At 36.4% G+C, this 124,166-nt stretch overlaps 20 protein-coding genes across 26 annotated transcripts; 12 read left to right on the plus strand and 8 right to left on the minus strand.

Moving 5' to 3' along the window:
- Nucleotides 1-2,573: 2,573 nt before the first annotated feature.
- On the plus strand, nt 2,574-5,398 carry LOC131009407 (protein NRT1/ PTR FAMILY 6.4). Its single transcript, XM_057936719.1, has 5 exons — nt 2,574-2,814; nt 2,920-3,031; nt 3,212-3,429; nt 3,539-4,080; nt 4,258-5,398. Exons 1-5 carry the CDS (start codon nt 2,812-2,814, stop codon nt 5,162-5,164), a joined length of 1,782 nt encoding a protein of 593 aa, XP_057792702.1. The 5' UTR covers nt 2,574-2,811; the 3' UTR covers nt 5,165-5,398.
- A 662-nt stretch (nt 5,399-6,060) lies between these two features.
- On the plus strand, nt 6,061-11,073 carry LOC131009408 (condensin complex subunit 2). The gene is made up of 13 exons (XM_057936720.1): nt 6,061-6,405; nt 6,485-6,586; nt 7,224-7,341; nt 8,108-8,181; nt 8,479-8,539; nt 8,703-8,903; nt 9,004-9,287; nt 9,386-9,530; nt 9,631-9,878; nt 9,970-10,000; nt 10,146-10,285; nt 10,400-10,510; nt 10,602-11,073. The coding sequence occupies exons 1-13, from the start codon at nt 6,154-6,156 to the stop codon at nt 10,803-10,805; spliced, it is 1,971 nt and encodes a 656-aa protein (XP_057792703.1). The 5' UTR covers nt 6,061-6,153; the 3' UTR covers nt 10,806-11,073.
- A 772-nt stretch (nt 11,074-11,845) lies between these two features.
- LOC131009409 (paired amphipathic helix protein Sin3-like 3) lies at nt 11,846-13,197 on the plus strand. Its single transcript, XM_057936721.1, has 2 exons — nt 11,846-12,428; nt 12,561-13,197. Exons 1-2 carry the CDS (start codon nt 11,910-11,912, stop codon nt 13,038-13,040), a joined length of 999 nt encoding a protein of 332 aa, XP_057792704.1. The 5' UTR covers nt 11,846-11,909; the 3' UTR covers nt 13,041-13,197.
- A 1,193-nt stretch (nt 13,198-14,390) lies between these two features.
- LOC131010018 (paired amphipathic helix protein Sin3-like 3) lies at nt 14,391-16,180 on the plus strand. The gene is made up of 2 exons (XM_057937413.1): nt 14,391-14,937; nt 15,686-16,180. The coding sequence occupies exons 1-2, from the start codon at nt 14,434-14,436 to the stop codon at nt 16,178-16,180; spliced, it is 999 nt and encodes a 332-aa protein (XP_057793396.1). The 5' UTR covers nt 14,391-14,433.
- Nucleotides 16,181-22,930: 6,750 nt separating this feature from the next.
- On the minus strand, nt 22,931-27,263 carry LOC131009410 (serine/threonine protein phosphatase 2A 59 kDa regulatory subunit B' gamma isoform-like). Its single transcript, XM_057936723.1, has 2 exons — nt 25,357-27,263; nt 22,931-23,751 (listed from the first exon to the last, which is right to left on the minus strand). The coding sequence occupies exons 1-2, from the start codon at nt 26,521-26,523 to the stop codon at nt 23,362-23,364; spliced, it is 1,557 nt and encodes a 518-aa protein (XP_057792706.1). The 5' UTR covers nt 26,524-27,263; the 3' UTR covers nt 22,931-23,361.
- A 909-nt stretch (nt 27,264-28,172) lies between these two features.
- On the minus strand, nt 28,173-31,287 carry LOC131009411 (chromatin remodeling protein EBS-like). Of its 2 annotated transcripts, XM_057936725.1 has the most exons (5): nt 30,859-31,287; nt 29,785-30,127; nt 29,633-29,701; nt 29,003-29,141; nt 28,173-28,446 (listed from the first exon to the last, which is right to left on the minus strand). In XM_057936725.1, the coding sequence occupies exons 1-5, from the start codon at nt 30,929-30,931 to the stop codon at nt 28,420-28,422; spliced, it is 651 nt and encodes a 216-aa protein (XP_057792708.1). In that variant the 5' UTR covers nt 30,932-31,287; the 3' UTR covers nt 28,173-28,419. The 2 variants fall into 2 exon arrangements, with proteins under 2 accessions (XP_057792708.1, XP_057792707.1); XM_057936724.1 differs by having other exon boundaries at nt 28,173-29,141; nt 30,859-31,238.
- A 1,637-nt stretch (nt 31,288-32,924) lies between these two features.
- LOC131009412 (protein CELLULOSE SYNTHASE INTERACTIVE 1-like) lies at nt 32,925-36,041 on the minus strand. Its single transcript, XM_057936726.1, has 2 exons — nt 34,030-36,041; nt 32,925-33,386 (listed from the first exon to the last, which is right to left on the minus strand). The coding sequence occupies exon 1, from the start codon at nt 35,778-35,780 to the stop codon at nt 34,056-34,058; it is 1,725 nt and encodes a 574-aa protein (XP_057792709.1). The 5' UTR covers nt 35,781-36,041; the 3' UTR covers nt 32,925-33,386; nt 34,030-34,055.
- A 1,654-nt stretch (nt 36,042-37,695) lies between these two features.
- LOC131009413 (nucleobase-ascorbate transporter 1-like) lies at nt 37,696-42,367 on the minus strand. Its single transcript, XM_057936727.1, has 14 exons — nt 42,207-42,367; nt 41,145-41,242; nt 40,828-41,004; nt 40,555-40,655; nt 40,386-40,461; nt 40,240-40,299; nt 39,969-40,156; nt 39,785-39,881; nt 39,593-39,679; nt 39,202-39,260; nt 39,027-39,118; nt 38,850-38,927; nt 38,606-38,763; nt 37,696-38,231 (listed from the first exon to the last, which is right to left on the minus strand). Exons 1-14 carry the CDS (start codon nt 42,280-42,282, stop codon nt 38,019-38,021), a joined length of 1,560 nt encoding a protein of 519 aa, XP_057792710.1. The 5' UTR covers nt 42,283-42,367; the 3' UTR covers nt 37,696-38,018.
- Nucleotides 42,368-48,097: 5,730 nt separating this feature from the next.
- Nucleotides 48,098-50,251, plus strand: LOC131009416 (clathrin coat assembly protein AP180-like). Its single transcript, XM_057936729.1, has one exon. The coding sequence runs from the start codon at nt 48,291-48,293 to the stop codon at nt 50,118-50,120; it is 1,830 nt and encodes a 609-aa protein (XP_057792712.1). The 5' UTR covers nt 48,098-48,290; the 3' UTR covers nt 50,121-50,251.
- Nucleotides 50,252-52,195: 1,944 nt separating this feature from the next.
- LOC131009414 (uncharacterized) lies at nt 52,196-58,370 on the plus strand. Of its 3 annotated transcripts, XR_009096441.1 has the most exons (12): nt 52,196-52,571; nt 52,657-52,751; nt 53,449-53,590; nt 53,690-53,986; nt 54,086-54,233; nt 54,908-55,873; nt 55,965-56,194; nt 56,286-56,359; nt 56,913-56,997; nt 57,074-57,168; nt 57,466-57,559; nt 57,878-58,370. XR_009096441.1 is itself a non-coding variant. In XM_057936728.1 (11 exons), the coding sequence occupies exons 2-10, from the start codon at nt 52,696-52,698 to the stop codon at nt 57,152-57,154; spliced, it is 2,079 nt and encodes a 692-aa protein (XP_057792711.1). In that variant the 5' UTR covers nt 52,196-52,571; nt 52,657-52,695; the 3' UTR covers nt 57,155-57,168; nt 57,878-58,370. The 3 variants fall into 3 exon arrangements, 1 of the variants encoding a protein (XP_057792711.1); XM_057936728.1 differs by lacking the exon at nt 57,466-57,559; XR_009096442.1 differs by lacking the exons at nt 52,196-52,571; nt 52,657-52,751 and having other exon boundaries at nt 53,454-53,590; nt 53,695-53,986.
- Nucleotides 57,714-60,761, minus strand: LOC131009417 (probable tyrosine-protein phosphatase DSP4). The gene is made up of 5 exons (XM_057936730.1): nt 60,072-60,761; nt 58,910-59,003; nt 58,442-58,499; nt 58,297-58,340; nt 57,714-58,203 (listed from the first exon to the last, which is right to left on the minus strand). The coding sequence occupies exons 1-5, from the start codon at nt 60,314-60,316 to the stop codon at nt 58,003-58,005; spliced, it is 642 nt and encodes a 213-aa protein (XP_057792713.1). The 5' UTR covers nt 60,317-60,761; the 3' UTR covers nt 57,714-58,002.
- A 3,012-nt stretch (nt 60,762-63,773) lies between these two features.
- LOC131010020 (uncharacterized) lies at nt 63,774-68,238 on the plus strand. The gene is made up of 6 exons (XM_057937414.1): nt 63,774-63,791; nt 64,875-65,711; nt 65,793-67,133; nt 67,205-67,312; nt 67,388-67,591; nt 67,674-68,238. The coding sequence occupies exons 1-6, from the start codon at nt 63,774-63,776 to the stop codon at nt 68,127-68,129; spliced, it is 2,964 nt and encodes a 987-aa protein (XP_057793397.1). The 3' UTR covers nt 68,130-68,238.
- Nucleotides 68,239-68,277: 39 nt separating this feature from the next.
- LOC131010021 (uncharacterized) lies at nt 68,278-70,711 on the minus strand. The gene is made up of 3 exons (XM_057937415.1): nt 70,645-70,711; nt 68,713-70,561; nt 68,278-68,614 (listed from the first exon to the last, which is right to left on the minus strand). The coding sequence occupies exons 1-3, from the start codon at nt 70,709-70,711 to the stop codon at nt 68,278-68,280; spliced, it is 2,253 nt and encodes a 750-aa protein (XP_057793398.1).
- A 3,349-nt stretch (nt 70,712-74,060) lies between these two features.
- On the plus strand, nt 74,061-81,138 carry LOC131009418 (protein argonaute 16). Of its 3 annotated transcripts, none has more exons than XM_057936731.1 (23): nt 74,061-74,253; nt 75,117-75,328; nt 75,407-75,612; nt 75,682-75,894; nt 75,969-76,105; nt 76,196-76,293; nt 76,375-76,472; nt 76,550-76,721; nt 76,806-76,922; nt 77,000-77,107; nt 77,174-77,236; nt 77,414-77,527; nt 77,605-77,770; nt 77,862-77,974; nt 78,072-78,209; nt 78,309-78,439; nt 78,543-78,608; nt 79,306-79,369; nt 79,893-80,004; nt 80,088-80,161; nt 80,292-80,386; nt 80,489-80,520; nt 80,613-81,138. In XM_057936731.1, exons 2-23 carry the CDS (start codon nt 75,137-75,139, stop codon nt 80,786-80,788), a joined length of 2,685 nt encoding a protein of 894 aa, XP_057792714.1. In that variant the 5' UTR covers nt 74,061-74,253; nt 75,117-75,136; the 3' UTR covers nt 80,789-81,138. The 3 variants fall into 3 exon arrangements, with proteins under 3 accessions (XP_057792714.1, XP_057792717.1, XP_057792715.1); XM_057936734.1 differs by having other exon boundaries at nt 74,077-74,253; nt 75,685-75,894; XM_057936732.1 differs by having other exon boundaries at nt 74,078-74,253; nt 75,135-75,328.
- A 1,277-nt stretch (nt 81,139-82,415) lies between these two features.
- LOC131009419 (triacylglycerol lipase 2-like) lies at nt 82,416-85,930 on the plus strand. Its single transcript, XM_057936735.1, has 9 exons — nt 82,416-82,591; nt 82,712-82,822; nt 83,275-83,415; nt 83,497-83,607; nt 83,946-84,089; nt 84,179-84,219; nt 84,621-84,700; nt 84,894-84,989; nt 85,354-85,930. Exons 1-9 carry the CDS (start codon nt 82,430-82,432, stop codon nt 85,671-85,673), a joined length of 1,206 nt encoding a protein of 401 aa, XP_057792718.1. The 5' UTR covers nt 82,416-82,429; the 3' UTR covers nt 85,674-85,930.
- A 2,051-nt stretch (nt 85,931-87,981) lies between these two features.
- LOC131009420 (triacylglycerol lipase 2-like) lies at nt 87,982-95,131 on the plus strand. Of its 2 annotated transcripts, XM_057936736.1 has the most exons (9): nt 87,983-88,226; nt 91,452-91,568; nt 91,670-91,810; nt 92,822-92,932; nt 93,005-93,148; nt 93,243-93,283; nt 93,911-93,999; nt 94,497-94,583; nt 94,676-95,131. In XM_057936736.1, exons 1-9 carry the CDS (start codon nt 88,050-88,052, stop codon nt 94,993-94,995), a joined length of 1,227 nt encoding a protein of 408 aa, XP_057792719.1. In that variant the 5' UTR covers nt 87,983-88,049; the 3' UTR covers nt 94,996-95,131. The 2 variants fall into 2 exon arrangements, with proteins under 2 accessions (XP_057792720.1, XP_057792719.1); XM_057936737.1 differs by lacking the exon at nt 92,822-92,932 and having other exon boundaries at nt 87,982-88,226.
- A 1,122-nt stretch (nt 95,132-96,253) lies between these two features.
- LOC131009422 (triacylglycerol lipase 2-like) lies at nt 96,254-101,230 on the plus strand. The gene is made up of 9 exons (XM_057936739.1): nt 96,254-96,421; nt 96,896-97,012; nt 97,136-97,276; nt 98,121-98,231; nt 98,683-98,826; nt 98,944-98,984; nt 100,106-100,179; nt 100,281-100,367; nt 100,777-101,230. Exons 1-9 carry the CDS (start codon nt 96,254-96,256, stop codon nt 101,094-101,096), a joined length of 1,203 nt encoding a protein of 400 aa, XP_057792722.1. The 3' UTR covers nt 101,097-101,230.
- A 1,007-nt stretch (nt 101,231-102,237) lies between these two features.
- On the plus strand, nt 102,238-105,509 carry LOC131009421 (triacylglycerol lipase 2-like). Its single transcript, XM_057936738.1, has 9 exons — nt 102,238-102,435; nt 102,933-103,055; nt 103,270-103,410; nt 103,615-103,725; nt 103,994-104,137; nt 104,217-104,257; nt 104,711-104,784; nt 104,868-104,954; nt 105,045-105,509. Exons 1-9 carry the CDS (start codon nt 102,268-102,270, stop codon nt 105,362-105,364), a joined length of 1,209 nt encoding a protein of 402 aa, XP_057792721.1. The 5' UTR covers nt 102,238-102,267; the 3' UTR covers nt 105,365-105,509.
- A 736-nt stretch (nt 105,510-106,245) lies between these two features.
- Nucleotides 106,246-110,799, minus strand: LOC131009423 (centromere/kinetochore protein zw10 homolog). The gene is made up of 14 exons (XM_057936740.1): nt 110,174-110,799; nt 109,573-109,710; nt 109,278-109,451; nt 109,013-109,174; nt 108,579-108,812; nt 108,363-108,503; nt 108,157-108,249; nt 107,904-107,999; nt 107,594-107,722; nt 107,400-107,477; nt 107,144-107,302; nt 106,927-107,074; nt 106,757-106,839; nt 106,246-106,667 (listed from the first exon to the last, which is right to left on the minus strand). Exons 1-14 carry the CDS (start codon nt 110,732-110,734, stop codon nt 106,581-106,583), a joined length of 2,283 nt encoding a protein of 760 aa, XP_057792723.1. The 5' UTR covers nt 110,735-110,799; the 3' UTR covers nt 106,246-106,580.
- Nucleotides 110,800-112,845: 2,046 nt separating this feature from the next.
- On the minus strand, nt 112,846-116,492 carry LOC131009425 (GDSL esterase/lipase At2g04570-like). Its single transcript, XM_057936741.1, has 3 exons — nt 116,042-116,492; nt 114,777-115,275; nt 112,846-113,393 (listed from the first exon to the last, which is right to left on the minus strand). Exons 1-3 carry the CDS (start codon nt 116,408-116,410, stop codon nt 113,200-113,202), a joined length of 1,062 nt encoding a protein of 353 aa, XP_057792724.1. The 5' UTR covers nt 116,411-116,492; the 3' UTR covers nt 112,846-113,199.
- Between the last annotated feature and the right edge of the window lie 7,674 nt (nt 116,493-124,166).

Genomic DNA, 124,166 nt, shown 5'->3' on the forward strand with positions numbered 1-124,166 from the left:
ACGTTTTGAATACTTTCTTAAATAATCAAACACGATTATCGTCGGGACCAGACACGTGATGGGGTAAGGTTAAGTGTCAATCGCATTTCACATACACGACTATTCAATTCTTAATTTGGAAATAACATTGTGGTGCAATGTCCATATCAAACTTTCTATATTTGTAACCTAAAAAAAATAATGTAAAGAATTTCTACATTTGTGTTCTAGCTTCTAACTCATTATTACTTTTATTTCGTTTGAGTAGACATATTAATTTCAATTGTAGTAACAATTAGTAGTTGAAGAGTGGAATACAATTGATTTTAATTTCGATAAAGTGTTACGTCTAGTTAATCGGATGACATACTAATTTCAATTGTAACAATTAGTAGTTGAAGAGTGGAATTAATTCAATTAATTTTAATTTCAATAAAGCGTTGCGTCTAGTCAATCGGATGAGATCAACGCCTCCCATTATTAACACAAAAACTCACGTGAAACCGATTTTATGGTGAAACTGGCTTCACAATAACACTACTTCAACATACAAATGACACTTATGTTGAAGTAGTGTCATTGTAAAGCTGGTTCATGAAACCGATTTTACAGGAGACCACATGCATTATTAATATGTATGTATCATTTTAATAATATTTTGTTATAAAAATAAGATTTATTGTATAGTAATATGGATCCTACTTAACTTTTATATCAAATAGTTGAAGTTCAAAAAGATTGTATACCCTAACTTCAATTTATCGACCCTAACAATAAATTATTAATTAATAAAAGTAAAAGTAAGTGTCTAATTGGATGGACTAAATCCTAACCAATAATTACAAAATCTATACTATATTAAAACAGCAGTTTTCAATTAGAAATTGATTTCAAATCAATTTGAAAATTGAATGGCGATTTTGTAGTTAAGACAAAATTAAAGATTTATTTATAAACTCTATTTATTCTTTTCATTTTCTTTTCTTTAACTTCTTATTTTTTTTGTTTTATTTATTTCTAAAATTATGAAATTCGATTAATTATAAAATATTCAATATGCCTATCAAATTAAAGATCACGATAAGAGCTTTAATTTGATATAGTTTATGTAAATATAAGATTTAAAATGTAAAAATTATATTAGTTTAAATATTAAAATTTTAAAAATTTCTCTCTCCTCTCTCATCTTTTTTTTTACTAAATCTATTCTTTAATTCATTTTTCATTATTTTTTAATTTTGTAAACTTTTTTTTACGATTCATAATTTAAAATAAAATATTAAAATATTTAAGTCAACTAACTCACATTTCTAACAAACGTTTATTTACAGTTCTAGAATTTATAAAAAGGGTTTTATTTTCTTTTTCTTTATCTTTTTATTTCTTTGTTTGTTCCTTTCAAAATTTTTGAAATTCGTTTAATTATAAAATATTTAATATGCATATTAAATTAAAGATTGTGATAAGAACTTTAATTTGATATATTTTATTTATAATATAAAATTTATATTTATTTAAAAATTAAAATTTTTAAAAATTATCTCTCCTCTCATTTTTTTTGAATAATTTTTTTAATTGTTTAATTTTTTAATTTTTTAACTTATTTTTTTTATTTACATAATATCAATTTTTTTTTTATTGTGGATTCTTTTTTTTTCAATATTCAATAAAATATATTTAATTAGTTAAAGTTAATTTTTTTTATTATATGTATAAATGTGATATTGAGTTGTTATCAATTTTATATAAATTTATAAATATAAAAATATTTCCCGTGCATTGCACGGGGTGCAAATGCTAGTAAAACTAAAACATGAAAATTTGAAATTAAAGAATATAAAATGAACACCAACTTTGATACACGGAATCTCAAATGCTCGTCTACAAAGACGGAGACAGGGGATGGCTGGTAGTGGCGATCGCCCCTCTCAAAATTATATAAAGTTTTATAATTTTGATGTCGAGAAAAGTTCGCCGCTCCTTCGATACAATTCTTGGCTCCGTCCCTGCCCGTCCATAATACTTACTACTCCCAAATCACTTGATGCACAACACTAGGTGTTTAATTAATTACAATATCCAACCTTTGTAAATAGAGAACTTGCAGCTGTCATTATCCTCTTTCAAAAAAGAACAAGAAGCGTATTTAGTAAGTGTGGAAAATGAGAAAAATGTGACAATGACCAAGAATTGTTCCTTCAAAAAGATTAATGTTCGTATCCCATTTGCCTCATGGTGGGTTGGATTCGAGGGGGGCTTAAGCCCCCACAAAAAATTACTTATTTTAAAAAATAATTATCGGTATTTTATGCAAATCATTGTACAATAACCCTCACCAAGTCCAATAGTAAAACAAATTATTTTTGAAGGATCTTTTATTTTACTTTTTTTGCGTCGGCACCTATAGTTAAAATTATCTTTGTTCACAAGGAATGAGATTTGGGAATACTTCACATCACCACCCTAAAATGGCTACAGATTTTTCTTGGCCACCAAAGAAAAAGAATAAATCCAAATAAATAAAATATTCAGAGATAAGTAGTATCTATGAAACGTCGATTTTTGATTAGTTGTGAAGGATTTCAGCCACAAAGAGAATACCTCCAAAATCCAAATGTACCCAAATAAATCATTTAGTTTCCTTTGCTGCCTAAAACTTGTGGAGGCTAGTCATAGTTATGATGAACATTACTCATTTTGAATTTTGCTACTTAGTTTCATGATTTTATCAATCATTCAATTCCAATCCAACTTCATTAGTCATTCTTTTTGTGCATAGCAACACCAACTCTCTCTCTCTCTCTCTCTCAACTCTCTCTATCTCTCTCTCCAATGGTAAGTAAATTATTGTACATGAAGCCAAGCCAAGTTAAGTGTGTGTGTGGTGTGTGTTAAAATGGAGAAAATTGATGCATATGTATTGTTTGAATTTCCACGCAGGTTTTGGTTGATAGTCACGGCAGCAAAGATGACGGAGTCAAGGTGGATTTTCGCGGAAAACCGGTCGATAAATCAAAAACCGGCGGCTGGCTGGCCGCCGGGCTCATCTTAGGTAATCCATGTACCATGCAGTAAGTAGTGACGGAGCCAGAATTTTGTTGAAAAAAATACTATTTAAACAATTTGAGATTAATTATAGCTTATGTTTATAAAAAAAAAAATTCCACCTTTTAATCTAAAATTGGTAATTTTAGTTTAACTGATGAGTTCCGTGCCTGCATTTTGATTGCAGGAACGGAACTCTCCGAGAGGATATGCGTGATGGGGATATCGATGAACATGGTGACGTATTTGGTCGGAACATTGCATCTTCCGTCGGCAAAATCGGCGAACATCGTCACGAATTTCATGGGGACGCTCAATCTACTGGGCCTCCTAGGCGGCTTCGTCGCCGACGCCAAACTCGGTCGTTACGTGACGGTCGCTATTGCAGCATCCGTCACAGCTTTGGTAACGAAATTTTAAACGCCTCAAATTAAGTCCTAATTCGTTACTATAAGTCTATACTATGTATAAATGTTAACATTATTATTTTTGTTTCGATGTTGATGTGAATTAGGGAGTGACACTGTTGACATTGGCCACCACTATTCCGAGCATGAGGCCCCCTCCCTGTTTCGATCCGAGAGGAGGGCCGTGCGTGGAGGCCAACGGGCGGCAGCTGGCCATGCTCTACACGGCCCTCTACACGATCGCGTTGGGGGGAGGGGGCATCAAGTCGAATGTCTCCGGCTTCGGATCAGACCAGTTCGACTCGTCTGATCCGAAGGAGGAGAAGGCGATGATATACTTCTTCAACAGATTCTATTTCTGCATTAGCCTTGGATCCTTGTTTGCTGTCACGGTCTTGGTCTACATTCAAGACAATGTGGGGAGGGGGTGGGGCTATGGGATCTCCGCCGGCACGATGATCATCGCGGTCGGGATTTTGCTGGCCGGGACGGCGTTGTACCGTTTCAGACGGCCTCAGGGGAGCCCCCTGACCGTCATATGGCGCGTCGTCTCCTCTGCATGGAAGAGGAGACGACTGCCGTATCCGCCGCAGCCGGATTTGTTGAATGAGTACTACAATGCCACAGTTCCTCATTCTGATAAACTTAGGTAAAAAAATTTAATTTTTTTGTTGATTTGCCCTGTTTTATTAAACAGGAACATCACTGAACAGTTCAATGATGTTCTTGTTTAATAAAACAGGGGCGTTATCAGAGCAGGTCTAGCTTCATGTGAACTTTTATATAGGATTTTAATCTAAAAAAGTTGAAATTCTTGCAATTCTAGGTGTTTGGACAAGGCGTCGATCGTCGAGGGCGACGAAGGGGAAGACGGGCCCAAAGGCGCCGCCGCTGCTACCGGAAAACTCGCAACCGTTACTCAAGTTGAAGAAGTGAAGATGGTGATAATGCTTCTACCAATTTGGTCTACCTGCATACTGTTTTGGACAGTCTACTCCCAAATGAACACATTCACCATTGAGCAAGCCACGTTCATGGACCGGAATCTCGGCGGCTTCGAGATTCCGGCGGGGAGTTTCTCCTTCTTCCTCTTCATCACGATCCTCCTCTTCACGTCCCTCAACGAGAGGGTCCTCGTGCCCCTGGCCCGGCGCGTGACCCACACGAAACAAGGCCTATCCTCCCTGCAGAGGGTTGGGATAGGCCTTGTCTTCTCCATATTCGGCATGGGGGCCTCGGCCCTCGTGGAGATGAGGAGGAGGGACGCCTTCGTCAAGGACGGCCTAAGAATCCGCGCCTTCTGGCTCGTGCCCCAGTTCTTCCTGGTGGGGGCCGGGGAGGCCTTCGCCTACGTGGGCCAGCTCGAATTCTTTATTCGAGAGGCCCCCGAGAGGATGAAGTCCATGAGCACGGGGCTGTTCCTCAGCACCCTGTCCATGGGCTTCTTCGTTAGCAGCCTGCTCGTCACGTTGGTCGACAGCGTGACGAACAAGAAGTGGCTCATGAGTGATCTCAATAGAGGGAAATTGGAGAATTTCTATTGGATGCTTGCAGTTTTGGGAGTCTTGAATTTTGTGGTGTTTCTTGTGTTTGCAATGAGGCATAGATACAAGGTGCAGAACTATGTTGTACCTCAGCTTGATGGGGAGGGAGAGCTCAAGCAGCAGAGTCACGAGAGTACAAGCATTAATGCAGGCAAGATTGCAGCTGAGGTTGCAACAGAAGAGCCTTGAATTGGAGGAGTTTGATCTCTTGAGTATTTATTTTATTTTTTTGTTACATTTTTTTTTTTCTTTCTGAAGCTTAAGTTGGTAAAGATATAAGAAAAAAAAAAATACATTGTTACACTTTTGATTTTGGTATGTATTTGTGCCTTGTAGTGGAAGATGTAGCATTTGGTTTGTGATTATAGAAATAATTGATTTGTATAATCTTGAGCTCATATATTTAAGTAGTACTGTTTTTTCTCTCCCTTCTATGTATATATATTATTTGTGACATATAACTTATATTAAAATTGAAATAGACATGAAATAGAAATAGAAAGACATAGATAAGTAAATGATGTTCGTGAACTATAAAAAGGACACAAAAACTTAGGAGTGACTTTGAGGCGCGATTCTGAGTTCATTCGTGGTCCGATGACGATGAATTATTTATAATTTAAAAATTTATTTAATGTAAAATACATTAAGCTCTCATTTTGTGGCGATAAATCATCATTTCAGATATAATTTCGGTAAAAAACAACAACTATTATATTTTCGGGCATGCTCGATGCCCGAAAAGATTAACCAACCATACCTAAATAATGTTTTGAAATTTAGGACATAGTGAAATTCGTCACAAGTTCAAGTTATAAATTATAATTAACCCTATTTCTAATAAGGGCGACAAAATTGAATATGGTAAAATTTGTCTATAAATTTTGTTTTAATTTGTGGAATAGCAAAATTTTAAAATAATTATGTTATTTGCAGCAATTATTCTTGTAATTTTCTTGACATATAGGAAGCTCTTATTAAAAGTTGCCACCAATTTCTAATATTTGTCACTTGTAATTACCAATATACCCTTCTAATTTTTCCCAATCCCCAAATTTCGAAAAGGAATTTTTGAAGGAGGGAAAAAACAGAGTTTCGAAAACCACTTTCAAACTCTCTCTCTCTCTCTCTCTCGCTCTAAAATCTCTGGGAATTCCGGCCTCCGTCTGCAACCTGAAATGGGGGAAACCTTGAGCCCAATTTTGAAGCAAAGAGCTCCTCCATTTTCCCCGATAAAGAGCCCTCTGTTTGCAATAGGCTCCAACGACGACAAGCTCGAGCGGGCTCAGGCCCGCGCCGCACGCGCCGCCGCCATCCGCCGCAAGCCCACCGTCGTCTCCACCTCCGTCTCGCCCGAGACCGACTCGTGTCTTGGGAAGGAACAGATCCTCGACTTGTTCCACAACTGCATCAAACTAGCCAGCGAAAATGTCCGCTCTTTCTATTTAAAATTATGATTTTTCTTTCCTTTTCTTTTCTAATTATCATTTATATGTCTCTGGCGTCCAGAAAATCAATCAGAAAAATACGTGGGAGCTGACTTTGATAGATCACCTCTGCGAGATCATTAAGGTCGAAGAAGAAGATGATACTGAAACCAATTTCCAAAAGGTATATCATATCCCTTTTTTTGACACTGTGTTAAAGGTTTGTATTTTGTGTTACATTGCAATTGCAATGACTTTATAAGCTGCAAATGTGGAGCTATGTCTTGATAGTGCATTGGATTTTGGGCAACTCATTACACAAGCATTCAATAATTGGCAGGAGTGAACTATTTTCTTGAACATTTTGAGAGCTGAGGTTTTGTTTAACCAGGTGTTCTGGATCAAAAATCAGCTAATTAACTTTGAAATTACGAATTCGAGAAGCATTAGTAAGAAAAACAAGGCCTTTATCTAAATGGTAGAACTTGCATTGCTTTTAAATAAACATCATGTAGGTTCAGAGGATTGTAACAAGATTATGCTTATTAAGTTGAACAGGTCAAAAGCTCGAGTATATTTTGTGGAATGATGGTAAATACTTTCTGTAGCTTTATTGCTGCACCATATCTGCTAGATGACATTCATGATTGTGGGGATAAAGCTTTGCAATTTATTTATCATCGCCTATGTCATGCATTTAACGTAGATATAGTGGCCTTAGAGTAGAAACATTATTGTTGATTGCTGTTGGATTTTTCTTCTTAATATTTTTTTTGCATTCACTAGTATCTGTAAATTTACCTGTAATAACCCTATTGTAGGCTAGTTGTACACTTGAAGCTGGGGTTAAGATTTATTCAATGAGAGTGGATTCTGTACATTCTGAGGCATATAAAGTTCTTGGAGGAATTAATCGGGTTGGGCAAGAAGATGAAAAAGGTCAGGTTTCACATACCTTCATGGTTGGTTTGTTATTTGTCTATGAGTTTTCCTCCTCTTTTCAGGTATTATTACGGACTTACTGTTAATATGCTAAAAAATGCTTTGGTATCTGGCCATTATACAAATTTGAATTGTAAGGATAGTACAGTCAGGTGGATGTATTTACAAATGTTCGGATAACCTATGCTGGATTTAGTGATATGGTGGATAAATTAAGTTGTTACAGCATCATTCGTTTTCAGCATTATTGTCTTCATTATTGAAATGGCTCATAACTACCATCACCAGTATATTATTGCGTTGTTTTTCTTCATGATCGAATTTCAGTATTCTACCTCATTTGATGGTTAAATTGGTAAAGGAATGAGCATGTTTACTAGCTAAATGCGTCTTTTGTGGTTGAGAATCCTAGCATACAGGAACATGTTTGGCTGAGTGCATTACTGCTGATTCAAAAGCTTGTGAGCTTGCATCTGGAAGTAACTTCTTTCTGTTATTCAACTGTAAACTGTTTTTGCCAGTGATGTTATGTGTGTGTGTGTCTTGTTAGTACTTTTTTTTTGAATTATCATGCTCTTCATGTATACAGGAACAAAGCCAGTTCTTTAGAATAATATATGAACCAACATATGCCACATGCTTGTTCCTTTCTAGGTCCTCTTCCATTTAGTGGCCTAGTTATTTTCCTGCCATAGGCTTATCCCTGGAGTTAATGGTTGCGATTGAACTGGAGTTTCAGTATTCTTAACTTGTATTCATACAGATGATGCTGTCGAGGATGGTAATGTCACTGCTGGACAAGGGGAAGATGATGAAAAGAAAGAGCAAGGGAGAAAGGTTAAGTGTCTACCTTGTATTTTATACTCCTGCAAAGATAGTCCTCTTTACTTTTTTCACACCTATCAAGAAATGTATTTAAATTATTTTTGAAAGGTTTATATGAAAAAAAATTAACTTCAAAGATCATTAAGTAGGGGTGTATTAAAGAAAAAATAATTTAATGTACCATGACAAGAAATGGACTATAATTTTGGGACTGATCAAAAAGAAATATGAAGTATTTAGCAGTTGATCAAATACATTGTAAATTGAGTAACTAATCTATACATTTGGATTTGGTATTTTTCAATGCAGTTGTCACCTTTGTCAACACTGGAGTCGTCTTTTACCGCCATAAATGTAAAGAAATTTGATGGTAAGTATCTAGTGGTTTCTAATAAATTATCAAATATTGGTGGTAATATCTGTGTAATTATTCTCTATCTTTCTCTACATAGACACATATTAGCATTCTGTCTGAATGGTATTTGGTGTACATTAGTCTGCCTGCTCTCTGGACTTTATTTTTCTTGTTTTAGTTGCATTTGTGGTGGATCCTCTCTACCATCAGACGTCAGCGCAATTTGATGAAGGTGGAGCGAAGGGTCTGTTGCTGAACAATCTCGGAGTTTATGGTAACTGCCAGGTCCTTTTTGATTCATTGGAAGTACCGGGAAAGTGTTCATCTCCGGTGGCTCGAGATGAGGGTGCTGAGATAATTGATCTGTCTTTTGCTAGTGGTAGGTAATGCTGCAGTCTAGATTTTCCTGCAAGGGATTTTATCTTTTGTGTTGGTTTGAACTTGATGCCTGTTGATTATGTTATTTTAACTTTGTTCAGAGTGCATCGAGCAGATGGTGTCGGATATGCTTAACAGTTCTGAAATATCTCCCAGCCTTAGGGCTATAGTAAATCAATTGGACACAGATGACGGAAGACAATCTGAGCCATTTAATCTTGGGCAAGTTAATGGAAGTCCCGGCAGGGATGATGATGTATCTGCGGACACATTTGGGGACTACGGAGCTTGGGACGACGATCATGATGATCAAGCAAGTGTGATAGATGAGGCTACTCATAATCAGGATACAACGTTCCCAAGCCAGCATGAAGCTCCTTATTTGGTAGATTCTTCGTAGCTTCAACCTACTACCGGACTTTTGCATGTTTCGATGAAGAATATGTGACAGCATGCATCATTACTTCTGGTTGATGTTTGCAGGGTGACGAACAGTCAAATGTTTATGACCCTGATGAGGATGACAGATCTGAGGAAGTTGATAGTTATTTGTTTTTAAGTCTGGGATTTTCAACCAAGCAAAATGCCTGGGCAGGTCCCAATCACTGGAAATTCCGGAAAACGAAAGGTCAAATTTAATAGGCTTTTCACCATGCACCGGAACTAGTTTTCTTTTTTTTCGGCTCGTCTCTTTCTTTGAACTAAAATGCTGACTTCTTCTTCTGCAGAACCTGAGGTTCCAGCAGAGGAAACTGGATCACCAAAGTCGAAGAAAACAAAAAACAAGAAAGCAGATGTGGATCTTGATTTTTCAAACACTATTGGCACTGATTTTTCGCAAATCTTTGCTCCTCCGAAGAATCCCAAGTCCCTATTGCTTCCAGCAAATAGAGCACCTTGCAACACCAGACTTCCTGAAGATTGTCACTACCAACCAGAGGATCTTGTTAAGCTGTTTTTGCTACCTCATGTTTTGGTAAACTTGCAACGTCTCATTTAGCACGCTTACCTTTTCCGTTAGTGGGGAAGATACAATAATATCTGTTTTTCTGTATTTTTTGCTGCAGTGCCTTGGAAAGACTAGAAGGAAGAAAACTGGTGAGTTTTACTGTTATGCTTTGTATCCTCACTCTCCGTTGTTATATGTCTACTTGTTATACAAAAGGCCTTGTTTGCTTATTTTTAATAAGGATACAAAAGTATTGACATAGAATGCGTTATATTGTTGGACAACGCATATTAGATAATGAAAATCTACAAAGAGATGGGGCTGAAGCAACGGCATCTTGGGATGATGGAGATGATTTTGGTGGTGGCTTCGATGATGGACATGCTTATAGTGACGTTGAAGAGCCAAGCACGCTTGTTTCTCAACCACGACAGGTTCGTTGGTCTATCAGCACGTCTTAGTCATACCGTGTTACCTAACATTGAAAAATGCATCTCTCTCTCTCTCTCTCCCTCTCTCAGTCTCTCATTTTACTTGATTGTACTCAGGTGAGCAAGATTGAGGTCCAGTACGACAAGACATCGAAACAAGTTGATGTTCATGCACTAAAGGAAACACTATGGGGCCATATACAACGTCTGAATCAAACCCCGGTTGAGGTAAAACTAATTTAGATTATAGAGACTGTTATTCCATTTCCAGCACAGTTGCAGTAACACAAAACTTCTATAACAAATGTGTCTTTTTCAGGACGAGGCACACGATGAATCCATCTCCTTCAAGCAACTCTTGGCTAATTTCCCAGATAGCTGCAGAGCAGCAGCATCTCTTAGTGACATCTCCACACACCTGTGCTTCATATGCCTATTGCATCTAGCAAACGAGCACGAGCTGCAGATCCTCGGCTGCCCCACCTTGGACGACCTCAGCATACGCCTCAAACCTCAAAACTGACTCGATTTAAGCTCCAGTGTTGCTGTGTTATGTAGAGTTTGCGTCGTAGGATATGGTGCAGTCTCATAGATAACAAATTAAATAGTTGAAATGTTGTAGTAGTGTTCCATTGAAAGACAGAAGAATTTGATTAGGAGCAAGAGTGCTTGCAGCTGATGTTGATTGTGTTTTTATTTGTTACTGCTGTGTTATCTTAGAAAAAACCTTTTTTGTAAGTAAATTTGTGAATGCCGTGTTTCAAATTAAATTATCTTTCCACTTTTCTTCATTTTTTTTGAATAAAAATATATTCTCCCCGTCCCACAAATTTTGACACGTATTTCTTTTTGGATCGTCTCATGAATCTTGACACATTTCTAAATAAGGTAATAATTATTACCTTCTCTCTCTTATTTTATTACTTTTATACTTTATTAAGTGCACACTTAAAACATTAATTTATAACTCCTTAATTCTCGTGCTGAAATCAAACGTGTCAAGATTCGTGGGACGGAGGGAATAGTAAATACTTGTGTTGTCATTTCTTATGAACGAATAGATGTGTGTGTATATATACTAATATCAACTCACATTTAGATTTAATATCCATCTTTTGTTTCTTAAATCGTAAAAATTTATAATGAATTCAACAAGATATTTTATGGTTTGATTTCAATAATTGATAAAAAAAAATATTTTTCCAATTAACTATTTTTTATTGTAATTACACAAGTCATAATATTTCGTAGGGATGATAAATTTAGTTTGCATAATAACTCATCTCGTATATATACACGGTATTGATAACATAAAAACATCAAATATTTGTATTAGTTACAAGTGTTACGTGTATTAACCGAAATTTATTGTTTATTTTTTAAGGAGAATAGGATTAAATTACCAACTTACTTGATTCTTCCATAAATATTAAATAAAATTACAAATCCTTTCCATAAACAGTCCTAGTCCCATCACACTTACTCCTAAATATATTAATTTATTAATTCAAATCCTATTCTAATTGGAACTAACACTCCTACCCAAATTAACAAATTTTATTTTATTTTCGTAGAAAAAATATTACTAATTATATATATAATACACACACATCAAATTATCAAAGCCATGGCTCCTCCCTTCACCGCAGCCCTAAATTTCATACGCGAAGTCAAGTCCGCCGCCGCCGCCGCCGGCGACGGCGGCCAAACCTACGCCGAGTTTCTCCAAACACTAAAGCAATACCGCAAAAGAAACTTAGATCCTTCCATCGTAATTTCCACCGCCCTAACACTCTTCCGCAACCACCCTAACCTACTCGATGGCTTCAAGCATTTCGCGCCCGCCGCCGCCGCCGCCGCGGCGGAGGAGAATTCCGGCCTCGAGTTCCTGAACCGGGTCCGCCTGAGGTCCTGCGCCGACTTCCTGAACCGGGTCGGGGCCCGGTTCGACGGCGGCGGGGCCTACCGCGAGTTCTTGGAGCGCATGCATGCATACTCACGTGGAGAAATCACCGCCGCCGCCGTCGCCGACGAGGTCACCGGAATCTTCGGGAAGAGCAACGGCGACCTCGTTCGTGAGTTCGCGCGTTTCTTGCCAGAATCTCCCGACGGAGAGGGAGAGGGATCGAAGAAGAAGAACATCGAGGTGAGTTAGAGGGGGCTTCAGCCCCCCCCCCCCAAAATCATTTTTTTTGGGGTTAAATTAATGAATTTTTATGCAAAATAATTGGAATATCATCTTCTAATTAATATCTCTAATTCCCAATTTTAAAAATAGGGTTCGAGGAAGAGGAAGACCGATTGGACCGATGATGAAGGGATTAAGAGGAGGAGGAATTCGAGTCCCGTCGGCGGCGCCGCCGTCAACCAGCCAAAAACGCTGCCGATGCCACCGGAGAAGCATGGATTGAGGGCGGCGGAGGCAGACAACGATATGGAGGATCTGTTGTGTGAGATTGATGTGAGGATCGGGAGATTGAAATCGGCTCGAAGGAGCGTGAAGCGCCTCCGCCGCCGCATCACCCGCGGCCGTGTGTCTCCGGCCGGCGGCGTCCGCCTCCACGAGCATTTGACGGCGCTGGACTTGGTCTGCATCAGAAGTGTGCGGTGCAGGAAGCTTCTAGAAGATGCCGGTTGTGATTTGGTGCCTGCATTGCTGGTGGTGAGGGAGGCTTTGAAGAAGAAGAAGGAGGTTTTGAAGAGAGAGAGATTGAAGATTGTGGAGCAATGGAATAGAATTAGATCATCATCTCGATAATGAGTTTGAGATTGATTTTATTTTAAATTATAGAGTGTTTGACTATGAAATTGTTGTTTGTTTGTTTGTTTGTGTTGTTTGTTTAGCAAGATTCAAGTTATTGGAACATGAATGTGCTTTGTTTCATATTTAAATATTTAATTAATCCATCTTTCTTATTATTATTTTTATTTTTTTGAATATTTTGATTGTTCATCGAACTTCGAATAATCGAGTTATTGGTCACCAAACTTTGAATGGTAGAACTACGTGCACGCGCAAATTTAACATATATAGTTTTAGAGTTCAAATTAATTACAACTCCAATTAATGAAAAAACTAAAACGTGTTTCTCGATTTGATGTCGTATCGGAAAACTAGTTTCGGGGATCAGTTGTACATGCTATATTGTAGTCGTGTTCTCAATTCCAACCGGTAGTATACATGGATAAATTCCGATACCTCGTGGATCTTTATTTAGCTCGGAATTTGAAATGAAGCGAAATTTAAAAATAATTATAAAGTTATGGTATTTTCTAACAATCTTTTTTATGTTATTTTAAAAAAAAATTGACCATAATTTACACATTTACATTGCATTAATCCTAATATTTTATGTTGTATCAATTGTGATGCATGAGATGTTTCTCATTGTGTGTGGTTGACGCCACACATATGCATGTTAATATCATTAGGTGCTTATATAGACATGACCTCTATATATGTACACATTAGTCCATTTAAATTGAACTTGCACAAATTAATAGTCTATAATTAAGTTAATAAAATATAGAGTAATTTTTTTACGGAAGCTCTGTTATTATACAATCGAATAAACAAATCTTTCTAAAAATATAAACATCTTATAAAGTTACCAAATCAATGTGTATATATATATTCCAGTTCGAACTCCTATTTTTATGAGAACTTATTTAACTAAGCAATTTTTACAGGATTCGATCAGATAATGTCCTAGTAATTTTTAAAAATATAGAGAAGAATTAAAAAGAAAGAGCTAGAGGTAATAACGAAGAAAGTATTTCCCTCAAAAAAAAAAAAAACGAAGAAAGTATCAAAATATGTATTAATTGCACATATGTATTAACGAAAACACCACCAAAAAGTATTACAATAACCATAAAAAATTTCAATAATTTTATCTTTTCATGAGAATAGGATTAAATTACCAACACACTTTCTTGATTCTTCCATACGTATATATCCTAGTCCCATCACACTTACTCCTACAATATTAATTCTAATCCTATTCCAAGTGGAACTAATACTCTCCTATATATATATCCTAACAAATTTCATTTCACTTTTGAAGCAAAAAATTACTACTAATTATATATACTACATATCCACACAAGCACGTATAGACATACATCAAATTACACCATCGATCAAAGCCATGGCTCCTCTCCTCTCCACCGCCCTACAATACATACGCGAAGTTAAGTCCACCACCGCCGCCGCGGACGACGGCGGCCAAATCTACGGCGAATTTCTCCAAACCCTAAAGCAATACCGCAAAAGAAACTTGGATTCTTCCATCGTGACTTCCACCGTTCAAACACTCTTCCGCAGCCACCCCAACCTGCTCGATGGTTTCAACCTTTACGCTCCCGCCGCCGCGGCTGCCGCGGCAACCGCGGCGGCGGGGGAGAATTCCGGCCGCGAGTTCCTGAACCGGGTCCGCCTGAGGTCCTGCGCCGACTTCCTGAACCGGGCCGGGGCCCGGTTCGACGGCGGTGGGGCCTACCGTAAGTTCTTGGAGTGCATGCATGCATACTCACGTGGAGAAATCGCCGCCGAAGCCGTCGCCGACGAGGTCGCCGGAATTTTTGGCAGGAACAACGGCGATCTCGTCCGCGAGTTCGCGCGTTTCCTGCCGGAACAGAAACTGCAGACACAGGTGAGTTGGAGGGGGCTTCAGCCCCCACAATCAATATATTTCTACTTTTTATATATATTGTATTCTAAATAAATCGTGATATTGTCTATTTTTTTCTTTTACGAAATTCTTAAGCAAAAGTTTCTATTACACTTGGATTTTGCGTACCATAGTTTTGTGTTTCATTTTAATATTTTTACATATTTTTTCTTCAATTTTAATTTTATATGCTTTAATATTTTTACATATTTTTTCTTTAATTTTTTCATCCAATTAAGATATATAACTACTTTTTACTTCCTTCATCCACGAAAAAAAGTCACGTTTGAGGGTGATCACAAAATTTAAGAAAGTTGTTATAGAGATAGTGTTAGTACAAGAAATTAAATAGAATAAAAATATATTATTAATTTAAAAATATAATAAAAGTACAATTTAGTAGTATAAAAGAAAAGGTATAATGTGATAGTTTAAAAGGTGAATTGAGATTATTTTGAGTATCATTTAATTTCACTTTTATTAGTTAACAATAGGTTGATAATTTAATATTATTGTATATAATTTTTAAAATTTAGTTTTTTAAAATATAAATTAAGTATAATCCATAATATTAATAATATTAAAAATACTACTAAAATAATGAATATAATAGTGGTAGACGATGATATATACTTTGATACCATAAATTTTACCCCATCTTTATCATTAAATCGATTTATAGAACAATTATTTTTAAAAATATTTTTAATTCGAAATTTAAAAAACACAGCCCGCCTCTGCTGGCGAGGAAGAGGCGTCGAGGAAGAGAAAGAGGGAGATCGCCGGGACCGACAAACCAGGGACGAAGAAGCGGAGAGATCCGATCTCTTTCGCCGTGCCGGCGTGGCGGGGGAGGGAGCAGCGCGGGAGCGATGAAGAGGAGGCCGCGAAGAGAGACTATGAGATGGAGGATTCGCTGTTTGAGATTGATGTGAGGATCGGGAGATTGACATCGGCTGGAATCAGCGCCGCGAATCTCCACCGCGGCATCTCCGACGGCGGCGTGCCTCCGGCCGGAATCCGGATCGACGAGCATTTCACGGTGCTGGATTTGATCTGCATCAGAAGTGTGGGGAGGAAGCTTCCAGATTATGCTTATCATTGTCGCGATCTGGTGCCTGTGTTGGTTGAGCTCGTGGAGGTTTTGGGGGAGAAGAAGCTGGAATTGTTGGGAGAGAGAGAAAAGATTGGGCAGAAATGGAAGAGAATTAGGCAATCTCAATAAGCTGAGCTCATGGAGGTTTTGAGATTCGTACTCATATAAATAGACGAAATTCGTTTACGGTTTAACTGTTGCTTAATCTATTTTTAACTCGTAACGAAATTATCTAATCTGCTCGTGGTTTTTCCTGATTTTGGGTTTCCACGTAAATCTGTGTGTTCTTTTCGTTTTGTTTTTCATATCTACTTGTCTCTATATAGGGTTGGCAATGGGCCGGATCTGGACCGGATCCTGCTTGGTCCAGATCCAGATCCATGTTTTTTTACTTAGATCCAGATCCGGTCCAGATCCATTGGATCCAAAAAAATGAGATCCAGACCCAGATCCATGAGATCCACTGGATCTCGGGTCCAGACCCGGATCCATATTATTTTACAATCACAATTCACAAACTGCAGAACTTTTGAGTTTATACAAACTAATTCGAGTTTCACAAGAAATTTGCACTGCACCTCTCTTTCCAATCAAGTCAAACCTCTATCAGTTCCATCCAAAGTTTGATACCGAATGTGGACGGAGGTGCGGCGTGCGCTGCTCTGCTCAAGGACGGAGACTTCAGGTGCGCTCTGCGCTGCTGCTCACGCTGCTCTGCTCTGCAGCAGATCGGAGGTGGGGAAGGCCGGAGGGGCTGATACCGGAGGTGGACGGAGGTGCGGCGTGCGCTGCTCTACTCAAGGACGGAGATTTCAGGTGCGCTGCTGCTAGGGATGTCAATCGGGCCAGCCCACCGGGTTTTCGGGCTAGCCCTATCGGGTTTCGGGTTAGTCGGGTGCGGGCTAATCGTGTTGGAGATTTTTTCGGGTTGTAAATCTTCAACCCTAACCCTAAACTTTCGGGCTAGCCCATCGGGCTAATCAAGTTAAAGGCGTAAAAATAAAATTATCATTTGTATTTTATTATTCCTAATGATCTAATGTATAATGTATAAAATATACATAGATATTAAAGATATAAATTATATAGCTAAGCATGAAATGCAAAAATAAAAGATATTCAAGATTACATAAACAAAATTATATTAAAATGAGATAGTAAAATTAAACATGTATCAATGCACTAGAATCAATCTGGATTATTACTGAATAATTAGTGGATTTACCATGCACGTCTCACTAACAGAAAAAAAAAATTGGTATTACTTTAAAATAAGATACTAATAATTAATTTCTAACTAATGAGATACTAATAATCAATTTCTACAAAAAATCCGTAATTAATTTCACTTTTTTTAATGAGATTGCACACACACACACACATACATATTCTAACTAATTAATTTCACTTTTTTTAATGAGGCTACATATATATATTTAAGCAAATACCATAGATCTAAACATAGCAGAAGTTGTAACTGGATGCATCAGTCACAATTCCGTTAGCCCACCGGGTTTTCGGGCTAGCCCTATCGAGTTCCGGGTTAGTCGGGTGCGGGCTAATTGGGCTGGAGGTTTTTTCGGGTTGCGATTTTTCAACCCTAACCCTCTAATTTTGTCGGGTTATTCGGGTCGGCCCACGGGTTTCGGGCTACATTGACATCCCTAATTAAAAGTACTTCTTCCGTCCCGCTATTGTTGGCCACATTCTTTTCGGCACAGAGATTAAGAAATTGAGTGTTATGAGTAATTTTGGCCTTTTTAGAAAGTGGCCAACAATTGTTGACTTAATTAAAGTAAACTTTGCCATTTTTAGAAAGTGCACAACAATAGTGGGATAAACCAAAAAGAAAATGTGGCCAACAACATTGGGACGGAGGGAGTAATAATTATTGTAAACAAATGTAATAATTTAAGATTAAGGATTTTGGATCTGGGGCGCGGACCGGGTCGGGCGCGGGTTGGGGCGGACCCGTCGCACTGGAGTGCGACCGCCGCATGCACGACCGGCTGAAAGTGAAATATTCTTCATTAAATTCACCACATCAATAACTATCAACTAATCCCTCAAATTATGAGCAATTAGGCATAAATCACAATCCTAGGGGGAGATGCGGTAGTCCAAATATGGAACGAAAAGCAGAGTTTCTACATTTTCATAAGATTATTTTCCTTCAATTTTTTATTTATTTTTTATTGGGTTATTAGCCTGTAAATACATGAACTTTTTGTATTTTCTGAAATTTAACATGACTTTTTTTTTTAGCCCACAAATACATGAACTTAGCACCTTTTCTTATTTTTGACACCGATAAAAAATCCGGCGACTTACTACTGTGACGTGTAATTTACTGCTTACATGGCTCATTATTTTACTGATGTGGCAAAATTTGCTGGCAATTTAAAAAAAAAAATCCTGAACATTGTTTATTATTATTAATTTGTTGTCTTCAATTCCTAAACTGACCATTAATGTAAATCTAATTACATTTATTTCCAAACAAAATCCTACTGTATTTGTTTTCTTCCCAAAACACAAGATTAGGGCTCGCAGACACCACTTTCCTCTCCATCTATCTCATTTCCGATTTTCTTCTCCATCAAATCCTGATAAAAGCAGACTTAGACAATCTCCCAGAAACCTCGATGAGAATGACGTCCCTTGTCGTAGCACTCCTCTGCGGCCCTCATCACCTCCGTCGAATTCTGCTGCGCCACCTCCCTTATTCTAGAAACCTTCTCTAACGAGAGCGCTGCTTCCCCGGGCAGGTGATGGAGATTCCGGCGACTCTCACTGGAACGGCCTCGATCTGAATGGTTGTCTCTCTATGAGGTTGCTACTCATCTCAATGGATGTCAAGAAACAGAAGAAGTATAAATTTAAGAAGGATGAATTTGATTGCTAATGCTTTACTAAGCTTTCAATTAAACTAAACAAATGGGTTTGGGTTGATTAGTCGTCATTTGTTGGGGATTGAGTTTGCGCAATTTGTGTTTGGGAAGAAAACAAATCTGATTTTGTTTGGGAATAAATGGAATTAGATAAACTAATGGGTATAACCTCGTTTTTTGGGAAGTGAAGGCAACAAATTAATAATAGTAATAAAGAATGTTCATGATTTTTTTTTAAATTGCCAGCTAATTTTGCCACATCAGCAAAATAATGAGCCATGTAAGCAGTAAATTACACGTCACAGTAGTAAGTCGTCGGATTCTTTATCGGTGTCAAAAATCAGAAAAGGTGCTAAGTTCATGTATTTATGGGCTGAAAAAAAAAGTCATGTTAAATTTCAGAAAATACAAAAAGTTCGTGTATTTACAGGCAAATAACCCTTTTTTATTCAGTAAAAAAAACCACTATCGAAGAGTTGGGCCATGAGTTGCTGGGTTAATCAATATTTGGCAAGCCCATAAAGCTATTCCAATAATCACAATAATTCCTAACTCCAAACAACCCTAATTTCAATTGAGCAGCGCCGCTACCTTCTCTCTCTGCCCCCGATATCTCTCCCTCTCTGACCATCTCTCTCTCGTCACCTCGCCGGAATCCACCCTTCCTCGTCGTTTGCCTTTGTTCTCCAGATCCGACGCCGCCTTCCATCCACCTTCCTCACTCTCTTATCAGAACGAGCAGCAGCCACCCCTGCTGACGCCGCCACTTGCTCTCTCCTCGCCGACCGTCCAGTTACAATAACTTCTCTCATGTTTCACGACAAAACGGCCGGCGTCCACAAATGGATGAATCTAAATCCGGATCATTAAAAGATGCTTACCACTTTGATACATTGTCAAAGAATGGTGAAATGAGTAACGGAGTCCAAATTCATGTGGAAGAGCTGAAAAATGACTTGTCGTCCATAGATATAGATATAGTTGAAGACTCTCGGAAGCGGTCAGTAAATTTTGATCATCCTAACATTTTTCCTTGTATTGGCACTGACAAGTCGAATATTATGTCTAGGACATTATATTTGAATTATACGAAGTCTCTAGAGAATTACATCAAAAAAAATCCAGTTAAAAAGTCTTTCTTACGTCTACCGGTAGATGATGATACTGTGCTTCACCCTTATGATTTAAAAGTACTTCCTCCGTCCCGCTATTGTTGGCCACATTCTTTTCGGCACGGAGATTAAGAAATTGAGTGTTATGAGTAATTTTGGCCTTTTTGGAAAGTGGCCAACAATTGTTGACTTAATTAGTGAGCAATTGTTGACTTAATTAAAGTAAACTTTGCCATTTTTAGAAAGTGGACAACAATAGTGGGATAAACCAAAAAGGACATGTGGCCAATAATATTGGGACGGAGGGAGTAATAATTATTGTAAACAAATGTAATAATTTAAGATTAAGGATTTTGGATCTGGGGCGCGGACCGGGTCGGGCGCGGGTTGGGGCGGACCCGTCGCACTGGAGTGCGATCGCCGCATGCACGACCGGCTGAAAGTGAAATATTCTTCATTAAATTCACCACATCAATAACTATCAACTAATCCCTCAAATTATGAGCAATTAGGCATAAATCACAATCCTAGGGGGAGATGCGGTAGTCCAAATATGGAACGAAAAGCAGAGTTTCTACATTTTCATAAGATTATTTTCCTTCAATTTTTTATTTATTTTTTATTCAGTAAAAAAAACCACTATCGAAGAGTTGGGCCATGAGTTGCTGGGTTAATCAATATTTGGCAAGCCCATAAAGCTATTCCAATAATCACAATAATTCCTAACTCCAAACAACCCTAATTTCAATTGAGCAGCGCCGCTACCTTCTCTCTCTGCCCCCGATATCTCTCCCTCTCTGACCATCTCTCTCTCGTCACCTCGCCGGAATCCACCCTTCCTCGTCGTTTGCCTTTGTTCTCCAGATCCGACGCCGCCTTCCATCCACCTTCCTCACTCTCTTATCAGAACGAGCAGCAGCCACCCCTGCTGACGCCGCCACTTGCTCTCTCCTCGCCGACCGTCCAGTTACAATAACTTCTCTCATGTTTCACGACAAAACGGCCGGCGTCCACAAATGGATGAATCTAAATCCGGATCATTAAAAGATGCTTACCACTTTGATACATTGTCAAAGAATGGTGAAATGAGTAACGGAGTCCAAATTCATGTGGAAGAGCTGAAAAATGACTTGTCGTCCATAGATATAGATATAGTTGAAGACTCTCGGAAGCGGTCAGTAAATTTTGATCATCCTAACATTTTTCCTTGTATTGGCACTGACAAGTCGAATATTATGTCTAGGACATTATATTTGAATTATACGGAGTCTCTAGAGAATTACATCAAAAAAAATCCAGTTAAAAAGTCTTTCTTACGTCTACCGGTAGATGATGATACTGTGTTTCACCCTTATGATTTAAAAGTACTTCCTCCGTCCCGCTATTGTTGGCCACATTCTTTTCGGCACGGAGATTAAGAAATTGAGTGTTATGAGTAATTTTGGCCTTTTTAGAAAGTGGCCAACAATTGTTGACTTAATTAGTGAGCAATTGTTGACTTAATTAAAGTAAACTTTGCCATTTTTAGAAAGTGGACAACAATAGTGGGATAAACCAAAAAGGAAATGTGGCCAACAATATTGGGACGGAGGGAGTAATAATTATTGTAAACAAATGTAATACTCCCTCCGTCCCAATAAAAGTGGCCACATTTTCTTTTTGGGTGCCCCATTAAAAGTGGCTACTTTCTAAAAATGGCAAAAGTTTACTTTAATTAAGTCAACTATTACTCACTAATTTGGTCAACAATTGTTGGCCACTTTCTAAAAATGTCAAAATTACTCACTAATTTGGTCAACAATTGTAGGCCACTTTCTAATCTCAAATGGAATTTTAAATTGTATTGAAGTTTATGTTTTAGGGTTGGATAAAAATAAAATAATAAAAATATTATATATTTAATATTACCGGGTCCAGATTCGGATCTGGACCGAATCTGGATTTTATATCTTCTACTCCAGATCCGGATTCGATTTTTTTGAGAGTGGTCTAGATCCGGTCCAGATCCGGCGGGTCCAAATTTTGCAAGGTCCAGATCCGGAAAAAAGGGTCTAGATCCGTGGATCTGGACCGGGTCTCGGATCCATTGCCATCTCTATCTCTATATTGCAAATGCAACATAAATTATTTTACTATGATGCATTTACAAAATTCGATTCTCAATTTTCATAATAATTTTGATTTTTATTGGAACCTCTCTCTATGTATATATAAAGAGGGATGGTTGTGTGTGTGTGGAGGTATAGCGGTAGAAGGTTAATGTCCAAAATTTAAGGTTAGAGATGATTCCAATAAGTACGATCATATATTAAGAGAATGAGAATTGATATGAATGAACCAATATATAAGGTTGAATAATTGTTAGCAATCTATAAATACTTATTCAAACATGGGGTCGAATTTTATAGGTGGCAAAAATTTCACCAATTATATTTTTCGGCTTCGGAAAATTGACGTGGCTCGCCGAATTGCAACGGGCAATGTTTTTAAAAACTTACAAGGCAAAAATACTGTCATTTACTAAAAACGTCAACGTCGTCTTTGCTATGTAAGTTTAAAGCTAAAATTATTAAATATATTGTACCAATGCAACGAACTATGTCAACTCTTTGGAACCGAAAAGTGCATAAGTAACATAAATGATACTCACTTCGTCCCACTATAAGTGGCTTAAAACTTTTCGGCACGTAAATTAAGAAGATAGTGTAAATGTGTTAAAAGTGATAGGATCCACACTTTTTTAAGGGGTTAAACTTTGTCATTTATGAAAATAAGCCACTTATAATAGTGCGACCCAAAATGGAAAACAGGAGGGAGTATCAAACTAATGGAGTAGTTCATAATTAAAAATACAAATATAATGGATAGTATGAAAATAATTTAAAATGATGCCAACACTATTTTTGTAATCTTTGTACAAATAGTTTGCTCTTACACTTATAAAATCATCAAACTGCAAACCACAGAAACAAGGAATGAAGCAAAATACAAAAAATGTTGCATCTGATGCATTTCATTACAAATACTGATCATCATCTCTCTTCTTAAATTACAAAATGAACATATTTTTCTGCATCAGTAACTAAGAAAAAAAATGACATAAAAATTGGACCTTTAGTTTCAGCATTTTTATCATACAACGCCTGCTAGCTGAACCACTCCAACCTCGAAGCAAATTTAAACGAAAACGAATCAAAAGAAACATACCGGCATCTCCGACTGCAAATACGAAAAAATCTGATCTGATACGGATCTTGGTTGGATCTTTATTTGAGAAGTCGGGGCCTCCAGGCTCACGGTGGGCGCCTCAGCTCCCGATGGCTGCTCTTGAATCAGTGCCGGTGGCTATAGCAACAGAGGAAGGAAAAATAGATACGGGCAGAGGCTCGTTTCTGAGGGATCTAGAAGCAGCTATGTCTTCTAACAGTTTCCAGTTTGAAACTCGTCTTTCCAGCATTTCCTTCTCCTTGGCTTCGTATTCTTTGAACTTGTCCATGCACTGATCAAAGAATGATTGATCAGCATCCACGAATACCTTGCGCACGTTCAGTGTTAGGCTCTGAACGGCGTGGTTCCAGTGACCACGGATGCTCTTCTCCATATACGGGAGTATGATGGGGAGTACCACGTTTTGGTTCGAAATGATCAGACTTCTTATGTGGTCGTTGTTCCACAGGAAGAGTGCGCGTTCAGCTACCTGTCAGCATCAACGAGATTAAAAGGAATGCATTACATTACACATTTACACGTGCAACTGATCAGGTTTTATCGTCTATTTCTTTCCACTGTAAATGCGTGCATGGATAAAAATCAGCAAGAAGCTCAGTTCCAACACAAAAGCTCTTTGCTATATATCATCTAACAAATGCATTTGAATCATAACCATATAAATTCTACAGTTATTCAGTTTCTCATCAAATAATTTTGGATGCAATAAAATAATAAGCCAAATATTGATGTGGATCAAATTAAAAGATGCAATCACAATTTCAGGCATGATTAATTTTTGGAACTGAATGAAGATTTATAGTAGGGAGCCCTCATTTTAGAGTGATTGATGGCGGCTGATTTAATAAATTAGGAAACAAAATTTCAAAGGAACTTACGGGGCGGTTGAATAGCGAGTGTTAACTCTTGATTACTGTTAAATGGAAGAAAAATATTATAGAAGCTGACCTAAGAAATGTGCTTAATTCGAAATAAGAGGTCGTATAGGAAGAAGTGATGGGCTGTCAAATAAGAGATAACATATAGTCCCTCTGTCCCATGTAACTTGGCTTGTATTCCTTTTGGGGTTGTCCCAATTGACTTGTGTTTCCTTTTTGAGAAATCACCTTACACTACATTAAATATGGGCCCACACACATTTACACTCCGATCTTACCCTTCTAAATAATCATGCCAAAAATAAATAGGCCAAGTGAAGTGGGACGGGAGGGAGTAAATAATTTGGATTTGCATAGATAAGCACCTTAAGGTGTGTATGAGAGCAAGTATCCGAGAAAAATGTCACAAATGGTCAACTAAGCTACATATAAGGTTTGGTTCAACTATTCCCGAGCTATATTTCCACCCATGCACAACGTACACAGCGATCCACCAAATGCATACGGTTAAACTTTATTTAGCTCCAAAAGATACACACTCCAATCATTCTAACTCTTTAAAATTAATGAGACGATATGATGATGAAATGCCTTCCCTCAGCAGTGTGAAAACAAACATAACAAACTGTAATTCAATTTTTGGAGACTTAGAAGGTGAGAAAGAAAATGGACTGTGCAGGATTTTATACAAGCCCATGATGATATCTCCGATTCTCCATCAGAAGAATGCCATGGAAAAGCATGAGCAAGTCATATTTAATTTTCTCCAGTCACCTGAATTTACATGCTGCTTTATAAAAGCAAGATAATCAAATTAATTAGAAAGTAAATATTTACATTTACTCTAAGCTTGCATTTGTTTCTAACAAAAGAAGTTTCAAAAGAAATGTTGCCTTACAAAAATTCAATCTGTATATGATGTTCCTAGTGTTCTACACATTCGTACTTTTCTTCTAAAAATGAAAGGGTTAAGCAATATGTATATGCAACAAGTTGTGTATGCAGAGGAAGAAACATCCATCATTAAAAGTGACACTAAAGGAATCAAACTCTCCTGATAACTAGGAAACGGTAAGATGCAAACTGAAATAAATCAAGCAGAAGAATCACGGCCTTCTAATCGCATGCCAAGAATAGATTTATGCTTCCACTTTGGAAATTATTAACCAAGTCAAGAGAAATGAGGCCAGCAGTACCTGAAAATGAAAGCTATTGATGCAGCGACCGATCTGATGGAACAAAGGGACCATAACACATTGAAATTCCGGAGCTTGCGTCATTTCCAAGACTTCCTCCATTTCACTAATAAACATAACCTCCTTGGAACTATTAGTCACAGGCCAGTACTTCAGAAGGCCCCGGATTACTGTGTCAGCTAGCTTCACGTCTTTCTCGACAAACTGAGTTATACAATACGACAGCTGCTGATGATACGCAGACATTTGCTTCGGTTTGTGAAGGGGAATCAGAGCACGCACGAGAAAAAGCTTATGCTCCTCTTTCAGAGGCAGAGCAAAACCATTGATAATACTCCCCAATATCTCCAGCAACTCTGCGATCCCATTATGCTTCTCCGACTCAAACATGAAATGATAGAAAATGTTATTGATCGCCTTCCTAATAAACGGCCTATGCACCATAAACTTCCCGTATATACGATGTAGGATTGTCTTCAAGTACTCCCTCTCCCTCTGATCTTCCGAATCAAAAAGATCCAGCAATCTCAGCACGAAAGAGTGGTCAATGTATCTCTTGGCAAGCTTAGCATCAGTCTCAGACGAAGATACGAATCTCAAGAAGAACTCATACACAATCTGAAGATGCGGCCAAGCAGGCTCCACGACGGGCTCATCATCCTCCGGGTCATACACTTCCCCCACCAGCTTACTATCGGGGTTCGAAGAGGGCAACGCTCTAAACAGATTAGCCACGAGCATTTTCGTTATCTCGTTCATCACAACCTCATTAAACTTCGAATTTACCAAAGATAAGTACTCCACCAACTCGAGCAGCACCCTCCTCTTAGCATCCTTCTCGCTCACGTTCAAGGAAGAGTCAGTGAAATCAAACACCACACAACACAAATTCAACTTCCTGATGAAAAGATTCTGCCTTTCCGAGCTCGGGGCGTCGCGCAAGCTTGGCAACGCCTCGCAAGCAGCCACGTAATTCAACAATGGTGGGCTCCCTCGGACCGCCGCCGCCGCCGGGGGAGAGGCCCCATTGATTGCGGGCAGGGGAGGGCCCAGATTCACCGAATTCGAATTCAAATCGAGAATTGAGGCGTCGTTATTGCTCGAATCGTACTGTGACAACTTCGACGATTGCTTCTTCGGAAGCTTGCCGAAAATTTGTTTAATCATATCTACACAAACTCGGAGCCCCCAAAACTACGCTAAACAGAAAGTTGATCCATAGAAATGCAATCTCAACAACCAATCCATTCTATTTGCACGAGCCTTCAGGGAATTAATCATAGTCAAAGACGAAATGGGTCGAATCAATAAAGGTCGTACCTTTTCGCATTGATCACAGTTTTTCTATCGGAAAATCTCACCGAATAATATATAAACCAATCAAGATACAGATGTTGGATAGCTATCTCGTACGGCTCTTACAATGGCAAATCCTGAGCGATGAATTTGGGCGAGAACCCTAACGAGAGAGGAAAGTGAGAATATTTTCGAGTTTTCGAGATCGGATTCAAAACCCTAATTTTGAGAAGAGGGGAATTGGAGGGTTTGTTTGGTTGAGGGCGTTCATGGGAATTTCGTTAATTGGGAAATACTATTAAAATTTACCCTGAAAAATGATTTTTGCAAATATTTTGACCCTATTTTTGTTGGAAATTAAAATTTCAAGATCTAGCCGATTTTTCCCTTAAAAAAAAAAGGGATCTATGAGTGTCATAACATATTTTTATTTTATTCATTTATGAAGAAAGGAAACAACACATACAACATTAGTTTAATTTGCAAAATGATGAACTTTACGAAAATATTGTACATTATTTCGATTTTTCTCTTGAAAAAAATAATGTACAAAGTTTTATTTTACTCATTTTAAAAACTCCTCATTTTTTAGTACAAGAAAAATAATGATCACTACGACAAAATCTGATTTTCTATTGATTCCTATCCCGATTTAAAGCACTTTTACTTGATATGATAGATTGATTAACATATAATTGAGTATTTGATGGATAAGATAATCAAATAAGTGCAAAATTATTCAATCCATTAACTTAAATTATTTTGATCAATTTATGCTATCAATTAATCCCAGCTAATTTGATCAATATTTTTTTTAAATCGTTCCAATTATATTAATCAATTTTTTTTAAATAGAAGCAAGAAAACATATAATCGTTTATTTACTTTATTACCAATCACACTTAAAACACTAATTTCTTAAATTTTGCGCCGAAAAAAAAGTTGATCAATTTTAGCTGGAACGGAGAGAGCATTTGAGAGATAATTAAGACAGAGATTTAAAATAGAGAATCTCGTGTGCATTAGTCATGAAAAATGAACTCAAAAGTAAGCAATAAATGTGAACAAATTCAATCACATGAATGGCCATTGAGCTTTAAATAGACTCTCTCTCTCTCTCCCACACACACACACACACACACACACACACGTATACTATCTATTCCAAGTTTAGCAGAAGACATGGCAAAACAACTCTCAAACACACACACACACACACACAAACACAAACACATAGATATAATCTATTATAGGTTTAGCACAACACATAACAAAACAAGCAAATTAGAGAAGCATAAATGGCTAAAACTATTAAGCACAAAAGTTAGATTTTGCATTAATCAACAACAAAATCTAAGAAAAATCAAGCAATTCAGCAAATCTATGGTTCAAAATCTAACATCAGCAACCAAAAAACACAGGAAAAACCCAAACAAAAAAAATAAAAGGCAGCACGTCGACACATTTTCTGGTTAAGGAACAAACACACCTATGCATCCTAATAAAGACAATGCTGCGTGTGTTTTCGTGACTGTCACGCTCCATTCCCATTCGTAGTCGTGCAATAGTTAATATCTTAGTCAGTGCAGAAGTGGTAAACAGATTAACAAAAGTAGCCATAGATAGTGGGGAAAAGCCTCGGGCTTTCTTTATGTTCAGCATCTCTCTGCACTGTACAATTCCATGATACAACAATAATACTAGAGCTACTATGTGCTGCTATGCAAGAAAAGGGTACAACCTCGTGATGCAACGGGGACGAATGTGTCACCTCTTTCTGCGCTTTGGCTCGACCTAGTAATCAAACGGGAATGCAAAAATGGCTCAGTGTGGGCAAGTTAAACTTCAAGAAATAAGAAAACTGATAGGATGGCAGCCATGAGTGTGGAGAGGCTAATTCACATTGTGCACAAATTGCAAGCTCGTTATTTTTGCCGTTCACAGTGAATAGCACAATAGAGATGCAGAAACATTCATATATCGCTAAAAGTGGTTTTAGAGATGGGTCTTAACTTTTCATGGAAGGAATGTTTCAAGTGGGCCCGATTTTAAGTATCGGACTAACAAGTAGCTGAGGTCTGAAAATAGTCAAAATGGTTTCGGAAACACACTATAACTTCTTTAATGTAAACTGACAATGTAAAAGCTCAGCGCCACTAAAACCACTCCTCCCTTGCCTTTTTACCTCACTAGTCTATTTTCATAAATGTTCTATGTAAAATATTCGGCATCAAGTAAAAAATTATCTACCTACCATGTTCTACACCCAAATTGAACAGAATAAATCCAGGTAATCACATGACCATTGTCGTATTATAAACATATTCGAAAATGGAGAAGCATCTCTTACCTTTCCCTCATCAGCAGTTGAGACCGGAAAAGAGTTCAATGACCTTTTGGCATCGTCATCTGATGAACAATCAGAGCATAAGAAATGGTCTAATTTCTTCGCTTCTTCAATGGCCATGCCCATACACGAAGGATGAAACCTTCAAAAGAACTCTCTAAGTAAATTGTCTTCAGTCACAATATTACAAAAGCATACGCATATTCACCCAACATGTAGTAACCAAAAATCTCCGCGAATGTAAAGTCAATGCTCAAGTGGAAAATGTCTAATCACTTATAGCTCATGTCCTCAACATAGGAAGTGTAAATAGCTAAACTGAACAATTATACACATCTATCAACTCTGTATTTCAGTGCATAAGTTAATCGAACTGCAAAATTCACAAAAAATCTTGAATTGAAGAAAGCATCAATATTATTAAAAATATGCAGTAAGCTTATGAATCGCAGTGCACTAAGGAATCCAAAATTCATAATTCACGCCCTTCGAGCACCACGAATGTTGAAAGATCAAAGGTGCGTTAGAACTAAATCACAAGTAAAACAGTTATTCACCCAACAGTTAACTCGAGATTCAGTGACACGGCAAAAGCTGACTAGAATTATCACACGAATAGTAGAAGTATCGTACCAGTCCTTGCATCCCTCACATTGCACCATGAGATCATCGGGGTTATAAGGCATCTCACATTTGCAATACCTATAAAAATAACACAGCCAATAGGCAATAAGTTGATCAAACATTAGATAAATGAAATTTTATATCCTTATTTTAATACTCACACAGCCACACGGTCAGGAGTAAACCCTCCAGTCGCAGCCTTGTACTCAAACCTACAAAAGTAATCCTCTGTGCCAACATTTTCGAGCTTGGTGTAGTTCTTGAAGGAATGCACAATGCACTTGCCTTCGATAGTGTGAGCACTCTGCACATCAAAGTGATCGGACAAGAAGAGCTCCTTTGCACCATGGAACTGCCTGCGACCCCCGATGGATTCCTCAGGGCGGTAGTACCACCTCACACGTACTTTCACATTGTTCCTATGGTCAGCTTCGATATTCTCCACTTTGGCCACGTACGGGGCCTTGTCTGAGTCAGATGGTCTCATTAACACACAATCTCCCGCTACAAAAACACCCACATTCTTTAGTCCAACAACTGTGCATACAATGTGCATGTGTACGCATATGTAAATCATTAAACTTATAGAACTCAAGATCATTATATAAACATATAGATGTAGGCACATCGTGCCAGGAGATGAAACACAAACATCAAGAAAATTTCCTTAATAACATTCACAAAAAGACAAGTTTTTTTGCAGGAAATACGAGTGCAACATATACACAATGGGCAACAAAATGCAGAAACCAGACAATCAAAACCTCGGGGATTCAAACAAAACTCGAGGCGTACACATGGCAGCCACACATACGACACATATAACGCAATGCAATAGCTAAGAAAGCACCAAACACATCCCACCGTTGCAACAGCAAGCCAGCATCCACATAAATTACACAAAGAAATGAAGTGGAAGGTAACACAAACTTCTTTAACGCATAAGAAAAAATCAAGCAACACCAACTACTAACCAACTCCAACATTCAATCACTACTTTTCACATTCTTAAAAACCCGAGGTGGAGCAACAAATTGACTCAAAATCGTGCCCCACATAACATAAGCCACACACATGAAAACAAACCGCGCAAGAATCAGAGCCCCAAGATCAACTTTTGATGATTGATAGCAGCATAAAACGAACTGGGCAGTTAGCATTGAGCCCCAAAATCCCCAAAAATAAAAAAAATAAAATAAAATAAAACATAGCAGCAAGAGTAAGAAAATCAATACGTCTCACGACTTTGTTGGTGCCCTTGATATTGTAAGAATCGAGGTCCTTTTTTCCGGGCTTCGTCTTCGCCATCCCTTTCTCGCAGCTGAGCAGCTAGATTGAGTGACTTCTCTTGAAAATTTCAGCCAAATAAAAAGATTATAATAATTAATCGTCACCCCCGAGTTGCAGATGAATTTGACTCCGGTATGCAGGAATTTAGATAGAGAAGCAGAAACCCTAGAAACTGGATTCGAGGAGAGAGAGAGGGGTGGAGGAATTTGGTGAAGAAACACTGGTTGGAGTTCAGTCTGCCCCTGGCCGTCCCCTTCTTCTTTTTTCTATTTTTTCTCATTTTAATTTTTTTTATGACTTTTTTTGTGTCACTATTTTACGAGATTGCTTATCAAAATAATTGTTGAAGCCTTCTTTTAAGAATTTGACTACATTTGAACCGTAATCGAATCGAGTCGGATCGAATTTTAAATTATATTTATCGAATACTTCGAGCTTGTAAATTTATATTTAAAGTATTAATTATTTTATTCTTAATAACATAACATATTAATTATTTTTTCTATAGTAATAATTAATAGAATTAATTAGAGACGTAATACAATTATTACTAATTATAATATGCTATCTGTCTCAACTATATAGGCAGTAGGCTAGTTGATTTTTTCACAAGAATTTAAAAAGTCAATGAGAAAGAAAATCATACTAGTAGCCTTTTAATACGTTCATATTTAATATTTGAAAATTCATTAATTTTTAAATTTAATCAAAGTATTAAATAAAGTATGTTAATAAATGAGTATTAGAATTATTATTTGTAAAATTTCTATAATTCTTCTTTTTTTAAGGAATTTTATTTTTGAGAAAAAACCTTATTCGTTACGTATTTTCAAGTTTTATGAAACAAATTTGCATAATCTTTCATTTCTATTGATGTTGATTACATATATTAATTAGATTATCATAGTTTTTAAATGCACGCTATAATTGGGCCAAGTTCTTGATGTTTTCCTCTGTTCATAAAAGCCGGCCCATTTTTTGTGGTGGCCGCAATGAGTGGACTACTGATCTGGGCTAGCAGGCCTGAGCTTATTGGGCCTCTCGAGTGAATAAAGAAAGCCCAAATGAAAACATTTTAAATAATGATTTAATTTCGGGTTAAATATATACTATCAATTTTCGAAATACTACTTTATCTAGGTAATATAAACCTTCTCGTAATAATTATATATATATATATTTTTTAGGAAAATAATTTTATAAAATTTATAAACAATATAAATACATAATGAATACAAATAAAGTCCCACGTTATGATTTGCCATACCCACCATTCTCTCTGTGTGTGAAGGGTAGTTACAATTAATTTTTTACAATATTTTTTTTGAGGAAATAATTTTTACAATATTGAAAAGGCTTGATAAATATACTACTTTAGGAGAAAACTTTATACCTTCACAATTGAGCATTGCCTTTATGGTGTAAAAGTGGATCTTTTTTCCAAAGTCAAAACAATCTTCTTCCTTTTATATATTAACATAAATAGCAATAAAGATATAAAGTAGAAAAGCATAGTATAAAGCTAATATACCAATATCCTCAGCTGAAAAAGTTAAACATTATTCAACTTTCTTAATTTTAGGTTGGCATGCATTCTTTTTTCTTTCTCTCTTTAAAAAAAAAAATTGTCATGCATTTTAGAAAAATAGATAATTTTATGTTATAGTTTCTGAAACAAAAAATTCAAACAAAGAATTGAGATAATTGCAAATTTTTTTTTGGCACTTTAGCCAATGAAGTATACAAAATTTGTACCTTTTAGATTTTTTTAGCAACAACTTCCATTATTATGTGTTTTTTTAACATTAAAAAAAAAAAACTATTTATACCTGCAGACTAAGTGACTGATATTTCAGTATATTTTGTGATGTTTTTCCTTAAATTTTAAAACTTTGTCAGCTATTTAATTTTTTTATATATATTTTGTTGCCATAATAATATACTAGAGAAAACACACACACAAGAAACAATCTTACAAATGCCTTAACCAACATTACAAAAGATTAATAAGTAAAAACAAGAAAAGGGTTAATAATGTTACAAAAGAAAAATAATAAAATACAATCTGCTCGCTCAAAATACATATGTAACAAAACGTTTATGTATTACAAGTAAAAAAAAAAGAAAAAAAAAACACAAGGACACTAAAAAAACGCATCCATGCTACTATAGAACATAAATTACAACAAACTTGTTTTGTTTTTCTTTTCTTTTTTTCACAATCAATTTTTTCCTATAATACAAGTATTACACTACATGAGCTAAGAGTTTGAGGGTTATACCAACTGTGCTGTGCAAAGGGTAGGCAGCTCGTCGACATCAAGGCGCTTGTCGATGAATCTCCTGCCGAGATCAAGACGAGGAAAAAAGGGCGAAAAGACGAGGGGCGTCACATGATATTTTTCACACAAGATAGGGAGGAGAAAATGTGATGGGGATCACTTTTGGACCATTCTGTCTAGCAATGAAACACCTACCAAGAAACACATCCATTATGATATTGATAATCAACCACCAAAATGGAACAAGATTTGATTCATACAGTTGGAATTTGGACTGTATCAGTCCTCTCCACATGATATTAATACAGTATAATGTCACATAATTTCAGTGTGGCCCCTCTTCCAACTAATAGGTGAATGAATGTATTTATTGTTGATAAAGATCCAACTAGTTGCTTTCTTACTATGAATGAAATCACATTTGCACATAGAAATTCTTTTAGCTTTCTTAATATGAATGGTATCACATTTTCATATACAAAGTATAGTGGCCTTTTGTAGCCCTTGAGATGTGATGTTTTTTTACCAAGTTTAGCTTTCATTATATTTGTATATAATGAAAGCTAAGGACAGTATGTGGTATTGTATAATGAAACCATAGATGATTGTTGAGGGAAAGTTAGGTGGCAAGTTGATTCTATTCTACACCTAATCATCTTCTACACCAACAATTCTTGATATGAAGTCTAAACAATCTTGTTATGGAAAGACTAGAAATCAGTTATTCAAGTAGGGAGCTAATCTACAATTCCACATATATGATAACCCAATGATTGATCAAAACATATAACTAAACTCAATGAAAAATCAAGTAAATCAAGAATGCATCATTACCTTCTTCATTCAGCAGAAGTGGTTAATCAGTCTCTCCACGTTCTTGAAAACAAACTAGTTAGCCTATTGCCGGAGAGTCTCTGCAACGCCTTCTTGGCACCGGGCACGTCCATCTCCACCAACCTCTGCAGATGCCCGTAGACACCAGCTGCCACGAGCCTCTTCCGACAGCCATGGCTCCCTCCGGCCATTACAGCCGCCACCACCGACACAGGGAACTTCTTTGAAACCACCTCAAACCTAGGATCCAGCATCTGTGCCAGCCTCATCAGGCTCTTCTCATCCCTCACCAACTCCTTCCTATTCGATTTCACGGATAACAGCAACGCCAAGGCCTTGGCCGCGACCTCCTGCACTCCATCGGGCTTCACGGCCTCCATTAGCCTTACTAGAGAACCCATACAACCAGCAATCACAATCTTGTTACTATCACTAATTGATAATTTAGCAAGCAATGAAGCTGCAATGTGCTGCAACCTAATGTTTCTTCCAAGCTTAATTAGATCAGCAAGCTGAACTATGAACATTGTCGATCCAGATAAAACACGATTGCTGATTTCATCAGCGGTTAACGAATAAATCCCGCGCAATACGTGCTCTACCGTGTCAGCAACGGGGCATTCGTGGAAGAGATGCACCAATTTCTGCAAGCATTTCTCCTGCAGCAACAAATTGCGGAAATACTCGCCTGCGGAAGCGAGAATTGATATGCAATTCGCCGATTTTCCTTGCGCAGATGCGTTTCCAGAGATAAGCAAGTCGATTAGAACAGGAATCGCGCCTTCTTCCGCCAACGCAGCTCGGATATCTTCAACCACGGAGACGTTCCTGATCGCGCCGACGGCGTGAGATTGAGCGATGAGAGAGCCAGATTTACATAGCTCGATGAGTACAGGAACGCCGCCGTAGGCGGAAATCGCCCAGGCGTTGTCGTGATCGGCTGTGATGAACTCGACCGCCATCGCCGCCCTCTCCTTCACCTGCACCGAGCTGCACTCGATTATCCTCAGTAAAGGACCTAACGCGCCTTCCTCGAACACGCATTTCCGCGGTAAATCGCCGGCGGCGACGAGCAGCGACACGGCGTGGACCGCCAGCTCTCTGACGGAGTCGTCGCCGCTCGAATCGAGCAGCGATGTGAGGCACCTCATGTCGCCTTCCCTCGCGACGATCATCGCGGACTTGCTGTCTTCAATTAGTAGCTGGATCAGCGAATCCAGCGCCTTCAGCTTGAACTCTAGGCCGCCGATCTGGAGGCGCGCGAAGAGGTCTCTCACGAAGAACGTGAGCTCCTCCTTGGAGGAGGTCGGGTCAGGGCGGGAGAGGACAATGGCGGTGGAGTGGTGGAGGACGCCGGAGCGGAGTAGGAGCTCCAGGTCGCTGATTTGCTTCGACAGCCACCCCGCCGCCATGTCGAGGTCGGATTGCATCAGCAGCTTGCCGCGGCCGGCCGCCGCACCGCGGCAGTGGTGGCAGAGGATCTCGGTGCGGCGGAGGGTGGATAGCAGCGCCGGGAGGAGCGGCGGAAGGAGCGGATTGTCCGACCAGTGCGGGGAGTCGGAGATTTCGGCGGTGAGGGTTTGGACGGCGGCGAGCTTCGAGCGGAGCACTTGCCACCGCGCGGCGAAGGAGGTGACGGCGAGGGTGGACGGGAGGAGGTCGGCGAGGAGGACAGAAATTTGGCGGAGAGTCTCGGCAGGGGACGGTGGCGCCGCTGTGGATTGCGGTGGCGGGACGGTGGCGGGAGGCATTTCTCTGCTTTTTTTCTTTTTTCTATTTATTTATTTATTAATTTTCTGCTTTTGTGATGTTTACGAGTGTGTGTGATTCAGTATATTATATTATGCTCGAAAAAGTCAGAAAATGCATGTGAAATAATAGAGGAAGGAGGGGTGGTGGGCGCCGTCGCAGTGTGTGTTGTGTGTGAAAAAAAGAGGTGTTAGAAATGGGCTAAAGAGGAAGAGCATTTTATAGTATTTTTTTTGTCACATTTAATGAAATTTATATTTTGGATTGGTATATAGTAGTAAAATATTATGTGTCTTGCATAGTAAAATACTATTACTATATTATATCCTATGTTTAAGTAATTTATAATGATTCTAACTACCACTATAGTCTATAGATACTCAATCTAGCTGTTTTCGTGTACATCTGTTTCCAATTACGAGTTTGTATAGTTATTTTAAATTTTAGTTTGTTGACAAACCTGAATTTTAAGGGTTATTTTTAGAAGTAGTCGGAATTTTGACCATATGTTATTTTATATTTCAAATTTATAATTATTATAAATATAAGTATAAGTATATATTTACTTTTATTGTTCAAATTATAAATCGAGCCAAAATTTATGATCAAATGTTGAATGAAGGGAATATACATATACCCTCTTAAGCTTGTTTGTTTTTTTAATGACCCAAATATATAAGTTGGTTTCTAAAAAGATATACTACTACATTTTTAGTCTCTCTACAAACATAACTTTATTTAATTATTTAATTAATTCTAGCATTACTAAATTGTCAAATACATTAATATACTGAGAAATTACTTGTATGACTTTTTTTTAATCCTTTGACAAAATCCGATCAGACTATATAATAATGACAAAAAATATATATATTTCTTCAATTCTAACTAACTTGATCAATATTTTTTTTTTGAATCATTCTAATTAGATTGATCAATTTCCTTGTATAGAGTAAATATAAATAAGAAAACATTTAATCACTTATTTATTTTATTATCAAATACATTTAAAATACTAATTTCTTAAATATCATTTTAAAAAGAAATTGATCAAGTTAGGTGGGACAGACGGAGTAATTCGGATGGTCATAAGACTCACAACTTAGTCAAATGACCATAAAGTTATTAGTTGGATAGTTAATATCAATTGATTTGAAAGTTCTTATAGAACAAATTCTTTTTTAATGTATTTAGCTAAAATTATTGTTCTGATTTTTTATTACAATTAAAATATCATAATGCATTAAATGAGTTGAAATGTTAAATGAGGAAATTCTAACCACGTGGCCCACATCTCATTCATGAGTCTTTTTCAAAATTCCATTTGTATAGACTTGACTTTGAGGTCATCCTACGACTTGAGTGAAAACAAATTTGTGTTCAAATATATATATATATTTTTTCAACTGTGGTCCTAACCATATTAACTATATTTCATAATATCTTCAACTTCATAATGTACTTGTTCACATAGTTTTTTTTTTTTTTTCTATCTATGTGACTACTCTTCAATAAATTTAGAAAGTTCAGTACCATGAAAGTAGTACTACTTTGTCTAATTTTAAAATTTAATATAGATATTTATTTTGTGTAATAATATTATAATCTATTATTGATAGATGAATTTTTCTTTTTATATCAAATTACCATTGAGACATGGAATGATACTCCCTTCGTCCCTGAAACATCTTCATTTATTTTTATTTTCATTTTTCCCCAACACATTTTACTAATCTATTTTTGGGACCCCTTCTCATTTTAATCGATCTATTAGTTACTATCATCACTTTTTATGTCATTGTTTTTTTTAATTTGTGGGACCCCTTCTCCACTTGTCAAATACATATTTTGCACCGACTCCTCTTAGAAAGATGTTTCAAGGACAAAGGGAGTAATAAACAAACAACATACCCACCCTAAAAGTAAAACAAGATAGATTAATTTGTTGCTAGTTCAAAGCTAAACCCTAACTCTTCCTCACTCCTAAAACAAAGAGAGAGAGAAACAAGATGTAGTCCTTACTCTCACACCTAAAACTAAGCAAGTGAGAGATAGAAAGAAACCCTAGAAAACATTGGTTAGAGGCTCTAGGTTCCTTTGAGGGCCAAGAAACACAAGGCCCTCAAAAAATGGTTGGTTTTTTTTCTTTCCTTTCCATTTTTTGGAACCAAAATTAGCCTAAAATAAGCTACACTACTTCAAAAAGGAACCTAAGCCTCAGTGAGATCATCCAACCTTGGCTATGTAGGTGGGAAGAATCTGTTGAGATTGAATGGCAATGTGTAGAACTCCTCGTTCCGATTGTCGCCTTTGAACGTCCTGAACTTCACCCACCACGGCATGCCACGGTCCTTCTTCGACATCTCAACGTCCAGCGTGTTGTCGAGGAGCACGGCCACAATCAACGCGATGGTGGCGGGCGACATGAATATGGTGTTGAAGAACGCGTTGAACTGCATCAGAGACGAGAACACGCGGCGGATCATCAAAAACTAGATCATGTGATGATGGAGATTGATTTGATCAACTATTTTTAGCATTAGGGTTAAAGCATGAATCAATGCAACTAATCATGCTCAAGATCATTGAGAAATAATAGGACTAGTACTTATTTTTCATGTAGATTAGGAAAATGTTGAGAGGAGTATGATTTCCTCGTTTACTCGAAGCCGGATCCTCTCCCGTTGCATTTACAAACGACTGTCACATGTCGATGAAATTTAAAAACCAAAATACTAAAGATTTTTAAATTTCATTGACACGTGACGAGTTGCATAATGCTGCAAGGGAGGATCCGGGCTTGCATTTATGGGACGGTGAAACTTACCCATCCGGCATGAGTGTGGATGAGTCCCCGATCCATCGTCCAATATTCGCTAAAAAACTGAGGAATCGAGATTCCAAGGAACAGCGAGAGGCCGGTGATGACGAGGTTCCTCATAGAGTTCATGTTGGTGAATTGAAGAAAGGATAAGCCCACGGAACCTGCAGGGGCAAAGAATCCGCGAAACCTTAGGCAAATGAACGACGTTTTAGGCAAGAAAGACGTGGATTCGCAGCTCCTATCTTACCAACGAGGCCAAACAGAACACAGTATAATGCAGCAAAGATTGGAAACGGTATGGATGCAAAAACAGCTCCAAATTTCCCTGCATCCATGATTCGTTGAAGCAGAGACGACGTTGTTTAGTTCACATACAGCTCAAGAAACACATTTTACGTTTAGTCATGAAAAGAATGATACGAACCGAAGATGGAAAAAAATATCATGAAGGCGGCTGAAAGCTGAATGACTCTACGGCTTCCAACTCGAGTTAGTCCAAGAAGGCCCACGTTTTCTCTGAAATATGCAGTAAGGCTTAGTTTTGTATGCAACGTGCGATTGAGAAGCAACAAACTCAGCAGCGTTTCTCGGATACTTACACTGATACGGTTGAACCACTGCACGTTCCATATAGCCCATCGAGCAAAATGCTTATGCCCTGCAGAAACAATATAGTATGAAAACAGATCCCAATTTCAAGATTGTGTATAGAATATACTTTGAAAACTGAATGTGTGTAATAATACATTCTTCATGGAAACACAGAGCTATGTGGAAACACGACCACACTTCCTCAAGATCACAGGAAAAAGGCAAAATAGAGCTCAAAACGGATGCTTAACTACCACCGTGTAGCATAATGAACGCATACAGGATGTCACGGGCATTTCAAAGTTTCTAACTTCTTTGTAGACGCGTATATGATGTTCCACATTTGTTCATCATGCAATTCCGTGATACTAATTTATCGATAAATATGGTAAAAAATACCTGCCAACCAATGCCCCGGCTGAGTACATAGGCAGGAGGCGGGGTGGCAATGGCCAGACGAGCTGCTGCCTTGTATGCTCCAGTTGACTGTAGATACAACCAAACTTAGCAAATTTTGATCTTAATGAGAAGATTATTCAAAAGAAATAACGATTTTTGTATAAATCAAGCATGAAATTCTTCAAAATTTACCTCAACTATTGAGACAAAAACAGCTGACATCATGGCAAATGAATGGCCTGCTGAAAAAGTAGGTGCACCCCACTGCAGAGGATACGGGAACATAAACCTTAACAAACCAAACGTCGATTGTTAGATTCACATTCAAAAAACGGGCCGGGGGGGGGGGGGGAGGCAACATTTACTTAGACACAACCATGGGGCGGTGGTTATAAGACCGGCTCTGTCTGTACGACAACTTTGTTGTGTAAGATCTGGTTTGCCACGGTAAGCTCCACTAGCCGTTAGCACGACAGAGTATATCCATATAATAGAAACACAAATCAATACGGGAAATCTTTCGAAGACTGGGAAGTCCCTCAGTAGCCTGACATGCTTCATATACTGCAATCCATAACAGTTATTTTCTTGAATGTGAGAATACTAGTTTAGAAACTTCAAATCTCAACGCCTTAAGATTCAATCACCTGAGACAAGCCAATAACTAATAGAAGCATCGGCAAACCAATCTCAACGCAGTTTCCTAGCTGCAAAGCAGAAAAATAAGTGATGTCAACAACCAAGAAATGGTGCCATGAAATGTGGTGTTAGCGCAAAGAGGGGATGAGATTACCACGGGAAATCCTCGTTGGAATAAGCCCAACCCGACCAAGCCAACAACAGGTGCCATTCCGAGAGGACTGAAAAAGCTGAAAAGAGATACCCTAACAGTCATTAATGCTTATAAATGAGGATGAAAATCTCTTTCTTTTTTTCTTTTTGGGACTTCTTGATGAGTATACCGTGAAAAGAGACCCCATAATTGGCTGTAGCCAATAATGATTTGTATGGTTGAGGCGACAATCAAAGCTCCCTGTATGGCTCTCATGGTGTGTATAAATCTCTGCAGAACTCAGGCATTAGTTAAGCTTGAATGCCTCAAAAAAGACATGTCGTTATGTTCAAAAAAGGATAACAAGTTTGATGAGTCAATTTACACAATACAACATGGTTTCATATAAGAGAGAAAGGATTAGGCCATCTCGAGAGTAAACAAGAAACACGCGGCTGCTTACAACATGAGGCTGATCAATCTGTTGTAGTGACGAGTCGTTAATAATGTACGCTATGGGAATGATATAAGTGAAGGACCCTCCAACTACGGCAGGTAATCTGGTCCCAAATAGTGACTGAAGAAGTGTATTAATCCCAGCTACGAAAAGCAAAGTTTGTACGACACGTGCTTTATCCCCCTGTTTGAACATCAAAAACCTTTTGATTTAGCAAAAGGGAATTGAAGTGAAGATCAAGAAACACATTTAAAGTCACCAAACAACACCAAACTGCAACTAAAACTTTCCAAACTTGAAAAAAAAAGTGAGAATCAGCTTACATCTGATCCGCCCATTGCTGGGACGAGCATTGTTGGAATCATCACGCTTGTTCCAACCGCTAGTATGTAATTTTGAAACGCTAGCAGGACTGTCTCAGCTGAATACAGTAACAATAAAAGAAATAAAGAAACTGTTAGCCAAATAAGTTCAAGTAAGTAAAATTTGATTTCATTCCTCTTTATACTACATGATATTCTCATATTCACTTAAATACAGTGGCTTGAAGAGGACACCGAATCCTCCCACGTAACGATCATAACAAATGCAACCTCATTCAACAAGAAGAACAAATGCTTGATATGAATCAGTGGACTCAGAGAAAGGAAGTGTTTATATCTCCTTTTTTATTTGGCAAATGCTTGATATCAACATCTTCAACTAGGCAAATGATGTCTTAAACTCCATTCTAGCACATTTTCAAAGGGTTTTAACTGGTTTTGCATAAAAAAGGAAATCAAGCTTTTTGAATGAGAACTCGAGACAAAAATTTAAAGAATTCCCATTCCACATTCAAAATCTGCTGCAATGGCATTATACACCTATTCAAGTAAAAATGCTATCAGCACAAGAAAAGGTGAGTTCTTTCTCTGTAAATCCAGATATCCAAATCATACCAAGATAGAAAAAGAGAAACACAAAAAGAAACAAAATTATATTAACAATGTCAATTAATTCACAACACCACAACCACCAAAAAGCAAATGACACAGCTCTAAGAGAAACACACACACACACACACACACACACAGCAAACACACTGCCATACAGCCAAAAAAACTAAACAATTAATCCCATTTAGAGATTACATCTTCTGTTTTTCCCAAGCCAAACAATTGAATCAACACCATTTCAAGAAAAGATCCTTCTTTTACCCCACAACCACCGCAAAGAAGTAACATGCTATGACAGCCAAATGCAGAAGCAAAACCCACAAAATTTTTAGCAGCCATAAGCAAAAAAGATCACATTTTTATACCAATACAATCATGCCCGTTTTGGGTGCTGCTCAGTGTGTGAACTGTGTGTGTAAAACTGGTTGAGAAAAGGGTAGAGATACATACGCCATGGAGGATTGGAATCAATGCAGTACTCAAGGTCTTGCAGCTGCTCCATGGGAGGGTGCGTGATGTCACCCATTAGTGTATGAGAGAGAGGAACAGAGAGAGAGAGAGAGGAGAAAGAAAATCCAAGCAAGGAACAATTTAAAGCAGCGAGTAAGCGAAGAGAATAAAAGTTGAGTAAAAAAAGTACAAACTCTATAAAAAAAAGCGTACAGTATATGCATATGCATATAGTATTATATACTGTGTCAGTTCACCAATTTTATTTTTATTTTTATTTTTAATTCGTATATAAAAAATATTTCATATTTTTTTTTTAGTACATATACTTCATTAATCATAACCCTCAATATTACTTCTTGCTTACCAATATCAATCAATTTAAAGTTAAATAAATGTGCGATTCGTATTCCATTCATTGCACTCAATCAATTTATTAAAACTAGTGTTATTATGAAAGTGAAAGAAGTAATTTTTTTTAATATACAAATGAAGTATATAATTCTTGAGAGAGAGAGAGAGAAAGGAAATATTGAAAATTTAAGCTTTTGTGAAAATTTCTTTACATACCAATTTAGAAACATATATGCCTACATAATATATGTAGTTGCAGGTGTATATATAGTATATGCAAAGATAATAATATTGAAAATTTATATAGTATTATAATTTGATGTTTGTATTTTCCAATTCTTGATTTTTTTTTATAATTTATATTTATAATTTACATAGTATTTTTTTTAAGAGAGGGAGAGAGAGAAAGAGGGAAAAGATGTTAATAAAGGTGGAAAAAACATGTACCAAGTTACAACACTAAATGCAGCAATCCTCGTACGCAGCGACGATTGAATAAAAGCTTTGCATTTTAATTTGAATTTGTTCCAACAATGTGTTCGTTATTTTGTTTGATTTTGCCCACTTCTCATCGCCTTATTTACAAACATTGCCATCCATGTTTGAGAAATCTTGCAAATTGCAATGTCTTGTTACATTCAATGCTAGTTTTTGGCATTCAATTTTGTCTCTAAATGGAAATCCTATCTAGCATGGGTGTAAAATAGTAAATGTTGTGTCCTTTGGGGTGACAGAGTCGGTGCGACGGTCAAACTGGTGGTTGAAATGTCATGAATTTGAACTTGAACGATACATTTTGGGTGGATATATACCTTCTGAGTGGAGATTTGCATGTGGTCAAACTGGTGGTTGAAATGTCATGAATTTGAATTTGAAAGATACTTGTTTGGTGGAGATATAGTTTGAATGTTGATTTATTTAACCGAATCGGGACACTATTTGCATTTGTGATTTATTTGTACATGATTTACGGATATTGGTACGGGATCGAGACACTTCTTATGGTGTACGGATATTGGTTGGTAGACGACTTTATTTATAGTAGACTCAATAACAGAAAGTTTCGATTTTGACCCGCGATTGATAATTCAATATCAAAAAGCGGGATCAGCTCGAGTCTACTAGGTAGATTCGCTTAATTTAGAAACTCTCGATTCTCCAAAATTCTGAAAACAGTTGGTAATTATTATCAAGAAAAAAAAATACAATTCAAATTCAAAATTTGTTCGATTTAGTAATGTATTATATTGAAAAGTTGTGGTAAGTGTAAAATGATTTTAGGAAAGCAATTGATTTAATGTTTTTTTTAACATTGTTTCATCTTAATTCCATTTCCCTCCTAACTGTACAAATAGTGTATTAATTGTACAGATATTCTCATGCAGTTAAACATACCCATCTATATTTATTAAAGAATAATGCTAAATACACATAATATGTGCGCACATAATTGGATTTTTTTGTCATTTTACACATTTTTATAAATTAAGAAAATAATCAAATTTTAATTGAATTTGTAATTTACATATTTATCCTCTAGCGATAATTAAGGAAGGGACAACTCATTGAATGCTATATCTTTCCTTAATATTAAAATATTTTATTTCCTTAAATTGAAATAACCTATTATCTACATTCTAATTTATACAAATATTAATTTTTTAGACATTAATATATCATGAATTTTAACATATTATATATATAACTTCCGCTATATGTATCATTGAATGCTATTGACATTTATTAAGTATGAATATGAAATTATTATTTCATATTAAGTATGAATACTATAATTGAGAAAAAATATCATAAGTTGATCACATTGCATTGATTAATTAAATAGTAAAATTGTATCATAATATATTACTCCCTCCGTCCACGAAATGAGTACCCATATTTCCTTTTTGGTTCGTCCACCAAATGAGTACCCATTTCCTTTTTTGGTAAGTGTACCCCACACATCACACTCACAATAAAAGTGGGTCCCTTATTCCACTCACACACACTTAATCAATTTCTTAAAACCCGTGCCACCCCCAAATGGGTACTCATTTCGTGAACGGAGGGAGTATATTTTATGAATTAGTAAAATTAAAATAAAAAATATAAAGGAATTACTATAATTGTGAGAATAATGTGTCGATCGATTACGCAATGAAATCATAATATAGCCATATAAGGTATTATAATATGATTAATTGGTGAACTTGAAATAATAAAAATATAAATTAAAAATGAATGAATGACTATAATGGTGAAAATAATGTCATAGATATATTTAAAAACTCGAATAATGTCATACGCTGACACATCGATCGATTACTAAATCAAATTATACTATAGGACATTATATTACAATAAATTAGTGACCTTGAAAAAAAAATAGGAAGGGATAGCTAAAATATTTAGAATAATATCATATGTTAACTACTTTCTTTGATTATTTCATAAAACTATATGTTAATAAGTAAATAAGAAGTAACAAATTAGTGAACATAAAATTTATTAAACATAAATGTATGACTATAGTTGTGGGAATAATGTCATACGTTGAGCACATCAATCGATAACTCAATAAAAATATACTATAGAACAATATATTATAATAAATTAGTTAACTCGAAAATAACAAATTAAAAAAAAATTAAAAATAAATATAATTATGAAATAATATCTTACGTTGAGAACATGGATCAATTACTCAATAAAATTATACCATAATAAATTTAATGAACTCAAAATTTAAAATATAACATATGAAGGAATCACTATAGTTTTGTAAATAAATTAATAAAAAGAACAAAAAAAATAAATAAAACACAAATGAAAAAGAAAATGGAAAGGAAAAACAAAGCAAAAAGTGTACTATTGTACTGTAGTACACTAGTACGCCATCCGTGCGATGCACGACTAACATAACAATAACCGACATATTTAAATGAATAAGTATAAATATTAAATAAAATCAAAAATATAAATAAATGCAAATTATGTTTTAAAATAAATAAAATAATTCATATAATGAAAATTAACATTACACGTACATCATCATCATCATCATCATCGTCGTCGTCATCATCATCATCATCATCATCATCATCATCATCATCATCATCATCATCACCATCATCATTATTATTATTATTAAACTGCGATTTTCTATAAAAAGAAAAGAAAAAACCTAAAAAAAAACCCTTGAAAGCACAAGAAAAGCAGACTAAGGGTCGAGCCTCATTAAACCTTCTTACGGAAAACCCAAAGGGAAAAACCGTAAAAAGGAAAAAGAGTACTCGTCTACAAGACGAAAAAGAAAGAAGGAAAGAGCAGAAGAGAAAGTTTCCGGAATTCCGGCCTAACCATCGTCCCCAAACAATCCCGGCTCTCACCCTACAAAAACAAAAATCCAAACAGCTCGGAAGGCAAAAAGGCCGGTGAGACATCGTCGCCAAAAGTCTGCCAACCTCAAACGAGCCTAAACCAAAAGAAGGGAAGCTACACGGCCGGTTATACGTCGTCGCCGTAAGCACCCCCACAACCCACAACCCAACCAAACCCCACGAAGAAACGTAAACCACAAGAAAGCAGAAAGGGTAGCTACCCGGCCGGTTATACGCCATCGCCGTAAGCACCCCACCGCCGAAAAACCAAGCCAAAGGAAGTCGGCTCAACCCAACTAAACTCCACGAAGGATTAACAAATTAGAGGCAAAAGTTTCGGCCGGTGAGAAGCCGTCGCCAGAAACTAACCATCCTCAAACGAACAAACCGAAGAGACGTAAACCACAAGTAAGCAGCAAGGGTAGCTACACGGCCGGTTATATGCCGTTGCCGCAAACACCCCCACTGCCTAATAATAATAATAATTATTATTATTATTATTATTATTATACGTCATAATAAATAAATAAATATTTTCGTACACAAACATAAATAAAAAGTTGTAAGAAGAGAGAAAATAAAATATATTAAAATTTTCATAATTTATTCATTTTAAATTCATTTTGATGATTTTTTATATCTTATTAAATAATTTGTCACAAACTTAAATTTAAGATGCATATTCTTCATTAACCAAATTTGATGATCTTTAGAAAAGAATTAAATTATATAAAAAATAGAGATAAAAATAGATTTAAATAATTGGGAGAAGAGAAAGAAAAAATAGAGAAAAATTGGAGGAAAAAAAAACTCTTATTTTATATATATTATATAGATTATTGGAAGAATATTGTGACATTGTTTAAAGGATATTTTTTAAAAATAAATCGTAGTATTATCTCATCCATGAATTTTATTGTTTAAAACAAATATTAGTAGATAGGATAATGATTAATGAAAATATTTGTATTTTAAATAAAAGAATTAATAAAATAGTTTAACATCATTTCTAAAACAAAGTGGTATCTTGATTAGTGGCCATGCATATCAATATTTTGTTTCCAAAATTGTGTTGCAGTAATAAAAGGAAAAAAAATCTTTAGAAATTTTCCAATATAAATTAAGGGTAATTTAGTAACAAAAATAATTTAAATTAGGTAATAAATTTTCAAGGGCATTATGTGTGCACATATTATGTGTGTTTAGCAGTACTCTTTATTAAATTTATGATAAACATGGCAGATAAAGATATGGAAAATGGCATTTACAACACTTTCCAAAACAAAAAACTCTTTCAAAATCATTCCTAATAGTTCATGTTCAGTATAATGAAAACTACACAGCTAATTCATTTTAAGTAATGCTAACGAATCGATGAAATTAATTCATACAAATTTAAAAATAAATTTCAAGACTTTATGCATTTTTTTTGTTGTTGCAACAATTTGGATGAAAATGGGTGAAATATTTTCCCTTAGTTAATAATAACCACTATACAATATTTCACTACTTATGTAGAAATGAAGTTAGTATTATAATTTTAGACTTATGACTTGAGTATTGAATTGTTCATTGCACTAATAGCTAAAGACATTTTAAAAATTACCATTACTTTCTCTCAATTAGAAAGAAAATAATATCTAGAGCCTACATATCATCATGAATTGAGATGTCAAAAATGATCCAATTAATATGATTCCAATTTTAGGTCAGAGTAAAACATGTATTTACCTAATATTTTGGGCCGTATCATTCCCAAAATATACAATGGCCCACGAACGAGCCCATAATTATAATGGGCATTCGTGCCCTCATATTCGGTCTGAATGATTTTAGTTCGGGCCGACAATACTTGTAATGATGATAGAAATAATATTCAAATCACATATTATTACTTACTCTAGCTAACACAATATATCTCTAAGGTATACTCCCTCCTATTCAATTTATAAGTCGTTTTAGACTTTTCAATTATCTTCATTTTAATTGACGTTTTGAACTTTGAAACCAAAAATGCCTTTATGTATTCAACTATTTGTCTATTTCATTAATTAGTCCAAAACAAATTTATTTCTAAATAGCATTAACTATCATTAACCTTAATTTAGGTAATGCAAAAAAAAAAATAAGCATATGATTCGTTCCAAACAAGACATGTAATAACCTATTTTTATACAAATTCGGATTTATTCGATGCTACAATTGTTCGTACACGCGAAACTCAAGGAAATAACTCAACTTTCCTCAATCAACATCACTCATATTCACAAAAACAACAATCTTCTTGCATTTCTCTCTCTTTCTCAATCTCTCTCTCTCTCTCTCATGAGCTTCTTCACCTCTTGAATACACAATGCCAAGCAAGCTCAAGAAGGCCATTGCTGCCGTGAAAGACCAAACGAGCATCAGCCTCGCCAAGGTCTCGAGCAAGGACTCCTCGAATCTCGAGGTCGCGGTGCTGAAGGCCACGAGCCACGAGGATGTCCCCGTCGACGAGAAGTACGTCTACGAGGTCCTCCGGCTCGTGTCCTCCAACAAGATCCACGCGGCGGCCTGCGCGCGGGCCATCGGCAAGCGCATAGGCCGCACGCGCAACTGGATCGTCGCCCTGAAGTCCCTGATGCTGGTGCTCAGGATCTTCCAGGACGGCGACCCCTACTTCCCGCGGGAGGTCCTCCACGCGATGAAGCGCGGGGCCAAGATCCTCAACCTCTCGAGCTTCCGCGACGACTCCAACTCGAGCCCGTGGGACTTCACGTCCTTCGTCCGCACCTTCGCCCTCTACCTCGACGAGCGCCTCGACTGCTTCCTCACGGGGAAGCTCCAGCGCCGCCAGGCGCTGGAGGAGGGCTCCTCGCCCTCGGCTGCGGCTTCCTCGGTCTTCCAGAGGAGCCGAAGCCGGATCATCAGCTCCACCGAGCCCGTTCGGGACATGAAGCCGGCGATGCTCCTCGACAAGATGTCGTACTGGCAACGCCTGATGGATCGGGCGCTCGCCACGCGGCCCACGGGGTCCGCTCGAACGAACCGGCTCGTCCACGTGGCGCTCTACGCCATACTCAAAGAAAGCTTCGATCTTTACAAAGATATATCCGAGGGACTTTCCCAAATTCTTGATAGCTTCTTCCATTTGCAATACCAAAACTGTGTGATGGCATTTCAAACTTGCATCAAAGCTGTGAAGCAATATGAAGAAATCTCTGCTTTCTTCAGCCTTTGCAAAAGCTTAGGGATCGGAAAAATGTCCGAGTATCCGAGCGTGCAGGCGATCTCCGAGGAATTGATCGAATCTCTTCAAGAATTCTTGAAGGATCAATCATCCTTCGCAAACAAGCCGGTGGTGGTGAGCCAGATCACCGCACAGGCGCTGCCGCCGCCGGTGCGGACGAGGTCCATCCGGCGCGACAGCTACGGCGCGCTGTCGGACTTCTCGGCCACGACGGACGGCTACTCCGACGAGGCGTCCGAGGCCGGGTCCCAGGCCGGGGGCGCCTCGCTGGAGGAGCTGATCCGGGCGGCCGGGACGTGGAAGAGCCGCGGCATCTCCATCGATCTCGAGGCCTACTCGTCGTTCAAGCCCGACGACGTGTTCGGAGTGAGCGACACCGGCTCCAGCCGGTCGCTGCCGGTGACGAGCTCCGCCGACCTGATGTCGCTCGACGATTGGTCGTCGGAGGACGACGGCGGCGACGAAGACGATCAGGGTCGAAAGCGGAAGGAGAAATTGGCATCGTTGGTTTCGAAGAATTGGGAAACTATGCTAGCTGAAGCCACGTCATCGGCTGCGGCGACGCCTCTCATAGACATTAATACAAACACCTTCTGTGCATTCCCTGAAACCTCGCCGGCCACACAGAATCTGGACCTATTCGAGGCGGCGGCGGCGTCTGAGGCGCCGCAGCCGGAATTGCAAACGCCGGTGGATCAGCTCTACAATCCGTTTCTAGAGGACTTAACGGAATTGGCGCCGGCGCCGACGTTTCAAGCGACGCCGACGTTTTCTGCGGAGAATCCGAGCGTTAATTCGGTTGAAGATGATCCTTTTGCTTCTTGGGCTGATTTTTCCGGCGATCAAGCGGGCGGCGGCGGTGGCAGCGACAGCGTGGATCAGCAGAATTTGCAGGAGCAGCAGCAGTTGTGGCTGCAAAATCAGAATAAGATTCTAGCGAAGAATTTGTCTTAGTTAGTTAATAGTGTAGTGTGGATTCATTGTGACTGTAATTTTTGTTCTAGAAATTTGAATCTATTCTAAGAGTTTTTTTTTTTTTGTGAATTATATAAATAAATGAAGAAATTTAATAACTGCACCTCTAACTCAGGACTTTATGTCTTGGACTTTTAAAGATTTTTTATTATTAGATAAATAAATACTCCTATTAAAATTGTGTGATGGTAGATTCGATTTAATCCGCTACTTTTGATATCATACAATAATTATTATGTGATTTTTAATATCCATTTGAAAATAACCATCAAATTATTATGGGTAAATATCACTTTAAACCCTAAACTATTTTCGCACTATCAATTATATCCTAAACTATCGAAAATAATTTTTTAAACCTTGAACTATCAATTTTGTATCAATTGTACTATTCGTTCATTTTTTTAACTTCAAAAATTTGACGTAACTCACTGGATACTACAATATATTTAGAATCATTCTTTTTTTGACCTATATTATATAAAACAACGTGATTATATGCATTACTCATTAAAAATTCAAATGATGAAAAATGGATAAAGGGTACAATTGATAGTTCAAGGTTTAAAAAAATATTTTCAAGGTTTAAAAAATTATTTTCAATAGTTCATGATATAATTGATAGTGCGAAAATAATTTGGGGTTTAAATTGATATTTACCCAATTATTATTATTATTATTGTCGTCGTCGTCTGGAGATGAAGATTAAAAACTAAAAGTAAAAACCTCATTTTGAAAGTGGTTTTATTTTTTTACTTCATTTTCAAGAATTTCATAATCTAATTCTACATTGATAACATATTTAATGAACATAAGAAAAGATAACTTCTCTCAAAAAAAAAAAAAAGATAACTAGACCCGATAATTATCGTAAAATATTAGTTTTCAAGCAAACAAAAATGATAGTAAATGATAGTATAATTTTCTACACAAGAGTTCTAATGTAATCAAATGTGAAATTCATTCCTATAGTTCTTTACCATGACATGAGTGTCAAAAAATAATTCAAAGGCTCAGCAAATTAAACTCGATGAAACGAATTACTGATCACATCAAGCAAAAAACTGTCTGCTCATTCTACCTATTGATCTGAGATATTGCTGAGAAAGATTATTTTATAATTAATGAAATTTTGAATGTAGTTTTGATGATTATGGTGACGTCTTTATATGATAAATCTTGGGCGCTCCAACCGTTCGAAGAAATGTCCAACTGAGTCAGAGCTATATGAGAGGGCCAGAGGCACTCTAACTACCACTTAAATATTACTCTTTCCGTCCACGAAAATGTCACAATTTTCTATTTTGTTTGTCCACGAAAAATTTGTCACATCCATTTATAATAGTAGGCTCCACACAATTTCACTTACATTTAAAGTGAGATCTTACTTCACTAACAACTAACTCACATTTTATTAAAATTCGTGTTGTCCGCAATGTGACAAATTTTTTGTGAACAAAGAAAGCACTCCACAAAACATTTAAAAATGGGGTAGTCTTGGGTACAATCGGGTGTACCGTACAACCGGGTTGCACCCTCACTTAAATTCTAATCCGCATTTTGATCTGAACCTTAATCAGATTGTAGGATACACCCGATTGTACCCAAATTTTTGTGTTTAAAAATTAGATCCGTAATTATAATGAGATTATGATTTTCCTTTCGATTTTTGGATTAACTGAAACTGATCGATACATAATCAAAAAAAATAATTTAATTATTAATTAACTTTTAAATTAATTTGGTGATTAATGATATGAATTAGTGATTAATTAGGAATTAATTTTAGAGTATTTATAATTTAATGATAAAATATTAGTGATATATTTTTTTTCAGGATTAATTACGTGTAAATTCACGATATTTTTCATGATTTTTAAATTTTATATAGTAATTCACCACCTATAAATTTCTTTTTCTTTCCGAGGGTCACCTATAAATTTCTTCTTATTGTTACAAAATCCGGTCAAAAATAAATAAAAATAATATACTAATAATAATAATTTGAATTTTTATCACTGAAAAACAAAATACTACTCGTTTTAATACCAACGCCCCTCTCTCTCTCTCTCTCTCTCTCATAACTGCGCGATTCACGTGCCCCTGATTTTCCGACGATCCACAATCCATTTTCACGTCTCTCGCTACAAAACTCATGCAAATCTTCAACTCCTATATTTTCTCTCCACACACATCAACGGCGGGCCTTCATTACCTCTGCCGAAGCTAAGAAGCTGCGATTCTCAGCATCTAATTCAGCTCGCACCGTAAAAGCAGATATCTGCTCGATCGCGACGCTCAATATCTGATCAAATTTTCCCCTCGATTTAAGGTTGATGAAGCTTGTCGTCGCTGTTTGTTGTTTCGATCGTTCGTGCCGAGCATTCTTATGGAATTCCCCTGAAATCGAGCTGCCTTTCGTTTATTCAGGTATTTTTTTTTTTGTTTCGAGCTTTTTTCTGTTTTCCTTTATTGTTTATTGTAAATAGAAATGTTGTTGAACTTGTGGTGGTAGGAGGAACTTTGAGAGAGAAGCGAAGATTGAGGAATCGTAATGGCGAAAGGAGAAAAGGAACGCTGCGTCTTTCCCTTGACGAGTTTGCAAATTGGGTATTTTGCTTTGTTTAACCAATCATAGCTGAATTTTGGATTTTTTGGAAGCTGTTTGTGTTGATTTTGCCATGAATGCATATACACTGTGTTTTTAAAATTTTGATTTCGAGATTTTTAGTTTACTGTTTTTCTATGATTCAGTTTCATGATAGCGGTTTTTACACAAAATTTCTATGATTCAGTTTCATGCATACACTGTATTTTTATAATTTTGATTACGACTTGTATATCATGATGTCGAGGAAGAAATGGCTTCCCGTTTTTATTAAGGAAATATAATGAAGATATACGAAAATGGAAATATTTAGATACTATATTTTTCCTTTTAAAAAAAGTATGATGGTTTCCTGAGTTAATTTTTCTGAGAAAACATTCCTGCCACTTTATGGAGGTAAAGATTGGTTCCACTCTCTTGGAATGTGAAGCTTTTGCATTTCCCCTAAAACATTTTTTAGGGTGTGCATAATCTTATATGTTCAACAATGATCATGGCAGCCTATTTCTGAAATTGAATATGCAAATTAGGAAAATCTCACTAGTCATCACTGCTCATGAGAGGTGATCCTGAATTTGAATTCCATTTCTTGGATACGTCGTGTGTGTGTGTGTGTGCGCACACGCGTGTGTTCATCCGAACTCGGTGCTCTGAATAATTATGTAAGCTGTTTAATATGGGGTTCATATGCTTGTGCAGGGATTTGCAGTCTTACCTTTCACATCTCCACTTATTTCTAGCATCAGAGAGTGGGAATTTCTATATCTTGGTGGACAATAGGCCGTGGTTGAAAGATCTCGCGTCTCTATCTACTCACTGGTGGCAATTGATGGTTACTAAGGTTGCTAAAATTTTCTGTTCCATTATAACTAGCACAAGCAAGTTAACATAAGCTCAGTCAAAAACTGATATTTCAGAAGTACTTCTCATAACTCTACAGTCCAGGTTGTCCCCATTCGCGAACACAAGGGGGAAGAAGGAAAGAAAGATGACTGAAGAGCTTTCAGAGTTGCAGGCTTCTTCCCCACCACCTACCAGGAAATTAAGAATTCTCCGAGAGTGGTTCCATGTCATCGATGCTGTGGTTGTATCTAGGAAGGACGCTTTGCTTCCTGTGAAGAAGCTTACGAACTCATTGATTGCAAATGGCTTGATACAGAGAACTCTGTATGGATTCATTGTGTTTGAGGTTGCGTGGAGCAATGTTCGTGGAATCAACTATTTGAATGAGCTTCAGGTAGGTAGTGATTGCAGAGACTTAACTTTAGTTACTGCATTTAGAAACCAAGTAAGTGCCTGAAATCTGGTTTTTCCACATCTTGTTTGTCATTTTCAGACAGACACATCACTTGCAATAGAGGCTAAGATTATGAGAAGATGGGAATTCGACAGTATAGCACAAGCTGTCAGGAGCATAGCCTCGTGGTTTCCTGGGACAATGAAAGAACAGATTCTGTTGAAGAAGCATTTGGATGCCACACTAGGTATACAGCAAACTTACATGCATTCGAGATTCTTGTATGATTTCGTCATTTCATTTCATCTCCTTAGCTACATCCCACTCGTTACTTAGGTATCTCAACATGAGTTTGGCCAGTTTTATAACTATGTGTGGCTAAAAATGTCGATGGATCTCCCCCTAATGTGTTTCCTTCTATGACATTTAGAACTACAGCTTAACACATTAACTGGATTTTTTCAAACTCTAGTGTAACTAAGGTGTTTCATCATCACATTATATGCCTATATGTAAAGAGAGAAACATGAATCTATTATAAAGTTTAACCATGTATAGATTGCAACCATAAGTAATACAAGATGGTGATTCTTGTGCTCGTCAATATGACAATATTGGTGTCTAAAAAGTTCATAGGTATATAGTGAATCCTGCCCAATTCTCGTTCCATCTTTCGTTTCCAATCCTCCTAAAATCTTCAGGGCCTTCGATGAGTATTGTTCCTGGCTTCCTGCCAATCACCAGTATCTGTATTTTCTACCAAATTCTTTACTTTTTAACAAAACTGCAAAGTTCAAATTTGTATTCTATAAAGTCCAAGGCTATGAGTAGAACGAAACACATGAATGTGATAACAGTTCATAATATATGTTAAGAGTATTCTATAGAACTTGTTCATCACTGAGTTTGAGGTTGTTTCAGGATATGTTTACTATGATGCTCAAGAAAGTTTCCCGGAGACTATTGAGGCGGATGGGAACGACGCTATCAGTGATGCTACGCATGCTGGGAATGAAACTTCCTGCTCTCCAGATCATACTCCTAGTGTGTGTCCAGATACAACTGAGATTATCAAGAACACACACCATACGTCCCCTACCCGTGATGATCCTCCCAAAAGATGGAAGCTTTTCCGCTCTAGTCACTTCGAAGCTGAGCATGGTACTAGTTCTGGAAAAGCAAACAATGAACAGGATGGAGTCTGTTTGAAGACCTCTGATGGAAGTGAGAGTGAAGAAAAAATCGAGGTCACGAGCTACCGCGATGTTTTGATTCTGTTCAAGTTCAGTGATCCCTATCTCCCCTTCAAGTTAAAGGACATAATAATGTCAAAACTAAGGCTACTTACTCTACTTGAAGCTGGACTTCCATCTTGGGTCATTTTCCTGCAGTCTTACCCGGGATTTTGCCGCCTTTATCGGCCATGGATGTGTCCTCTAGCACGAGGTCTATACGTCCTTATCTCAGTCATCACTGTCCTCATTGGATTCTATGACTTGTACAAAAACGTACCTCTTCTTAAGGCGACAGTTTCTAGAATGTTCGGACCCCTCTTCGACTGGATAGATGCGTGGGATATGACTTCAAGGATCCAGTATTTAGGAACCATGCTGTTTCTTCATAACTTTCAAAAGGCCATGAAATGGTTCCTCACAGCAACAAGGACCATTCTCTCAGTCCTCTCATTCTTCATCTCGCCATTGGCTCGACCCTTTGCTGAGTTGTTGGAGCTCTTCTTCCCCCTTTGGAATATGTTCATACCAGTAGCACAGGATTTCTTCTCAGTGATTTGGACAGTGATCGAGTCTTCCTTCACGATGATAGGCGACATCTTGGAGATCTTCCTGCTGCCGGTGTGGTACTTCTTCAATGTAGCTTGGAATGTTGGTAAGAACACATGAACACATACTTTCTTCAACCAATTCCTTCTCTACATATGGTTGCTTTCACATTCTTGAATCCTTTTGATCTGTTGCAGCAACGAACTTCGTATACCCTGTAGCATATATACTTGTTTACGCCCCGTTTAGGCTGCTGTTCGGGTTCTGCAGCATTCTTTCGTCGTCGTGTACAGTCATATACGCCTTGCTTAGAGATGTGTGGATGTCTGCTAGGAGCATATTTAGGGTGACAAAGAGTGTTCACTCCACAGTGAGCACAGTTGAGATTTCAATGTGGCGTTCTCTTTGGAATGACCTTTTCTCTCAGGTGATTCACTGCAGAACTGAAAGTCTGAAACCTGCTTAACTACTGCGAGGTTTGCAGTTTTTGATGTATATATTATGTTTCTTTTCATCAGGTTTTTCGTGCTCTCCGAAGTATTCTCAATGGTTTAGTGGCTTTTCTTGCTGCCTGCAATCGGCACCGGCTTAGGTACAACTCGATTACTTTGGCTCTGATTTTCGTAGGGCTGTAAACGAGCTGAGCCTAAACCAAGCTCAACACATTTGACTTTTACATAGGCTTGAGCTTGAGCTCGTTAAAGTGTAGTAATTAGATTGAAAAATTCAACTTATTAGGCGCATAACATTGGAAAAAACTCGAGTTCGAGCTTGTGAACAGGCTCGAGAGCATGAAATTGGGCCTAGCTTGAGCTCTGTAATAGGTCCACGAACATGCAAACGAGCAAGTTTGTGAGCTAACGAATTGAGTACCTTCAGACTAAACGATTGGATCTTGAGCTGTGCTTTTTCTTGAATCGAGATCCAAATGGCTATCTCGTTTACAGCCTTGATTAGGAACAATCGATATCTCATGCTAAAGCATGATCTTGAAACGCAGTAGAGAAGGGGACTAAGACCTTCTTAAGTTACAGCTTACATGAAATATTCAATCATAGATCATATCCTAGTCTTATGAATGCAACACGTTTAGCTCTTTGGACGCGTACTAGCTCGTCGTTCTGACTATAATTTTCACGATGCAGTATCTATAATCATGCGGGGGAGTTCACACAAAGATCGTTAAGAGCTACGAGGAGTGCGTGGCCTCAAGAAAAAGCTGAGATTAGTGTGAGTCCTCAAAAGATTGACCCATATTTGAAAGTGCAGAAGTGATGTTCTATCTGATTTATGCATCCTGTGGCAGTTGACCCAAGATTCGAAGGACAGCACTCGTCCCTGGAAAGAATCCTCCTATCGAGTGAAGGAGTCGAAGAAGACCATGTAACATTTCTATCAAAGGTAAACACAGAAAGCTATCTTCAATTGCTAACTGTGGCCAAACTAGCAGTAAGATTGTGTTCAGTAGTGCAATGTGTGTAGTCTTTACAGAGAGAGAGAGAGAGATATTACAGAGCCATGTAGTTCTACCACCACACATTCTTATTATCCAAGCATGATTTCCCTTTTGTTTTTGACACTTGAAGAAAATGCATTATGAAACACAGTTATGAATGCACATGGAAAGATGAGTGAGTCCATATTGAAAAATAAATAACCTGTGACTTTCGTCTCCTTTGTCTATCATCCATTCACCAGTTGAGCTCTGCAGTCGATATAAAGCTTCATCCCAGACGAAGACTCGTTCGGCAGAATTATCAGAATAAGGAACGTATTATTCATAACTCACAAGGTATCGTCCTGAACTAGAAGAGCAGCATGACGTCAAGAGGGTTTGAAACTCAACTCGTGATCCCAACAATGCTCACGAGTTCTGTTTACTATGTACATAGAGAAACCGGATAGAGCTGATGAAAATGGTTGAACCAAAGTTACACATCAGAATATGTCTTCAATTTTTTATGTCTTTTACTTTCAATGGAGTGATTGTTATAGCTGCCTAAGAATTCCTATTTGTACATTCGTTTTGGAGAAAGAGAAGCCTTCTTGATCTGATAGATTGCGACTGACTAAGTTTTACAGGTCCTAAACAATCGTTTCTACGTTACAGTGCAGATGCAGATCAGCTTAGAGAAGGAAGGGGAAAACTTGGCTTTGGAAACGTCGTGCTTGGTGCTCCATAAATTATGATACCGATGTTTATTCACTAGTTGAACAGATGAAACAAAAAATCTATCAGGCATACTCCTTATACCTCTTGGAAACTGAGAATGACTTGGGCGAGTTCTTGAAGGCTGACGCATCGAACATCTCCATAAACCTCTGATCCGAAACCCTTGCTTTGGCTGCTGCAAACCGCTGGTACTCATCAAACACAGAAGTCAGGCACCATCTCTGTGATTTTCTCAAGCACCCGACGAGGCAACCAGTTCGGTGCTGAATGACCAGTGACCACATCCAATCACAAGTTAGTACTTATATCTGCAACTGAGTAGCTAGCTAGTTTAGTCTATAGAGCATGTATATTACCTTTCCTCGTTTGCAATGAATCAGTACAGGATGATTCTTGACATCTAAAATTCAGAAAGAAAAAAATAGAATAAAACAGAAGCTATCTTACAAGATTTAAGCATGCATAATCTAAATTCTAAACTGAAGTTTGATAGTGACATACCTATAGCTACCTTCAATGCTTCACGGATTTTGTCTTCCGGTATATTTACAAAGGGTTCCTGTTAAGCACGAGTACGTGTGATAGGTATCAGAAACGCGTTCCTTCTAGAAAACGTAGCTTGCTAATCAGAGTATTATAGTACTGCTCAATGCATAAGAAGATGTATGAACTCTTAGTAGTTAGTATTCTCTTTTATTCTCCTTTACTTATCACCATCTTCATCTTCCCCTCTCATTAGAACCTCAATTTTCTCAATATTTGAATCATAACATCTTTGATAATCACAAATCTTTGATGACCTTCAACCAGAACTCATTCTCCCTCTCAACCAACATTTCTATCAGATCACCACTTTTGAGAAAAAAATTTATTCAAGTTTCACTCTATACACAAACTGATCATGCTACAAAGCAAACAAGTCTTGAACTGAAGCAGCAAAACAACATTTATGGAAAAATGTTTACTTACTTTGCATCCCTCAATCCCAAACTGAAATAACTGAATCCCATTTGATTTGAGAAACTCAACGTTGGCGTCCGGGTACGGCTCCGGACACAAATATCTGCACACAAACAAACATCAAACCTCCATCACAGTTTCTCAACTCATCTCTCTCTCTCTCTCTCTCTCTCTCTCTCTCTCTCTCTCTCTCTCTCTCACACACACACACAAAGATCCAAACCAGTAGAACTAGAAGAAGGAATATGGATCATGGTTGTTTAGCCACTTGAGATAGAATTTTTAGCATAGTAAAAAAAACAGTATTTTAGTGTATTTTGGTGTATTTTAAGCAAGTGTTTTTGTAAAGAAATTGAAGGAATAAACGTTTAGGTCCGAAATTCTTGTTGACATGACCATTACTAAGATTGTGTGATGTAACTTTTGTCAAAAGTGATCAGTTTTTTCTAAGGCAACAAGAATTCGAATAGTGATAATCATGTTTAATCATATATGAATAACAATCATGTATATGAAACTTCTCGAGATCGTGTTAGGGCATAGCACAATCATGTGATGTGAGATTGTAATCTACTTATATATTCGTAATCTTAACTGAAATAACTGTATTTTAATCAAATTATTAGCCTAAAATGAATATTTTATATTTAATCTCATTTCTATACATTCTTCCCACACAATGACAAAACACTAAAAACGCCATTTCACACAATCTAATAGAAATCCAACAACAAAGATCTCTATAAAATTGTTCAAAACAGTTCAATCTAATTTTTATGTGCTCTGAAAAATATCTCGATTTATATTTTCACTTTAGAAATCCTTAATTTTAGAAGAAGAAAAAAAATTTATACCTCGTTTTACAAAATCCGACAACATAAATGTTACACTACCAAAATATATATTGCTAAATGTAAAATTGCATAGAAAACGATAAATTCTTATACTAGCTCACCTAAAAATTCGAAGAGGTGACATTCCGTCGTCGGATTCTATAAGGCGAAACGTAATATAAACTGGATGTATTTTTTTATAAAATAGCTAAAAATATAGAACATAAACTATGATTAAGATTAATCTATGTTTCCACACACTACATGAAACAAATTTCTCAAAAAAATCATGCGTGTTTTCTCTCTCTAGTTATAGAGAGAGAGAGAGAGAGACTTACATGATGGAGCGGAGGTTGAGGGTTTCGAGGAAGGAGAAGTTGTCGGAGTCGGGGAAGCCGGACCTGTAAATACCATAATCCACCATTGCGAAGTTGAGCGGCGGCGTGAATAGAGCACCGCCGGCCTCCACGTAGCTCTCGCCGCGAAACGACACCCTCAGCTGCCACGGCGCCGCCGCCTCCGCAGCTCTGCACATCCCGCCATTTCTACTGCCGCCGTTTTCTGCGCTGAACTCCATCATCATTTTTTTCTGAATTAAATTTATTAAAAAAATTAAACTGTAGCAACAGCGATCTCTCGCTTTCTGCGTTTAGTGCTTCGGATTCAGATTCAGATAAAAAAAAAGGCAAAAAGGATTGTTGAATCTAGTAAAAGAAAAATGGTGAAGAAGGCCCCTTTTGTTGATGGTTTTGTTGGTGAGTTTATTTATAGACGATTTCTTGGGCATGAAATTTTGACTGCCGCGAGAAATGAAATATGCGTGCACTCATCGATTTATTCGAATTATCTATTTCTCTATTAATATTTTATATTTCATGTTATTTATAAGGATAATTGCGATTAAATACACAATATTTTACTCGATTTTATAAATTTTGACTTCAAATACACGAATTTTTCGAGTACGTTTTTTAGATCATTTTTATTGGAGCTCAGATATTTCGAATGCAGTTTAATTTATTCATTCTATTCGTGTTCACTCTCGACCCACATTTTTAAAGGTATTTATGCAAAATCGTCCTAACTCTCTAATTGTATCATGCAAGTATTAAACTATAAATTTTGACTTCAAATACACGAATTTTTTGAGTATATTTTTCAGATCATTTTATTAGAGCTCAGAAATTTCGAATGCAATTTAATTTATTCATTCTATTGAATCTATTCACGTTCACTCTCAACCCACATTTATTAAGGTATCATGCAAGTGACATAATATGATTAAATCAATTATTTGACTTCTTGGTCTTGAATTAACTTGTTCCTCACGTAAATATACATGACAACTGGTTTTTTTTTTCTTTTCTTTTCATATACGAATTTAAATTCGTGATTATTGGACTTAGTGGTACCAATAATTGACTTTTGTATATGTTCATACACATATCCACAATGACCACTAACATTTGGTCCACCTTCATCAATTTTTCTTTTTAATACTAATATTTTTGGTTATAGTACCTCAAACATTGTTATCGAAATTATAATAATAAGTTTTGAAATATTATAGTAATACTAGAAAATTAATATTAAGTAAAAAAAAAAAAACAACAGATATTGAATATCAGCGGTGCTAAAAGCCTAAAATAAAGGCTCATAAATAATGAGCGACATTGAACGATGAATTAATGCCAAAGTCAAGCTAAATAATTAAATAGAAATATATTAGTAAATAAGTGCGAAATTGATTTTATAAGCAATCTTGTCTAATGCTAATGTTTTATTTGCAACAATAATGCTAGTATTAAAAACCTTACTTTTTCAACTGCCGCACTATTCTTGAAAGGTTAGCAAAAAGTTAAAGATTACAATTAAAAAAAAAAAAATCAAAATCAAAATCAAAATCGAGTGCAATTCAACTCATTTGCTGGAATATTATTACGTGAAAAAATAGTCAATTTTTTCTTAGAGAAGTCAATATTAAATTAGATGTGCCTTTACTTATTTATTTTGAAAAGAAAAAAAATAGAAAGAGCATATTAGTACATTCCGACGAATATGCTGCTACTTTTTATTGTGAGTGTGACTGTGTGAGAGCTGCACCCCACGTTTCCATAATTTGGCCTTATTTGAGCTTTTTGTTTAATAATTTGTCCTTATTTGAATCTTTTATCCCCTTTTTTTTAAGTTAGAAGAGGTATTTGAATACAATCAATTATACAACTCGCACGTAGACGGGACCTCAACACCACTCAACGATGAAAAAAAACGTCACTGCACTGCGTGTCGGACCATATCATCAAACAATATAATACAACAACAATACATCACCGCATGAAATTGGAAAACATTGCCGCCAAGCGAAATTGAACCCAAGATCTCTCACAAATGAAAATATTTGGGTATCTCAACTTTACCACTGGAGCAAGGCCTCATCGACCAATCTTTTATCCCATTTTTAAAATGATGAGCTAGTCTATAATCGAACATATCAAGCTATGAATACATTTTAAGTCGAGCTTTTCAAATAATAAATAGAATATATCATAATTGTAAGTGTATATATAGTGTGTGGATCAAATGAAAACTACAATGTAACTTTAATAAGAATTTATAAGTTGATAACCAATAATCACGTTTGATCCATTTAATCAAATTGTATAATAATTGAATCACGATTTTTTTGCAAATGTTTACGTATGAGAAGTTCGGATAACCGACAAACACCTATTTATTGGGATGATTTATAAAAAAAATTAAATTAAAAATAAAATTGTAGACCAATTTTGAAGTAATCACTAAAATTAACTACACATGAAGTATAATTGAGATACATAATTTGGAATGCATGAAACATCGCAACTAAATTTAATATTAAACGAACGCATAAATTATAATTTAGTTAAATAATTGAAAACATATTTTAAATGATTATGAAATAGAAGAATGCATGAAACACTCCACACTAAATTTTAAGTGTTAATAGGCAAAAGTGCCCCATTCCTTATTCATATTTTGAAAAATGCCCTCCCTTATCATGCAAAGCTACCCATGCCCTAAATTACTAATTAACCCTTAAGTGGGTCAACATCAAATGTAATGATTTCGGTTCTCTTACACAATCTTACACATTTTTGAGTTTCAATGCATTTCTTTACAATAATGACCGAAATGATTTCAATCTGTGCATGCAATGATTTTGTAAGTCACTGTATATATATATATAGTGTTCATATCTTTAAATTGTAAATATATCGACCGGACACTAATTTACACTTAAACAATATATTAAATTAAATTCAGCAAAATAGTAAAAATTAATATAAAGATACAAATAGATAGAATACAAACTTTTATGTCGATATATCATCGATCCGGCCGGTAAAATGGCCAGAGAAATGTATCCGACCGGGTACATTTCAATTTACAAATGACCCGGCCGGATACATTTTTCCTTGACAATTACCGGCCGGATCGATGATATTTAGGCATAAAATATTCTATTTTATTCAATTTCATAAAAAAAAAAAAAAAATCAAGACGCTAATAATATATATCCATGCGTATCTATCTTAAATTTTTTATTTTTTTCCCTTTAATATATTAATTTCAATACATATATTCTTTGAAATTATTTGTATATATATATATTTATATATATATATATTGTGTTATTCTTGAATGTTGATATATAGTACTATATAACACTATATATATCGTGTAAATCAATTGATATCTTTAAATTTAAAATATACTCAATATCCGTCCCAAATAAATGCATGCTTGTTACCCAAAAAAATCATGCATGTTACCGATACATAAAGGTAAAAATATCTTTCTTCAAAATTTGATTCCCTTTTGATAGACATAAAGCCGATACAATCGGCTTCTTCACTTTTACCTACTTACTTTAAAATACTAGGGTTTTTTACTCCACCACACACCTCTATCGGCTTCTTCACTTTTACCCACCGAGAGAGAGAGTTCAAAAGATTGAAGCACAGAGAGTTCAAAAGATTGAAGCACACTCGGACTCATCCATGGCATCTTCTTCACAGGTATTTATTTTTAATTTTCATGAAATTGAATAGAATAATGTATGCTAAAACACGATCGGTCCGGCCGGTGAAGTGGCCGGATAAATCGATCCGGCCGAGAACATTATTTAAATGAAACATACGGCCGGATCGATTTATCCGGCCACTTCACCAGCCGGACCGATCGTGTTTTAGCATAAATTATTCCATTTTAATTAGTTGTATGTTTATATTAATCAGTTAGTAATTTACTGAATTTAATTTAATTATATTTGGTTAAGTAATTATTATTGCGAGTTTTGCTGGGTATTACTGAATTTGTTTCAATCTGAAATATTTGTTTAAGTAATTATAATTGCATTGTGTATGTGGGCTTTGTGCAATTTGATAAATTAAAGTATTTTATGCCGATAGAACAACTACCCGTCCGGCACTATGCCCGGAATAATGAGTCCGGCCGGGACAGTTTCAATCTGAAATGTACCCGGCCGGATTCATTTTACCGGACACTTCGCCGGCCGGATAGTTGTTATTTAGGTATAAAATACTCTTTTCCATGTATCTGTATGTTTACGTTAATTATTACTATTTTACTGAATTTAATTTAATTATAATTGTTGAATTATTAATTAATGAAACTGTTATTTTTTGGTATTAATTAAATTGCCGTTTTTTAATATTTTACTGAATTTAATTAAATTGCTTGGTATTAATTGCAGTTTAATATTTTACTGAATTTTTACTGAATTTAATATTAAATTGCTGAATTACTAATTTTACTGAATTTAATATTAAATTGCTGAATTTTACTGAATTTAATTGCAGTTTAATATTACTGAATTTACTGAATTACTATTTTAATATTTTACTGAATTTGACTATTTTTCTCGAATTTTAGTATTTTACTGAATTATTGAATTTTAATATTTTGCGGAATTTAATTGCAGTTTAATATTACTGAATTTTACTGAATTTAGTATTAAATTGCAGTTTAATTAAATTGGTTGGTATTGATTAAATTGTAGTTATTTAATTATGCCTATTTGTATTATTTTTTAATTTTTTTACTGAATTTAATATGGTATTCATTTTGTAAATGAATAGGCGAATGTCCCATATCTTCGTCGCGGCAATATAGACCAGACGGAGGTTGCTATCAGCACCTACTATAGGGATTCACATTTTCCGGAGCTGGTTGAAACTTTAAATGTGGTCGGCGAACAGTGCAATTCAGATTTATTGGGAAGATTTAGAGCATCATGTTTTGGGCATTTCACTGATTGGAGGCCCGGCGCGAAGAGCAATAAAGCATTACACCAGATTGTATCGAGGCAGATTGTGTCAGAAGAAAATGAGATGTGCTTCTTTCTGTGCGGAGCACGAGTCAGATTTTCCCCTGCGGACTACGCATTAGTGACTGGGCTCAATTTCGGGGGATCGAGGTTCGATGCGACGTTACAGCACGACTGCAGTCGCGTGGAGGCATACCAACGATTCTGCGGTACGCGAAGCATGACCATACAGTCGCTCATCAAACGCGTGTGCGATTTGGATCGTCGAGTGGATGATGAGGATGGGAGCCTGTACCTTCGTGCTGTCCTCGTGTGTGTGGCTCACACCCTTGTTCTTGGGTTGGATACACGGGTACAGCCGTGGCTTTGGGTTTTGGTGGATGATCTGGCTACATTTGATAGATTCCCCTGGGGCGCGTATTCGTATAAGATGTTATGTCATTATACGAGAGAGACAGGAAAGGGCGAGAAGTATCACTTCTACGGTCCTTCGTGGGCTTTATATGTCTGGGCATTGGAGCGCGTCCCGGGCTTCGGACACATGGTCGCAGCATCTAGCGGTGATCCGACAGCGCACCCTCGGTGTTTGAGATGGACTTTCAGGGGTAAGCCGAAGCTTCACGGTCTGCGCGATCTATTCGAGGGACAGGTAATCAGTTATTTAAGATTATCCTCCACACCGTTACTGGTTTTACTTATGTTCTAATATATTATCTTTGTTGCTTTCTAGGGTGGTGTCATGCCCCTGGACCCCGATGCTGACGATCTGTCGAGTCACTACTTCATATCAGCGCTGACACCGGGCGAACTCTCGGTGAGCTTCAGGCCCCCCGACAACCCATTAGCTCGGGGTGTCCAATTTCCACAGGGCACCGGAGCCCGTGTTGTGGAGGAGCGCGGGGACGAGGAGGATGTACCTAGACAGCCTCGTACGACTCGCAGTCACAGTGTCCGGGGCCCTGTGAGGGATGCTCGACAGCACGAGCCGGCTCGTCATTCAGTAGATCCGGGCTCGCGCCCTGTGAGGGATGCTCGACCCCACGAGCCGGCTCGTCATTCAGTAGATCCGGGCTCGCGCCCTGTGAGGGATGCTCGACCCCACGAGCCGGCTCGTCATTCAGTAGATCCGGGCAAGCGCCCAGCGCCGCATACTTCTTCATCGTCGAGCGGATCTCGGACTGTTTCCAGTCCCAGCGAGGGTGAGGTGGATCGTAAGTGGGTGAAGAAGACGATCCGTCAGGAGATTAAGAAGGCCTTCGGCAAATTCGTGGAGAAACTGAAGAGCAAGGGTAAAAAGGATAGGTGCAAGAAGAGCAAACATTTCCGAGTGCCCGACTCCCCTGATGATGATGACCAGCGACGGTCCCCTGATCCTCCACAGCCACGGTCTCCTCCACAGCCACGGTCTCCTCCACCCAGTGCTTCAGGGCCCGACGCTTCAGGGCCAAGCGTTTCACGTTCCTGCGACGACGACCCCCGCGGTGAGGAACCACGCCATCCAGAGACCCAGGATTACGACGAGCAGTGGCGGGCCATGAATCAGTCTGTTCAGGGCGACTACACACCGGCGGAGCAGACTTTTGACTGGTCGACCCAGGTCTACCCTCATTGGTCTTCCCCATTCCTGAAGCCGCAGTATAGAACAGAGACCCCGATATTCTTTGCTGAACCGCTCACTTCTATCGCACCACATGAGTGGGGACAGTCCAGTTCGGCAGGACAGGCTCAGACGGAGGAGCCTGAGCCACAGGCAGAGCAGCCACAGGTACTGCTGCTGCAGCACCTAGAGCCTGAGCCACAGGCAGAGCAGCCGCCGGCAGAGCAGCCGCCAGCAGAGCTCCCGCGTCGCAGTCAGAGGGTGAGGCGTCCGTCTAACTATCAGCGATCGCCTTGGGTTAATAGCCAAATGCCACGTCCAGTGACACAAGTCTGCAGTGACCATTATGAGAAGTGGATGGCTAGGTGTCGAGAGGGTAGGGGTCGTGAGATTTATGTCAAGGCAAGTGGTGGTTTGCGGGAGTACGACGACTTCGCGCGGGTGGATAATGTCAGCCAGGAATTCACAACTGGGGTAAATAATCTATTGATTTTAACATTGTTAAATTACTTTCTACTAACTTATTGATTTTAACTTTGTTGCAGGATATTGACTTGTATTTCTTAAGCTTGAGAAATAGACTTCGAGCTTCAGCAGATTTACTGGATGACGTAGATATGAATAACACAATCATATTAGACACGGATTGGTTTGTAAGTAAACTTTCATTATTTGTATGTTTTCATTGGTGCGAATATAAATTATTAATTACTTCTATTGATCTGTAGATATACCTCAAGGGCGAGTGGGACGCTCTATTGGAGAAGTGGGCAGCCAGTGAGTTTACTCCAGAGGAGTATCATATATTGACGCATGGAGCAATAGCTGATGGTTGGCAGCCCCGGATAGACTGGCTCTGCCAAATACGTGGAAAAGCCGTTAAGGGCCAAGAACTTCCTCCTGGTCATATAGGATGGATGGATGCCACACAGGTAATCAGTTAAACAATTATTTGTCATTAGTCATTTGTGCTTTATATGTTGTTTCTTATCAATTCATTGTGGTTTGTCATAGGTTCTCATGCCAGTCATAATTGGCCACCATTTTGTCCTATGTCGGATCCGGTTAGGAGAATTGGTTTGCGAGGTCTATGACCCAGTATTCCACAAGCTATCACCTCGACAGCAGGATGGTCGAGTTGGTGAACTACTGCCTTTACTGAGATTGTTGCCAATTGTCCTTCAGTTGGCGAGGTGGCTAGACGACACATCCATTGATTCGACAGTGGCAAAGGAGAAGTACCCACTTATGACGGCGGTGTTTGCTCCAGCGGAGGTTCAGTTTCACCAGCAGGACTCTGTCAGCTGCGGGCCTTTCGTCTGCATGTATGCAGAACGACTGATATCTGGCTCTCCATCCATTGAGTGGGGTAACCACAACGTGGCGGCATACAGGGCCAAGGTTGCTAGATCTATATTTTCGTTGTGTGAAACTAGGACACATCGTATCACTAGACTTGGTTTTGCATAGTTTTGTATATTGTTACATTAATGTGTGCTTCTATTTGGTTATTCAACGAGCATTATTTCCTGTAAATCATTCCAGCTTATCGAATAATAAGATAATTTAATCAAGAGAATCAATATCATTAACTGTTACAGCACACAAATACATCCCACTACTCCCTGGGCTCAGTCGCCCTGCCAGCGCACGTTCTCTTGCTGTGTCCTTCTTCATGGCAGATGCTGCACTTCTTTGGTTTACGACGCCTGATACTAGAAGACTCATCGGCTTGTGTGCTGGTGCCTTCACCACCACCTCGATGTCTACCTTCTTTTGGGCGCCCCGCTTGACCTTTTACAATCAGAGGTAATACAACCTGCTCAGCGATGTGCTCGGGAACTAACCACTGGCGTCTCGGCGGGAGATTATTAACTTCGCGAGAGTAAGTATCGATAAGAAAGTCATTCGTGTAGTACGAGTCTACATACTCCGCGATCGTATCACCGGCTTCACTATAAAAACAAACAAACTCGACAAGTAATCAATATAACGAACATTAGAACATATTTACATTTCAATGAACCCGACAGTAATCATTTCATGATCGTACCTTATTGCAGCGATTGAATGAGAACAGGGCAGTTGGTCTAGCTGAAATACTCGACATTCGCATTTTTTCTTCTCTAGATCCACCTTGAAGCTTCTGTCAGCAGTTTGCACCTTATACTTCATGCCACTCAACCTTTGTGCAGTGTATCGACGACTTTTTTGGACTTCAATAGCTACCCTTTTACCAGCCTCAACAGTCAAGCCTTGCTCGATTTGTTGTGCAGCCCTTAGTCGCTCGCTGAACCATTTCTCAATAACAATTCTGATTGCCTCTAACATCGAGCATATAGGAAGTCTTCTTGCCCACAACAATCTGGAATTAAAAGCTTCAGCAGCATTTGATGTCATAAAACTGTAGCGTCGCACAGGCATAGGACACATCGAACGAGCCCACTTCTCCGGCCCAATCCCCATTAGTTTATCGTACGCGGCTCTCTTCATAACCTTCAGGGCGTTCATAGCCCTATTGAAGTCGGACTTCTCGTACGCAAATGCAGCTTGTCGATACACCTCGACCACTGCCTTACCGTAATGCTTCAGGTTATTTTGCAAATGGTAGTAGCATAGGCCGTGGGTTGCATTTGGTAACTCATTTCTGATAGCATTGGCAATGGAGATATGCTGATCAGAGACAATCAAAAGTGGATCGGCTTGGCCATAAACACGTCGAATGCGTGACATGAAATAACTCCACGATTCATCGTTTTCTTTCGGGCCAACACCATACGCGAGTGGGAACAAACTCTCGTTGCCGTCCTTCGTCACTGCAACAAACAAAATACCCCTATTCTTGCCCTTCAAGTGTGTGCCATCGACGACAATCACTGGCCGTAAGCTGAACATGAAAGGGGTAGCCGAAGCTGCAAGAGCAACAAATAAGTGTTTGAATCGGCCATCATCGTCAACTTCCCACTCCACCCTCGAACCGGGATTGGATTGTCTCAACATGTATAAGTACTTGGGCAGCATCTCGAAGGACTGATCATGTCGACCATAAACCATCTCAGTGGCTCGATTACGGGCTCGCAATGCAACATCGTACTTGATCTGTACGCCAAACTCACGTCGCAGCTCCAGCTGGATGGCCTTCGGCTTCAAGATCTCGCAATCGTCGTGTATCTTCTGTGCTAAATATGCTGCGACGACTTTTGCGGGGGCCTTTATTCGCGCTACGCGCCCTAGCTCACCGTCGCATGAGTGCTCATTGGTGAACTTATACACTCCCCAAATGACTCCATCTTGTGACGATGCATGGAGCTTGAAGGGGCACGTATCTGAATGCTTGCATTTGACATAGACTCGTCTGCTGTCTGATTTGCTGACAGAAAATTCCTTGCCCTGCTTCATGTTCCACAGACCGATTGCAACGATCAGATCATCTTTGCTATTGAAATACATATTCTTTGACAACTCCCGAGGCAATAGCTGATAATCTTCAATATCCACAACTGCCGCTGCGGCGTCCAACGGGATAACCGGAACTAACCAATTAGTTAGTTCATCTGCTCCAGGAACCTGTTCGTCATCATCCTCGTCGATCTGCAAATTCTGCCAACCTGCATATTCAATCCCCGCCCTTCTCACGTTCTCTGGCTCCGACAAGTCTTCAGAGGCGCTTGTATCAGTCTCGGCTTCAGACGATGGAACATAATCTTCATCTACATTACCAGCATCCTCCACGAACTGAGGCTCGTACGTATATTGATCATCAGCTGGACCCCAACAACGATCAGTTATTAGGCGATCGTACTGGTACGGATTTGGCTCATCCCATGAAGGCCAACCCGTTGACTGATCATTACCCCAAGTGACCGACGGTTCAACACTTTGTTGCGCCGGTGAATCTCCGGCTGATAGGTCTAAATAAGCATATCTTTGGATTGCTTCCAATCCGTCCCCACTTTCGAATGTTGCACTGGATTCACCTCCATACCCGGAAGATTGAGGGAGATCGAACGAAGGAACATACACTCCTCCACTGTAATCGTCTTCAACAACATAAATCTCAGGAAAATGTGGCTGCGACGCCAGCAACTGAAGCAAATCATTGTCATCGGCAATAATATTTTTACTGTATACCCTGCCATTTAATCTCTTCGTCAAATAATACAAGCTGTAATTAGTGCTCAATGAATTCTCCATCATCAGGTAATTTATCATGTACACCGTACTGGCCATTGTGTCTCCGAAAATATGCAAATTCTTAGAAGAGCCGCCGATGTACTCATAACCATTGAAGGCACCTCCATAATTAACCACAAAGTATCTCCCATATTCATTCATCTACAGAAAAAATAATAAATAAATAAATATATGATGTAAATGGAATACAATGTTAAACTACAACATATAACATGTTAATACACTCGAAAAACATCTATCCGCCCGGGGAAGTAGCCGAGGAAATGTGTCCGGCCGTGTATTACATGATATATAATTACACACGGCCGGACACATTATCAAGGACACTTGTCCGGGCGGATACATAATTTTCGAGCATAATAACATGAGTTATGTAGCAATATATATGTATAGAACTAAAATGCAACTAATAATTACTAATTAATACTTTAAAACATGATAGAATTTGCTCTAATTCACATGTATTTCCTTCAAACGTGGCTTTAAATCATAGTATGCTATAATATGCTAATAATTCACATAAGCATATAGGATCAAACAAAACATTGAAAATAAACAATAACCAACTTAAATTACATTTCAAACGTAAAATGACATACCTTTAAACGTTCGGATGAGAGAATTCACAAATAATAGCTTCACCACTTGGAAAATATTAGAATTTCTAATGAGTTTGAGTGTTTTTTCACTTTGAGTGTTCGGATGAGAGGATGAGAGAATGAGAGAATTCACTCATATATAAACAACAAAGCTTCCTTCATTTCACGTGATTTTCTTTCAAATTAGAGTGTTTGACATGAATACTTTACTGACAAAGCTATTTCACATCATATTTGTCGTTTATCATCAATTTAAAAAAAAAAAAAAATTATGTCCCTTAATTGAAGGCTAATTAATCGATGGAATATAAATACAAAAAATTAACACAATCCATATTAGCACTCAAAACACACATAGGAACCAAAAAAACATCTATCCGACCGGAACATATATGTGTCCGCCCGGTGAAACCTTGTGTCCGGTCGGACACTTGTTTTTCCCGGTCGGACGCTTGTTTTTTTTTTCCAATGTGTGTTTTGAGTGCTAATATCGATTGTGTTAATTTTTAGTATTTATTTTCCATTGATTAATTAGCCTACGATTTACTTGTAAAACCTTCGATTTTAATTCAAAAATAAATAAATATTAACTTCTCTGTCAGTATTTCACATGTTCCAACACATATTTGACCGATTTCAATGTTTAAATTGATGAATTGATGTTTTTCTTACACTTTAACAACTTTTGTCATAGATGTGTAAGAACTTTTGCGGAAAACAATGCACATCCATCACATTCAAAGGGCATTTTCGGTTCTTCACTTATTTAGGGCATGTAGTGCTTGGTATAGTAAGAGAGGGCATTTTTCAAATTATTGATAAGAGAAAGGGCACTTTAAATTTCGCCTCAAATTTTAATATAGAAATTTAGATGAAGTTGGAGCATGCAAAACCGCAATAAATTTAATAATTCAGCTGAGAGTTGTATTTAATTATTCACGCAGTGTCACTTCCTTATTTAAATAAATATAGAAAAAAAAGAAGGTTGCACTATGAAAAGACACGAGGGGCAATAAAGCTACATATGTAAACATCATTTTCCAAAATTAGTATTTTTTTTCATTTTTGTTTTATTTGAGATCGAAACTTAATTATAAAAATTCACTTATTTATGATGTGACAATTTTAATGGATTTTTTGTTTCCCTTGATGAATAGACTCTATATTATGATAATTCTCTCATCGTCTCGTGGAGCTTGAACAATTTTTTTTTTCGGCACGAATTTTAACAAGTTAGTATTTTGTGTGGTATGTGAAATATTAAAAATGTGAATAAAGGAAAAAACTTTTGCTATATAAAAAGAATGCTCAAATTCGCAGAACAATTCAAAAAAAAAAAATATTGTTCAAGTTTCGCGGGCCGAAAGGAATATATCATATACTCATTGGAGAACAATTCACATAATAGATTGCAAAATTATTCAGTTAATTTTAAGTTTTGGTATTGAATGAAGGTTTATATCTCAACTCCAAATACATGTAGAAAAATAGAACTGTCTGATTTGCCACAAATCATAAGATTATGTAGTTCAAAAATTAGGTTGAATGCACATTAATGTCTAATAATTGGGATTTAATATTTAGTTTAGTATTTGTTAAAGTCATGCCTTCACAATTAGTGCCGACTTTGTTAAATTTACTTCGTCAAATTAGTCTCACCAGTCATTATGATTCTTAATTAATTACTTTATTATCATAAACCAACCACAAAGAGTGGTTATCTTTAGAGAGCATTTAATAATTTACAGTTTAAATCCAATAATTGGATGGCGGTCCACTTTTAACTGGTTTCAATTTGCAGCTCTCTTCAACTCTATTGACTTTTTTTTGTGTTATTTATAAACAATAAATATATCCCATTTCTAAAATAAAAATATAATTTAATTATTTTACTGTATTATCTATATCGTACCTATTTTTTTTTAATATTTTTTGTATTTTTTAATAAAAATAAAAAAGTTACAAAAAATAACTATAATGTAGACAATACAGTAAAATAACTAAATCTTATTTATATTTAAAAAAATAAATTATACTCCCTTCGTTTTGTTTCCCTTTATGGAAAAAATTACTTCTCAAAAAGTGAGAATTTATGGGGTTCACCTCACTTTTTTAACTCTATATCACACCATTTAATAATCTAATTAATATATTATAAATTTATAATTTATCATAAGACTAAATTTTATCCAATTCATTAAATCGAACACCGTGCATGTGTTTATCAGGCCATTTGGCCCGACAAGATGGCCCATTCAATAGAGTGAAAAGTGTTAAATTAGGCCTTAAACCTTATGTATATTAAAGTGGGCCGAATAGGGCCCATTTAACACACACAGCCAAACTGGTCAATTATACTTTATAATTAAATTACATTAATCAAGATTCTCTCTATACAATTGTTATAAAATTGATTATTTAATAGAAATAAAAAATACTAATAAATGTGATTTATGACTCATTACATTATAAACAATTTTGGTTAATTATAATTTATGATCACAACTTCTTTTATTTAAAGCATGACTTTTACAAAATTATTTAAACATGGCCCGCGTAGAAAATATTATTAAAATAATAAACATTTTCTTTTTTGGAGATGTATCCGAATTCCGAAGCGACCTACTTCTCCTTTCCCTCCATTTTCTCTCTCTTCATAGGGGAGTGAAGAGTAGTGAGAGAGAAAATCAGTCAGCAGCATTCGCTGCAAAAAAGCACACTTCTCCCTTTGCCGCTGTGTGTCAATTTCCGCTCTCGCGCTGGGAATTTCAGCTCGGTTTCCTCGGAATATCATCTCTCCGGTGAACTACTCTCTCTCTCTCTCTATCTCTAGTATGCTTCTAGCGCGTGATTTCCGCCCGAACATTAATGATTTATGGCATTACTTTCATGAGCTAAATATATACGTATATGTGTGTTGATTTTGTAAATGTGCACACAGGTTTTTTTGTTGGATTGTATGTTGCTAAGCTGAATTTTATTGCTGCTCCTGTTTGTGTATATATATACTATATTTTTTCAATTTTGTTTCTGTTTTCATCTCTGCGCTGCTGTATCGTACACCGCCGTTCTATTTGGGACCCCTACATGCCTACTGTTACAGATGTTGATAATTTATCTGTTTTTTTAACCTACATTTGATCTCTATGTTTGCATGTTTTGGTTCCTTAATGTTTCGCCCCCTTTTTTTGAGATGAAAGGATTCTGAGAAATTGGGGCGCTTTAGATTAATTCTGCTTGCTCGCAATAGCCAAGGCACGCGATGGAGGGAGTTTCTCTATTTTGGTGAACTTGTTTGCTTGTGATTTTCTGATTAGGTTATTGCTAATTTGCACATGTTATTGATATATTTCTTTCTTCCAGAATTGAGGTGATGTGATTTTTTCTGAGTTTATCCCATGTTAATATGCTGCATTTGCATTTTCTATACTAAATTTTTCATAGGAATTCTTTTTAAACATTGTTGAGGGCAGGTGTTTCTGCTGGTCAGAATTTTCGTAGGTTAGACTGCTTGTGATGCATTACTGCTGTGCTGTGATATGTTAATTTGCAACCTTAACTGCTAGCTGAATGTTTGACTAAATTCTGTTTTTCTGGACCTATTCTTTGGTCCGTGTTATTTATTTTACGAACATATATTCCACTCATCATTCTGTTTATTTAGTCCACTCATTGAAAGTAGGAATGGAAAAGCCACCACCATTGCCAACTATACAGGAAAGTTTGAAGGTAGAAGGTGCTGAGTCTGCTGACCTTCCTGAGAGGTCCATAATGATAAGACCTGGATTTGGGACTTCTGGAAAACGTGTCCCTTTGCTTGCAAATCACTTCAAAGTTTCCATCAAAAATCCAAATCAGATTTTTTACCAATACAGTGTAAAGTACAAAAAACCCTTCCGTTTTTCAAATTTAACAACATATAGTATGCATTTAACATATCCATTCCCGCTTCAGGTTTCCATAAGTTATGAGGATAATAAGGCTGTTGACGGCAAGGTAATTGGGAGGAAAGTCATTGATAAACTTTACCAAACATACTCTTCCGAATTTGACAAGAAGAGATTTGCATATGATGGGGACAAGAGTTTGTTTACAGTGGGGCCCTTACCACAGAACAAGTTTGAATATACGGTCATTCTTGAGGAATCTACTGCCAAGAGGTGATTTCATTATCAGAATTTGTGTTGCTTGTGCCTCGTCGTTTTCATTTATCTCTTATTCCCGTGTAGTAGTGGTAACCCTTCCGATAATGGCTGCTCGACTGAGCCTAGCAAAAAGTCTAAGCACTCTCTACGGTCAAAAACATTCAAGGTAGAGATCAGTTATGCCGCTAAGATACCCTTGAAATCTTTATCTCTTGCCCTTAAAGGAGCTGAAATAGAATATGTTCAAGATGCGCTGAGAGTTTTAGACATCATTCTAAGGCAACAAGCAGCTAAACGGTAAACCACGCTACCTCATGTACTGTATTTGTTTGGTTGTTATCAGCTGCCTAAATGGTAAAAGTTGGATGCAGCGGGTGTCTCTTGGTTCGACAATCATTTTTTCATGATGACCCGCTGATGTTCACTGATGTTGGAGGGGGTGTGACAGGCGTACGAGGACTACATTCCAGCTTTCGTCCAACTCTTGATGGTTTATCTCTAAATATGGGTATCACTCAACTTGATTTTCCTTCACATGGTTGCATGTTTGGCATGTGATGCTTCTTGGAGAAATAATGGCACTAAATCTCTTGTTCAGATGTATCAACCACCATGATCTTGAAACCAGGACGTGTTGAGGATTTCCTTCTTGCCAACCAAAATGTTAAGGATCCTCGCTATATTGACTGGGCAAAGGTAGAAAACTTCTAATGTATATTGTAGCTTTTCTCTTACTTTTTTTATCTGCTTGTTTATGATATGGAGATTGAAGCACAGGCTAAAAAGATGCTGAAGAATATGAGGGTTAAGGCAATTCATAATAATAAGGAGTTCAAGATTATAGGTTTGAGCGAGAAACCTTGCAATCAGCAGTTGTAAGTTTGTAAATATAAATCTGAGTTCTCTCTCTCTGTTCTTTGCTGAACCATTTGACACTTGTTTACATTTTCAGTTTTTCCTTGAAAGTCAAAAGTGGTAGTAATGCTGGAGGCAGTGATGAGGCCCTTGAAATTACTGTTTATGACTATTTTGTTAAACACCGAAATATTGAACTTAAATCTTCATCATACATGCCATGCCTTGATGTTGGGAAACCAAAACGACCAAACTATCTGCCATTAGAGGTGCAAATTTATCTCTTGTTCTCTTATGAACTCTAAATGGCTCATTCAAGAAACTTAATCATGTCTTCTTTCTGTATTTTCTAGCTCTGTTCTCTAGTCTCTCTTCAGAGATACACAAAAGCTTTATCAGTGACCCAGAGATCATCCTTGGTTGAAAAATCAAGGCAAAAGCCACTTGAGAGAATACGAGTTGTAACTGACGTAAATTGTTCAACTTATGCATTTTTTTTTTCTCTTTTCTATATTGCAGGGTGATTCATTTTTAATTTTTTTTCCAGGCTATGACAAAATACAAGTACGACGAAGATCCGCTCCTTGTCTCTTGTGGTATATCAATTGAAAAGCAGCTTACTCAATTAGATGGACGGATCCTTGATGCACCAAAGGTAGTTATTGTCCTTTACCGATTAATTATGTATCAACAATGACTCTTTTCTCTCTTTCACCTACAGTTGAAGGTTGGAAATAATGAAGATTTCTCACCTCGAAATGGTCGGTGGAACTTCAATAACAAGGTATAATCTTTGGGCATTACTTTCGATAACCTGACTTATGGGACAGGAAAGCACTGATTGAATAAGAAACATAGTATTTTTTTTACTGGGTCACATAATTGTAAGATTTTGTTTCGTTAGAGCACACAAATACATTGACTGAACTTTCAACTAATAATCTGGCTTTGATCTTTGAAGAAACTTCTGAAGCCCCAGAATATAGAAGAATGGGCACTTGTAAATTTCTCAGGACGCTGTGATTCTAGTCATCTTTCCCGGGAGTTGATCAACTGTGCGAGGAGCAAAGGCATTGTATGGTGTATTATTTGCTTCTCTCTTGTTGTCTTCTTATATATGCATGCTTATATATCTTCGTTTTGGTCCTATAGGAAATTGAACGCCCATATACGATCATTGAAGAAGATCCTCAGTGCAGAAGAGCTAGCCCTGTCGTACGTGTAGAGAAGATGTTCGAGCATATTATGGCTAAGCTACCTGGCCCTCCTCAATTTCTGCTTTGTGTTTTGCCAGAACGGAAAAATTGTGATATTTATGGTAGTAACTATGCAGTCCCCATTTCCAGGATAAAGAGTTTCTGACTAAAGTTATTAGCTATTTAGTTTATAAGTTTTGTTTAAACGCATAGGACCTTGGAAGAAAAAATGTTTGAGTAACATGGGTATTGTCACCCAATGCATTTCTCCTATCAAGATCAATGACCAGTACCTAACAAACGTACTTCTCAAAATAAATTCCAAGGTATCAAGCCAATAAAACCTCATAAAAATGATTCTCTTTTTTGCCATATCCTATGCCATGTGACTTTGTTATGAATATTTTTCAATTTCATATATAGCTAGGAGGAACCAACTCATTGTTAGCAATAGAGCATTCCAATCGCATTCCACTAGTTACAGATCAGCCAACCATGATCTTGGGAATGGACGTTTCACATGGTTCTCCTGGTCGATCCGATGTTCCATCAATTGCTGCTGTAATTATTCTGCCTGTTGAACTTCTTACTGTATTGTGTTGGGCATGATTTACTTTATGCCTAACACTTTGATGTATTTTGCTTTTCTATCACTATAAGGTTGTTGGATCACGAAGCTGGCCATTGATATCAAAATATAGAGCAGCTGTACGAGCTCAATCTGCAAAGGTGGAGATGATTGAATCTTTGTTCAAGCCACTAGCAAATGGGCAGGATGATGGTATCATGAGGTGCATCATTCAAAAGGAATTTCCAATTTTTCATCCAGAATTTTAATTTTTGTACTAGTAGTTAAACAAAATGCTGAGGCAATGGCTTTACTATTTGCTTCAGAGAATTACTTTTGGATTTCTATCAAACCAGTAATGGACGCAAACCAACTCAAATTATTGTTTTCAGGTAAGAATGCTTGTGTTGAAAGTCTTATTTGCGTTTTAGTTATGCAGCATCGTGTTAGATTCGGTCAAAAATATCAAATCATTTCTTTTCTGCAGTCAACGTTTCTTTGTTTTTTTCTTTGGATTGGCTTTCTTTCATGGTCATGTGGTTTTGGTGGATGGATATTTCTAACCTGGCATTTATTCTTTTGTTAAAGGTCCGAACAAATATGAGATGAATAATGACAACCAGTTAAGTAAGATTTGTGGAATCTGATCAGCCTGCATATAGTTGCTTTATGATCCAATTGAATGAAAAAGCTCCAGAAAGCATTTCTGCTGTCTGGCTATCCACTTAAATTATTATTCTGAGTGCAGTCTCCATACTTTTTATTGGGTTTTAGTCTTCTCTATTATTGTATTACTAGATTAGATTTTATTTTTTAAGTTTTTATATCTAACTTAAAATGCTTTAAGTTATCATTATTATATTTAGTATTATTTATTTCTCTTGAGAGGCTCTCCGCATGCAACTGTTGAATTAAGTTTCTTCTGGTACAAAGTTGAATGGGTGGATTTCTCATGTCTGATCTCTTATTGGGTACTGAACTTGTAGTCCTTCAAATGATCACATGACCAACCATTTAGATTCATAAATCTCAGTGCAGCTTTGTCATCCTTTTTGTTTTGATCGCTAATGTATATCCACTTTCTGTCAGGGATGGTGTCAGCGAGTCCCAGTTTACTCAGGTTATAAACATCGAGCTTGATCAAATGATCAAGGTAGATTTTCATCTTAGATTTCCTGATATCGTATTGAGCTTCTGCAGTTGTCATGGATTTTAGACATTATGGACTTTCGGTTTCAATTAGAAACAGTGACATCCCTGTATGGATTTTGATAGCTAGAGATTTTTAGTTTTCTGCATCGACATATGTGAATCTGAAACCTAAGGAAAACAACGATAAGAAGTGTTTTTCTGCAAGAGAAAATGGAACTACTGGACTGTCGTCCTTGACAAACCTTATGCAGTTCAAGACACCTTAGGTGAAAAGTATTTAACCAAAAAACTAATAGAAGCCATACTTAGACCACAATTCAACATGCTTGTCTTTGAAGGAATACCACAAAGCAACAAAATCTATCATTTTGTCAGGTTCTCTCAATTTCTTTCACATCTCATCACTGAAATGCTCCCAATTGCAGTGCTGTTATTTGTATGACATGTTGAGATTAGTTCAAACCTCATGACGAGCCTGGCATACTATTTTGGTTGCTTGAGATCGTAAACTTTGACTATTTCAGGCATATCAGCATCTCGGCGAGTCTGCTATTCCAAAATTCACAGTGATAGTAGCCCAAAAGAATCACCACACCAAGCTATTCCAAGCTTCAGCTCAAGACAATGTACCCTGTGGTCCGTTTCTTTTGGTTTATGCACTCTGATTCTGGTTCATGACTGCAAGAATAGAATACGTAACCTCTCTCTCTTTTATGCAGGTACCGTTGTGGATACTAAGATTGTTCACCCTAGAAATTATGATTTTTACATGTGCTCTCAGGCGGGTCTTATAGTAAGATATTGCCAGCTCCTCTATTTTTCTTTCCTTTTGTTTTTCTTTTTCCTTTTCATTTTCTTTTGCCATTAGTTGCCGAGATAATATTGTTCCGCCAGCATTCATAACGTTTGATTATAAATATCAGGGAACTTCTCGACCTGCCCATTATCATGTCTTGCTTGATGAGATTGGTTTCTCCCCAGATGCACTGCAGAATCTGATCCATTCACTATCATACATGTAAGATTTTAGGCTTTATACGTTTTCCCCTCTCTTAGTATAAACGGGTTAAGTAATATACATGTTAACCTTTTCTTCGCTTTCCCTTTTAATCCTCTCTAGTTACCAGAGAAGTACCACTGCCATCTCCATAGGTATATATCATCAACTCCTTGACCTTGCCTTAACATTTCAACTGTCAAGCTCATTTCGAAAAATGAAATTGATCACTGTCTGCATTTTTCAGTTGCACCGGTATGTTATGCACATCTTGCAGCTCACCAGGTAGGTCAGTTCATGAAGTTCGAGGACTTGTCTGAAACATCGTCTGGACAGAATAGCATGACGGCAACAGGAAGCATCCCCATCCCCGAGCTGCCCAGGCTCCACAAGGATGTTGCTGGATCCATGTTCTTTTGTTGATATATGCAATGGATTGGATCTGTTTGGCAGTGAACAACTCAGAAAATAGGCGTAAATAGTTGGTGACTTCGACGATCGGGTAAATAGGGAAGCTAACCCTGAAACTAGGTGAAAATTTTGTGAAAATCTCCATAGATTTTGCTTAGACTGTGGCAATTGAGGGGGGTGAGATTTTGATACAAGAGAAGGTTGAAGCATTGCCATCTAACATGATTTGTACACACCTTTTGGCTCACCTCTTCATGATTTATTTATTGTTATTATTAGTTACATTTGTTCAAAGAATTGTGTCAACATATTTTGATCTTAAATGATTCTCAAAGAATTCACAACTATGGATTTGATGAATATGTTATGAATTCTTTAACAATGGCATAATATGTTAAATTTAACTAACATACCAATGATTCTGATGAACGCATTGTAGAAATAAATTGGATTATGGTAATAGATTCATCTTGTGAATTATTTTATGAACGCATTGTAGAAATAAATTGGATTATGTTGATAGATTCATCTTGTGAATTATATTATTCTGTTTCAATGTGGATCAAGCGAAACAATCAACTTGAGAGATGTAAAAAATTGTTACTCCCTTCCTCTCATTATTATAAGTGGTTCAAACATTTTGGACACGTAAATTAAGAAGAATGTGTGAATTGATTTAAAGTGGTAGAACTTACAATTTTTAAGGATTAAATTTTGTCATCTATTGAAATAGGCCACACTTATAATGGGACAGTCCAAAATATAATATATGTCACTTTTAGTGGGACGAAGGGAGTATTATTTTATCAATTATTATATAAATATTATTTTTTAGTATCAAAACTAAATCTGTAAGTTTGGAAAATAAAATCATGTTATATAGTATGTTAAGAATTCACAATACTTTTCATATATTTAAATTGCATTACCTAATGTGAAATATATTAGATAGTGCTAATATAGTATTCTCTCCGTCCAAAAAAGTACCTGACATTGTGTTCGACGCGAGTTTTAATAAAAATGAGTGGTTAAAGTTGAATTATAAGGATTGAGTGTGCATCATGGAGTGGTTTTTTTAGTAAATTAAATAACAAGTGTTTGTAAGGTTAAATTATAAGAATAAAGTGCAGAGTTTAAATCTTAAAATGAAAAGTGATATATTTTTTGTGAACGCGGAATAAATGCAATTGTACTATACTTTTCATAGACGTAGAGAGCATTGGAGATAATAAACCAACAATGTATACATAAAATTATCTATCTCTAGTCTTTTATCCTAAAAATGTATGAATTTTCTTATTAGGCAACTGATAAACAATTGTGTTCAACTAAAATTCATTTGGCTCCTAAAAAAATTCAGTTGAAATGATCATCTTCCAATTCTTAGGTATTAACAAAAGCATTGTCCATTTTTATATGGACACATCAGAAATCAGATTTGACATTATCCACAAATTCAAGCATGCAGAAACAAAATCCATAATCTTGCTCTCATTCTTGTAAAATTTGATTCCAAAACTTGGAATCCTAATTGTCTTAATTTTTCATCAACCCAAACTCCTCACTGTCTGAATCCTCATTCAAGACTATATATATATATACACACTCCAACAATGGTAGTGAGAAAGAAAACATATTCTAGTAAATTTAAATATGGACACATTCATCTGCATTTTTCTTGTGTTTATTTCATGTTTCTCCTCTGTTGCAAGCAGACCTCACCTCCCCACACATAATGTCAGAGTCCATGCCGACGCTGACGGCCTCTGCAGCGCGGCCGTGGAGCCACACAACTACCCTTGCCATGAACATAAAGTAATGTGATAGTGATTTTGCATGAGTTGCAGCTTCATATATTCTTGTAAATAATATGAATTGAAACCCTTTTTTTTTTTTTTTTTTTTTCTTTTTCATCATTTTTGCATATGATTTTAGGTGACAACCAACGATGGATATATCCTTAGCTTGCAAAATATTCCATATGGAATATCAGGCAAGACAGAAGGGGAAAGGCAACCAGTTCTCTTACAGCATGGAGTTCTCATGGTTTGTTTGTTTGTTTTAGTCCTAAATTTTTATTCCTTCATTGCAAGTATTTGGACAAGCTCTTTAGCTGTAAATTTATTATGCGAAAATGAAGGTTAAAAAAAAAATCTCCCTTTAAATCCCTCAATCCATCATTTTCTACGAAAGAGAATTTCACTCTTTCTCATTCCTTTTCACTCCAAACAGGAATTAACAATATTATCACCCCAAAAATAAGGAATGAGAAAGGGTAAAATTTTATATATTTTGTAGAAAATAAGGAAAAAAAAAAAGAGATTTAAAGGGAGAATCTCCTTTTCTCATAATAAATTTACAACAACAAAAAACACACACCAAAAAGATAAAAAAAACAATAGCCACCTTTTTATGTTTATTATCTTAAAATGACTATTTTATAATCATTTATGGTGAAGAAATTTGATGATAAAATAAGGCGTTTTTGTGTGGTGCAGGACGCGGCGACATGGCTGATTAGCCCACCCGATCAGTCCCTGGCTCTGGTCTTGGCTGATGAAGGGTTCGACGTGTGGCTCGTGAGCACACGAGGCACGGACTACAGCCGCGGACACACTTCCCTCAGCCCTGATGATGCAGTACCATTCTTGCTCCGTTTTGTTACTATTCCATCATGATCAAATTGTAGGTTTTTTGGGCTAATGAAGAGATCTTCCTAGGTCTACTGGGATTGGTCGTGGGACGAGCTCGTTGCATATGATCTTCCGGCAACTTTTGAGTATGTTCATGCTCAGACGGGGCAGAAGCTTCACTATGTTGGGCATTCACAGGTAGGGAAGGAGACAACGACGAAATCGTTGTCTATTAACGTATAGACAATGTATTTACGGTTTGTAGTCTATTTGGGGCGGTAATAAACAACATGCCCAACACCGTTGTCTATTTCAAAATAGACAACCATGTTTTGGGCTTGTTGTCTATTACTGCTCCATATAGACGACAAACTCGTATATACTCTAATAGACAACGGTTTTAAGGCCGTTGTCTAAATTAGTGCTCATAGACAACGAGATGCTGAAAACTGTTATCTTGTACTGCATGCTTTTTATGTTGTTGACGAGCCCAAATTTTGTGCTCGTTTTATGTTAAGGAAGATGTTCGTTTGTAGGGAACTTTGATGGCTCTTGCTGCAGTTTCTAGTGGAGATTTGGTGAGCATGATGAGATCAGCTGCATTGCTTAGCCCTATTGCTTATCTAGGTGAAGTCACTTCACCTCTAGCAAGAATTGGAGCAGAAACTCTTCTTGGAGAGGTAAAACTAACTAGTCGAAATAAATTATTGATTCTTATTTTATTTTCTTTTTGATGGGATTTTTATTGTATTGCATCTTTTTGTGACAGACATTGCATTGGTTGCACATCAATGAATTCAATCCTAGAGGGTAAGATAACTTCTAGAACATTCTTGAAGATTGTTTGTTTCCTCAACTTTTGTACCATACCAAGAAATAGTTAATTCACCACAAGAATTTAAAGAATGATGAACAAAAAAAATAAACTTTTTCATTAATTTAACCCCATAAATTGAACAAAATTGATTTTCACGAGAATTGGTTACTCAGTTCGTTTGTCTCTACGAGACTACGTCTATAGGGCGATGTCAAGCCAGAGATTTTTCACCGTTGGATCGCCAAGATCGGGCTCGAGTATTCAGTACATTCAGGCTCCATACTCCTAACAACTTGAATAATGCATTAATTGAATTTCGAACTAAAATTGTTGCTGAGTTTATGAGGCTTGAATAATGTATTAATTAATTGTATTTTTAATTTTTTTTCTCTAGAAAAGCTGTGATTGAGCTTCTAAAGTACATGTGCAAGGAAAAAGGCGCAGATTGCACCGATCTCTTGACATCTTTCACAGGTAGTATGTTCAAGAGGAGCTAAGGGGGGCTGAAGCCCCCACCAAACTTTTTTTTTTTTTTTTACCTCCTTGAACTCAAAATGTAGAAAATATAACTCCACCTGAATCAAGATTCTTACATTTCTTGAAGTTAAGATGAATCTCATTGCTATTATAACACTAAGTCAGTGTTCTTTATTTTGAGTTTTTATAGGTGAAAACTGCTGCCTCAACTCTTCAATTGTGAGTGTTTTCTTACAGCATGAGCCTCAGCCAACTTCAACCAAGAACATGATCCATCTCTCCCAGAGTTAGTACCAATTTTTTTTTTTTTTTCTAGGGTTAATTGCATGTAAATATTCAAAGTATATGGAAATTTTGATTTTTAATTAAGACTATTTTCTTAGTGAGTAAATACATATTTTAATTTTTTGGAATTCGATCCAAATTTCAATTCCGATCAACTTAATACTACGTGGAAGTAATTCACATAGGAATAAGTATGGCCGGAATTTAATTCGGGCCGAATTCCGAAAATTGAAAGTTCATGTATTTATTGGTCAAGAAAATAGTGCTCATTAAAAGCTAAAACATGGATATACTTCGTGTATTTATAGACAATTAATCGAGCATTATCAAGAGAAGTGTATTTAATTTTCTTGTTTAATTTGCAGTGATAAGAGGAGGCAAGATTTGCAAGTATGACTACGAAGACGAGGAGGAGAACAAGAAGCACTACGGCACGCCTGCTCCTCCCTCGTACGAGATGAGCAGGATTCCGAGTGATCTGCCTCTCCTCCTCGCCTACGGAGGGGCGGATGCCCTCTCCGTGGCGAGGGACGTGGAGCTGCTGCTCGACAGCCTCGACGGCCACGCCCGAGATAAGCTGGTTGTGGATTATAGAGAGGATTATGCTCATGCTGATTATGTGATGGCTGTGAATGCTAGACAAGTGGTGTATGATCCTCTCATAGCCTTCTTTAGACTTCAATGATAGAAAATGTGTGTGTGCTTTTTTTTTTTTTTTTTAATATCTTCACGTGGATCGTGTCGTGTTGCGTGTATTGTTTTTTTTGGTGCGCGTCGTGTGTATTGTCGTTGTGGATGTGAGATGGCATGCAGATGATGTCATCAAGTGTAGCATCTACGAGATTTAATGGTCTGATGAGCTTTTGTGTTTGATATTTGTAAGAAAAGTTTGAATTTTGATATATAAAAGTATAATTTCATCCGTCAAAATTTGTTTTTAAATACAAAAATATAATTTCGTCCGTTCATTTTTAAAATCCTAGCTGCGTCCTTAGCCAGAGGCGACCAAAGTTCACGTGCAAAATAAGAGTATTGAAAGGAATCAATGAATATATCCTTCTTTATCAAATGGAAATTTGTTATTTGTGCCTATTACTAAGGTTAAAACACCTCACCCCTTTTTATTTTAGCAACTGAATTAGACTTGAAAAGGAATATGATGAAGGGTGAAAAAGTGTGACATGCAATATAAATAATCTTTTTTCAAAAGAGGGGCAAAAAATAGGAAAATAGAGTATCAGCCTCACATTATTTTATTGTCACTACTAGAGCTAGGCAGCTAGCAAAAAAAACAAAAAAGAAGAAGAAAAAAACATATCTTTTGAATTTATTTAAACGCAATTGCAAGATTATTATTTCACCTAACTAGTTTGTGAAAAAAAGTAGTAGAGATATTGTATTTACTATTTAGACATAATATCGTCGTCCCCTTTTTATTAAAGAAACGTAAAGCAATTTAAAAGTTTGGTGCAAGGTAAAAAATAGTTTGTCGTTTTCTATAATATCATCAATTAATTATGATATATTGATACGTGTATGCTTATAACAAGAATTTAAAGAATGATGAACAAAAAAAAAAACTTTTTCATTAATTTAACCCCATAAATTGAACAAAATTGATTTTAATTACAGATATTGTTCATCGTGATTTGGAATAATATCTCTTCGTGGTTTTCGTTTCAAAAAAAAAATTATGATATATTGATACGTGTATGCTTATAACAACATTATTAGACGTAATATTTTTAGAGTAGTGTTATTTGGATAAAATGTGCCGAAAATAAAGGTTAAATATTTTTAAAAAATTAATTTATTTTAAAATATGTTTCACATTTAAAAAGGATTAATTTAGTTTTATTGTTTTTTTCTCCACATTATATTTTTTGTATTTTTTTATTTTTTAAATTATTATGAATTTATGGTCATGAGTTCGAATCTTTATCAATTTTTTTTATATAGATGGAGACACAATAAAAATGATTAATAAAGTAGTGGAAATGTTATTAATGCCCTAAACTAAAGGCTAAAAGTTCATCATGAATTCATAGGGGAGCTTCGAGAATATCAATTCTAATCTACATGAGGAGACTATGGTATATTTACCAAACCTCTCATTTTATTTTTAAAATTTTTCTGAAATCACACACATCTAAAGATGACTAACCCCCAACCTATTTATTCAATGGGAAGCTATTTACAATTAAATTGTGCTTCGTCGAGAATTTATTTGTTATATTATTGGTTTGGCTCAATTTGCTTAGACCCCTAGCGCACAATCTAGCCGCATAATTAGGTGTGCAAACTGGTTTATTAATTTGATTTGGTTCAATTACAGAAATTTAAAAAATGAAATTGGTTTCTTATCTTTAAAAAAAGAAGAAAAAAAACCCAATAAAATCGAAATTGGTTTCGATTCTATATGATTTTCATAATTTTTGTTTCGATTTTCTCAACTTGGTTGCCAAACTGAATTTTCTTAATTTAGAAATGAAACAACTAGTTTAGTTTCAATAAATTTAGAATTTCCAAAACCCATGTTATAATAAAATGTCCTAATTATAATTACATTATTTTTAAAGAATTATAGTACTTATAAATGTCATTAAATAAAATTGTGACATTTTATAAATTAATAGACATAATTTTATGTTGTGGTGCCTCTTAAATTCGATAAATCAGTTGTTGTTTTTTTCTTATTTGTTACTATTATTGAAGAAAATATGAAAATACACGCATGCACTAAGTGACTCGAACCTTCAATATATCCTCAAATATATTAATTGGGTTTGGAATAGTCCCATAAGAAGAATAAAATTCTTTAATTAATTTAAATCTCTATTGAATATATCCTTTTCGATTGTAGAGTTTGGTACGTCCCTAAGTATGAACACATGGAATCCTAACAGCTAACGTTATGTTGTGATGTGAATGACATAAATTCATATTCAAAAAGATTTTTGAGTTTCACTTCCTATAAAAGCAGCAACTCTATTGGTAAATCACAAAAAAAATTGCAAGAGAAAAAAAATAAGAAGAAGCTGATATTTTAGTGTGACAAAAAATGGGGGCGGCGGCGGCGACGACGACGACATCCTTAATTTTGTTGCTACTTATGTTTGCTGTCTTAGCAGCTGGTGGAAGAACAAAGATTTCAAGAGAATTGGAATCCAATAATAATGGAGATGGATTGTGTAAGCAAATTGTGGAGACTCAAGGATATAGCTGTGAAGAACATAGGGTAAGAACAAACTTAAGTGTGTGTGTATTTTTTTTTTAATTATATACTCCCTCCGTCCCACCGAAAGTGGTGCGTATTCCTTTTTGGGCTGTCCCATCGAAAGTGGTACATTTCTTTTTTTGGTAATAATTTTACACTACAAACAATGTCGCCCCACTACAATCTTATTCTCCTTAAATCCCGTGCCCAAAAGAAGTGCACCTCTTTGACCGGGACAGAGGGAGTAAGTTTTATGGATCGGTTATAAATTATTGGATAAATATCATATTAAACCTCCAAAATTATGACGTGGCTCGTTGGATGCCACTGTATAATTTACATTTTATGGCACAAAACGTCTTGGCTTTTTTGTCATATCGTTTAAAAAAAACTAAGTCCACGCTCGATACACAAAATAACATTATTTTTTAAAATGATATGACACAAAACGGCGTCATTTTGTGCTATGTAATTTAAAATAATAAAATATAAATTATATGGTGGCATCCGCTGAGCCACGTCATGATTTCGGGGACTGGAAAATGGACACATGACATTTTTTATACAAACATAATAATTTAGGATTTTAAAAAATATTTCTTACAATTCAAAATATTTTTAATAAAGCAGGTATAATTGGAGGTTTAATATGATATGATATTTACCCTAAATTATTTTTGCAACTAATCGAGGGTAATACCTACGTGTATTACGCATGTGATTTATCATTTACACATGTGATTTTGGATTGGGCCGGGTCACAACCAAATGTCGGGCCAATTTGATTCGAAAAAGGGTAATTTTAAACATAGCCCCCAATTTTCTCTCTATAACCCCTTATTTAAAAAAAATAAAAACAATTAGAATGGTACTGTTATACCCTTATAGCCCCATTTTACGCCCTATTTCTCTTTCAATGTGAGGGTGGTGGCATTGGTTTGTTTATAAAAGCAACTCCTTTAGTGCCACATCAGCGCCACATCAAAAGTTTAAACCTACCAACTTTTATAATTTTACCTCTGCAACAATAAACCTACAAAAGCAACTCCTTTATGGGTCCTACCATATCTCTTAATATTATATATACATATATATAAATGTATTATTATCAATTTAAATGTGTATTTCATTTAAATTATGCAAGATAATTATATATTTAATTTAATTTAATTCTATTAAAATTTAATTTAATTTAATTTAATTATAATTTTATTTTATTTATTGAATAGCATATATTTGCACATATTATTCACCAACACAAATTAAATTAAAATTAGAAATTAAAAGAGAATTTTAATAATTGAAAATACATAATTCAAAAGGAAATTACATAGATAAAAGTAGAAATAACAAAATCACCAATTACGCTTTGCTTTAATACTTGCCACAATCATGGAATGAATGTGGAGTTCTTCATCTGTCATTCCGCTAGCTGTTTCTGCATCTTCTTCATCAGCAATAGCAATCATCTCTCGTTCTATATCATCTTTCGCTGTTTCACGAATCCAATTCTTAACCATTTGTTTTATTTGATCTTGATTTGGGGAGTTGGACATTTTGAAAGAAAAATAGAATTCAGAAATAAACACAAAAAACAGAAGATGAGTTATGGTATACAATAATGAGAACTAGAACTATATATAGATAAGAAAACTAAAAATAATAATTAAAAAAACTACAAATAATTTAGCAAACAAACAAGCTAGTGTGCAAAAAAAGAATGAAATTAAAATGCAAATGGCCTGCCAACAATTTCAGGAAAAAAAAAAAAAAAAAACAGAAATTTTAAACATGGAAAAAAAAAATTGCAATGAAAGTGTGATTTCTTTGCCACAATTTTCTTATTCGAAATGTATGAAAAATTAATATCAGCCAAAAAAATGGAAATACATTAAAAATTGGAAATGGATGAAAGCTACACTTTTTTCTTGAGTTTTGTGCAGGGAGTTGAGTTCTATGCTTGGGAGCCAACTCCCCAAATTCACGCCTAGTCATCAACTTGCAATAATATAAAGCTAGCTCCCAACTCCTTAAGCTTGGCAAGGAGTTGGCGTTGCCACCACCCTGAAACGACCAAAATGCTTACGAAAATTCTTCCACAAAGACAAACTGTAAGGGTCGCCCCTACGCCTATTACAGCTCTTAATCTTTCCTTGATGTTACAAAATATGTTAGTGATAGTGTGACTGGAAAGGAAAATTGAGAAAACATTTACTCTTTGAAGAAATCAAGAAAGTCTGCAACTTTTTTGTTCTTTTTCGGGACATGTGAAGCCCAAGCTCTCAAAAAATTCTACAACATTGTGGTGAGAGCCTTGGTACACAATCCTTCCACCAGACAAGAGAATTATGTCATCGAAGAGTTGAAAAGTCTCAGGTGCAGGCTGCAACAGAGAATTGACGACAGTTACTCTAAGAATGTGGACAGATTATTTTACTTAATTCATGATTTCCGTTTTATCTGCAAAACTGGAGGTTTTCAAAATTTTGAAATTGTGGAAATTTGATCTTTATGACATGAGAAAACAAGAGAATTTTGATTTATTTCCCCCCAGATTTGAGAGAGAAAGGGGGGGGGGGGGGGGGGGGAGAAACGAGAAATTGTGATGGAGGAAGAAGGAAACATTTATTTCAGAGATTAGGATTATACATTTATCTATTTTTTTCGATAAAATAGATTTATTTTTCAAGAGATTACACTTGATGTTCTTCTAAATTAATTTTTAACTATTAATTTGTCACATTTTTTTTAAATGAGGCTATAAGGGTAGAATAGTATAATCATAATTATTTATATTATTTTTTTAAATAAGGGGTTATAGTGAGAAAATTGGGGGCTGTGTTTAAAATTACCCTTCGAAAAATCATGCCTTGGGCCTGCAGGAAGCCGGGCTTGATTTGATTATGGGTCGGGCCAGACCATGCTTCTTCAAAGCCCGATTGGTTTTCGGATCAGCCCAACTGTTTGACAACTGTAATTTAGAGCTTTTAATTGTTGTGAATGATGACATTATTTTGAAGAATTTAATATTATGAAGTCTTAGTTATAAAATAAGATCCACCAATTTTTCAACAATTTCAGTTTCATGAGTCCAAATATATATAGTATAAAATAGGAATCATTTTCCAATTTTTAGATCGTAAATCTACAGTAAATTCATCACTTATTGAATGAATTTCAATTCATCATTTTTATCGGGAATTCATAATGTTTCATAGCGAACTTATTTTATATATATTTGATCAGGTGACAACCAAAGATGGATACATCCTTAGCATGCAAAGGATTCCGACGGGGCGATCGGGCGCAACGACAAAGGAGCGGCCGAAGCCCCCCGTCCTACTTCAACATGGCATATTGAGCGTTGCTACTTCCAACTCCTTCTAGTTTTCATCTTTCAGGTCCTCGAACATACCTTAACCAATGTAACTACATTTATTAAAACTTATTTATTTGTCTAACAGGATGCAACGATATGGCTGGATATGCCTTGTGATAAAGCTCTAGGGTTCATCTTGGCAGACAACGGCTTCGATGTATGGCTGGCCAACGTGCGAGCCACGGCCTACAGCAGTAGACATACCTCGCTTAGCTTTAATGATTCGGTAATGGATCAACGACCCTTATCATCAGGCGTGTATAGGGACAGGGTTGATCATATTTTGTATTTCCATTTTTAGCATTTTCTGAAAGGCGTTATTGCCGGAAAATATTCATGTAGGATTGATTCTGAATCGTCTCACCGTGAACAATTTCGCCCAAATCTAATCCGAATAGTCCCACGACTTGCAATTTCTCATAACGCAGATTAGATTTGGGCGAAATTGCCATATTCTCGCTTGTTATTGGTCTACACCATTGCTTAAACCCCCTAATATCAATGGATTATTCCTATTGAATTTGGGTGAAAATGCCGTTCGTGTGACGATTCAATGTCAATCTTAAATGCATGTATTTTTGGCGAAAAAAAAGGTTATGATATAAATCAGAAAATTGGCAAACTTTAAGTATTTTTCGATAATAACCCTTTTTCAAAATATATCTCCAACTAATATAAACTAATTAAAAATTCTCAACTTTTGAAAGTTTGATTTATGCCCTACTTCACATGATTCGAAGACGAAATGATTTTTAAGTGATATTTTTTCCTCCAAAAAAAAAGTCCACTTAAAGAAAGAGAGCATAACTCAGAGTTAAGCTTTGCTTCTCTTCCTGAGTTCTGCTCTCCCTCTTATGTGAATATTTTTTTTTAAAAAAATTCTTTTAAACCTTTTTTGGTAGAATGATGCCGTTTTATGGGTGAAATGAAAAATAGACATCTATCTAAGAATCCGGTGAGGTGACTGGTCATTTTGCTGCCGAATTTTGTAAAATGTGAGGTGGAACAAAAAATCTACCTAAGAATCCAATGAGGTGACTCGCCATTCTGCCGGCGGATTCTTTGAAGCCAGACATAAATAATTTCTTTCCTAAAAGTTGAGGATTTTTTAAATGAAAACCTTAGTTTGAGACATTTTCTGAAACACGCTAAAAGTTGGAGATACAAAACATGGTTAACCTCTATAGATAGATAGATAGATAGATAGATGTGTCTCATTCCGTGTTTGGAAATTTAGGAATACTGGGAATGGTCGTGGGACGAGCTAGCCGCCTACGACTTCCCAGCCACGGTCGAGCATGTCTACAACCAAACAAGGCAGAAATTGCACTACGTTGGCCATTCCTTGGTAGCAATTCTAAACACTTTTTTTTTTTCGTTAGCTCAATTTTTTTGTTAATTATTTTGTTGATGATGGTAGGGCACTTTGATGGCGTTTGCCGCGTTTTCGCGGCACAAGGTTTTCGACATGGTGAGATCTGCTGCTCTGCTTAGCCCCATAGCTTATATGGGGCAGCTGCCATCTCCTGTTTCTAGAATTGGTGCTGAGTTATTCCTTGGTGAAGTAAGTGATAAAACTTTGAATTTCTGTGCTCTTCGGTTTTGGCCTTTTTTTTCTGAAAAATGCATCTGTTGATGATCAGGCCTTTTTCTGACAGGCGTTTTATTGGCTGGGAATCAGAAAAATCGCCCCCGAAGAGTGAGAAACGAGCAACTTATACACTTTTTAGGGGCGTTTACTTTTCATGATTAATAAGATATACGATTCAGTATTATTATTATTATTATCTTCAAGGGACATCCCAAAGTTGATATTTATCACTCAAACATGTAGAAATGGAAATAGGTCTCTATATTTGTGTTGATTAGTGACATTTTTATGGATTTAGGATTCTTAGTAACATGGAATAGGAAATAAGCTCAAAAGTTTTTGTTTAATCTCTTGTTATGAAAGAAGTGGACATTTTATGATTTTGGAACATTTTTTTATGAATTTTGGGATTCTTTCTTGAAATCAAACATGTAGGAAACAACTCAAATCATGGAGATAGCTAGATCTTTATGTTTGTGTTGATTAACATTTTTATGGATTTAGGATTCTTTGTTGGCCTCTAATTAACATGTAGGAAAAAATAGACATGTTATGAAAAAAATGGACATTTTATGATTTTGGAACATTTTTTTTTTTTTTGTGGATTTTGGGATTCTTTGTTGTGAACTCAAACATAACAATGTAATGGAATTTGAGATTCTTTATTGAATTTGACAATTTATGATGATTTCTAACAATTTAATGGAGTTTGGGATTCTTTCTTGAATTTGACAGAGACAGAGGTCCTCCTTCCAAACTTCTTGTTGATATCTGCAAACAAATTAATTGTTCCAATTTGGTGGATCTTACGAGTCTTTCCTCAGGTAAAAAAAAAAAAAAAAGTTTCATTAACTACTCAAATGAATCAATTCTATTAGAGGTTATTTCCGAAAAATACTCCAAGTTTACCAATTTTCTGATTTATGTCATGATCTTTTTTTGGCAAGAAAATAGATGAATTTAAGATTGATTCTGAATCATCCCATAACTTGGAATTTCGGCCAAATCCACTCTGAATAATCCATTGATTAAGGGATTTAAGCTAAGCTGCATATCAATAATAGAACAAAATAGGGCAATTTCGCCCAAACTCAATCCGAATGAATAGTCCCACAATTTGCAATTTCTCACTGCTACATCATATTAGATTTGGCATTTGGGCGAAATTAAAAATTGTGGAACAATTCAGAATTAATTTTAAATTCATGTACTTTCTGATTAAAAAAAAAAGATCATGATATAAACGAGAAATTAAGTTGGTAAACTTATGGTATTTTAACCCCAAAAAATTAATTCCCAATTTTCTCTCCTTCAATTTTAGGCCCTAATTGTTGCATGAACTCTTCAAGATCACATCTTAATCGCCAACAACCAACCTCAACAAAGAACCTGATCCATCTATCACAGAGTAAGATCAAAACTTTCGCGCCTATTTTCTTTTTTAAAAAAAATATTTATTCATCTCGAGTAGCAGTTGCGAGTTATTGGTGCTTTAGCCAGTGATCAGGAACGGGAACATAGCGATGTACGACTATGACACCGAGGAGGACAACCACAAGCACTACGGCCAGGCGACGCCCCCAGAATACGACATGACTATGATCCCGACTCACATCCCTCTCTTCCTCAGCTACGGAGGGAACGATTATCAATCTGATGTTAACGACGTGCATACGCTCATCAAGACGTTGTCGGGTCATGACCCGGATAAGCTTGTGGTGCAGTATGTAGAAAGCTATGCTCACCTGGATTTTGTCTATGGTGAGAATGCTAAGCAAGTTGTGTACGACCCTGTGATGGCCTTCTTCGGATCGAACTAGAATTCGAATGCATTGTAATAATATGCATATTTTTGTGTGCGTGTGCTGACCTAGCGATAAAATGGTTAATGCATCAGGTCAGAGGTCTCAAGTTCAAGTCCATCGTTATATGATATTTTGAAAATTTTGTTTCTCCCTACAAAATGAAGAATGTGTTATCATTGTAAAATTTCAAGGCCGGCCTAAGGATCCAAAATACTCCAAAAAGATGAATTATGGATACATAATTCATGATTTAAGACTTTACACCTAGGATTAACAACATTCTAATAATTTATGGGCACAGAAAAAGAAATAACAAATGGAATACGGCCCCAAATATAAGCTATTGAGATAACAACTAATAACCTTTTTTCTATTAATTAATAGTACAAAACAAGAAAACCCCATCTATTGAGATAGCGATGCGCCTTATCCCAATAGTAATATTACTCGAACCATAAATCAATTTCATTATCACAAAAACTATTCTCTATTTTTTTAAAATTAGAATTACAAGAGGTATCTAAATAATAATCAAATAAGCAACTTGCACGCAGGCGAGACCTCTACACCACACAAAAGTGGAAAAATAACCAGACGCACGTAGGATCACTATCCACACAAAGGTGATAATACTACCCACACGATTGAACCCAAGACCTCTCACAAAGGAAAGACTTTGGGTATTTCAACTTTGCCACTTGAGCTAGGCCTCATTATCGGCAACTATTCTCAAATTTAAAAAATCACTTTCAGAAAATAGAAAAGTTATCTTGTTTACTTGTATACCTAGCTATTTGTCTTTTTTGTGTTCGAGAACACAAATTCACATTTATTCATGGCACAAAACGATGTCGTTTTGTGCATTACTAATTCTTACTATAATGACAATAAACGATGTCGCGATCGCGTCAATTTTTTGGAGCCAAAAAATAAACAGATGACACGATTGATACGAAATCAATAATTCATGATTAAATTTATTTTTGATATATATAGTTCAAGATATAATGACAATAGTTTGGAGATGAAGTGACATTAATCCTATAATTAATTACATATTTATCCAATCATAGAGCCTTGTACCTTATTATGAACACATGGAACAGTATAGCAGCAACGATATCTGAAAAATAACATATAGTATAAATTATTATTCAATCAGATTTTGAGCTTCACTACCTATAAAAGGCAGCAACGCCATCGATATCAATCAACAAAAAAAATTAGCGCACACACACACACACATTATATTAAAAAAAAATCTATGACAAAAATGGTGATGAAGACAGCGACATCCTTAATTTTGTTGCTACTTCTGTTTGCTGTCTTAGCTGTAGGTGGAAGAGCAAAGATTTCAAGGGAATTAACAACCATTAATTATGGTGATGGAATCTGTCACTTAATGGTGGAGACACAAGGCTATACTTGTGAAGAACATATGGTAAGAACAAATGTGTGTGTGTGTGTTTTCTATAAAATCTTGAACTCAATTTTTTTAAAAATAAAGCCTCTATTAAAAGATTTTTTTTTCTACATCCGCCCTACTTAATTATGGGTCGGGTCGGGTTGGATTGGGTTGCGATGGTTCTAAACCCGACCAAATTTCAGGGAGATTCTATCTGAATATCTTTGCCTTTTTTCGGGCCACGGGCAACCCGATCCAGTATAATTTTGGGTCAAGCCTGACCATGCTTTTTGGGTCACCACCTTTTTCAGGGTTAAACGACGTCGTTCCATGAACAAATTTCACCTATAAAAAAAAAATCAAAAATTGAAAATAATATAGCTAGATTAAACCGGTTGTAAATAGTCCATCACGTATCGAAACTTTCTAAATATAGAAATCAAGACTCGAAACGAGTCAAAAGTCGTTATTTATTTAGCAATTAACCCTATTATATATATGTTTAATCAGGTGACAACAAAAGATGGATACATCCTAAGCTTGCAGAGGATTCCTACGGGGCGGTCGGGCGCAACGACAAAGGGGGGGCCGAAGCCCCCCGTCCTACTTCAACATGGCCTTATGAGTGTTGCTACTTCCAACTTCCTTTCAATTTTCATCTTTCAGATTCCTCAAACGCACATTTAATAGTCTCACTACACTTGCTAAATTTTATTTATTTAATTTTTATTAAAAAAAAAAAAAAAACAGGATGCAATGACATGGCTGGCTATGTCTCCTGATGAATCTCTGGGATTCATCTTGGCAGACAATGGCTTCGACGTATGGTTGGGCAACGTGCGAGGCACGAACTACAGCAGTAGCCACACCTTGATCAACTCTGTTAATCCGGTACCAACGACTTTCGTAGTTGGCGATCATGTTTTGTGTCCTCAATTTTTAGCATTTTCTAATTTATGTCTTCAATTAACAATATTTACTAGAGTAAAAGAAATTCTAATTTTGGAAAAGTTTGATTTATATCCTACAAATTCGCTGACAGAATAATGAGTCACCTCGCCAGATCCTTAAGTGATTTTTTTTTCACATCTTACCTACTAAACAACGTCGTTTTGCCAAAAAAGAAAAACATATTCACCCGCTCTCTCAGTTCTTGGTTGGATTTTTTTTTTTTCAGGTTTCTTGTTTTTTGTCTGCAATTTTTGGCGGATTTAAAAAATGTTCCAACTTTCGTTATCTATCCAGAACCCCCAACATTCAGCGTTTTTCAAAAAATATCCCGCTACACAAAATCATAGACATAATAATGAGTCACCTTGTCAGATTCTTAGGTGGAATGATGATGTTTTATTGGGCGAGGTTGAAACAAAGTTTCCACCTAAGAATCATAATAATTCGACGATGTGACTCATCATTTATTAATTTGTTGGATTTTGTATAACAGGATTTTTTTAAAAAAAACACCGAAAGTTTGAGGTTTTGAATAAAACACGAAAGTCGTGGATATCGTTTAGAATTCGTTGAAAGTTGGGGACGCCAAACATGATCAACCATTTCATTGCCAGAATTTGTAAAGCGTGACATAAATCAAACTTTCCAAAAGTTGAGGATTTCTTAATAGAAAACATTAATTAAGCATGTTTTTTGGAAAATACTAAAATATGAGGACATAAAATATGATAAACCTTATTTAATATGTATACTCATCTGTCTCATTTCATTTTTGGAAACTTAGCTCTACTGGGATTGGTCGTGGGACGAGCTCGTAGCCTACGACCTCCCAGCCATGGTCGAGTATGTCCACGACCAAACAGGGCAGAAGCTGCACTACGTTGGCCATTCCTTGGTAGCTGCTAAACACATCTATTCGAACACTTTTTCTCAGTTATTGTCCCAACGTTTGTGCGAATTTTAAGAAAAAATGTATTGACTATCACCTACTATTCAATTTTAAAGATAGTCTGGTTTTGCACATGAACTTTGAAAGGAGTCAAAAAATACATAAATTTTAATGTTGTAGTAATTTTGCCGCAAATTCAATTTTCGTCCAAATTAAAGTTAACGTGGCGAGTCGAAATATCGATGTGTACTCATCGGACGTTTTAAAAAATAACATCGTATAGGACATCTCTAAAAGATATCGTATAAGACATCTCTAAATTTTTTTGACTCATTTCAAAGTTCATGTGCAAAATCAAACTACCTCCAAAATTTATGTATTTAGGCGCTAATAACCCTTTTATTTTTGAAATGTTGGATATTTTTTTGCTCATTTTTTTTTTTTTTTTTTTTGATAGGGAACTTTGATGGCGTTTGGAGCATTTTCAAAGCACGAGGTTTTGAGCATGGTGAGATCTGCTGCTCTGCTTAGCCCCATAGCTTATATGGGGCAGATGCCATCTCCTCTTGCAAGAGCTGCTGCTGATCAATTCACTGCTGAAGTAAGTAATTGAACAAACTTTGAATTCTTGTGCTCTTCGGTTTCGGGGTTTATTTGCAAAAACGCGCATCTATCGAGTCCGGTGGCTTCTCCTGATGATCGTACCCTTTTGTGGCAGGCGACTCGCTGGTCGGGAATCCAAGTATTCGCCCCGGGAGGGTGAGAAACGAGCATGAAGCTAACTTTTAATTTATGATTGAGTATTTTTATCCTCGTTATCGGGATTTATCTCTTCTAACAAGATTTCAATTCATGCATGTTTGGTAGGCCTTATAAGCCTGGATAGTTAAATAATCATAAGTATACATTTGATACCCCAGATTAGGGATGTCAATGGGTGGGTTAAAATTGTTACGGTTCCGGAACCAGAACCGACCCATTGCTTAATGGATCCACACCGAACCAGATCATTAAGTGAAAAATTAAATGGTGCGGGTAGGTTAATTACCCATGGGTATTATAAGACCCATAGATCCAATAATACCCATTACCAAACTTAAAAATGCCCAAAAAAGACCAAAAAAGCCCATGGTCTCGATACACCAAGTCCCAATCCCACCTCAGCCCCACCACCCCCACCCACCCCACCCCCCCAACTCAAAAAAAAAATTTTGGGAGGGGGGTGGGTGGGTGGGGTGGGTGGGGGTGGCGGGGCTGGGGTGGGATTGGGGAGAATTTTTTTTTAAAAAAAATAAAAAAAAATTTGGGGTGTGGGGGGGTGGGGTGGATGGGGTGGGCGTGGGGGGTGGGTGGTGGTGGGTTAGCGGCAAAACATGTCGGGTCGGACCGGACCCATAACAAACGGGTCGGGTCGGATCTGACCCGTCAGGTTTTGGGTCTAAATGGGTCCGGTCTAGAACCAGAACCGTTGCTTTATAGCTCAACGGGTAATGAGCGGTTCTGGTTCTGGTCCGGGTAATATTCACCCACTGACATCCCTACCCCAGATATTTAATCAAGATTGTCTGGGATAAAACCAAGACTCTCTCGTATTTCACTATTCCTCATAGAAAACCTAACGATACAATAACTATTCATTATATTACTTATTTTATTTTTATTAATCAGTCTATTTCCAAACAAGTGCTATTAGTAAATAAGAGTAATAGATCAGCCTATACTATTTTTATCTATGTAAGTTAATTCTCAAAAGTAAACGCTCATTTATTGAATATGGTGTTTTGCTTCAACTTTATCTTTATGTTGATTGAAAAATTTTTGTTTGAAAATCATGAATTTATGATGATTTGTAACAATTTTATGGAATTTAAATGTGACAGAGGTCCTGCTACCCAACTTGTTGCTAATATCTGCAGTCACATGGATTGTTCCAATATGGAAAATGTTCTTACAGGTAAAAAAAAAATATGAAAAATGAAAACAGTTTCATTAATGCCTTATTACATGCTTATTGAACTAGGAAAAAAATTCTCCATCTTCTCACCTTCAATTTAGGCCCTAATTGTTGCATGAACAAGTCAAGATCAAATCTTGCCCCCCAACAACCAACCTCAACAAAGAACATGATCCATCTATCCCAGAGTAAGATCAAGATTTTCGCGCCTATTTTACCATTTTTATTATGGGGTATACGTGCTTAAATACACGAACTTTTAGCAAATTTTGGTTTTACACGTGAATTAAAAGTTTTGTCTTCAAATATACGAATTTTCAATCGTGTTCTGATTTTTCGCACGATTGCCAATCACATCCAAATTTAGTTATGAGATGGACTGATCTTGAAGTGTCTACCTGGTCAAACGGCCAATGTAATAAACTACGTAGTTGGATGTCTACGTCACTTCAGTTAGTTACAATGACATTAACTCGCTCATGTGTGAAAAATCAGAATTGAGTGAAAGTTCGTGAATTTAAGCGCAATTACCCCATTTTTTTTTATTTGAGTTATTCACCTCGAATAGCAGCTCAGAGTTATTGGTGTTTTTGCCAGTGATAAGGAAAGGGTCGATAGCAATGTACGACTATGGGAACGAAGGGGCCAACATCATGCACTATGGACAGGCGACGCCTCCGGCTTATAGCATCACTAGCATCCCCAATCAACTCCCTCTCTTCCTCAGCTACGGCGGGGAGGATCTTCTCTCCGATGTTAAGGACGTGCAGACTCTCATCGACGCTCTATCGGATCATGACCAAGACAAGCTTGTGGTGCAATATAGAGAAGACTATGCTCACATGGATTTTGTCCTTGGTGTGAATGCTAAGGAACTTGTGTATAGCCCTCTCATGGCCTTCTTCAAATTGAACTAGAATTTGTGTTATTAATTTTACATTTAATAAACTATGCCCCTTATGGCTTTATCCAATAGTCATACTGATCAAATCTTATTTGACCCATAAATCATTTTCTATATCAACATCAGTCAAATAATTTGATTACTTGTTTGAAATTTACCTATAACTTTAATAATAATAAATATAATTGCATTCAATCATGTACAAAACTATTCTCAAATTTAATAAATTCTTGTTTTCGTCTCTACCTATTTGTCTTTCTCTGTTCCAGAACACAAACTCACATCTATGTTCCCATTGAAAACCAAATTAAATTTTTGTGAATATGTCACTAGACTTATCATGTAAATTAAATTTCATTTGAGTTCGATCGATAAATTTTACAAATTAATGAGCTTTTCACATAATTCTATTTTTCATCAAGTGTATAATTCAGTTTGATTTTAATTATCACGAATTAGTAATGAAATAGCAACACTCAAGCACGATTGGTTGATTAGTTGTGTTCAAAATCGGTTCATATATTAATTCTGGATATCTTTTGTAAAACACATATTCCATCCGTCTCATAAAAACATGCATAGTTTTCTTTTTTCATTCGTCACATAAAAACATATGTACCCCATTTATAGTACTCACTTCATTCCACCTATCTTGAGACAAATTTTTATTTGGGCGTCCCACCTATCTTGAGACATTTTCTTATTTGGCAAAAGTTTTACCCTTTATTGATCTTTTCAGTTTTTCATTTCCACACAAAACACTAATTTCTTAAATCTCGTACACAAAAAAAGATCTCAAGATAGTCGGGACGAAAGGAGTAATAATTCTCCCACTATAAATCACAATCAATGTGGGACTCTTTCTCCACTCACACTACACTTTATAGGATTTCTTAAAATTCGTGTCGTCTCATACTATGCATGTTTATATGGGACGGAGGAAGTATAATTTGAGGTTTAAAATGATATTATTACTATTATTATTATTGTCCAATTGTAGAGTCTTGGTATGAACACATGGAATCGTAGCAGCAACGATGTCTGAACGTTGTGTTGTAATGACATTAACATAAACTCTTATTCAATCATATTTATAATATCACTTCCTATAAAAGGCAGCAACAAATCACCAAGACTCTGTAGAAGAAAAAAAAACAGAACATATATATTTTAGTGTGACAAAAATGGCGATGACGACAGCGACATCCTTAATTTTGTTGCAGCTTCTGTTTGCTGTCTTAGCAGCTGGTGGAAGAACAAAGATTTCAAGGGAATTGGAATCCAATAATTTTGGAGATGGAATCTGTCAGCTTATGGTGGAGACGCAGGGCTATAGCTGTGAGGAACATAAGGTAAGACCAAGTGTGTGTTCTGTGTTTTTAAGGAGCAATTTTAGCATTTTGTTCTGGATTAATAGTGTTTTATGTCCCGAACTTTCAGCGTTTTCCGTAAAATGTCTCGAACCTTCGTTGTCTCCTGAAAAACTCCTCCGAACTTTCAAAATTTTCCATAAAATGTCTCGCTATATCGACTTACGGATGAAATACTTTCGGGATCGCGCCATTTGTGGAAAAACCATATTAGGAGGAACCACCATTATTGAAAAATGTTAAAACTTCGGGATTTTTTGTTATCTTTCTGTCACTGAATTTTATATAGCAGGACATTTTATGCAAAACGCTGAAAATTCGGGACATAAAATACTATTAACCCTTTGTTTCATGCAACTGACTGATAGCACGTGCATTGCACGTGTGATTTCTCATTACATTACATATATATTATTAACCTCAACGAAATATTCAATATTGTAGTGCAAAATTCATTAAAACAGAGTATGTCTGATCAGGTGACAACAAAAGATGGATACATCTTGAGCTTGCAGAGGATTCCGACGGGGCGGTCGGGCGGCGCAGGGAAGAAGAAGGGGGGGCCGAAGCCCCCCGTCCTACTTCAACATGGCCTAATGAGTGTTGCTACTTCCAACTCCTTTCAATATTTTTATTCTTTCAAATTCCTAAAACGAGCTTTTTTATTTTTAAGTTACAACTCACACACGCACACTGAGTGACTCGACCACCCGATCTATTGGTTGGAGAGGAAGCGTCTTACCAACTGAAACTTAATAGTTTCACTACACTTGCTAAAATTTATTTATTCATTTATTTTCTATAAAAAATAAACAGGATGCAATGACATGGCTGGCTGTGTCTCCCGATGAATCTCTGGGATTCATCTTGGCAGACAACGGCTTCGACGTATGGTTGGGCAACGTGCGAGGCACGAACTACAGCAGTAGCCACACCTCGCTCAACCCTAATGATCCGGTACTGGGCCAACAGCCAATTTATCGTGAGAGCTGTGAGAACTTTTGCTCTGAAACCTATAAAGTAACTGTACTGAACTCTGCTGAGTTCAGTGCAGTTACTTTAGTGGCAAGAGTTTCTCACAGTTCTCACGATAAGAAGTTTTTTATTTGAACCACTCCCAGTATTATGTAGATGTGTCTCATTTCGTGTTTGGAAACTTAGGAATACTGGGATTGGTCGTGGGACGAGCTCGTGGCCTACGACCTCCCGGCCATGTTCGAGTATGTCCACGGCCAAACGGGGCAGAAGTTGCACTACGTTGGCCATTCCTTGGTAGCTGCTAAACACATCTATGGGGACTTTTTTTTTCATTTTTTTTTTTTGGTAAATATCAGTTATTGTCCAAACATTTGCACTACGAAAAATGTTTCAATGTTAGCATAATTGCAAAAAAATACCCAACGTTTCAAAATAATTATTACAATAATAATAAAAAGATTAGGCATTTTTATTGATTCACACAGACGTCGGGACAATAACTGATATTTACCCTTTTTTTTTCCTTTTCTCAGCTCATTTTTTTTTTTGGTGATGATGATAGGGTACTTTGATGGCGTTTGGGGCGTTTTCGAGGCACGAGGTTTTGAGCATGGTGAGATCTGCTGCTCTGCTTAGCCCCATAGCTTATATGGGGCAGATGCCATCTCCTCTTGCTAGAGCTGCTGCTGATATATTCATGGCTGAAGTGAGTAAAATTTTTAGATTTATTGTGCTCTGTTGTTTCTGGTGGCTTTTGGTGATGTTTGTACCTTTTTTCGCGACAGGCGCTTTACTGGTTGGGGCTCAAAGAATTCGCCCCAGGAGGGTGAGAAACGAGCCTTTTAGGGGCACTTATTTTTCATGATTGATAAGATATATAATTGAGTGTTTTTATCGGATATGAATCAAGCAGAATGAGCTTAAATGATAGAAATTATCAGGGTATTGGAATATCTCAAATTTCAATCAATGTTAGTAAATAATGAACTGTTTTTATCTATCTAAACTAATTCTCAAAAGTAAATTAACATCTACTTATCAAATATGATATTTATCTTCAACTCAATCTTGAAAATATAGAAATGGAGATAGATCTTTATGTTTATGTTGATTAGTGTCATTTCTGTGGCATTGGGATTTTTGTTTTGAGAAAAATGAGGTTTTTGTGATTTGGAACATTTTTATGGACTTTGTTTGAACTAGCATTAAAAAAAACCAGGAATATATAATGATTTGTAACAATTATATGGAATTTGAGATTTATTATTTGGATTTACAGAGGTGCTGTTTCCAAACTTGTTGCTGAAATCTGCAGCCAAATTGATTGTTCCAATCTGGAAAATATTATTACAGGTATAAAAAATAGTTTCATTAATACCTAATTACATACACTTTATTCTACTAAAAAAATGTTAATTTTCTCACCTTCAATTTAGGCCCTAATTGTTGCATGAACTCTTCAAGAGCAAATCTTGCTCACCAACAACCAACTGCAACAAAGAACATGATCCATCTAGCCCAGAGTAAGATCAAAATTTTCGCGCCTATTTTTTATATTTTTATTTGAGTTATTCACCTCGAATAGCATCTGAGAGTTATTGGTGTCGTGCCAGTGATAAGAAAAGGGTCGATAGCTATGTACGACTATGGAAACGAAAGGGACAACAACAAGCACTATGGACAGGCAACGCCTCCGGGGTACAATATCACTAGCATCCCAAATCAACTCCCTCTCTTCCTCAGCTATGGCGGGAAGGATCTTCTCTCGGATGTCAAGGACGTGCAGACTCTCATCGAAGCTCTATCGGATCATGACCCGGATAAGCTTGTGGTGTTGTATAGAGAAGACTATGCTCACTTGGATTTTGTTTATGCTACGAATGCTAAGCAACTTGTGTACAACCCTCTCATGGCCTTCTTTGGATTGAACTAAAATTTGTGTATACATTGTAATAATTTGCCTAGTTTTGTTAGAATTCCATATTTTGATTCACACATGAAACTGTAAACAACAATTAATGTAAGAAAAGAAGAATATGTATATATGTTATCATTGTAAGTGTAGCAACTTCATCTCATTTGTCACTCTTTGTATACATTTCATCTCGTATTTTATTGCACCAAGCGAAATTATAACTTTATATATAGAAGTAAAAAAATATACTCCCTCCGTCCGCTAAAAGTAGACTACTTTGGTTGGGCACGGGATTTTAATAAAATTAGTGATGATTTTAATGTAGTGGAGAAAGGGTCCCACCACTTTATGAGATGTGTGGTTAAGATTGAATTTGGGGTGGGTTTTATTGTAAATAAAGAGTGTTTATAAAGATAAAAGATTAAAGTGGGTGGTGGGACCATTTCCATAAAAGGAAAGTGGTATACTCTTTGCGGACGTCCAATATAATAAAAGTGGTCTACTTTTGGCGGACGGAGGGAGTACAATATAATTTCGAAAAAGAATTTCCCGAATGAACTCAGAACTGAGGCTAGGGCTTAACTCCCTCTCTGATTACTAGGGCTTTTCTTGTACGTACGTCGTCGTTTTTTTTTTTAATGGAAAGTGGGTCGAGAGGTCAATCTTCGCTCGAGTGTTTAGTCAGTAGAGTAGGTAAGTTTGTGATCGAAAAATTATACGTTCGAATCTCACCAACACTTTATAATCGAACTTTTTTTTTTTTGTCGCGTTCGACTTGATATAGAACGACGACTCTTATCTAAGTGAAGCACATAATCACATAAACACGAAATCAATGACCTAACTATCCTTTTTTTTTGGAACACACACAATCAGTGGACTTCCCTAAAAGAAAAGGCTAAACAACTTTTTTTCTATCATTATGATTTTTCATTTTCTGTATTACTGCATATACTAAAAAATATTCTCTTTAAAAAAAAAGTAAATGTAATAGGCTAACAGTTAATGATCACTAAATAAGCTAACTCAGAAATGAACACCGCAAGCAGAGGATGATAGTAGCAGTATACTAACTCTTGAACAAGCAGCCTTCTGTTGCATTTTCAATCGTTTCGTAGAGAGCTCGTTTCGCCTCCGGCTCCCACAGGTTTCGAGGCCGTTGAACCACTTCAAGCCTTCAGTTGTTCGGTCAGTGAATCTCTTTGGTTTCCCAAATCACGGCCGCCTTCTTCTTTCATCCGAAGTTTGTGTTTTCTATTCTGAACAAGCATTCTTTTCTCAGAGGCGAATCTGTGAAGATGGCTCGAATAAAATCTTCAACCTGCAATGAAGGAGACAGTGATTAATAGTAAATTTTACGAAGAGTCTTTCTCGTCAGATTTTGTTCTGAGGTGTAGAGAATTTCCGTACCTCTGATGCTACGAAGTTGCAATCAGCGAGTTCACCGCTCTCCCAGGCATCGGTGATAGACTTCAAGGGCATGTCCAAGAGTTCTAAGGGAATGTGCAGGAAAAGTTTAAGATAAAAAGTTGCTGAGAAACGCAGAAATATGGTACAATAATCGATAAAAGAATGATCACCGGCCAACTTTCTCAGCTTCCGAATGGATAATACAAGATTATCCATGTCCTTCTGAGCCTCTTGTGACTTCTCTCCCTCGTCAACGGCCAACATGGGCTCGAGTAAAGATGAGAGATGCTCGAACAGCAGATGGATCAGTCTTTGTAGCTGTATTTAGAAAGCCAGTGAGAAAGATACTTTTTGTCGAACAAGTGTATATCAGTTCTTGAACTGCACCTGCAATGTTTCTTCGGCAGCCATATCATCTATAAGAAGTATCTCCTTTGCAAGTCTGGTAAAGACTGACTCTAGAATCACGGTCATGCTCTTCTCGTAGACGGAAGGAAGTAATAAGGGTTCCCAGATGATGTGCACTTTCTCGACTACGAACGAAATCTGACACAAACCCAGGCAACATCTCAAACAGGGGAAAGGAAGTGAAGTCCAGGGGGAAGGCATTGAAGCTTCTTCGCTTCAAAAAGGTGCTCAATACCTGGTCGATGCAAAATTTGGCAGATTCGAACTGTTTTATTTGGTGGGTATTTTGAAATCCGTTGGCTCCATCAATAGCCTAGTCAACAACAAATTACAGCATAATCAGATAGGAAGAGATTTGGCTTGTAAAATGCACGCAAAGAAGATACCACAAGAAGGCCCGTGCACATATCTCTGTTTCCACGAAGTTACCTGTTTTAAGTTGGACCTGACAAGCTGAATTTGACGCTGCAAAACTTCTTCGGCCAGGAGTTGAAATTTGGGAGCCAAATCAATAAATACAGCAAGGTCCTTAACAGAACTAGGAAAATATGGGCGATACTGCAATATTAGAGCAAGGGGATACATTACCATGCATTCGAAGCTATAAACTTTAAACATGTAATAACAAATATCGGGACTCATCTTCCACGAATCACTGAACTAGTTCAATAGTTACTAGGGTTTGCAAGATATATGGAAAGAAAAGTAATCAATATGCAGACCATGCATTCCTGCCTACCTGAAATGCAAGCCCAAGAATCTCCTGAGATAGGTAAAGACAGTCATTGTGCATGAGAATAGCCGCCTGGTTAATGGAATCAAGCTGCCTTTGAAGCTTTAAAAATTAAGAAGACATGTCATAACATCAATACATTATCATGTTCGTTGAACTTTTATGAATATGATCGTCTGCAAGATAGCAACTAAATAGAGCAAGGTAGCAGAGTATTTTAGTATTGGCAACCTCTCATCTACAAGCTTTCTGCACTAACCTTCACAGGGATGATCGCTTCATAAAGAACTAGAGCATTTCTAGCAGCATGGTAGAATTCCAGTGCCACTTTTGGAGGTGACAAGCACACATCCTGCAATAACCAGTCCAGTTAATGCATGATACACGCAACTGTTCTTCCACCATTTTATGGAGAGGAATCCTTGGCAAATGAACACATTGGGATTACATTACACTCAGACCAACCTTCAGGGTTCGATGCACAAGCTCCATTAATTCTTTAGCTGATACAGACACCACACATTCCTCAGATGAAAACAGCAACATAACACGGTTGGAGTCAGCACTCTCTTCTTTATTATCCCCCAATTTTCTTGTAATATAGCCCTGCAGGCATATACACCGCAGCTGAATAAGACAGACGAGCAGAAAACACTTACAAGATTATAAATATGTACTCACTTGAGGAAGGCTGAAATCAGATTGCAGAAGAATATTTCTGGCCCTCGCCAAAATTTGAATTTTCTTTCTTGATGCAAAGTGCACTTCAACATTGTCAGCAAAATTACTCAGCTTATGATCTTTATCATTCGATGAAGATATGAACTTAAGTTCCTTCAAAGCTGTCTCAAAATCAATTGTAAGTTTCCTGATCTGTTGAAACTCAGCGAGCTTGGAAGCATCATCAGGAACAACCTGAAACCAGATGGAGGGATGTCATGACTAAGATGTAACTGAAAATTTCCTCACTGATCAATCCAGTAGAGCTTTCTCAAAGCACATATATAAGCTTGTAGGGAAATCAGATAGACAACCTAGCAAAGCTCACATATCTTCTCATCAAAATTCGTTAGATATGAACCAATATTGAATATTAAGACAAATTAAACACAAACCTTGCCCAGGAAATTTGAAATGATCATATCTGACAACCTTGGCCAAGTCAATCTTCCAAAACAGCACATCCAGGAGCCATTGTTAAAGCATAAAACTTTGCTGAAAAAATCAATAATCTGAATGATGTTGGAGTACATAAGTTCACCATCCACCTTGTTGCCCTGTGAATATGAGGATGATTTAATGGGCTACAACTACGAGTATAATTATATAAATGCATAGCACATGAAAGCTAATTCTGGTTGACAGATTCCTAATTTGTACCTCACGCTCAACAGATGGAGCCATCTTAAGAACTGATTCTTTGACACGACCCACATCCAGGTTGTTTTCTTCTTCAACAATAGGATTTGCTTTACAACTCACCACAGGCATAAAAGCGTATTTAGTGATCAAGTCTGCAATTTTAGCAAGCCCATAATCAAGAACACCAGCAACCTACATAAACACCACGGATTATTATGTATTGCAGAGAAAGTTGTCACTGAGAAATTAATCTGGGAATATTCGTCAAATTCAGGATGAAGCATCATTCAGAATTAAGTAAATTTTTACTCACATCCATCGCATTCATAATAGTGTACAGCTCTAGACCATTAATTCCATCTACGCTTATCTGCCACTTTACATGAACCGCATTGTCGTTCTGATCAAACCGCACAGCATTCTCCATAAACCTCAAAAGTAGCTCTTGAATCTACATCCAAATTGAATGGCTCTAAAAACAAATCATAAAATTGGATAAAATCACCATTTCGTTACTCACAATCAATCAAAAATGTAAGGTTCAAATGTCAATTGCGCCACAAGCAAATTATACAGATCGATTCTCAGTCAACTCATATCACAAAAAAGAAAATAGCACAAATATGAACCATTTCTAAGTAAAAATGGTACACATTAGGAGAAGAAACCTAATTGCAGATGCATAATAACTTAAAATCACACCTTTCAAATAATTCTATACTCAGTCCTTCAATCTAACTAGGGCAGAGCAAATTTAGGTGGAAATCATCAAAACTTCTAAACAAGTATAGCCATAAATATAGATTGTTCATCACAAAAAGCATTCAATTTCAATGCAAACTAACATTTGCAGAAATTCAATTACTTTCCGCAATTCCTCTAAGCATACAAATCAAATAAAAAATCCAATTCACCTCCTCGAAACAATCCGCCCACTGCTTTCTGAGTATGGCGTAAACCGCCGGCTCACCTTCCGCCGCCGTCTCGGCATTGCCACCGCCCTTCACTCCAAGAGCTCCCTTCAATTCCCTCAGCCCCTCCGCCGCCTCCACCACTCTCCCACTCTTCACGTCCGCCCTAACCACCCCCAATTTCCCATCCAATTCCAAAATTACCCCCAAAAACTCCAGAATCTCCCTCTTCTCCCGCGCCTCCCGCCTCTTCTCCACAATCTCCCTCACAATTCTCCCCACATCCGCCTCCACCGGCTGATCGCACACGAGGCTCAGCAGCGCGGCGACGTCGCCGGCGAGATTCTCCGACTTGGAAACGACGTCGGAGCAGCGGGAGAAGAGGGCGGAGAAGTCGGAATGGTGGGAGAGGAGGTACGATTGGACGGTGGATTTGATCCGGAGTGAGTGCGCGTCGAGGCGGGAGATGAGGAGGCGGAGATCCGGCGCCGACAGCGGCGAGGAGGGGGATTCCGGCGAGGAGAGAAGATCTCGGACGTTGATTGTGTTGATGAGGACGTCCATCGCGAGAGAGTCCACTGTATCGACTGTGAGGAAGTCTGCAGCGGATAATATGGCCTTTGCGGAAAAATAATGCTTGGGTGAATTTCATTTTGTCACCCCAAAACTTTTATAAATTTCGGTTTTCACCCTCAATTCAAGAAAATAGCATATTTCTCCGTAAAATCTTCCATTTAATGTACCGTTTAATAAACAAGCATTTTGATCTGAATATGTATGTTCATAAGTTATGTTGGTTCAGACTTCAATCTTTTAGTCATCGTCTACTGTTCGAATTTTCGACCTAGGTCACATCTTTAAATCAAAATCATTGCATCCGTCATTATATATATATACACACAGTATTTTAAAAGAGAAAATGTATATTCCCTTCGTTCACGTTAAGTATGGTATTTTTACTATTTTTGTTTGTCTACAATAAGTATGATCGTTTCAGTTTAGGATATATATATATATCTTTGTACTTTTACTTCATTCATACACAATTTACATAAAGTGCATCTCACAAATCATTTATTAATTACCTACAAATTAATTTTGGTGGGATTGTTTTCTCATTTTATATACATCTCTCGATATTTTTTAAAAATTTGTGTTATTTCATCTACACCACACTTATCGTGGAGGGAGATGAATATTTTGAGGGGAGGAGAGAAGAAGAAATAGTCTTATGAATAGAAAATTGCATCCACATTGTTTTTTTTGAAGGATGCATCCACATATTGTTTACGATCAAATGTAATACTCCCTTCGTCCACGAAATGAGTACCCATATTTCCTTTTTCGTCCGTCCACGAAATGAGTATCTATTTCCCTTTTTGGCAAGTGTACCCCACACAACCCTTTAATTAATACTCTCAAAAAGTGGGACCCTTAAACTATTCATACTACACTCCATACATTTTTTAAAACTCGTGCCGTCCACAAATGAGTACTTATTTCGTGGACGGAGGGAGTAAAAGATTTCGATATTACTTTAGCAACCACCCACCGAATGCTATTAATTAGAATTTAGAACTATTATTGCATTTGCAGGCATAAGTACATGCATGTCTGCTAGATTTTCTTAGTACTATAAATATCACAAAGAAATATATGTATGAGGATAAAGTTGACAAATTTTTGACAAATTAATTATATCTGCCTTTGCATTTATAGCCCAACTAAAATTGGAGGTGCAACTTCTCACGAGCGATTGATGTGAGACTTCTTAGCCCTTTCCCACTTCGTTGCGTGTCTCGAAATAGTGGATTTAAGTTAATTCAAATTATTTGTCTAAGACTATAATAATAATAATAATAATAATAATAATAATAATAATAATAATAATAATAATAATTAATCTTTTAAGTAGTTTTTTATTTTCTTCATTGATTTCTTTATGTATCTTGCATGCACTTTAGAAAAAACTTTTTGTAGTCCCAAAGCTATGACTTAATTAAGGTTTTACTGTATATTTTTTTTCAAATTAACTTCAATTTTTGATAATAAATGATTGGGGTTGTTCATTACGTGATAAATAAGTTTTATTTTTATAATTAATATCAAGATATCAAATTTAATAATAGCACACAAAAATATTTCAATCTTGTCTATAGAAATGAGATTTAGTATACCACACTCTCACTTTCATATTTACTTGCTTATGTATTATTCCTTCAATTTCAATCTTGTATGGTGTAATTTAATTTGTGATTATTAACTAGAGTTTATTCCATCTAATTATGGTATATAATTATTTTTATTATTTAATTTTACTTTTATTAGTTAATAATAGGTTGATAAATTCAAAATTATGGTATATAATTTTAATTTTCTAAAATAAAAATTAGGTATAATTCATAATATTATAATAATTTTAATTTTTATAAAAAATAATAAATATAATTGTGGGACACTGAATCTCATTCCCTCCATAGATCAATGATTATTCGACCAAATAGTTAAGAATAAAAGTATTAATGAGTGAAAATAACTAAAAGTAAAAGTTCTTATGAATAAAAGTAAACATTATTGTGAAGAAATATAAACTTTAAAACTGTCTGCATCGTATGCGGTTGACCGCACAGGAGAATTTGCGTAATTTATACATACAACAGATAATATCACACAAATTGACAATAGAATTAAAAAACAAGCATTAGAAACTAATAGTAGACAACAATAAGTAGGAGACATAAGAGTGATTGACATATACATAGATTGACATATAGATTGAAATATAACTCGAACAACATCAAGTATTAACCACACTAGCTCGTCTAAGTCGAGATATTATGCGGTGCATCTTCGAGTAGCAGTAGTTGTGGGTGACGATCGATCCCAAAAACGACACCGTACTGAACTCAAAACCTAGATACGTACGTGGGTGACGATCGATCCCAAAAACGACACCGTACTGAACTCAGAAACTAGATACGTGCTAGTAATACGAAATTAGACTCGAACAAGTCTAGATTTTTTTTTTTTCACAAAAATTCACGCAAACTATGCTTGAGCAAATAATCAGCTATAATTTGACTGGATTTCTGAGTTGGGTGGAAAGAATCCCAGAAGACATATTTATTTGCATCTGTACATGTAAATGGGTTCAGCTGGTCGCACATATATCCCATTTCAAACATTCCTGTCGCACAACATGCAACTGTTGCTACTTCAAATCCTGTCAATATATATTTCACAACAAATTAAAAATTATAACATCAAACAAAATATTCCAATGTTATCTTGAAAATTGTGAGAACTAATATTATAATACAGTGAACTAGTACGTTCAGTGCAATAAATTATACGCGCGCGTTCAAAAAATTAAATTTCTCGCCCTTCATGAGATTCGATTTCAGAACCACAAATCCACTTTTCTCGATCTAAGGGTCGTAAATGATTCTTAATATTTATTTTAAAATTAGTTTTTATTTCATTATCTAATCCATGTATGTGTGTATGTGTGTGTGTGAGAGAGAGATAGATGAATAAATGAACACAAAAATTTGGGTACAATCGGGTCTACCGTACAACCGGGTTGACCCACACCCAAAATAGTGTTATTTATAAGGTGAGGGTGCAACCTGATTGTACGGTACACAATGTTGTACCCAAGACTACCTCCTAAATGAATTGCATAATATTTTGAACTAGTTCATTAAACTAATTTCTCAATGAGATGAACAAAATGAATTGCATAGTAAAAAAGAAAATCAAAATATGCGATTTTCTAATCTTTAATTACTAGCTGCAACAAGACCCAAATCGATAAGATATATATTTATGCCTTAAATCAACAGATAATTAATCTATAAAGAAATTAACCTAAAAGAAGAATGTATCAATTGATTGAATTAGCTAGCGCGCAGACTATATATAATAGGCTATTTCATAATGTTCCTTTTCTTTTTTCGTATTGTCACATCAACATTAAATTTTCTAGTAACAAATATTTACTACAAAACCTTCAATTTGATAACTACCTCTAAACGATCTAAGTTATAGCTTCTACTTAATGCTCACATGCTTCATTAACACATGGTACGACTTTGTACCATACATAATGTCACCCACATTTGCTATTTTTCCAGCGAGAAATATATCTTAGACAAACCTAGACAATTATTGAAATTTATTCATCATTAGAGAAGAGTTTATATATATTATATGCCCAACCACCTTCATCCTTAATTCATATGCCCATATTGACATGCAAACTATTTACAAAAGAATTCATCTAGAACAATTGCACACTAAATTCCATCAAAAATTAATTTAAACTCCAATTTTACCTAAAAACTAAATGATCAATTTTTTTCCCTTCCATTTTACCATATTACATGGGATTTATTTATGTATTTATGGGAATTTACTAGTGTTTGGATCTAAATCTTGACACGTCATGACAATCTAACACGAGATTGGCCTCTCGAAATATCGACACAAAAGAAAAAAAAAATTAATCTTGACACGTCAGACAATCTAACACGAGACTGACCTCTCGAACCTCGAAACACATAAATTAATAATGCAAGAAACTTCACAACCAAGAGAAACTTACCAAATTGAGAAGGCTTCTTGATCATTTGCATGAAAATCCCATAAGGGTTGGAGAAAACAACCCTAATCCCACTCATCTTCCCATTCATCTTCTCAACCAAACCACCCAACTTCTCATTGAAATGCAAGGCAACAACATTGTACCCTTCCATGCACTCATTCCCATTCCCATTGACATAGTTTGTTGACCTCTCCAAGGGCAAGCATCCCATCGGCGGGAGCCCGGTCAACGAGATCTTCCGGGCCCCGAGGCCGTAGATGCCCGTCAAGAACTCCTCCACGAGGCCGATGAGGAAGTCCTGATACTGATCGACCGTCGTGTATTTCGACCTCGTGTTCGGGATCGTGTAGTAGTTCTCTAGGAAGTCATTTGTGCCTAAGCTTACCAAATAGAGAGCCTCATTTATTATGGATTTGGCCTTTGCTTCACCCACATAGGCTTTGAGCTTGTTTTGATATTCCTTGTAGTATTCCACCTCTTTCCATAGAGGAATCACATTCTGCAGATCCCAAAATTCAAAATAAATATAAATAAATTGATGATAATGGTCAAGATACGACGTAGATATAGGGAAAATGAATAAATCGAGCTCTGATTTTTATGTAATTTATAAAATTAATGCATCAATAATAATTTTTGACGTATTGGAATTAAAATAAATTTATGAAACGAAAAAGAATGCTAACGTGAATTAAAGAGAGGCGGTGCTCACGAATATCACTCACGTAAGGTATATAACATAATGTATTTATTTATTTTAAAATATATTATTAAACGACCATTGCTTTATTAATACTTTATAATAAATTATTATTCAAAGCACAAATGGCATGTATGCAGTATGCATGTCTCTGTTGCACAATAAATATTGCTTATTTTAATAATCTGAATTTTTTTTCGATCGAAGTGAAGTATATAGTTATCGATACCAAATCTACTAATCATTATATACATACCTATTTCAGCAACAACAAAAATGAAATTATGCAAAAAGTTTTATGAGAATCCAATTCCTGCATTTTGTTTGAGAAACAAACTCAAAAAAAATCCTCATGCAAATTTAATTTTGTATATAAATACCTATTTCAATAATAATAAAAAAAAAGAGTAATCAAATTAACAAAATTATAATTATGCCAAAAAAATTACGAGAAACTAATTTTCCAGCATTTTATAACAGAAAACATGAAAAAAAATCTCATGCAAATTTACCGCGTTTTCAATAAGCAGTAGAGCGTCTCGTTAAAATCCAATCTAGAACTTACGAGAACATTCGAAGTAACATTGTCGAATCCGGTGCCGGCGGAGGCGAAGCAGACGCCGGCGGCGAAGTCGGAGATGTTATACTGCGGATCCAGGTACGCCGGCACGAACGGCCGGAGACCGAACGCCTCCGAGATGAAATCCGGCGGAATGCGGCCGTTCGAGAACCTCCCCGTCGGGCGGCCGCCGAAGAAGTCGCGGCCGTAGGGGCGGAAGTTGCTCCGCAGCACGGTGGATATCTGGTTGTTGTTGCCGGCGTCGACCGAGGAGTCTCCGAACACGATCACCGCCGGGACCGCCGCAGCGGCGGCGCCGCCGAGGAGGCAGAGGAGGAGGCAAGCTGCGGGAGCTAGGAGAGGAGAGCTAGGCATTGTGGAATTAATTTTTGTGAAATCAGTTTTGGGGGAAATATTTTTTCTGTTTTTGGTTGGATGTGATAAATGAGAAGGGTTTTATATAGAAATTGGAGAAAAGTTTGTTGGTTGATTTATTTAATGGAATTGGGAGTTGAGAGGAAAAAAGCTTTAAATTAAGCATTAAATGAGAGTGCATTGCTGTGAGGTGGGTAAATGGGTTGGCAGCAGAGGAAATGCACCCACTGCTGCTATATATTGTTTTTTCAGAAGAATAAATGTACTCTTCCTCCCACCGCGATATCGTTTTCACGTTGCAGACTGTGCGAATTTTAAGAAAAGTGGTGAACAATAATGAATATTGCAGTGAGTGAAGTTTGGCCACACAGTGAAGACACTTTTTGATGAAAATATAAAGGTTAAGAGAATAAAGTGTTATGTGGATCCTACAACTATAAATGGAAATGGAAACGATATCGCGGACGGAGAGAGTATGTGTTTTGGAGTGATTTAACTGTCGTGTTTCAGTCTCGTATTTTATTTTATCACTGAACGTATATTTATGTTTTATTTGAAGTGTCTATAATTTTGATTATAGAGATTGGTGCCGGGTTGGAGACGGGGCGAACTTAATTACGTGTGATGGAACACGGTAATAATTTTTTTTTTTTTAAATATTTTAAAATTGTTAAAGTATGAGTATTTTGTGTGACTCATAGTACTATAGTTTTGATCACCAAATCAAATCATAAAAATATTATTTTTTCAAAATCTCAAACTCGAAATTTAGAAAATATAGCTTACACTAGATATTTTTTTTCTGCTTCCGTCCTTCTCTACTAGCATGTGTCTACCATTATGTAAGATTGTCTAACTTAATAAAATACGGCTATTATTGAAGGAAAAAAAAAAGGAAAAAAAGAACCTAAGAGAACCCTTGACAACAAAAAAAAACGTGGACTAAGGGTCGGACCTCATTAAAACCCAACCGTAAAGGGGTATGTAAGATTGTCTAACAAGTCAAGATTCATTAGATGTTCATATTTTGATTAATTTAGTCCTATATCTTAACATATTTGTAGATTTATTGAAGTGTTGATTACACATGGAAACATATATTACCCATTAAAATATACTAAGTTGAAATGAGAAGAGAACTAAGACACCATTTGTGAACTCAAAAATTTCCTCCCAAATTAAAATACTCTTTATTTTCTATTTTCATTCCTTTTTTGCTTATGGGAATTACTTGGACCACAATATGGTACAAATAAGTATAAAATGTTTTTTGTTATTGTACTTTTATATACAGACATGTACATTTATTAATTTCTGCTCTCATTTTTCTTTCTTTTATTACTGAAAGATATTCAAATCGCTGCAGGAAATAAAAGGTCATTTAATGGTACAAAATAAAATGATGTAAATATTGTCATTTACATAATAAATGATTAGTTGGACTTTCCCAATTAGAGGTGTCCTTTTATTGCACCAATAACAAATCAACCCTGGACCAATCTATATGGCATGTGCAATAAATAGTAATTACTACTAATTATACAATTGTATATACTCGTAAATTTCCTACTGCTCAGTATACTTAGGGGCCGTTTGATTTGCAGTTTAGGATTGATTAGGATTAAAATTATCTTGAGAAATTAGTGTGGATTTATATTATTTCATGGGTGTTTGATATCATGGCTACTTAATCCTATATTATGTTTGATATCCATAGGATTATGTTGGATTATATTATCTAATACCAAAACTATCCTCACATAATTTTAAAAATATCATGTGTGTCCACCATTACTTGGGCATTTGCATCGATATGCGTGAGGAAGGGTAGCAGAATTTTTATCCAACTTCTCAGTATTAAATTTATCCGAGGGGGGTGGACGGATTATTAGTATGGGTTAATCCCACAAAATAGCATGGAGAAGTAGGATTAAGTAGGAGTTGACCATATTAACTGCACATGATATCAAACATCACACTAATCAGTATTAATTTAATTTATCCTACCTATAAACCCATATCAAACAGGCCCTTATTAGTTTACTAATTATTGATATATGTAAAGAATAAATTAATGAATAAATAATTTTGCAAAAATATTGGTGATAGCACTACATTCCCAAAAAATTGTGCATTCAAATCTCCACCTGAAATGGAGGCTATTTAGTAACAATATCTTTTATTTTCTTTTTCATGAAACATTGTTATCATCGACGGGTCCCTCTCAAACTATTATTTTATTTAATTTTTCAGCTGATTTCTAGTTGCTTGTTTTAATTTCTACTTCAATTCGTTTTTCTATTATTCTTTTTAACTGAATAAATGCATGGACTCTGTTGCAAATGTGATGAATAAGGAAATTGCTAATATCTCATACTAGTGTATAAATATGGATAGAGGCATAGAGCCATAGAGGTTCAATAGAGAATGTTATATATTGAGATAATGGAAAATGAATCTCGAACAAGCGAATAAGTTAATAATTTCAATGAACAAATCATCTTTCCTTATGAACAACCATTTCCGTCTGGGTTTGAATCCTGAATGAGGCGAATTTTTCAACATATTAAATAGATATGTTTGTTCATTAATTTTATTGGTTTATTCGAAAAATTTATTGATTTATTTGGTATTCTTTATTCTCTCAATATATATCATTCTCCATGGAATTAACCACACTCTAATTGCACGTAATTAGAGTGTAATTTGAAACATATTCGAGATTAGTAATGCTTGTTTAATACTTTTAGGCTTAGAAGAGTAGTAAAATATGTGACGACATTATAAATTATGGAGAGTCTTATATTAGATGGTTTCACGAGTCAAAATTCATGAGACAAACGAAGATTGAAATTCAAACTATCGATCAAATGACATCTCTAACTTGACACGTCAAAGTCTCACGTGTAAATCCAAATATAGTTTTAAAAATGAAATGGAAAATAATTTTTTATATTTGTATTTGCTAGAGAAGGGTTGTTAAATATTCACGTTGTATCCATGTTTGTACCATATATTACGAAAATATATACTAAGTATTTAGGTATATATATATGATTTTCTTTTAATTGGAGATATTTAAATTCCAGAGATATCTATGATTTATTGTGCCGCCGAAGCTTTCTATCATTAATAGTTGCACATTCTGGTTGTACTAAAAAAAATATTATAATTTTTTTTCTATAAAAAATTATTTTTATATCTATTTAATTTGTTCATGTATTAATTCAAGTTGCATTCCCTAATTAATAACGTAGGGTTGTGTTGATTGATGCATGTAGTGTGATAATTAATTAACTAACCTCTTAAGTTGCATAATAGTATATCACTTCATGAACAAAATTAGCCCTAAATCTAATTACGGATTTATTTTAAAACAAGCAATTAAACCCAAAAATTACAGTGCGGTTGTTTTCAAGATATGAACGACTGCAATTAGTAATTAATTAGTATAATTATTATTAATTTGTTAATTAAATTTAGAATTTCGAATTAAAATCTATTAATCATATACGTATAATTTAATTAAACAAGTGCACGATCTGTGCTTTAGAAAGGAAAAGAAAAAAAAACTTGAAATATTTATCTTAATACATAAACAAATGACGATATAATGAAGAAGCTCACAATAATCTCTTATTCAAGGTATAGTATGACATAATTATCAAATTATTACAATATTGATAAAACGAGTCTAACCAAATCCAAACCTTTTAAATTATTCAGACTCGATACATAAAAAAAAATAGTTAAAGTAGAGATAAATTTAATACTATATCAATGTGTCGATCGATAACAATTAAAAAATAGACGAATATAGAGCTCCCACGAAATAAAAGACATATGATGTGCACGTGCACATGCATACCCTAATGTCCCAAAACGGTGACTTCTGGTTTATCGTCATCGGGATCTTCGTCGCCGATCTTCTTGATGTTGCCGATGACGTGCTCGTAACGACTATCGTCGGCATCCTCGTTGGCGAGATCGTGAAAAGTGTGGATGCTATGGCCGGGTTGGTCCACGGCATGGACTTGTTTTACTAGGATCAAACAAACCAAAATCCCCACCAAAAAAATCATTGAAACTTTTGGCCTTGATGCTGCCATTGCTAACTTCTTTATGATTGTTTGTTTCTTTTTTCTTCAAAATTTTGTTTGATTTGGTTGCTATGAGCAAGAAATGAAGGTGAATTGAGATTTTGAGAAGAAGGGGGATATTTATATATTGGATATGTTAGGTGAAGTTAGTTTAGTTAGTTGGATGTTTTTGTGGTTGGAGTTTTTCCCTTTTCTATTTTTGTGGAGGTTAATTATTTTTAGTATACGAGAGAAGTTCCCAAAATGTTAATTGTTGTCATTTGCTTTGCTTTAATTAGGATATTAATAATATATACCATCCTATTTCACTTGTTGTGGTTATTTTTGATTAGCTACAAGAAATTTATCAATCGATAAAAATAAGTTATATTGATACAATTATGATGTGATTATAAATTATAAAATAGTAGTATTATGGTTGATTACTAGCATAAAGTACAATATTAAGAAAAAATTGTTAATTGTGCTTAAGATATATGAAAATCCACCCGAATTTGGTTTTGCATGTGAATTAAAAATGTAGTATATCTTGCTTCAAAATGTAAATTTTTTAATTTTTTTTTAATTTTGAGCGAATCAATATCATTCTAGCTAGGTGAAGTGGCAAATTAATATCATCTTGACTAGCTGAAGTGACGTAGACATTCAACTACATCGTTTAGTACATCGACCGTTTAAGTCATGTATGTAGACATTTAGGGCGTTCACCTCAATATTAATTTAAGGCAACTGCCTGAAAATTTAGAATAACTAAAAGCTTGTGTCAGAATTTTTAGTTAATCTACAAAATTAGAATTCGATAATAACACACATAAATTGTTCTCCATAATTTAATTTCAAAATTACAAAAGTATTTAGTGGTTTTTCCTTAACTAGCAATTCTAGTCCATAAAAAAATAATAAAAAAAAAACTAATTAATGCATCATAGCCACTTTAATTTCTTTCATAAAATTCTCTTAAATCCCCTCTAAAATTTTTTTATCCCCACATAAACACAAGAACAACCACAAACACAAAGAGGGGCCAATAGTTTTATCAACTAATTAAATATATTAAATAAAACATCTTAGGAAGTTGAAGGGGGATTTGCAAGAAATATCTATTAAAAAAAAATCAACCAAATAAAGCAAAAATGGCAACAATGGTGATGAAGTTGTTGGTGATGATGATTTTTGTATGTCCATTTCTTGCAACACCGGCGGAGGGCAAAATCCTAATTTATGGCGCAATGCTGCCTAATATTATCCCCAGACAAACGTCGCCGCCGCAACCGGCGAACATCTACACTAGCCGTCGCCAGCCTAGCCCCGACGGGGCTAGGCCGCCGGCCTCGGAGGATGTTTTGGCCACCATGTTTTCTCATGAGACGTATCATGGAAAATTGTAACGAACATGTATTATCAATATAATAGATTAATTGGCTATAAATTTATAAATTGTAATGATTTCTCGAAAATTTCCTAAAATTAAGATTTCGATCAAATCAAAATTGGTGCGGCATCGGAATTTTTTAGACCGGGGTTATGGTTTCTAAAAAAATAAATGTCACATCAATTTTGATTTGGTCGAAATCTTAATTTTGGAGAAATTTTGAAAATAATCAAATTTCGTGTATTCTTTACCAATTTTACAAGATATGAAAAAAGTCGAAGTTCACTAATAGCCGATCGATTTACAGCCAAATTAACCCTATAATAGTAGTATTTATTTTGTTATTCTTGCGTGGTAATGTTACATGGATTGTCAATTAGATATAAATAATGATGATATATGTAACAAGCCCATATATTTCTTAAATTACATTAAGATGAAATTATAAATTATACTCCACATCAATTTTCAACTTTTTTCTTTTTATTCTTTTTTGTTTGTTTCTTTCAGCATATTTTTATGATAGTCTGAACACATACAAGCACAAGCTAGCAATGCAAATTTGACCTGACCTGGATTTACTTCGACAGACGGTCTTCGTTCTTTCACCCATTGTAATTTGGGGATTTATAAAAAGTGTGAAATAAATTGAGCAAGCGTTTAAATTCAGAGAATTGAAGGTAAAAATTGAAGTTCATGAAAAGTTTTGAAATCAGGCCAAAGTACATGGGTTTTGGCGTAATTATCCATTTTTTTTAATTTCATTTTTGTATGCTTAATTTAATTTTATTATTATCAATCATGCTTTATTTCACCCACTTAGAGCACAAAAATATTTTTTATAATCTATTTTTTTTTTAATTTAAATTTTTGAAAATAAAATTTAAAGATAATGCACACTAATATTTAATAAATCTTATATTTTATAAAAGTTAAAATAATAAATATAATTAATAATGAAATAGGCAGAAAATGAAAACCGTACAAATTACAAATATAATGATAATACTAGTGCTCCAGCCTTCCAGTCGCTATCGTTCAGTGTGAAATAGGGTTGTAATCGAATCGAAGCGAATATCACGATATTCGATTCGTATTCATGAAATGATATTAATATTCTATTCGTGATTCGATTTCGAATATGAAATTCGATTCGATATTCGATTAGTTGTTATTTTCGAATTATTCGATTCGAGTATTCGATTCGTTTTCATAAAAGTACCTTAATTTTTTTTACGAATATTCGATTCGAGTATTCGACTAGCATTCCAAGCTATTCGATTCGAAAATATTCGAAATTCTGAAGGAAATAGTAGATGAGGCGGGTGCTGGTGATTGGCGATGGCCGACGAGCCTAGCAGACGGAGACAGCAGGTGTTGGCGACTGGCGGCAGGCGACGAGTGACGCTAGCAGACGGAGACGGCAACAGAGAGGACGATGCCGCGACGGGCGACGAGCTACGCTAGCAGACAGAGACGGCAACAGAGAGGAAGCAGACGGAGACGGCAGCGGAACTGCAGCAGACGACAGCACCAGACGGAGAGGATACGCCGCGTCGGAGTGCTGACGACGGGCGAAGACGGGCCGATGCAGCCGGCGCGGTGACGCGGCTTGTGTGGAGAAGAGAAGAGGAAGCTTAGGCTAGAGACTAGAGAAAGGTTGTAGTTTCAGATTTGGAAAAGGAGGCGCGCGGCGTGCCTAGTTAAATTAGGGTTAGCATTATTTTTTTACTATTTTTTTAAAGGAGGGTTAAAAAGGTAAATTACAAAAATTCTAATTAAAATATTAATATTCTATATATATATATATACTATATAAGAGTCAGAATTAGATTTTATTTTTTTGAAATGAGTGTTACAATTAGAAGTTAGATATATAAAATTATAATTAAAATATTATATATATATATATATATATCGAATCGAATATCTACGAATATCGAATCGAATATCATAATTTCATATAAGTATTTGAATAATAATCGAATCTGTTAGAAATGGATATTCATGTTAGAAATGGATATTGGGTCTTATAAGCGAGAGGGTTGTCTCACCATATAAAGTGACTCATGTCACAATCTCCAATCCAATGTGGGACACTTCAATATAATCGAATCGAATACTCCCTCCGTCCACCAATCAACTTCCCATTTGGTGGTCGGCACGGAAACTAAGAAAGTTGAAAAAGGTAGTGTAAAGGTGGTGTAAAAGACTAAAATGGTAGTGTTAATGTATTGTGATTACTTTAACTAATCTTTCACTAGCTATTTGACATTATTTTAAT

The sequence above is a fragment of the Salvia miltiorrhiza genome, chromosome 2, assembly GCF_028751815.1.
Source record: "Salvia miltiorrhiza cultivar Shanhuang (shh) chromosome 2, IMPLAD_Smil_shh, whole genome shotgun sequence".
NCBI classification, from domain to species: domain Eukaryota; kingdom Viridiplantae; phylum Streptophyta; class Magnoliopsida; order Lamiales; family Lamiaceae; genus Salvia; species Salvia miltiorrhiza.

Excerpts from the sequence above, each read along its gene's own strand:
- LOC131009407 (XM_057936719.1), top strand. Across the intron at positions 3,032-3,211 it reads GGCCGCCGGGCTCATCTTAG|GAACGGAACTCTCCGAGAGG; the intron begins GTAATCCATGTA and ends TTTTGATTGCAG. Across the intron at positions 4,081-4,257 it reads CCTCATTCTGATAAACTTAG|GTGTTTGGACAAGGCGTCGA; the intron begins GTAAAAAAATTT and ends TTGCAATTCTAG.
- LOC131009408 (XM_057936720.1), top strand. The coding sequence starts at position 6,154 with ATGGGGGAAACCTTGAGCCCAATTTTGAAGCAAAGAGCTCCTCCATTT. Across the intron at positions 8,904-9,003 it reads TGATCTGTCTTTTGCTAGTG|AGTGCATCGAGCAGATGGTG; the intron begins GTAGGTAATGCT and ends AACTTTGTTCAG. Across the intron at positions 9,288-9,385 it reads AGCATGAAGCTCCTTATTTG|GGTGACGAACAGTCAAATGT; the intron begins GTAGATTCTTCG and ends TGATGTTTGCAG.
- LOC131009409 (XM_057936721.1), top strand. The coding sequence starts at position 11,910 with ATGGCTCCTCCCTTCACCGCAGCCCTAAATTTCATACGCGAAGTCAAG. Across the intron at positions 12,429-12,560 it reads CGAAGAAGAAGAACATCGAG|GGTTCGAGGAAGAGGAAGAC; the intron begins GTGAGTTAGAGG and ends TTTTAAAAATAG.
- LOC131010018 (XM_057937413.1), top strand. The coding sequence starts at position 14,434 with ATGGCTCCTCTCCTCTCCACCGCCCTACAATACATACGCGAAGTTAAG. Across the intron at positions 14,938-15,685 it reads AACAGAAACTGCAGACACAG|CCCGCCTCTGCTGGCGAGGA; the intron begins GTGAGTTGGAGG and ends TAAAAAACACAG.
- LOC131009410 (XM_057936723.1), bottom strand. The coding sequence starts at position 26,523 with ATGATTAAACAAATTTTCGGCAAGCTTCCGAAGAAGCAATCGTCGAAG. Across the intron at positions 23,752-25,356 it reads TCAATAGCTTTCATTTTCAG|GTAGCTGAACGCGCACTCTT; the intron begins GTACTGCTGGCC and ends TGATGCTGACAG.
- LOC131009411 (XM_057936724.1), bottom strand. The coding sequence starts at position 30,931 with ATGGCGAAGACGAAGCCCGGAAAAAAGGACCTCGATTCTTACAATATC. Across the intron at positions 29,702-29,784 it reads ACTCCTGACCGTGTGGCTGT|GTATTGCAAATGTGAGATGC; the intron begins GTGAGTATTAAA and ends TTATTTTTATAG. Across the intron at positions 29,142-29,632 it reads TGTGAGGGATGCAAGGACTG|GTTTCATCCTTCGTGTATGG; the intron begins GTACGATACTTC and ends GTTCTTTTGAAG.
- LOC131009412 (XM_057936726.1), bottom strand. The coding sequence starts at position 35,780 with ATGCCTCCCGCCACCGTCCCGCCACCGCAATCCACAGCGGCGCCACCG.
- LOC131009413 (XM_057936727.1), bottom strand. The coding sequence starts at position 42,282 with ATGGGTGACATCACGCACCCTCCCATGGAGCAGCTGCAAGACCTTGAG. Across the intron at positions 39,680-39,784 it reads TTTTTGTCTCAATAGTTGAG|TCAACTGGAGCATACAAGGC; the intron begins GTAAATTTTGAA and ends TTGTATCTACAG. Across the intron at positions 38,232-38,605 it reads TCCACACTCATGCCGGATGG|TTCAACGCGTTCTTCAACAC; the intron begins GTAAGTTTCACC and ends TCTCTGATGCAG.
- LOC131009416 (XM_057936729.1), top strand. The coding sequence starts at position 48,291 with ATGCCAAGCAAGCTCAAGAAGGCCATTGCTGCCGTGAAAGACCAAACG.
- LOC131009414 (XM_057936728.1), top strand. The coding sequence starts at position 52,696 with ATGGCGAAAGGAGAAAAGGAACGCTGCGTCTTTCCCTTGACGAGTTTG. Across the intron at positions 55,874-55,964 it reads CAATGTAGCTTGGAATGTTG|CAACGAACTTCGTATACCCT; the intron begins GTAAGAACACAT and ends GATCTGTTGCAG. Across the intron at positions 56,195-56,285 it reads GGAATGACCTTTTCTCTCAG|GTTTTTCGTGCTCTCCGAAG; the intron begins GTGATTCACTGC and ends TCTTTTCATCAG.
- LOC131009417 (XM_057936730.1), bottom strand. The coding sequence starts at position 60,316 with ATGATGATGGAGTTCAGCGCAGAAAACGGCGGCAGTAGAAATGGCGGG. Across the intron at positions 58,500-58,909 it reads TTGGGATTGAGGGATGCAAA|GAACCCTTTGTAAATATACC; the intron begins GTAAGTAAACAT and ends CGTGCTTAACAG. Across the intron at positions 58,204-58,296 it reads TTCATTGCAAACGAGGAAAG|CACCGAACTGGTTGCCTCGT; the intron begins GTAATATACATG and ends CTGGTCATTCAG.
- LOC131010020 (XM_057937414.1), top strand. Across the intron at positions 65,712-65,792 it reads GCGATCTATTCGAGGGACAG|GGTGGTGTCATGCCCCTGGA; the intron begins GTAATCAGTTAT and ends GTTGCTTTCTAG. Across the intron at positions 67,313-67,387 it reads TATTAGACACGGATTGGTTT|ATATACCTCAAGGGCGAGTG; the intron begins GTAAGTAAACTT and ends ATTGATCTGTAG.
- LOC131010021 (XM_057937415.1), bottom strand. The coding sequence starts at position 70,711 with ATGTTGTTGAAGACGATTACAGTGGAGGAGTGTATGTTCCTTCGTTCG. Across the intron at positions 70,562-70,644 it reads GATCTCCCTCAATCTTCCGG|CCGGAGATTCACCGGCGCAA; the intron begins GTATGGAGGTGA and ends TAGACCTATCAG. Across the intron at positions 68,615-68,712 it reads CATTCAATCGCTGCAATAAG|TGAAGCCGGTGATACGATCG; the intron begins GTACGATCATGA and ends TTGTTTTTATAG.
- LOC131009418 (XM_057936731.1), top strand. The coding sequence starts at position 75,137 with ATGGAAAAGCCACCACCATTGCCAACTATACAGGAAAGTTTGAAGGTA. Across the intron at positions 75,895-75,968 it reads AGGCAACAAGCAGCTAAACG|CGGGTGTCTCTTGGTTCGAC; the intron begins GTAAACCACGCT and ends AGTTGGATGCAG. Across the intron at positions 77,528-77,604 it reads GTGCGAGGAGCAAAGGCATT|GAAATTGAACGCCCATATAC; the intron begins GTATGGTGTATT and ends TTGGTCCTATAG.
- LOC131009419 (XM_057936735.1), top strand. The coding sequence starts at position 82,430 with ATGGACACATTCATCTGCATTTTTCTTGTGTTTATTTCATGTTTCTCC. Across the intron at positions 83,608-83,945 it reads ACTATGTTGGGCATTCACAG|GGAACTTTGATGGCTCTTGC; the intron begins GTAGGGAAGGAG and ends GTTCGTTTGTAG. Across the intron at positions 84,090-84,178 it reads CAGAAACTCTTCTTGGAGAG|ACATTGCATTGGTTGCACAT; the intron begins GTAAAACTAACT and ends TTTTTGTGACAG.
- LOC131009420 (XM_057936736.1), top strand. The coding sequence starts at position 88,050 with ATGGGGGCGGCGGCGGCGACGACGACGACATCCTTAATTTTGTTGCTA. Across the intron at positions 88,227-91,451 it reads ATAGCTGTGAAGAACATAGG|GTGACAACCAAAGATGGATA; the intron begins GTAAGAACAAAC and ends ATATTTGATCAG. Across the intron at positions 92,933-93,004 it reads ACTACGTTGGCCATTCCTTG|GGCACTTTGATGGCGTTTGC; the intron begins GTAGCAATTCTA and ends TGATGATGGTAG.
- LOC131009422 (XM_057936739.1), top strand. The coding sequence starts at position 96,254 with ATGGTGATGAAGACAGCGACATCCTTAATTTTGTTGCTACTTCTGTTT. Across the intron at positions 96,422-96,895 it reads ATACTTGTGAAGAACATATG|GTGACAACAAAAGATGGATA; the intron begins GTAAGAACAAAT and ends ATGTTTAATCAG. Across the intron at positions 98,232-98,682 it reads ACTACGTTGGCCATTCCTTG|GGAACTTTGATGGCGTTTGG; the intron begins GTAGCTGCTAAA and ends TTTTTTTGATAG.
- LOC131009421 (XM_057936738.1), top strand. The coding sequence starts at position 102,268 with ATGGCGATGACGACAGCGACATCCTTAATTTTGTTGCAGCTTCTGTTT. Across the intron at positions 102,436-102,932 it reads ATAGCTGTGAGGAACATAAG|GTGACAACAAAAGATGGATA; the intron begins GTAAGACCAAGT and ends ATGTCTGATCAG. Across the intron at positions 104,138-104,216 it reads CTGATATATTCATGGCTGAA|GCGCTTTACTGGTTGGGGCT; the intron begins GTGAGTAAAATT and ends TTTTCGCGACAG.
- LOC131009423 (XM_057936740.1), bottom strand. The coding sequence starts at position 110,734 with ATGGACGTCCTCATCAACACAATCAACGTCCGAGATCTTCTCTCCTCG. Across the intron at positions 108,250-108,362 it reads TTGTGCATCGAACCCTGAAG|GATGTGTGCTTGTCACCTCC; the intron begins GTTGGTCTGAGT and ends TGGTTATTGCAG. Across the intron at positions 106,840-106,926 it reads GAAGCTGAGAAAGTTGGCCG|AACTCTTGGACATGCCCTTG; the intron begins GTGATCATTCTT and ends ACATTCCCTTAG.
- LOC131009425 (XM_057936741.1), bottom strand. The coding sequence starts at position 116,410 with ATGCCTAGCTCTCCTCTCCTAGCTCCCGCAGCTTGCCTCCTCCTCTGC. Across the intron at positions 115,276-116,041 it reads ATGTTACTTCGAATGTTCTC|AATGTGATTCCTCTATGGAA; the intron begins GTAAGTTCTAGA and ends TGGGATCTGCAG. Across the intron at positions 113,394-114,776 it reads CAAGAAGCCTTCTCAATTTG|GATTTGAAGTAGCAACAGTT; the intron begins GTAAGTTTCTCT and ends ATATATTGACAG.